This window comes from Aplidium turbinatum, chromosome 15, assembly GCF_918807975.1.
Source record: "Aplidium turbinatum chromosome 15, kaAplTurb1.1, whole genome shotgun sequence".
Classification (NCBI taxonomy): domain Eukaryota; kingdom Metazoa; phylum Chordata; class Ascidiacea; order Aplousobranchia; family Polyclinidae; genus Aplidium; species Aplidium turbinatum.
In genome coordinates this window covers 19,293,288-19,435,934 of record NC_137486.1, presented here as the reverse complement: position 1 = coordinate 19,435,934, position 142,647 = coordinate 19,293,288, and the positions used below count along the sequence as shown (strand labels likewise).

At 38.0% G+C, this 142,647-nt stretch overlaps 7 protein-coding genes and 1 pseudogene across 9 annotated transcripts; 3 read left to right on the top strand and 5 right to left on the bottom strand.

Annotated features, from left to right (window-relative positions):
* The first annotated feature begins 12,699 nt into the window (after positions 1-12,699).
* Positions 12,700-14,063, top strand: LOC145784612 (uncharacterized). The gene has a single exon (XM_082596473.1). It carries the CDS (start codon positions 12,790-12,792, stop codon positions 13,699-13,701), a length of 912 nt encoding a protein of 303 aa, XP_082452599.1. The 5' UTR covers positions 12,700-12,789; the 3' UTR covers positions 13,702-14,063.
* Positions 14,064-21,264: 7,201 nt separating this feature from the next.
* Positions 21,265-24,288, bottom strand: LOC145784297 (autophagy protein 5-like). Its single transcript, XM_082596088.1, has one exon. The coding sequence runs from the start codon at positions 24,179-24,181 to the stop codon at positions 23,462-23,464; it is 720 nt and encodes a 239-aa protein (XP_082452214.1). The 5' UTR covers positions 24,182-24,288; the 3' UTR covers positions 21,265-23,461.
* A 15,527-nt stretch (positions 24,289-39,815) lies between these two features.
* Positions 39,816-42,546, top strand: LOC145784497 (gem-associated protein 6-like). The gene is made up of 2 exons (XM_082596325.1): positions 39,816-39,989; positions 41,889-42,546. The coding sequence occupies exons 1-2, from the start codon at positions 39,859-39,861 to the stop codon at positions 42,229-42,231; spliced, it is 474 nt and encodes a 157-aa protein (XP_082452451.1). The 5' UTR covers positions 39,816-39,858; the 3' UTR covers positions 42,232-42,546.
* A 3,326-nt stretch (positions 42,547-45,872) lies between these two features.
* On the bottom strand, positions 45,873-48,662 carry LOC145784853 (signal recognition particle 9 kDa protein-like). Its single transcript, XM_082596693.1, has 3 exons — positions 48,522-48,662; positions 47,565-47,633; positions 45,873-46,170 (listed from the first exon to the last, which is right to left on the bottom strand). Exons 1-3 carry the CDS (start codon positions 48,591-48,593, stop codon positions 46,081-46,083), a joined length of 231 nt encoding a protein of 76 aa, XP_082452819.1. The 5' UTR covers positions 48,594-48,662; the 3' UTR covers positions 45,873-46,080.
* A 4,230-nt stretch (positions 48,663-52,892) lies between these two features.
* LOC145784234 (cytochrome P450 2U1-like) lies at positions 52,893-74,950 on the bottom strand (annotated as a pseudogene). Its single transcript, XR_014290991.1, has 9 exons — positions 74,684-74,950; positions 65,927-66,072; positions 64,125-64,227; positions 62,791-62,900; positions 61,383-61,504; positions 60,432-60,547; positions 59,728-59,872; positions 59,076-59,239; positions 52,893-54,837 (listed from the first exon to the last, which is right to left on the bottom strand). The product of XR_014290991.1 is annotated as a cytochrome P450 2U1-like (transcript).
* A 4,034-nt stretch (positions 74,951-78,984) lies between these two features.
* LOC145784235 (cytochrome P450 2U1-like) lies at positions 78,985-88,975 on the bottom strand. 2 transcript variants are annotated; one of them, XM_082596019.1, is made up of 10 exons: positions 88,947-88,975; positions 88,583-88,760; positions 87,323-87,468; positions 86,578-86,680; positions 84,393-84,502; positions 83,080-83,201; positions 82,821-82,936; positions 81,823-81,967; positions 80,629-80,792; positions 78,985-79,592 (listed from the first exon to the last, which is right to left on the bottom strand). In XM_082596019.1, the coding sequence occupies exons 2-10, from the start codon at positions 88,676-88,678 to the stop codon at positions 79,275-79,277; spliced, it is 1,320 nt and encodes a 439-aa protein (XP_082452145.1). In that variant the 5' UTR covers positions 88,679-88,760; positions 88,947-88,975; the 3' UTR covers positions 78,985-79,274. The 2 variants fall into 2 exon arrangements, with proteins under 2 accessions (XP_082452145.1, XP_082452144.1); XM_082596018.1 differs by lacking the exon at positions 88,947-88,975 and having other exon boundaries at positions 88,583-88,860.
* Positions 88,976-91,368: 2,393 nt separating this feature from the next.
* On the bottom strand, positions 91,369-94,524 carry LOC145784042 (vitamin D 25-hydroxylase-like). The gene is made up of 2 exons (XM_082595799.1): positions 94,372-94,524; positions 91,369-91,686 (listed from the first exon to the last, which is right to left on the bottom strand). The coding sequence occupies exons 1-2, from the start codon at positions 94,513-94,515 to the stop codon at positions 91,369-91,371; spliced, it is 462 nt and encodes a 153-aa protein (XP_082451925.1). The 5' UTR covers positions 94,516-94,524.
* Positions 94,525-117,303: 22,779 nt separating this feature from the next.
* On the top strand, positions 117,304-126,602 carry LOC145784295 (cytochrome P450 2U1-like). Its single transcript, XM_082596085.1, has 6 exons — positions 117,304-117,406; positions 117,963-118,084; positions 119,998-120,113; positions 120,668-120,812; positions 121,067-121,230; positions 125,201-126,602. The coding sequence occupies exons 1-6, from the start codon at positions 117,339-117,341 to the stop codon at positions 125,516-125,518; spliced, it is 933 nt and encodes a 310-aa protein (XP_082452211.1). The 5' UTR covers positions 117,304-117,338; the 3' UTR covers positions 125,519-126,602.
* Positions 126,603-142,647: the final 16,045 nt, after the last annotated feature.

Here is a 142,647-nt window from a genome sequence, read left to right as displayed (position 1 = left end):
TTTGCAAATTTCGACTCGAGCTTGGACAAATGTAAATAAATATGCTTCGCAAATTTGAAAGAAAAAAAACGCACTTGCAACCTCAACTATTCACTGTTTTCAAACTGAAATAACACCAAGAAAAATGATTCAGAGTTTCCAATTTTTTTTTGAAGGATTGACATCCAGTACTACGTTAGGGTATCAGCAGTGGCAATTTTTTTAGTTAGTTGCGGTGTAATCGGCTAAGTGCATAGAACACATGTGTCCCAGCGGTCCTCAAAGGGTTAACCTCATTTTTATAATCTTAAACTGAGTTTCACCAAGAAACGGAACTATTCTGCGACGCCCTTGGAAAAGTGAAACGACGCACCAGGGCGTCGCGACGCACAGTTTGAGAACTACTGGCTTAGAGAAAGCTCAGCAAATCACTCATGAATCAATTGCTTTGTTTGATAGCCGTGAGTTTAAACTTGGTAAGTGGAGTGCTAACAAGGAGGCTATGATTGTCTTGTCAAATTTGGATAATGAGATGCTTTCACCTTTGATTCGTGACATTGACTTTCAGACTGAAAATATGACTTTGCCATCAGCGAAGACATTGGGTTGTGTGTGGCAAACCGAGTCTGACGAGATGCGTATCGCATGTTCCTTAAAGCCCTTAGCTAAACACACGCGCCGAAGTATGCTCAGTCAGCTTGGACAAAATTTTGATCCGCTAGGCTTTGGAGCGCCATTTTTTCTAAAAGCACGCCTTATACTTCAGCAATTGGCAATAGACAAGTTTGATTGGGACACCGAGGTCCCTGATAGCTTTGTTAAAGAGTGGGAGTCGTGGCTTCGCTCTTTGGACCTGCTTAAGGATTTTTCGTTACCGAGATGGTATTTTGCAAACTCTGGCAGTGCCGTTCGGATCGTGAACGAACCCCCTTTGGTACCTTTGAGTGACGACCCTAGGGATTTTACTGTCATCACCCCTGCCTCACTTTTGACCCCATACTTATGTAGCGATCCATTATTTCATCGTATAAGTTTTCCTGCCTTTTACTAAAGTTTCTGTAATTTTCCATGCAACTGCTCCCAAAGAAAATAGAAAAAAGGGCGCACACAATAAAATGGTTTGTTCGTCCTTTGACGAGAGCTCTATCACATTAAACCAGCTCAATTAGACAAAGAGCTCTAACTCTATTAAATCGGACCAGCTCTATCACATTAAACCAGCTCAATTAGACAAAGAGCTCTAACTCTATTAAATCGGACCAGCTCTATCACATTAAACCAGCTCAATTAGACAAAGAGCTCTAACTCTATCAAATCGGACTGGCTTACATCAAACCAGCTCAGTTAGACCAGTTCAGCCCTCAGAAAAACATTAAAATGATTGTTTAATTAAAATGTAATAACTCGTGATAATGTTTCACTACCCTGTAATTTCATTATTCTGTACTGTTTAAATTCAAATTGTGTTATAGACCTACAACATTATATGAACACCTTCTGATAACTTAAAATTATAATTCGACTAACAATAATTGTGTGGAAATTATTTCATGGAGTCAGATAGCCAAATTAGATAATGGAGTCAGATAGATAAATTAGATAGATAGAAATTTCATCAGGTAGTCAGACAGCCGTAAAATTCAACTCAACTTATAAACAAACCATTCTCATACTTAAACATAAACTATCCTTACACTTAAATAACCTAAATAATATATTACCACATTTTTATAAGTTACGTAAAATAAATATAACCACATTGGTTACCCCGCACGTAAGTAGGTTTTTAAAAATAAAAGTAAGTTTAACAAGATAACCAAAATTATGGAGACTCTGGTAAGTACATTATGCTACAAAACTTTTATTTCTACGTCAATAAAAAAAACAAAACACGAGCTCACAATTATTTTGTAAAAACATGTCACCTTTTATGATTTCACGCGTCGATTTTCTAACAATTTTTCTGTAGCGTATTGTAGCCTACTTTTAAAGCACCATGCCGGCAATTTATTGCTTGTTAAACGTAACTGATTTTTGTTGTTGTCCGATCAATGGATGTTATGAAGCGAATTGTTCCGCGGCAGACAGCCCATTCAGCAGCCGATGTCGACAATTTATTTCATTTTATGCCGAAGTGCCATTTGCCAATTTTAATGTTTTTAAACGTTGCTTAGATAAAGCCTACTAATTGCCAACAAGCTGCCGTTGCAGGGAAACATAATTATGTAATTTTTTGTAGATTTATCGCAGTGTCAAATGTTACTTAAATCCTTAGCTCATTTTAATATATTTTTTTTATTTTTGCCTCCTTACATGCAACTAGCATGGCAGATTGCGAGGTTCGAGCCTCAATCTCATTTTTCTACAGACAAAAATGGCTAAAAATGGCCGAGAATTTGGAGCCTGGTCAACTTGTAGTGGTAGGTTCTCTCCAGGACATTGGTAAACGTGGGAAGTATCAACTTGGGAGGGTGCATGAGGTAGTTCCACAAATTAGGAAAGGGAAGCCTGTGGTTCGTAGAGCTAAAGTTTCCGTCTGCAACTATGATGAGAGTACGGGGAAAGTGAAAGTAGACTATGTGTTGAGGGATATTTCGTGCCTCGCCCCCGTAAAGAACACCTAAGTGTTAGGGTTTGAGCCTGGTTTTGTCTGCGGTGGCCGACACTTGTCTGAGCCCAGAACAGTCGGTTATTATCGCAATCATTGTATATAGCGTCATTTTTTTGCATGTACCTACTACCTATGGTACCAATTTCATGTATCGTCGTGTTTATTTTTATTGCTGTTCATTCTTTGCATGCCCTTTGTATTTGCGTATTAACTTAAACGTGAGTGATTCAAACAATTTGTGTATCATGTGTTTTTATTCATTGGCTCACAATTGTCGTCAATTCTTTTTTAGTTATGCCATGTCAGACTGTCATAACTAGGGGCCGCAATGTTCCAGACGGTTGTTCGCCTGGTCAAACGTCATGTAGAAACCGTTCGGGTCTACTGAATATTACGTCATGGAAATTCCTAAAACATGAGCCAAAATTGCACCATCGTCCGTAAGACTCGTGTCAAACCTGTTGAAACCGGTTTAAACATTGTGCCTTTGAGTTATCACAAATTTTTCTGATTCATTCTCGAAGTTGTTTGTTGGAAGTCGGTCGCACATTTAACTAGTTTATTTGGTGCTTGCTAGCTGGACAAATTCTCCGTCTTTTATCCAAGTAATCTGTATCGTAGTGACAGTTTTGAGGTGTAAGGCGTTGCACCAGTCATTTCGATAGCCGCGGGCTAATTTTACAGAAATACACTGTTTGAAAAGAAGTTCAAGTGTGTGTTTCTTCGGTCATTATATACAGACGAACGGATTCGGGAATCTTATGTTACAATTTTCCCACGAAGAGATTATGGTTTACCGCTGTGACCAGTAGTACAAATCATTTCTCAAAATGCTTGACAAGGGCTAGATGTTTAGCTGAAAACGTTTGCAATTTTTAGTTATTTTTCCTGTGTATCATGATAAACGCCGTGTTGTTGCTTGGTTTTGTTTGCTTATGGTATATTAGTTAATAATGAAAATTGTTTGAAATCCCTCCCTTAAGTCGCTGGTATCTCGTCAGTAGTGTGGATTGCTTCCAAACTTTTTTGGCGAATGTAACTTCAGTTAAGCAATATAATGTGGCCGGTGCAAAAGCATAAAAATAGCATAGAATAAGCAAAAAAAGCATAAAAAAAAGCCAATTTTTGTCATAAAATCGTAACAAAAATTAAGATTTGTGGAGTGGGACCAATTACACCTGCAATTACCAGTAGACAAACGTTACACAGGCAGTGATAAGCATTATCGGCGATAATTTAACGGCGATAATTATCGGCGATAAATTTTTATCACCTGTCGTTATCGCTCAATTATTTTTTGAGTTATCGTTCATCGTTATTGCCAAAGGCAATATTTGATTATCGCCGATAAATTTTATTTCGGATCAACACACAAGTGGAAAGACTATAAAAAGTAATATTTTTACTAGCCACCTAGTTAATGAAACTAAAATTGAACCCAGTTCTTCTTCAGTGCCTGAAGTGTGTGTGCACAGGTCGTTGTCAAGGGAGGAGGCACGCCCTTCTTGTGTTTTTTTTCTCGTTGGAAGTGTTAGTTTTTAGCAATTGTCGTAAAAAAATAAAATCTCTCTCGTCAAAACATGAAACTTACCGTACTGTTTTAATTGCATTAAATATTTAGATGAGTAGATTAACTAAAATTGCAAGAACTTGCCTTGAGACGTGCGGTTACGCCACAAACTCAGTTTAAGACAAAATTCACCATAAAAAGCCGTGGCCGAGTGGTTAGCGCGTTGGGCTCGCAGTCGAGAGCCTGCATGTTCGACTCCAGCCACCCGCACTTGCTGTTGTTTCTCTGGGCAAGAAACTTAACGATAATTGCCTCTACCTAGTGATCGATTTCGAGTAATGTGTAGTACCAAATTTAAGTCATAAGTAGAGTAGACAACCGGAAACAGACATTGCCGTCGGCTGCAGCGTGGGTCAGGTGTATGTCGGAAGGCGTACACCGATGCATAGCGCTGAAGTCCGCTTTCCCGCAATGCAGGATAAAGATAAACAAACAAACAAAATTCACACACAATAACAACACAAGATCGGTTATAGACTGTAAGATCGATTTTTTTCTAGCTTAGCAATATAACTTTAATCCAAAAATAATAACCAAATGCGTAAGTGCCATATAACTTAAAAGGTTAACCCATTTGTGCCGAAAGTGAAAGTACTTTAAATTTTTCGGAAAATTTAAATATTGCATAATTATGACCTAAAGATCATATCACAATTATTTTTTTCCTAATTGTGTTTGTACTTTTTGAGAAAAAAGCCGTCCAAGATATAGGACGCTAGGCAAATCCGTTATCAAGTTTCACAAGTTTCTTGTGCGTAAGCGTTATTACGTTTTACTTATCGCTCAAAATGATAAATGGGAAATGTCTTGTTCATGCCTTGTCATGTCATTATTGTCATCGAGCATTTTATTGAAATGAAAGTTCAAAAAATGTGAAGATGAAAATTAGCAAAGTAGCCTAACACAACATCACTGAAACAAGTCATTGCGGAATATGATATTGCTTGAAGCATTTGACATGCAGACCAACATCACATTTTTTGCATCTTGTAGTAGTTTTTGCATGGCAATAGGCGCATCGAGTTGCGTGGTAAAATAATGCTAAATACAGTATAACCTTTCTCATTTACCTATGCGACATAGCCTACCTCAATCAAATATTTTTATTCTCACTAATACAGTGCCTACAATACATTGTAGCCTAATTCTTATCTCAACAACTCAGCGTTCTGCCATTGATTTAATGATAGTGTTTACAAAGAAAACAAAAAAAGAATTATCTGAAATTACGATAAAATTATTTTATTGTTCTAGAACAAACACGACTAATTTGACAAGCTTGATGGATTTCACAGTATGCACATTTTTACTACCAATAACGCCTACTGATAGCCTAAATTTTCAAGCATTTTGCGTTTTTTGGAATTTTTTCAATTATTGCTGACTGCTGTAAACAGTCCTTTAAGCAGAAAGCTAAATAAAAAGTTTGGAATTTTTTATGATATATGAATTTTTTATGATATTTTCATTCGATTTAATTATTTTGCCTACTGCACGTAAGCGGCAGTGTAACTCAATTGATAAAAGCATCCAACTGGTATCTGAAGGTATGTTTGTTTGTTTGTCATATCTTTATCCTGCATTGCGGGAAAGCGGACTTCAGCGCTATGCATCGGTGTACGCCTTCCGACATACACCTGACCCACGCTGCAGCCGACAGCAATGTCTGTTTCCGGTTGTCTACTCTACTTATGACTTAAATTTGGTAGGCTATACTACCCATTACTCAAAATCGATCACTGGGTAGTGGCAATTATCGTAAAGTTTCTTGCCCAGAGAAACAACAGCAAGTGCGGGTGGCTGGAGTCGAACATGCAGGCTCTCGACTGCGAGCCCAACGCGCTAACCACTCGGCCACTGCTGCCGACACCATAATTATAAGCACGGCGGTTACCTTAATGGTTTGATTCTGGATCAAGAGGTTGAAGATTCGATACCCGCTGCCGCTGTTGCGATTCTATTCATGCATAACTTACAAAAAGTTTTGTCCCTGTACAGTATATTATGTTTGATTTTTCGTCATGTTGATGAAAACAGTTCGTGTTGCATGGGATGGGGCAGCGCTAATCAAGAAAAAAAAATTTATCGTCATCAGACATTATCGGCGATAATTTGATCGTTTATCGTTATTGCTTAACTTTTTTTGATTTATCGTTATCGCTTTAGGCATTTTTAGTTTAGGTTATCGAATTATCGTTAGGCAACAGCTTAACTGAAAAGTGAGTTTTCGCGCCCAACACTGTGCACAGGTTTTTCTTCCATTCCGCTAGATGTTGCGCCACAAGAGTTGTAAGGGAGATGTTAATCAGCAGAAAATCAACCATCAATCCAAGCAAGCTTATAATAATGGTGTTGCAAGCAGACCCCTGGTCTAGTTGAAAAGTTAAAAACAACGTCTGGCAACACTGTAGAGCTGAGATCGTGTGATGATCATGATGCGGACAGCAACTTTCCTATCCAAACCGGTAAAATATGTTTTTGAAGTCACACTGCAAAGTGTTAACTGCCCAGGACTCACCTTCCAATCAATCAACAGGAAGTGCACATATTCTTTCAGAAGAGACTGTCACTGAGTGCCTGTGATCGGCAACCTGAACAAAACTATTGACCAAGATATAACTCGTTCTCGGTAGTCAATCTGTCCTGCAGCAAGATTGGCAACATGACTTTTTTTTATGGATTGGTTGATTTAAATTGCGAATTGTAGCTTGATCATTTCAGGGACCAACTAGACCAAATTTCCGTCTTTATCTAAATAATTTGTATTGTAGTACAAGTTTTAGTGGGTACGGTGTTTCCTCCATTCTTCGGCAGCCTTGAGGCTATTTTTACAGAAATAAAATTCTTGAATAGACGTTTTCAGAAGAGTGTCTCTTTCGGTCATTGCATGGATCCAGGAAATTTATGTTACAAATTTCCCACGAAGAAATTATGGTTTACCGTTGTGACCAGCTATGACACAAATATGCTGCTCATAAAATGATCGAAGCAGCCTGTTTATGTCATCATATCAAAAATATTTAAGTCTACACTGTAATTTGTTACCTCAGACCACACTGCATAAGTATGCGTACGCTGTGCAGTTGGCAAGTGTAGTCAATTTGCCAGATGGTGTAGCTACTTTGAAACGATTCAGTGCCGACAAAAATTTGAAAACCTGGTGGAAGGTTGGCTAGACAAACAAGTCTGGAGCAATGTGACAGGTGGTGTTGCCAGATTACTTTAGGCACGATTTTTATTTTGCTTTTAATTTCTTATTGAACTATTTAGTTTGCTGTTTCTGGTACGTTTTGAAACTGCTTTTCCCTTGGTAGGATATCTTTTTGTAGAGTTTTCTTTGCGAGGAGCTAAACCAAACACATTAACAGCTGTGTCCTCCACATTGACCATTAACAGTTGTTCTCTTGAGAATGCACCAGGGCAGACTAACAGAGTCTGCTACTATTCAGCAAGTCCAATTTGGCTAGTCCGATTCGGCGAGTGCCCTATTCGGCGAGAGCCCTTTTCGGCGAGTTCCCTATTCGGCAATTTTTCGATTTTTTTTTTTAAATTATCGGTACCGTAGCCTAATTATTATTGTTGCTTTTACATCGTTTTAACGTCGCTAAACGTTTAAATAACCCCCTAACCCTTAACCCCCTAATCCTTAAACCCTTAACCCTCCCAACTCCAACCCTAAAACGGCAATGATAATTAGGCTACGGTACTCAATAATTTAAAAAAAAATTCAAAAAATCACTGAATAGGGATCTCGCCGAAAAGGGCTCTCGCCGAATAGGGCACTCGCCGAAACGGGCCATTCCAAAACTAACATAGCAAAGTTCTCTTTTTGTTCTTTTTCAGGCCTATAGACACCAATTTGTGTATTTATAATATTATATATTTATATACCGGTACTTAATTTTTTTAAATTTCTCAAATTGTTGCAACTATGCCAAAATCCTTCTCTCCATTTTGCTTCAAAGAAGCCTGGTGTCCAGAGAACGAAGCCAACCGCAGTTTCTAAGTTGGATTTTGAAATACAGTAGAAAGTCTTTACTATCTTGAAAAAACTGTGTCCTTGACTTATCAGTGTTGTACCTGGTAAAATCAATACTGTGGACATTCTTTTGACATAAAAGCAATGATTCATAATTTGTAACAAAAGTTCTTGTGTAAATAAAACGACTGGCGTTCTTCTGGTGGCTATACCAGGAGGTTACCACCTAAATGAAATATTTTTAAGACATTTGTTTGGCTTTTTGAGATAATGTGGCATGAGTGACATATTATCATATATGAAAATGACTGCTGCTCTGAAAAGTTTAAAATTATTATCAAGGGTGGTACAATTAGGTAAATAATGAAAGATTACCTGGTAAATATTATATATAGGTTTGAATAATTTGATTAGGACACAATTATGTAGCTACCATCTGCTTGAAGGGTCCACGTCTTTTAGGTGCATGTCAAATAGGTGCAGGCACTGTGGCATCAGGATATTTAGGTGCGGTGCTCTGTCATTTAGGTGCTTAATTCAGTTTCAAATTACACTGATGTTGTGTTAGTCTGATTTTTTGTGTGACGACTGTTAAAAATTTGAATTCTATGGACTTTATGTCTGATTGCAAATAATAATAATAACTCATAATCATTCTGGCTCATACCAGTATTCAATTCATTCATGAGCTACATAACAATTGTCATGACAAACAATACGTAAATTGTGATGTCATCAACAAGCAATAATGTTAATTGTGATGTCATAGACAGAAATCTTGAACAATGAGTGTAAAAAGTACAAAATTTGCAAGTCAGAAAATCTAGCTTTTGGGTAAGTCTTTGTCAACTTGACCAAGCTATGTAACCCATGGTCTCAGATTTTGATGAAACTTAGACACTTTGCAGAGCAAGTCATTCTGAGAAAAATGATACCAATCTCAGCAAAATCGGTTCAGCGGTTTTCGGGATATGGCCATTTGAAAATGAGGTGTTTTTGCGTTCGCTCAAGCATGAAATTAGTGAAAAGTTGGTACAACAAATTTTAAACGTAAATAAAACATACACCATTAATGTTACAAACTTCAAATTTTGTGAGAACTTAAGTTTGGTTGAAGTCAACACATTTACAAACTTTCAACAATTTTGGTCATGGTTGAATGATTTTAAAGACAAGTTAATATTGTTGTGGAATTGAAATCAATCAACCGTGACGTAACTTCCAAGCACTATACTGAAAAAGGCCCCTCTTCAATTTTTTCGAGTAATACATCATATGAAAGGTTTTGACTTCCCCTATACAGTGAAACAAAGATATCTTTGTGTATTTGAGAAAATTTAGGCGTAGTAAGTCGAAATGTACCATATACACAAAGTGGCTAAATTGATTGTTTTTATAATTGTTCAACAGTGCTTTGCTTCCCTTTTTTCCAATTATGCGCAAAATATATACATTAGTAAACGTAATGGGTAAGTTGAAAGCTTTGAATATCTTGCTTAGTCGATTAACCATACTATGACTACTGAAAATCAAAGCAAAGATTATTGAAATTCAATGTGTAAAATGTTTCACTTGAAATTGGTTTTTAATGATTGTATAATGCATTGTTTTGACAATTACAATTTACTCTGATTATTTGTTAATATATGGCGCTGTTAAAACAAAATAAATTGACTTGACTTGACTATAGTTCGTCGTCGTCTGAGCTTCTGGGGCCGAGGGTCTATCCTTTTACCACCCCAGATTCACGATGTTCCCGGACTACACTGGAAGGCTGCTAGAGAGCAGCCAGTCTTTAGTTTCATCATCCATGACGCGCAGACCTTCCACTCCGTTAGGTGGCTTGAAGATGGTACAGTCATTGATGATGTGGTCTGCGGTCTGTTCCTCGGCACCACATTCACAGGAGGAGGAAGAAGCCATTCCCCATTGGTGCATGGTTGAGCGGAAAAGCCCGACGCCGTACGGAGACGGTTGAGGCGCACCCATGCCTGTCTCTGTAGTGTCAGGCCGATGGGGCGTGTGTCGGCGTCGCGGATGAATGAATGGAGTCTGGTGGTGCTTGACCTCTATTCAGAATTCCATTTATGGTCCGCCCAAGTAGCCGCAGAGATGTCTTGTTCATCAGCTTCGTTAATCAGAAGCCGAGCGGCTGGCACGAATGGGTGTCTTGATTTCAGTCGGCGGGGGTGCCCGTTTGGGAAGGCAGAGATCTTGTGGTGGAGAAGATGATTAGGCTCCAGTGCCCGTCGACCGAGGGACAGAGTGGCTTCTTCGCGACGAAGCTCAGCAGGTTGGATGCCAGCGAGAATGGGGAGATTGTCCAATGGTGTGGGACGCAGGCATCCGGTCACTGTGCGCAGGGCACTGTTTATGGCAGTGTCGATGTTGTGGCAGTGAGCACTGCGGCACCAGACAGGTGCACAGTACTCTGCTGAAGAGTAGACAAGGGCTAAGGCTGCTATTCGCAAAGTGTCAGCCCTCGCCCCCCAGCTAGAGCCTGCCAGGCGCTTCAGTAATGCAGCGCGGGATGTCAGTTTCTTGCGCAGTGACACCAAATGGTGGCGGTATGTGAGCGATCTGTCTAGTGTCACCCCAAGATACCTTGGCTCGGGGCAGAAGGACAGAGGTTTTTCGTTGTTGTGGACATGTAGCTCACGATCAGCCTCCCGATTGTGTAGGTGGAAAGCTGCCGCCACAGTTTTGGTTTCGCTGAGTTTCAGTCGCCAGTTCTGGAGATAGGCTGAGATGGTTTGCATGTCCTGGCTCAAGGTGTCTTCTAGACTTTCCCACGACTTTGTGGAGTGGAGAATTGCCAGGTCGTCCGCATAAGCGTATTTTGCGGAGACCGTGGTTGGCAGGTCGTGGGTGTAGATGTTGAAAAGAAGTGGAGCCAGGACCGATCCCTGTGGGACGCCGTTTTTCAGGCGTCTCAGTCTGCTTCGCCGTGGGTTGCCGGTGGTGAGGGTGAAGCTTCGATTCCTGACAAGTTCCATAATCATATGGACCATATGTCGATCAGGAAGCAGGCGAAGCAGCTTGCAAGTAAGGCCGCGATGCCATACAGTATCGTAGGCAGCTGTGAGATCTAGAAAGACAGCGCCGGCCTTCTTTTTTGCCTCAAAGCAGTCCTCGATGTCTTGGGTCAACAGTGTGACCTGATCTACAGTGGATTTTCCGCGCCGAAACCCAGCTTGCTCTTTTGGAAGGAGCGGGTCGATGATTGGGTTGACGCGGGCATAGATCAGTCTTTCGAGGATCTTGAAAGGAACACAGAGGAGGGATATTGGACGATAACTCCTTGGGTCCTCTGGTGGCTTGTGAGGCTTAGGGATCGCAACTACTAAAGCTCTTCTCCAGATTTTTGGGATTGTGAGGTGGTGAGGTGGTGCACTATAGTTCAATCAATCAATCAATCAATTTTATTTTTTGCTGTTGGCGCAAACATGTTTAATGCCAGAAGGAAATAAAACCAAGAATACTAATAGAGAAGTGGCTCTTTTTACCTGGTCCAAAGATGCAATTTAATTAACAAAAAAGGTTATCGTGCTTTGAGAAATTTTAAGAAAAACATAACGATATATCACAAAATTCGTCAGCAAAAGCCAAAGGATAATTATATTGAACTCTCATTGCAGTTTTGAACCATGATAACTTTTGGGCTGCTTTTCAATTTATATTCCCAATTTCATTAATTGATCAAACTGGATATTAATGTATATATAATATATTCCAAAGCATATGTGTGACAGAAATTAATTATTTATTAGCTGATCTCCAATGAGTTTGAATTTGTTGCAAACATTGCATGGAAAATTGATATTGGTCTTGAGCAGTTGCAAGGGTTGGACTGTCTACAACACACAAAACATGTTCAAAAGAAATCCAACATTCGTCTTTGCTTCTTGGCCAATGAAAAGATGGAAACGGTCCATTAGGGTGCAGAAAATTTACAAAGATGTCACCATTTTCTGTGTCAACTACCAAAGTTACTCCAACATAACCACTTTCCATCATACATGACTGCTACAAAGTTTCCTTGATTGATGCATTTGTTGCTGTACTTGGTATCAAAGTTGAAAGTGTAATTATGTGTGAGTTTTTTGCTTATTCTTTTGATGCCAATTTTAGACTTGTCAACTGGTTCAAAGTAATGAAATCCTCTGGTTCCTTTTATTGTACTTGCTAGCTTCCACCTTTCTTCCAGACGTTTTCTTTCATTCGTCAAATCTTCCTTGAGAAGTTTCATGAAATGTATTGAAGGCAACTTTTCAGTGCAGTGATCCATCATTTCATCTAAAGTACCAGTTTGATGATGTAGAGGTCTTCGTAAACTTTCCATAGCTGTTGAATGCTTCACTGTGCCCCCAGTGCCATCGCAAGTTGACTTACCATGATTGTGGCAAAGAAAAACCATGGTATTTCCAGGTCAAAATCATGTTTGTGCAGGCACAAATGAAATTTTCTTTGCCAACAAGTCATGGTAAGTGCTCCGCTGTTTGAGCTTACATGCACTTGTTTCTTTTAATTTTTTTAATTCCTTACTTGCAGGTACCTCACTGAAGGTTGTGTGCTTGATGCTACAGCATTTTAATTTCTAGGATATGGCAAGAATGTTGTTTTCATTATAAAAAAACTTATGCGGAAACTATGAACAAAAAAATTTACATATTAGATGGTGGGTTGGGTACTGATATGTTTATCAATGGGGGGTTTGACAGGAAAAAGTTGAATGAAGATCCACTTTGGCTATCTCGGGTAACACATGAAAACCCAGATGCTATCAAAGCATGCCACAAACGGTTTCTAACAGCAGGATGTGATGTGATTTCCACCGCCACTTATCAAGCAAGTGTTGGTGCTTACATGAAGCATGCTGGCATGACGAAAGAAAAAGCTGAAGCAACCATTGCATCAAGTGTAGACATTTGCAAAGCTGCCATAATGGAAAGTGGTGTTCAACGTAATGTATTGATATCTGGTTCTATTAGTCCATATGGTGCAATATTGCATGACATGTCAGAGTATACTGGTGCTTACATTGATGGAATTAACACCGAAGAATTAAGTGATTTTCACAAAGACAATGTTAAAGTATTAGCTTCCAAGGGTGTAGATATTTTTGCCTTTGAAACTTTGCCTGCTTTGAAGGAAGCTAAAGTTTTGGTTGATTTATTAAGAGAATATCCAGACAAAAAGGCTTGGGTTAGTTTCACAACTAAAAATGGCACTCACACAAGTTATGGTGATCCATTTAATACAGTGTTTAATGAGCTTTCAAAATGTTCACAAGTAATAGCAATTGGAGCTAACTGCTATGATGCAAAGTTTACACCGTTAATTCTTCAAGCAGCAAGAGAAAGTATGTCAGAAAATCAAAAGTGCATCATCTATCCCGACAATAGGCTATGTGGTGAATCAAACCTACTTTCCTGGTTACCAGAAATCAAAGCATGGTTGGATACAGAAATGATCATGTGGTTGGGTGGATGTTGTATGACAACACCAGCTCATATAAAAAGTATAAAAGAATGCGTACAAAAATGGGAAGATGAACATTAACATGCATTTTAAACAGACAGTCCGTACACGGTAAAACCTTTCCAGAAGTTATTCTGTTTCTCATCATTGTGTTGTTTTAATGTTTTGATAATCCCAAATGTAGATGCTGATGAAACAAGCTGGCCTAAAACTCCACCAGGTAACCTCTGACTTAAATTATTTCCAGCAAACTGGTCGAAAAAATGTTACATACCCTGGAAATAGCAACCATCTATTAGTTCAATATTTTTTTTTTGTTGATCTGTTGGTGTCTTGGTACTTTCGCCATACTAATAGATTGTGCCTTGTATTATAACTTGTAAAGCATATATGATGTTGAATGTACTATTTTTACTAAATAATTTGAAGCAATACAGGGTTCGATCTTAGCACTGGTCCTCTGGCCAATGTCTAGTGCGAGTTCCCCGCGGACCAGTACGAATCGTTTCGCACTGGTCCGGCTGTCCAGTGCAAAAATATCATCGTATTATGTCGTTTGATCGTTTAGAGTGCAAGGTTCTTGTTTGCGCTTCTCTTCAAACAACAAAACACGTGATCCGTGCATGTTAAACCGTAAGAAAAAGGCAATCGCAACATCATGTGTTAAATCGTAAGAAAAAAGCAATCGCAACATCATGTGACGTTGTTAAATCGTAAGAAAAAGGGTAATCGCAACAGAAATAAAGATTTTGACCCCAAACCTGCCATACAACTATGGCTGGCAAACGATTCATCTGTGAGGTCAAGAAGGCCCGACAATGGCTATGTGTTTACAAGGCCAGACAAACACACATCGGATTCCGATTATGACCCCTTGATTGTCCCATCATCGGATTCAAAAATTGAAGAAGAGCCCCAAGTAGATTGAAGTCTCAACGTAGATTGAATGTCTTGCCTAGATAAACTGTTGTTACTGTTATTGCCATTGTATATTTCCATGTTATTGCCACCATTCATTATTTTCGTTTTAAGGTGGTTTTCCCTGGGTTGGCCTCGTGCTTCTCACGACAATCTTGTTTTTATCAGTAAACGGGACGGACCAGTGTGATTTCGTGCGGACCAGTGCAAATGGTGAGCCACTGGTCCGGTTGGCCAGTGCGAAAAAAAGTTAAGGTTGAACCCTGCAATACTTGAAAGTTATAGTGACAGCAAGGTACAATTAAAGGGCTCAGAAATGTATTGGTAAATGGTAAAGGAGTCAGTTTATAAGACTCTAAACGACTTATCAGTATCATTACTCACCCACAATAGATGCACAAGCAATGTTTTTAAGGGGAAGAATAATGTGCAGAAAAAGCACTTTATCTTATAAAAAGACCAAACCAGTTTTCATTAAAGTCCAAACTTCGGGTGAATCTGATGCATTCACGACGTATTTTTTGATTAACTTTATACTTAAATTCATACCAGGATCAGTAAAATCATTCAGAGCGATTTATTGATGAAACTGCATCCACGTAAATTGAATTAGAATTACATTTATTTTAAAGATGTCATTCAGAATTCACAAAGGCAAGACAGGTTAGAGCTGGACGATATTGGTAAAATAATTTCGATACGATATTCTCAAAAATAAAACGATATTATCTAAGTTTCGATATTTTACGGTGAATCGCAAAGCACGGCTTTCTATAACTCCATGAAAAATAGTACTGAAACGAACAACATTTATTGCAAACAATGCCGCTATTTAACTGTCGCAAACTAAAGATTTTTGGACAAAAATGTCAGCATGTTGACCTTAAAGGGTTTTAGGCACGATCTCTTGGAAACAATTGAGCCACTAAGTGAAAACACCCTTTCACTACTAACACTGGTGGCTTGAATGCACAGAAGTTTTCTTGCAATTTTTGCAAGTGTAGGAAAAGTCAGTGCATTAGCTCGCTACCATGTACAGTGCAGCTATCCTTGTTGATAGTTTTTGATGCAAAATAGAGATGCAGCTGTGAGTAGCAAAACAAAATAAAGTATCCACCTAGCTGTAGCTACCGTAAGCTACGGCCGCTACGCTATAATACGTAAATTCAGTCAGCTTGCAAGTTTCCTATCGTATTTACCGGACGTCATCCTTCGCAACAACGCAACATGTGGGAATCAATATGCAGGATTGCGTAATCACAAAGACTGCTTGTAATGCGTAAACAATGCACACACGCTTGAGGGTTGTCTGCGCATGCGATGTCAGACTGCTCGCAATGCGTAAACAATGCACACACACTGGTTTGTCTGCGCATGCGATGTCTGTGTCACTGCGCTTGCGAAAATGTTGCTATAATTTCAGTACATTTATAAACGATAAAATCGGAGCTTTGTGAATAAATATCGCTGCCGAAGAATCACGTGATGCAATCATAAAAGTGCTGACTTACGTAAACTTTCTTGCGCCAGGTACTTCAAAGCAAGGTCTAAAAGCGACGCTTCACACGAGAAACTCCCAAGACGTCAGCGCCGCCATTTTGAACACTGCGGGAGAATGCTTTGATCGAAGTTCCAACGCCTGGCATCAAACATTTCCCAACACACGTTTCGTGCTATTCGACACAACGGGTTTCTTTTATAGATGAAATAACCTAGGCTACGTTGAGTTGTCAACGTCTATGCCAGTTTGTATTTCGCCGTTTGAGCCAATTAACAATATTGCTCTGGTAAAAAGACTGTTGGATAGGTTGCTATGAAAGTTTTTCACATGTAGAAAACAGTCTAGTTTCTGACCAGATGTTCAGAAATACAGATGAAAAAAGATGCTATTTTTATGAAAAGGAGTTCTCTTCCAGAACATTTTGAACACTGCGGGAAAATGCTTTGATCGAAGTTCTAACGCCTGCCATCAAACATTTCGCCACACACGTTTCGTGCTATTCGACACAACGGGTTTCTTTTATAGATAAAATAACCGAAGTAGGCTACTTTTAGTTGTCAACGTGTTTGCAAGTTTGTATTTATGTCTGACTTATGCACTTGTTGTTCCAAGATTGCAGAAATGTTTTGCAATGTGAATAAAGAATAGTAGACAGATAAACACGGTTGCAACTCGACTTCCTTCCACTAAAAGAGTTTCTGTGATTACGTAATGGGCGATTTTGCACATTCACAAAAGCACACAACCCAGCTAGCAAAACCCGTCGTTTCGGGAAGTCTGGACATCTGCAGGAAATTTGTCTCGCACCAGGCGAGATGCCATCCTTTGAAAGATTTAACAACGATGGATTTATGTAGCCAGTGCATGATGACGAAAACAAATTTAAGATTTCCTTTCCGTTATATAGCCTAACTTTAAGCAGGTGATTGATACAGGAGAAAATAATCGCAGAAGCACACAATAAAAGAGCACAATAAAGCCTACTTATTACGCAAGTTTTTTACATCAAGAAAATAGCCTAGTTCCCGACCAGATGTTCAGAATCAGAAACACAGATAAGAAAGGTCGCTATAGGTATATAAGAGTTCGCTTCTTTAAGAATATTAGGTAGTCACTGGGTGGACAAGGCAAGGTAAGTTGTAAGAACAGCATAGCTTTGCCCAACTAGAGATAGGATAGTCTTCAGTTAGTCAGTATCCTATAATGACTAAAAAACGAAAGAATCCTCCGACAACACGGATGGCAAAAGCTTCGGTCGGTCTTACCGAGAAGCGGTTAAGGTTCAGCAAACAGCGAGTGAAGTGCAGGAGCTATTGAGAGAAGCATTGCCACGTCACTTTGGAACTTATCATTCAGGTAAACTTCCGGCTAATAGCGTTTAGTAGCCTAACGTCGCAAAGCATTCTCAATTTTAAACATGTTTAATTTAATAGTGGTAAGCAAAAGCATGCTTAGTAAAATGCGCCTACTACGTTTTCACTTTTCAACAATAAAATTTTATAGATAAACCCGTTCAGTGCATAAGGAACAACGCATCGATACTATTCGATAGCCTACATTCTTTTCTCGACGAGACAGTGATGACGTTTCTGAGTTTGCACAAGCAGTTCGGTCGGTGAGCTACCATGTGCAAATACAAGGTCAGGCCCTATAGCGATAGCACGGCTTCACTAGATGTTCATAGCCTACATTCTTTTCTCGACGAGACAGTGATGACGTTTCTGAGTTTGCACAAGCAGTTCGGTCGGTGAGCTACCATCTGCAAATACAAGGTCAGGCCCTATAGCGATAGCACGGCTTCACTAGATGTTCAAGCTCATCAGGAAGTTGAAACGACCTCTCATGTTGAAGTACCACCAACAATCGAAAGATCTGGGTTTCGGTCTAAAGTTGCAATGTTGTACGAAGGCGCTTGTTTGCCATCTCGGCACACCTTAAACGCTGTAACATTACGCCGTTGTTTCGTATTATCGTAGTAGCCTATTGTTCCGTTTTCTTTTATCCGCAGTTCATTTTTCGCTATATCTTCGCTGTGTTTCTTGGTAAGTTGCATATTTTGCTCCTAACTGTGTTTGCGTGCGGGTACGTGCCTAACCATTTACTGTACGTACTAAGCGAGACTAAAGAGATGCCAAGGAAAAATTCTCACAGTAGGCTATGCTAGGTGTATAGCCTAAGGGATTTTTTCTTTTGCGATCCTCAGTTTTGCGTTTACAACAGTTCTCTTCATGGAGCAAAACAAATAATACACATGTCCGGTAGGTAGGCCTACATAACTTAACGCTTGATACTCCTTTGCAATCACTCAACCAGCGTACGATTAAAAACTTAAGTGACGCTGATACCACACAACTTGTGCGGTAATTCGCGGCCAAACGCTTATAATCTGACTCTTATGACGTCATATTACTATTCGACAAACAAACGCAGAATTTTTGGTCGTTCGACAAGAAAGAAAATATCGCAGCCCTGCTTGCGTGTTATCAATATTACTGGATCAAAGCCAGACATTGTGACGTAAGACTTGAATTAAGTTGCGCGTGATTAGTGTAGAACAGAGGTGACGAAACTGCGGCCCGCGGGCCGCATGCGGCCCGTCAAAGAATTTTGTGCGGCCCGTAAACAATTTGACAATCGCTCATGCGTTAAAGACAAAAGACATCTCAAAGCTGTTTTATGCCTTCACTGGTACACCTTTCCTTTGCTATTTTCTTGCCCTAAAGTCCAGTGGTTCCCAACCGGGGGAGAATTCCCCACTAGGGGGGAAATTTTCAGGGGGAATTTGGTTTTAGGATTGTAAACCTTTTAAGCCTAGTAAGTTGGCCTAGATTAGAGCGTTAAAGAGGAAATTATTATTAGATTAACTCCCGATTATTTAAGTGCACTGACAATCTGACATGGATGCAATCCATCACGTAGGCCTACTCCTTTTTCATTTAAATACTGGATGGCTTTCATGAGGAAACGTAACCAAACGAGTGTTTGAGCTCATAGACAAGCTTAAATTATTTTTTGACTTTTAAATAAAATTGAAATTTGTTTGTGGATTGCTGAATGATGACAGATGGATTAGATTCCTTTCTTAATTGGTTGATATGTTTGGTCCATTGAATAAACTAAATCTGAAAATGCAAGGGAAAACACCAATATACGGTATATATTCAATTGCCATCTCTGTTTAAAGCAGATTGCTCATCAACATGGGTTATCTGTATCCATGAGCCATTGACATATTGATACAATGGAAATTTACAAACTGTAGGCTACTGCTTCCATGATGGTTCAAGGAAGGTTGGAAGAGAGTGATTGATTTATGTCATCGTCATTTGGAGATTGTCGGTACTAGAAGGCTCTGCTGTCTTCTTCGCGAGGGGAGTACGTTTTGTCTGGCCTCTACATTTCGACCAGGCTGGTTTGGGTGGCCCTTCCAGGAGTAGATACCAGTACCGTTCAGCATTTAAAGATGCTTTGGAAGCTTTCACCAGCAAGCTTGATAATAATTGAAAGAGAAAAGTTAGAATGAACAATTGAACATGTTCCCATGTTTAAAGAATTATCATTGGTGCTGGTTGTTGATGGCAAAGAACAAGTTCTTCCAGAGTTGGAAAAAGAATTGACTTTGCAACATCTCACAGCATTAGAATTAGAACTGGAATTCATTCGATATTTTCCTAAAATTTATGACGATGAGCTTGATTTAATACAAAATTCATTCACATTGCTGGTGGAAAAACTTCTCGATAAATTGCAGGATGAAGTTTTAGAACTCAAAACGGATTCTTGCGCAACAGACTTATTCAGAAAGATATCAATCACTGGATTTTGGCCATTGATGTGTAATTCCTATCCCAAAGTGGCAGAGAAAGCTACTCGAATTATCCTTCCATTTGCTTCCACTTATCTATGCGAATCAGATTTTTCAACTCTTGCAAATGAAAACAAAACAAAGAAACAGATTAGACGTGGAGAATGATAATCGTTGTGCTCTTTCCAATACTCTTCCACGACATTCATGAGTTATCGAAAAAAAATCACAAGATTCACACAGACTGTTAAATGCATTTGACTCTTAGAATTTTGAATGCCTATTCTTTGAATAAAATACTTTTCAGCTACGTTCTTCTTTAATTAAATTATTTTAGTTTGAAAAGGAATATTACCAGCTAAAAAGGTTATTACTAGTGAAAGTTTAGTTTATCTTCCAAAACTTAGATTAAAATATTAATGTAAACGAGTTTTTAACAAACTAAATTTATAGGGGGGGGGGGGGGGGATTTAGATTTGAATATCGACCAAAAGGGTCCACCAGGTAAAAAAGGTTGGCAACCACTGCCCTAAACACTAACTTTCAGGGTTTAAAGTTAAAAAATAGGAAAGTTATAAGATAAAGGTGTCGTCGTGTGAGCGTCTGGGGCCGAGGGTCTATCCTTTTACCACCCCAGATTCACGATGTTCCCGGACAAAGGTGTGGTGTGTAAAGGTGTGAAAACACTATTCACCAATTTTGGTCGATTCCAATCTATGACGTCATGGAATTTTGACGATTAAAAAGTTGTGTGGCCCGATAACTCATGTGTAATTGACAAAGTGGCCCGCGACAGCAAAAAGGTTCGTCACCCCTGGTGTAGAAGTACCGGTATTCCCATCGATTCTTAGCGAAGAGTTCGCCTTTGTTAATCAATCGTTGAAGCAACGTAAAAATCGAAAGTTTTCCTTTTTGAATGGAAGCTAGGAGATACAGTATTCACATTTTCTAGATGCGCGGGAAATTATATTCTTGCAACAATTGTTTGTGCTATGCAATGACGATTTGTATCGGTAGTTCCTGTGTTATTTCTCGGCGGACAAATATGTCCGATCTAGAGGGTACTTCTCGCGGACATCACATGCTGTGACGGCGGACATGTCAGCCGTGAATTTCGAGGCCTGCAAGATAAAATAGTATGAACTTATCACCATAACACTAACAGAGATTGTGACTTAATACAAATCATGAAAATGTGCTAAATTGTATACGGTATTAATTATTGTAAACTGGCTTGCGGTCCGGTCTTACAAAAACTATTAAATAGACAAGTTGCCAGCTGTATCTTTCATACAAAGATTTTATTTCATACAAAATAGTTTTTACTGTTCCAGGTGGATTAAGGTATCGGTACTTACAGTTTATACCTGACCTGTGTTTTTTGATAAACCTGATTGCCTGACAAAGCATCAATTTCAACCTCAATGAAAAAAACATTTAATACCTTCAAAGTCACAGAACTTAGCAACATAAACTATAAACATAATAGAAGTTTTCAAGCATGCAACACCACAAACTGCCCTTGCAAATGAACACTGGTACTGGAGTTCATGACACTTTCCTAAAAGCAGTGGTTGGGCAAAAAAAATTGGAACAGTGCCTGGTTTACTCATATTCACCACCCAGCTTTTGATGTGTGATTGAAAATTGCTGAACATCAAGGCGTTAAGCTGCTTGGTTCTATTCAATGAAAAATAAAACTTGCACTGAAAACTGGAATAAAAACAAAATGGTCCATTTATTTTGTCGGATCCTGCTCTGTGCACATACTCTGTCAACTTTGCAATTGCAAGGAATGTACAATTGTACATATTCAGCAACGGCTGCAATAGTTACCAGTGGTCTGAGTTGTTTTCTCAACATTTCAAAAGGTACAGTAATAAAATCATATTGAATTTAATATGCATATCTGTCACTTCAAACTAACAACAAAAATTGACATTGATCCCAATATTGAATCTGCATTAAGGCGTTTGTAGAAACACTATAATTAATTGCTTCTACAGAACAGCATGCAAAAGATTTTTTTAAACCAATGTAGATTTTAAAAACATGTACAATAAACAAAACAAATGGTAGACAGAGGTGGGCACTGGGCATCTACTACTTTAAAAATCGCGAGCTTCTGTCACTTTTGTTTTAACTTTGGCTTCACCACGTCTTTTCCAACAGAGAAAAATCTCTCCACCACAGGCTTGGCTGAACGAGGGTTTTGTACTGTATTTAATAAAGCAATGTTATAAATCGGCACTAGAAAAGCTCAAGAATTTGCTTCTGTTCGAAAAAAAGGCCTCCACAATTGAGTTTTCTTTTCTTAACATACCGATGTTTCATGCGATTGCACCAACACACCAAAAAATTCATCCTCGGAGTGGTGTAACTGGTGTTGATGTTACTTTTGTTGGTATCAACGTAGCTTGATGTTTCTTACAATAGTCGAATGATTTCTGCTTTGATTTTCTCATGCATTGTTTTCATAAAAAATCTCCAATAACAAGTCATTGCTTCTTGAATAGGAAAGTAGCGAGAGTGCGACTGAAAGAAATGTAGCGCCTCCCCGCTACCAAAAAAGTATTGGCACTACAAAAGTAGCGTGCTACTGCCCAGTTCCCACCTCTGATGGTAGGTGACATATCTTCTCCTTGGACTGCATAAAACATATGAAATAGTCATATGAAAGCAACTATTTATAAATTAAGCATATATTCAAGTTCAACTATACTGAGTGATTATGCAGCATTACGGTACCTTGTTAAATAAACAAGGTTGAACAATATTCTGCCAACAGTTGTTTAAACATGATTGGACACCGAAAGGATTATGGTAAAAAACGCCCTTTTAGGGATAAAAAAAAACAGGGACTATGATATTTGAACAATGTTGTAAGGAGATGTTGCATGCTTTGTTGCTGTTTCACATAAAAAACATTGATAAAGAGATGCAATGATATAGCCAAAGTGATATAGACATGAGCTTTTGTTGAAAAAAAAATGATTAAGGAAGAAGGAATTTATAATCTTCGAGGAAAAATACTTATTAAACATCGCTCTAGACATGATCATTCCGGTTAATGCCTTCATAAAAAATTGAAAACATTCAGTGAGGATGAGGAATCAGGAATATGTAATTTTTCTGGTGTTTTTACCGATTACAGTCTGCTACTCGTATCAAAATTTTGTGATCATTTTGCTGCTTCAAACTATCCATCAATACTTTTCAGTGAGATAGTTAGCACTATTTCCATAAACGAAAACTGATCATATGTTTCACCATCTATCAAAATACTGCAATACCAAAGAAGATGACTTGATGCAAATGCATATAATGCACAGTACATGTATGATCTTCTTTGTGTAAGATCAAGTGAACAAGTTCAACTGCATCAACAAAACAATTTTTCTATTACACCATAATTGTCTTTGAAGGAAATGTATTCAAGTGACTGCACAATGCACATGCATTTGATACTTTTTTGGAGAATCCTAGAAGCGCTTACCAACATCAAATGTGTTTAGTAACATGACTCCCACTGTTACATGGCAACTTCTGAAGTATATTTACATACTGGTAAAACTGGTGTCTAAAGTAATACAGAAGTATGTAGCAAATTGTTACTTTCATGAAGGTAGTATACAGATATGTAGAAAATTGTCTGCATATGCCATGTTTTCACTCAACCATTGTAGTGGCGTGCTTAATGGAGGGCATACTCCTTGTATGATTATTTTTCCAGTAATATCTCCTACTGGGGCACTTCCTACCAATTGTGGAGTACAAGTCGTCACTGCATCATACAAAGTTAATGGTTTTGCATTGTCGTCTTCATTACCATTGCTTTCAGCACTAATAAGGTGTTGTAAGACACGTCCATTGTAATAAACTCTAATTGGAATGTTCTTAAATGTTACGTTTCCTTCATACCCTTCCATGAATTTTTTGTTCATGGACCAAAACTCATCAAAATTATCTGTTCTAAGACCATGCCAGAGTTGTTGATGCTGATTTCTATTCATGTCCCCAATAACCTGACCTTTATGCTTTAACTGGTCAGCTTCTTTTAACATTGTCATGAAGTGAGACTCAACAGCATCCAGACTTTGACATCGAATCAGTTCACTTGGAAAGTTTTTGAAATGTACTGTTATACACCATGGAAGATCTGACCCTTTTGTGTCACAATGCATATCATATAATAATCCACATGGATAATGCCAACGAAGAGATTTCTCTTTGTATTCAAACCACACTTCATCTACACAATCCACTTCAATGTATTCTTTAAAATAATCAAGAATTGGCTGTGCAAAAATTGTTAAATAAGAGTTCCTTGGAAGCATGAAATAGTATGGTCCAGGATGTCTTGAAGATTGCACTTCATGACTTGCCAGCTCAAAGCAAGCAGGTATTTTACCCTCCCATAACTTTTTTGGAAAATCTGGCAACATATTAACTGTAAAACTGCAATAATAAAACAAGGTTTAGACAAGTGCAAAGTAAAAGACTTGTAATTGCACAGTAGGTAGCACAAACGATGCTGAAAATTTAAAGCATGTGGCCTTCAGTCATGCTTTGAGGATTTACTACCAATACTGATTGATGCTTATGTTAGTCAAAATACAAACTAATTAAAACCACACAAAAAATGGGTAGCCTACTGCCTACCCACAGTCCACACACATTCTGATGCAGCTGACCTGGTATTAGATAATTGACAGTGGGCGACCTGTCGCAGAGGTACCATATGTCACTTCAAGACTATTTGACATGAATTGTACTTTAATCAATGAGGATATTTTGCTTTGTCCAGATACTCTAGTTATATTTCACAATGCGAACCATTAGTTTTAGCCTAATGTTGCAGTTTGCTGTAGTAATAACGGTTTATTACAAGCTTTTGAAACACAGTTCTCCAGTCATGTGTGTGTAAGGTTGGTGTACATACTCTTGTTCCCATTTGCTTTTATACTTAAGTAAAGTTGCAATACTATAAAAAATTTCGGAGCTGGTATACAAGTCCCTCCCCTTGGTAACTCATGACAAAGACAAGACTCGACCAAACATATAGGGTGAAACTACTTTGATACCTTTGCTTTACTGTTCACACACTTCAATCCACATGTTTTGGTCAATTCCTCTTTGTCATGAGTTACCAAGGGGGGGGGGGGGGGGGGATTTGTATACCAGCTCCGAAATTTCTTGCATAAATATTCAACCATGCACAGTACTAGTATTACTGACTTACTGTTCCTGGACAATAAACCATTGTTTTTTTTGGATGCTGGACTTTTTAATGCTAAAGTAAGATTACAATCTAATGGCAATTACAGTTTTATTTAAAGTGCACATAAAAGTGAAAAAAATTAAAAACAAAACTTGGTTGCAAGTGAACGAAAATACGAAATCTTCAACGGTAATTTGTCAACACAAAAAGTCGGAAGTGCGGAAAACCGGAAATATGCTGTTCCTAGCTGTTTCTAACATTTTTTAGGATTTAAAAAAAAGGAAAATAGGAAATCAAGTGTTTTAGACACTTCCAATCTTCAAACTTTTTTCTGTGTAAAAAATATGAGCATAAACATGTTCTGAGGTCAAAATTTATTTTTTTCGCTTTATTTTCGATTTTCTCGATATGGAATGAAAGCGGTAGTTTATCATCATCATCATCAGCCGGTCATGCCACTGCTGGCAGATGGCCTCCACATATGTTTCCACACCATTCTGTCTTTTGCTGTTCTCATCCAGGTGATGCCAATTAGTTTATATCCAGGTAGTTTATAACGGAAGGAAACTGGTGAGACTATGACACCCACATGTCGCCTAGAGTGCACATATGAATATTGTATAGTTCCGATTAGCGTAATTTACTTAAGTTGACTTATTCGGGGTTTGAGTTCTTATTCAAATAGTTCGTGAGTCCTGATTATTGCCCTGGCTAAACTTTTCTGGACAAGACCACAACACATGTTATATTATAAGTTACATTGATTATATTAATGCTCTGAAACAGCCTAACACAATAGGAGTTAGGACCAGCCATATAAACAGGTGCCGATGCTTGCCGCGCATCTGAGTTGGTCAAGATGAAAATCCAACTAAAACTCAACTGAACTCTGGCAAGCAAACACCTGCTTATATGTCTGGTCCAGCCAATGAAATAATCAAATAGGGCCACATATGCGTTTTGTTGACCAATGAAATAATTGCAAGTACTGTACGAAAATGTATATAATTTATCACTCTGCACTTAAGTAATTTAATCTGATGCAGATGTGACATCCTTCGAGTGATTTATGAGTGAGTCCGATATCTTTACAAAAGTTCCGACAAATAAAGAATGACCTAAAAATTCACACACAATATCCTTAATTGCGAAGCTCCGATAGGTGATCTGGGGATAAAACAATAATTATTTGTGCAGTCTTTTGGCCACGCTTCGCACGCATTTCCAATTCATCAATAGGTTCGTTTTTTTCATGAAATTACTACTTGGTTAAGAAACACTAAAATACTTTGATAGGCCTACCGTACAATGAATCACGCAGGCTATAGTCTTTGCCAAACAACAATCCATCAAATTGTGATGTGGCTGATAATATGATGATGCCTTCAACTATGCTGATATGCCTTCAACACGGAACTGCAATTATGTTTGCAGATGACACCACCATTATATATAAAAATAAAACCGTTTCTACGGTGTATGATACGGCAAATCAAGAGCTTGTATGCATAGATCAATGGCTATCAACAAATCGATTGTCTCTAAATGTCACCAAAACTAAACATATATTATTTTCAAGTCAAGGAAGCAAGACACTATCATACCACCTACCCTTGAATATTCGAAAAAGCAACATAGAACAAGTTGCCTCAATAAAGTTTCTGGGAATAATTGTAAACGAGTATTTGTCATGGAAATCTCATATGGAAATCTTGCTTCAAAAAATAAGATCAACACTCTGCGTGACAAAAAAAATTAAGCCTTTCCTAAACAAACAAGCACTTCTCTCCATTTACCATTCTCTAGTTGAGAGTCAGATATTATATTGTATCTCAACATGGTGTTATGAAAACAAAACTACATTGCAAAAGCTACAACGTACATGCAATAACATTCTTCGTACTGTATTTGACATTGACCGCAGAGAAAGCATAAAAGGTGTAATGGAACTCAATAATTTAAAATCAATTAACCACATGAAAACTACAGAGATTGCAACTTTCATGTTTAAATATTCAAAAAAGCTGCTTCCCACAACATTCAATGATATACTTATGTGTAAACAATCAAGTAGCCTAACAACAAGAAGTAATTCTCCTTATATTCCGATATATTGCAGAATTAACACTTGCAAACAATCAATACGGTACATGGGCCAACAGTTTGAAACAAGCTTCCAACTACTATAAGAAATGAATGTAAAACTGTAAAAGGCTTTAACAAGCTAAATCTTCCTTGAAATAATCCCATCTAAGTATTACATCATGCACCAAACATACTAATACTTTTTTTTTTTTTTTTTGCTCAGTAATGATTAGCCAATGTGTGTAGATTTATTAGCAAAATAGTAAGATTGTAAGTACTCCTACTGGCCTTCTGGTTCTTGTGTTTTTTATCCACAGAAGTTCTACAGAGTCTGCAGAAGTTTTTCCATCCTTTTTGACCAGTCTCCATCTTTCGGTGAAGCGGTGGCCATGTGCTCCAACCAGTTGTTTTATTTCAATATCTTGGACTGGATCGTCATGCTATTGTCTGATTGTTTATCTATTTTTTTAACGTAATATGCCAAATTGGATATTTTTTGTCACTTTAATATGGTTTAACGTGTAAAACATACGGTAGCCTTACCCAAATTTATCATATTACTGGGACATACCACTACTACATCCCAGCTGGCGATGACTGTCATTTTTGCATTAATTCAACGTTAGCCAACGTTGGATCGGTGTGGAAGTGGCGAGTTTAGCTGACAGGGGTCTAAAATTATCGCTTTATCAACGCAACTTTTATCAAAGCACGCTTGATATCTTTAAGACATAACTTCCCTGGGTATAATTGAATTTCCGCAAGATGATGATGTTGTTTTTTGCTAGTTTGATTTATTTGTTTTTTGTCATTGTTTCATGTCGTCAAGTTATAGCCTATATATTTTGTGAGTCGTGCAAGGCCTGGTGCGTTGCGCTTGAAATGGCTTTGCCCGTGGTAGGATTTCTTTGTGGGGTTTTCTTTGCCTGCCTTGCTCTTTGCTGTGAGCTAAACGCATCAAGACGTGTTCCCCTTACGACCATCAGCACTCTTGATAACGCACCATGGCCGATCTTCATAGCAACTGTCCATACAAATCTTCAATATATCAGTTAAAGTGTTATGTAGGCTAATAAAGTTATAGCCTATATATGTTTATTTGTTTTGTAACATTTTTTATTTTTTTATTTCCCCTTTATATCTTAAATTTTTCTGAAGGTGTTGCGACCGTGCCAAATTTTTTTTCAACTCAATAACTTACTTCGATCACAAGCACGTTTTAACGTTCGCGTTTTGTCGCTTCTACCTTTTTCTTGACCTTTGCTATGTTGACGTGTATTGTTTTGATATGATGGTCAGAAATAAAAAAAACAACTGAACTGAATATGGGATTGTTACAAGACTGGTAAAGATTGACATCATAAAAGGTCTGTTTAAACGTTGAAAAAGGATTGGTTAGTAAAATCGATATATTCAACTAAAGAAGATCGTGCACATTGGTCACAGCGGTAAACCATAATCTCTTCGTGGGAAAATTGTAACATAAGATTCCCGAATCCGTTCGTCTGTATGTAATGACCGAAAAAGAAACACTCCTTTGAAACGTCTATTCAAAATTGTATTTCTGTAAAATTAGCCACCTGGCTGTCGAAAATGGAATGCAACGCCGTACACCACTAAAACTTGTCACAACAGAACAGATTACTTGGATAAAAGACGGAAAATTTGTCCAGCTAGCAAGCAATAAGCACAACAGTTAAATTTGCGACTCACTTTCAAGCAACAATTTTACGAATGACGAAAATAATTTTCAATATCTCAAACTCACGTACGCAGTATTGTGACGTCATAACGAAAGACATTGTCACGCAATTCAAACCGATGTTCAAAGGTAGTGATGCAATATTTCATCAGGTCTTACGACCGATGGTGCAATATTTGGACATTTTCTAGCAATTTCCATGACGTAAGATGCCAGCTAGGTTAAGTAGACCATAACGGTTTTATATGACTTTTGATTTGGTGAATAATTGTCGGGAACACACATGAAAAAGTGTAAGATAATAGACGAAAATTGGTATTTGACTGATTGATTGAAGCTTTATTTTCGGACTCGAAGGCTTTTAGCAGCTTCTAGTAGCTTTTTTTTTTTTAAATATATAAATTGGATTAGAGAAAGACTTAGGCCTGGAGAATAGCTATTTTTAGACAAATTAAGAAAGAAATTTAATTGTGGTCATTTCAGTCCAAAATTTTTCAAAATTGATAAAGAATTCGCAAAGACAGAACAATTCAAAGAAACCCATATCAAGAATCCAAGTCTGCGGTTGCCGCACATGTAGCAAACAAGCAATTGACTCGCCAGCCTCAGCTTTGGAAGAATAGAGATGAGGAAAGTAAACGATTATCCAGTGAAGCAATTGAAGTACAGTACGGTAGAAAATTTATCAAACAACGATTAGTAAGCCATGTGGATTAATTGTTTTACATTCTATTGTGTAACATCTTGTTTGCTGCCCATTGTCAAATCGGTTCAAAGTTTGTCCTAAAATTTTTTGTTTTAAATTCAGTTTTTTTTTTAACTTTTCTGCATTAGTGTGTGTTGTATCGGTATAAATCTTATTAATTAAACCAGCGCAAGAGTTTTTAATGATAAATTACTTAGTTTTTGACATAAAAATCGAACGTTGGCCAGCAATCAAGCCTAGCCAGTTTTTAAGTAGGGCTGCCAGAGAAGTTTGGATCAATCGCACTTAGCCTAAATCGACAAAAATTGTTTTTTTTTCTTGCTTTTATTTCAATGCGAAGTGTTTGATTTTTTTATTTGAATTTAAATTTTGTTGCTTTATGTCAGTGGAAAAGTGACAAAAAGTGTCATAAATTGTTATTTTGGGCTCAAACTTTGTAATAATACGTCGCCTGGATTTGATTTGTTAAATTTCATCTAAAGAAAACATTATTGACCTATTGTGTTATTCGGTTACACTCAATTATTTCTCATTTACATTCTATTCAATTTGTTTGTCAATTTGTTTTCTCTCTCTCTCTCTCTAGATAGTTTCGCATAGGCTACTTGCAAAGGTTTTGAACCATAGACAAAGGCCCGGTCACCGATATTGACAAATTGTAGTTTCCGAATGTTGAAGTGTTGTTGCAAGGGAATTATTCCATCCACTACATGCCGCTGAATGGAGAGCGCAAAGCGGTCCTCAATGTACATTGCTTGGGTGCACACTGCACACCTCCAGAGTCGAACTAGTGACTCTTGATCTTGCAGCTTCTCGTTCACGAAGTCAACAAGAAAGTAATATCAATCGAGTAGTTATGATATTTTATTCTTAAATTATTACGCCAGTCTCTTGATTATAAAAAGAAGAGAGTAAACAGACTAAATTCAATTGTATTGCAGCGCTTTCGTCACGCAAGTGTGGCCTCACCATCAAACATCACTTTTCAATCAATTAATGGTTTATTATTTTGTGTACTTTTATTGGGCTACTTTTGTTTTTACTTTTATTACTTTTCTTTTTTTACTTTTATTGAATGGTTAAATCGAAAATTGTTCTACAAAGTGCATTCTTTAAAATCAAGTACACTTCTCTTATTAGGATACAACTTTTTTGATCATGCATTTTTTTATATGCAAAGTTGTTGAGCTTAACTGAATGCACTATTCTTGTAAGCTATCAAATTGCACCCACTTTTCATCATGAAGGACTATTCAAGTACCGGTACTCAACTAAGAATGCTAAGGACTACTATCAACAAATGTTACATGGAACCGAATGCGGAAGAGAAAGGAAAATCTTGAAAAATTTAGAATTTGTAGCCTAATCAACGGGATTTGGTGATGTGGTAAATTTATAACTTATTTAACTCGTGCTAGCCTACAGAGCTCCGCATTGCTTGTAGGTGTCCACTTTACACCCAATCAGTGCTCGATGCCGCCTTTGATAAACTAGCTGTTCAGTTCGTAAATTCTTCCAATGTTCCTTTTGTCGTGCAGTGTCTCAAAGTGTTCTTGGTTGGCTGATTGATGTATTTTGTCGAAAATTAAATACAAATGTTGTTCGTTGCCTGCCACGAAGTGGTGTTAACCAGAGATGTACGTATACGCCGCAAATTCTACGCCGTAGACTTGCGGCGTAGACTTTTTGTTTTTACTAACGCTTACGACCACATTTTTGTGGATAGTTGTCGCTTGAGGCCACGCCGTAAAGTTTTTGCGGTATTTTAGCGTAGGCTATAGTGTCAACGCATACTTTTTAATGTATTTTTTTTTCACTGCAACACGCCAATACCTTCCAGCGCTGCAGTAGAAAGAATGTTTTTAATGGGCAAAGACATATTGGAACCAAAACACAGCAAAATGTCAGATGCACCGTATACGGCCAATCCCGGCCCATAGCGTTCTTCTCAAAATCTCTAACTACTGCACAACGCAATTACTCAACGTTCGACCGTGAACTCTTAGCCGTTTACCTCGGCATACAACATTTTCGTTATTTCTTAGAAGGTCGTACCTTCACCGTCCTCACGGACCACAAGCCGCTAATCAGCGCTCTCCACCGTCCTACCGCATCACATTCGCCGCGACAGATTCGCCACATGTCGTACATAGCTCAATTCATTAAGAATCTTCAGCATCTCGCCGGTGAAAACAACGTAACTGCTGATTGTCTCTCCCGCCCTCCCATAGCCGCTATTTTTGAGGACGTTCCGTCCCTTGATTATAATCGTATGGCTATCCTGCCGAATCAAGACACTACGCTTCCGCCTCTCCATGACAATTCATCGCTGAATCTGACCACTCGACCTGCCCCGAATGGCCTCTCCTTGTCAGGCGAGACATCTACCGGCCGTTTTCGCCCTTATGTTCCTCCGCTCATGCGCAGACAGGTATTCGACATTATCCACTCTCTGGCTCATCCAGGCATCAAACAAACACAGCGTTTACTATCTGACCGTTTTTTTGGCCTAAGCTTAAAATAGATGTTCGCGACTGGTGCCGCACCTGCTTACACTGTCAGCAAACTAAAATCTTTCGTCACAATATCTCACCCTTACAGCAGTTTCAACCGCCAGCTGGTCGTTTCGCTCACATTCACCTGGACCTCATTGGCCCGCTGCCATCTTCCCAGGGCTTCTCCTACATTCTCACCATTGTGGATCGGTTCACTCGTTGGGCCGAGGCCATTCCATTACGTGATATAACTGCAAAATCATGCGCAGTCGCTTTTCTCATGCACTGGGTCAGCCGATTCGGCGTGCCTGCCCGAATTACCACTGACCGGGGCGCTCAATTCACTTCCACTCTATGGAAAGATATTGCGCAATTTCTTGGATCTAAGCTCTCACATTCCACTAGCTATCATCCTCAATGCCAGGGTGCCGTTGAAGAATATAACCGCGTGATTAAATGGGCTTTAAAAGCACAAACTACCTCTACAGAGTGGGTCTCCAACCTTCCATGGGTTTTATTAGGTTTGCGCTCTGCTTTGAAAGAACAAATCAACTGTTCTGCCGCAGAATTGACCCTTGGCACACAACTCCGTTTGCCGGGCCATTTTTTTACTCCTTCCGATGACACACCTTCATCTCACACTCCACTCGTCAATGACTTCATCAAGTTTATGGCCGCGTTGCGTTATGCTCCTACCCGAGTAACGCGCAACCGCCAAACTCACATTGACGATGCCTTATTCTCGTGCTCCCATGTCTTCATTCGCGACGACGCAGTTAGATCTCCACTTCAGCGTCCGTATCAAGGGCCTTTTCGTGTTCAATCACGTTCTGACAAATTTTTCACTTTAGACCTCGGTTCGCGCATTTCCAACGTTTCCATAGATAGACTTAAACCATTTTACCCGCTTGCACCACCTGACGTCACCCTTTCACCTACAAACACACCTCGTCCACCGTCCGCATCTAATATTAAAGACAACTGTTCTACCTTTTCTCAATTGCCTTTCCCACAATCAGCATCCATCGTGCGCGAACCTCTATTCATTCGCTTTAAGCCCAAAGCGACTCGTAGTGGACGCATCATCGTACAACCTTCCAGGTTTACAGACTAACCTCCACTCAACCATTTTTTTCTACAGCAATTTACCGTCCTGGGTAAGACGTCAAAACTGCATCCATTCTACTGCAATTTACCGTCTTGGGCAAGACGTCAAAACTGCATCCACTCTACAGCAATTTACCGTCCTGGGCAAGACGTCAAAACTGCATCCACTCTACAGCAATTCACCGTCCTGAGCAAGACGTGAAAACTGCATCCATTCATCCATTTTATAGTCACTCGCTTAACCCTAGTCATGCTACGTCATTACAACATTTTTTTATGCTCGTGTTTGTCGCTTTTTTTTTAATGAGTGCTGAGCCTACTCAGTACCTATACTACGACTCTCATAGTTTCTTGTCTCGTTTCCTACCTATCCAGCCGGCATTGCCTTGCCAATTTAATAACTTGTGTGCCTGCATGTATCGTCATTTTTTTTGTAATATGTTCTTATACTGCTTATGTGTTACATTTTACCGTCGCTACTTTGTATCAATTTCGTTTCAGACGCGCCCACCATACACATGGTTGCTGCGAGACTTGATGCAAGACCTCAAGGGATTTCAATACAGCACCACGATGATGTCACGACAAGCTCACTGATGAGACCACTTCAACATGGCACCACAGCACCCCATGTTCTCCACGACTTGCACTGAGTTGAACAGTCCCTCATCACATACCTCAACCACGAGATGCCTCCACGGAGATGACCTTCAACACGGCTATCCACAGCCACCGACGCAACCAACATGGTAAACCCCATGTCTGCCGCTACTTCCTGCGACACACCTACGACGTGCAATTGCTGCATCGTTCATCATTCAAGCCTTCTCTGCGTCAGAAGCACACCGCGACGTCAACCCAACCAGTGCCGCTATTTTGCGCCACTTGCGACATGCAATGGCTGCATGTCACACAGCTTGCAATTATACAAGCTGGCCTCCTTCGTGTCATATTTGTCCCATATCAACGGACTCACAACTCAACAGCTGTCATGCTCGTCATCCATCAATGGACTACTAACTGAACTGCTTATCACCTGCTGTCGTGCTCATCATATATCATCGAACTTTCACATCAACTGCTGTCTCGTACTCCCTCATCAAAATACTCGAACTAATAGTATGACTTTAGAACATTCTGTCTCGCACAACCGAGCGCGCACCGTTAGGCTACATACATTTTTTTTTACCTTTCTGGTTTGCTTCCATGGGTGTCGGGTCCTATCTCTTCGGAGGCAGGACATGGACAGCCATGGACGCTTACCTGTTTGTATATATCAGGGGTCGGCAAACTGCGGCCAGCGGGCCAAATGCGGCCCGCGGACAAACTTTTTGCGGCCCTCGAACGATCTTACTTTTAGTGCATACACTAAAGTTTCATCATTATGTACGCATGAATTCATTTTATATCATAACAATGTCTACTGTTGTTAAAATAATCAACTTTGTTTTGGCAAGAGGCCTTAACCACAGCCAATTCAAAAGTTTACTTGGAGTGATGAATGCTGTATATCAAGATCTGGTGTATTTTACGAGGTTAGATGGCTAAGTCGCAGTGCTATGTTACAACGGTTTTATGATTTGCGAAACGAAATAGGGACTTTCTTGAAACAAAAGAATGCAGGTTTCGGCATTGATGAACTGAGTGATCCTGATTGGTTAACAGATTTAGCCTTTCTCACTGATTTCACTTCTCATATGAACAAGCTAAACTTACAACTACAAGGAAAGGAGCAATTTATTAATCAGATGTATGATCATATTAATGCCTTCGTAAACAAGCTACGTCTTTGGGAAACTCAATTAATCAATTCCAACTTTGCTTATTTTCCCAATTTTGGCCTTTGTAAACCTTCCAACCCTGATAAGTAGCCTACATATCACTTATCGTTTCCACTAAAACTAACTTTGAATCTCGATTTTGCGATTTAAGAAATCAAAAAAACAGATTCGATTTATTTGCCTTCCATTTTTAATGGATGTCAATACTATGCCACATGAGATGCAAATGGAAATAATTGAACTTCAATCGTCTTCGTCGTCGTGTGAGCCTCTGGGGCCAAGAGTCTATCTTTTTACCACCCCAGATTCACGATGTTCCCGGACTACAGTGGAAGGCTACTAGAGAGCAGCCAGTCTTTGGTTGAACATTGAACTTCAATCATCCAACATATTGAAGGCCAAATACGATTCAGTTCCAATTGCCAACTTTTTTAAAGAATATGTCCAGAAATCCACCTATCCTCATCTGTATGACAATGCAAAACCTGTAATGTGCAGGTTTGGAAGCACATATTGCTGTAAGCAGCTTTTTTCAAAAATGAATTACGCAAAGAATAAACTTCGCACTCGCCTGTCAGATCGTCATTTGAATTACGTATTGCAAATATCATCAACAAAGTTGCCAGTTGATTTAAACACCTTGGCCATGACACAAAAACAACATCATCCTTCACATTGATAAATGGATAACTAAATAAAAACAATGCATTGCGTTTTAATACGTGTTTGACAATAAATATGAAACGGCAACAAACACGTCTCATTGTGCAATAGACACAGGAATAGGAGTTGCAGGTGCGCCATGATTTTAAGGATAATGTGGTGATTGTTTATAGGTTGAAATTTATGCGGCCGCGCGTTACCGGAAGTTTGTAGATTTGGCCCAGTAGTACAGAAAGTTTGCTGACCCCTGGTATATATGCTTAATTTTTCTCTAAAAAAAAAACGCTTGTAAATTTTTTTCTCTCATGGCTGATTTTACAGTTGCGCCCCAGTATTCAATTTCAGTTGCGCCCCAGTATTCAATTTCAGTTTCTAACCCTAAATCATAACTTACTGTTTTCGTCATTCACGACATCTCTCCTATGTTTCAATGTCGCTTTGACTGGGGCCAACGTATGTACCGACTGCTGTCTCGTATTCGTCATCAACCAATATTCTGCAGTGCAGTCCAACGTTCTCATAATTCTACTGTTTAGCCTACTTTCAAGTTTTCATATTATTAGCATAATTCAACTGTTTCAAGTTTTATTAATTCATTAGCATTGGGCCTGGCAGCACTCGAGCGGACGAATATTTTCGTGATAAAAGGACTAGCGTGGCAAGATTCGTTCTTTTTCCTTCCTTTTCAAATTGACACAACTTGGGATAGCACGTCCTTGTCTCGGCTATCTGATGACATCGACTTGTATGCTGGGTAATCAATAAAGAAACCCTTTTGGAGAAACAACAGTAGTGCTCTATCTATGTATACAGAATGTTAGCATAGCTACTTCTGCTACACTTGTGTACCTTCGTGGAAATTAAAAATAAAACCTGTTTGTTTCGAGTGGTGTATACCGTGTGAATGTTTGGCAGCTAGCAAACAAAATTAGTTCACGCTAGTGTATGCGCTGACGACGCCAACTTTTTTTAAAAGTTACGTTGACGCATACGGCGTATGGTTTTTCAAACGTTTACGCTGACATCGTCAATATTTTTTGTATGCGCGTACGTTACTGGTGTTAACTGGTTTACCTTAACCGTACCTGTTACTCGCGTAGACCCTATGGTCTCGCCCCTCTGCTAATTCAGCAATTTCACATAGAAGCAGTGACGCTAGAAACCTGAGATTTCTTGACTTTACTTTTTTTTCTTGCCCCAACTTTTAATTTCGATTATGTTGGTATCGGATAATTGTGAAGTTCACAATAAACCTTTTGTCACAGCCAGTTATGAAATGCAAGAAATTTGCTGATATTCAATAGCTTGATTGACAGTTTACTATTAGCGTGCGGTTTCATTTTGTGTTTGTCGGCGGCGCTAAAATTCCATTCTGTAGCCAGGCAGCAAAATCCGTCATTTTTACATTGATTCAATGTCGATTTTGCTGTCTGGGTAAGGAGTCGGTCTCTGACGCGATATGAGTCCATTTATTGCTGGCAGACAATAATAGACCTTTTGCATAACAAACCAACAGAGCGTGACGTTGGAGTCGTGAACGACTAGCCGCTGTTTACAATGCTGTGCGATAGGGTTAGCGGCGTAGTTTGCAGGCGAATAAATTGTTTAACGTTTGCTTGAGCTGTTGTTTTGTGGTCTTTACAGGCGTGTATCAGTGTTTCAGTATAATTTGCCAGAAAATAAAACTCTTTTAAGTTTTAAACTTAGGCTACAGAAGTGTGAACCTTCGACCAGTTCTTTGCTGTATTAGAAGCGATCTTGCCAGGCAAAGATAGGAAGAATTTCTTGTATTATACAGCTTCAAAAGCTAAGCATGCAAATCAAAATATTGATGCAGAACTTAATGACGAGGCTACTTTCGAAATACCTCAAAATGCTACAGGAGCACTGCATCTACATAGATTAGCGGTGGAAGATTGAATTTTTGCTGGTGTTGAAGCTTCGCCTGGGTTTGTTTTATACAGACTTAAAGCACAAGGTTTGGTATTAGTTCTGCATTCGTACTGTACACCGTACTTTTCATTCATGAATGCACCTCATGTATTTAAGGTTGATTAGTTTGAACATATTCCCTCATCGTGACGTTATCATAACAACCATGAAGCCAGACTTCAAAAAGGACTATTCAAGCACCATGATCATCATCGACTGCACTAAAGTACGTCTCAAAACGCTCTGTCCTCACTTCACCGTCAGTCGCAAACGTACTCGAACTATAAAAGCACGAACACTGCAAAGGCATTAGTTATTAGTGGGAGTTGATCCAAATGGGGGTAATATGTTTGTATTTCAGTTGTACACTGGTAATGTGAGTGACAAAGAAATATGTCAGAGGAGTGGATTTTTTCACCTTTTGAAGCAGAAAATAGCTGCTAATGAACTGCACTTCATGATGCTGTTATGGCTGATAAAGGGTTTCTTATAGAAAAAGACAGCCTACACGGTATTGGTCTACATTTGAATATCTCACCGTTCCTAGGTAGAAGGCCTCATGCAAAATGCACACGCTTCACAATGGCCGTCCTAAATTGCCTTTCCTAGTCTGTTAGCCAACATTATGATTAAAACGAACAAGAATTGAAGTGTATCGATAACCTACAACAATTCATAAACACAAAAAATTTACTTTCACCTGCCATCGACCTCACGCTTGCTTGCAATAACAAAAAACGCCTTCATAAACCGTAGTAAACAAGCGATTCGCAACCCTCAAACTCCGCGTAACTCAAACGTCACAATGTGCAAATGGTCTATTAGGAAGGTAATTTGTTATTTGCGCAAGTTGCTTTGTAGTGCAAAAAGTGCATGGAATAGGCTACTGTTTGCACAGAAACGGAAAAACAAAATTGATGAAATTCTGTGTTCAACGCAAGAACTCTTTCAAAATAAAATTTGAACTGAGAAATTTGACGAAGAAATGGCGAAAATATGTCAAAAACCTAGTCTTTATCACCTTTTTTACCTAAAATACACAATCACGAATATATTTTGCGAAATAAATTGATTGAAGTGATAGATAAGGCTTTTGACCAATGGCATACATTTTCCTGTTGTTATTTGATATAAGCCGACGGAGTAATTAGCAATAAGAGAGACGTTGACCTGATGGTCTCGGCCATTAACTCTTGCCGCCAAAAGGAAGCAGTAACAGATCCGGTTAATTCTTGAGCGCCTGCCAGATTAGGTTTGTAAGTTATTTAGCTTTGTATTATTATTTCTCTCTGATTTTCAGAACTGTGTTATTGATGTATTAATTTTAAATTTATCAAAGCCTAATTAATGTATGGTTGGTTTTGAATCTTTATCCTCGGACTGACAAAGGTAGTTTCGCATGGCCTACTTGTAGAAGCTTTTGACGCAGGGCCGGTTACCGCGATTGGCAGAGTGAAGTTTTCCAATTGATGAAGTGTTGTTGCCAGGGAATTATTCTATTCACTAGGTGCTGCTCAGGGATATCTAAAGAATGGAATACGAAGGCTCAGAGCGATTGCCTTATTCTCATGACACTAGAAGGGCGGTAGTTACGCAGTTCTTTTTAAAATTGTAGAAAGTTTTGTAGTGCAGCTGGTACACTCAGCTACACAAGACAGTTAGCAAGTGTTATGTAGAACATATTTAAAAGATACTTGTTTGAAAAGACAGTTGAAAGGTTACCAGTAAGCTGTTTTGTTGACAAAACTTTTGCAGTTGGCTTGGTGTAAAGCAAGTATACAGGTAGTTGGATTACCAAGTAATTTTGAGCATTCATTGAATATCTGCGGGAATTAGGGCTATGAGGGTTAAGGTTACCCTAATTGCTATCTGAGACCAGAAGGGCTCCCGACTTATATTTTTCAACCTATTTTATGAACAATGACAAATGACAGAATGAGATTAATGAATTAATTACACGTACAATTACAGAATTAATTAATAACGAATACATGGGATGGTACATGGCCTTTGTTTTTTGACGCCTCAATGTGAATAAAAATAATTGGTTATATAAGTGTGAAGTATATGGTTTATAAAGTTTCTAAAATAAGTGTGAAGCTATGCCTAAAGAAACTTGATTGATTGGTCTATAGGCCTATGGTGATCTACTTCGAAGACTTGAGCTGATCTTTAGTAGGTTCTAACTTGGGTGCAGGCATCCAATACTTTATAGATAATATGACATTGAATAGCTATGTTTTTGCACTGTATACATTTTCTACTTGTTGCGCAGATTATGTACAATACGTGTTAATGCTTTTTTTACCATCATAAGTTGTTATGGAATTTAGGTGGTCTGAAACATCAGTTCAAGAAAAGTTATCATACCTTTACCACAAAGTATCAGTGATAACATCAGACAGAAAAGAACATATTGGATGGGTTTTTACAATTGACCCAGTAACACATAGGTAAGTACGGTATGTGCAGTAGCGTAGCATATAGCCTAGATGATTTTGTTGAAAAGGTTGGCGTTTTTTAATCCATTTTGTCAAATTATGATTAAAAGCTGCGCAAACACATTCAGAAATATACGGTATATATGTGTTGAGAACTATGGTCATTCCCCTAATCACGAATTTTTTTTTTGACACACGAATTATTTTTCATCACTCACTCTTTAATTCTGAAGATATATTTTTTGGTGGTAATCCACTTCTAGCTACTTGCGTCTACCTTACAAAACAATTTATTTCAGGCAAAAACTCTATCAACTTCGGAAATACGGAAGAAGATTGTGAATTGGGAGCAGGATTTTCGTGGAAGGGGAAAAATCCCTAATGCGTAAATGCGCAATTGGGGAAATTCGTGGATACAACAAATCTTTCAATTGCACGTTTATTTTGGAATAAATTTGCTTCCATTTGACATGGTTAGCTCCTGCATACCTACTGATTATTTTCACATAGTTTCATCCGAAAAAAAAAAACAAACCTTGGCGTAATGGATCCCGAAAACGATGTTGGGCTGTCGGAAAATATGTATAAATTACCACGTATCCGCAATTTTCCTGATTCTTATTTATTTAGTGAAAAAATATCAATCCAAACATTTTAAAGACTTGAGAACACAATAGCAGTGATGACATTACTCATCAATTGATTGATTGAATCTTTATCCTCGGACTGGGAAAAGCTTCTTGCAGAGCTTAATCTTTGGCAGTTTCGCATACTTGTAGAGGCTTTGAATCACTGACGCAGGCCCGGTCACCGAGATTGACAGAGTGAAGTTTTCGATTGTTGAAGTCTTGTTGCCAGGGAATTATTCCATCCATTAGATGCCGCTGAATGGAGAGCATTCCTTAACGTGCGTTGCTCAAGCGCACACCCCGAGAGTCGAACCAGCGCTGATTGATCTTGAAGCTTCTTCGTTCCAGAAGTCGCACGCTAACCAACCGAGCTAACGGGGCGGACGCCATTGGCACCCTACATGGCACCCACATGAGGGCGCCTGTGGCACCCTACTGTTTATTTTGAAATTTGTGTTTCGGGTTATTTTACCAAAAATTCGCGGTTAGGGGAATGACTTTATATAGCATTATCACAAAACGAAGTGCTCAAGATTTATTTGTACATTCCTTTAAAGTCTAAGCTTACAATTCAAACAGCTAACTAACTCAATTTTAAAAATGATTATGTTAGACCTAACTTGAAATAAGGCCACACTGGGCCAAGTTTAAAAAATCCTTTTTATATGACCAACTTATTGCCTATAATGACACAGCATAATAAAATCTGACTTCCCAAATATTAATTAATAAACTGCCGCAAGCTGTGTGGGGTTAAATTTGGTAGGTCTACCAGGGCATGAAATTAAATTTTGGTTTATGTTATGTTTGTGGTGAGATTTCATTGATTAATTATTTGATTGTTATTCAAAAACCAGCCAACTGGTTAGTTTAAAATTAAATCGTCTAAAATAAATTTAAAGAGAGGAAAACGTGGTTCAATAGACAATACCCCTCCGAGTATGTGTAATTAATTTTTCAGTATGAATAACTTAAATGTTGGACCGTGTTGCCTCAATGCAAATTTTGAACACATTGATTAAATAGAATGCGTGTGCTGCAAACGGCATAGCTATTGCAACCATACACAAGGTAGAGGACGGTGTGATTAATTTTTTTTGTTTCTTGTTACCGGTACCATGTTAACTATATTCTTCCTGCTGTTGTGATTGAAGTCACCTTGTAATAAAAGGAATGGTACGAAATTTCATTGTTAACCACATACTGTAGACTTACTGTTGTGAATGGATGTACATAAGTATTGCAGCTTAAAGTATGTGGTAACTAAACCTACTATTTTTAGTTTAGTTCTTGATGAAAATGGTTATCTAACAACAATTCTTGGACAATCTGTGCACACTGTGTGTATGTTGGCAACACCGACGCCCCAGACCAAAGAAGCACTGAATTCATTGCTAGACAAAGAACTTCAACTTGACCCCTTTGTTCTTGAAAGACGGAAAGCACACCTTGCAAACTGGTTAGAAAAAAATAGATTTCCCATACAGGTGCTTGGAAACAAAATCACTGTAGCACAAACTTTAACCATTCATCCTCCATACAATTTGGACTCTTGTGAAACAAGAAATGAAATTATTTTGGAAAGAGTACAAAATGTAATTCAAACAATGCCAGATAGATTTTGATGTTCTTATTCGATATTTTTTGCCGTATATGTCTGTAACATCCAAAAGCCTACATGTGTTTTTTCACATTTGGTTTAAAAACAAGCTAATTTTTAGCAAGTTTCCTTTTGAAGTCTTCTGGTAAACCATAATTTGTCCTGGTGAAAAAATGTATATATAATGTTTCACATGTTCAAGAAAATATAATATCTTCTGACAGGCGTCAAACCCACAACAATGCTTGATATGAACGACTCGGTTACATGTCTTGTCATGCTAAGGAATTTATTCTCACACGAGTCAGTTCAATCATAAATAGCTAAAAATCGATTTCGATCAGCTAGTAGCTAGATCATCTTCAGTTAAGCTTATATTTGAATAAGATTCAGATTCTATTTGAATAAGCTTAACTGAAGATGATCTAGCTACTAGCTGATCGAAATCGATTTTAAGCTATTTATGATTGAACTGACTCGTGTGAGAATAAATTCCTTTGCATGTTTCACATGTTAGCTTATTTTGCACCAGAAGCACCAATGCGTGAGGAATAATATTGCTTTCAACTTCCAATGCTCAGAGAGTCTCTGGGAATGTCCTTGCATTTTCGCATTGTATTTATGAACTAATCATGCGTACACTGCCATGACCTCAAACCAGGCGCGGATCTAGGAGTTTTTTTCGGGGGGGGCCAGAAAATTTGAAAATCAATTAAACAGAAAGAAAAAGATAAAACAGATATTAACAATGATACTACGACAGTAGCGTAGCCAGGAATTTTGAAAAGGGGGGTTTTTACGGCCGGCGGGCGAAGCCCGTCGGCGTCTTTGCCAAATGCGACACCCAGCGGCGGGGGTCTGGGGGGCAGCCCCCAGAAAATTTCGAAAAATTGCTTTGAATTTGGTGCATTCTGGGAGCATTTTCAACAAAAATGTGGGTATAAATATTCCTGTAAAATGGTGATAAGATCATGTTTTCTTCGGATTTTTCGGTAGTAAACCTAAGTCTCTATGTTTTCTTGTTGCTAATTCCTGGCTGAGATATTTAAATGTTTGGTATTGGCAAAACTCGCTCTTTTAATGCAGTTTCGTTTAAAATTAGGAAAACTTTATTTTAGAGAAACAGAGACTGAAAGCATTATTCTCAATATCGTGATGTCACACGCGTGCCAAAGGGGGAGGGGGTTGTAACCCCCCCCCCCCTCCCCTTGGCTACGCCACTATACTACGACATATACGATATGCCATAAAATAAAATATACATTAAAAGAAACAGCCATTTCATCAATTGTGAATGTTTGAAAAATACATTTTGCTTGAATAAAAATTGCTAAGCATGCAAAGTAAACTTGAAATCTGGTTTAAAACCCTGTATGCAGTGTCCATGACCAATTGGATGTTTGTATGTTTGCAAGCATAGACGGCAATTGATTGAAATTATAATGAAGGCTAAAAACTATAAAACAGCCATTCAAGGTTTCAGATTGTTTCAACTGACGTCATTTGGTTCAGCATTGGTTTCAGCTGAGTCAGCTCCAACAAATGTTGCTATTAAAATGCATTTACAGTTGTATAACGGAATAAAGGAGTCTGATCGATGGATGATTTTAACCATAATAATAACAAAAAATTACCCCCCCCCCCCCCCTCCCAGATAAGTAAAGTCTGCCGTGGGACTAATATCAGTTGTGTAGACGCATATCAAACGATTTGATGCGGATACATAGAATTTCAACAATAATTCCTCGCAACATTTCGGGGGGGGCCCGGGCCCCCTGGGCCCCCCCCATAAATCCGCGCCTGCCTCAAACAGTGTATGTTTTGGTTTATTTTTGCCAATCACAGCAAACCCAATGAGCTCATTGGAAGTCATTATGAAGTGACTAACCTGCCTTTCTCAATAAAGCTCTTCAGCACCAATAGACGTGTATTGACAAGCGCAATGAATTTTTTATTTCCCTATTTTTTCGTGAAATTGTCTATTAATTATCGTAGACCGTAGTTTTTATCATTTTCCATGGAACCAAGATTTTGGGACCTGACAAGAAATGTAACTCGTCTCATTAAAACAACACACATTGCACTAAAACGATATTATAATATACATTTTTCGTTTCTTTTTGATTTCTTAAGTCATGTTAAATTCTACATAATTACCTTAAGGTTTAGCTGTACACCTGCGGTCCTGCGCTCAGAAAGACGATAGAAAGTCTAAGTTTTTAGAGAAAGAATTAGTCCTACTTTGGTATCATGCACGCTATCACGTCCGCGTTTTGTCGCTTATACCTTTTTCTGGACCTCTGCTATGTTTGTCATATATTGTTTTTTCGTTGTGATGGTCAGAAATAAAAACAAATTGAACTGAGATGTTGCATAATGTTGAACTACGGTGTTGTGCTTAAAAGACTTTGCCGGTAAACCGTTCAGCTGTACATTAGCCAAGTTGGTCTATATCTGCACTTTTTGCGCGTCATTTCAATATTATTGTCGCAGCGAGGTTTCAGACAATTTATGACAAACAAAAAATCACCAAAATCACATGCTAATATGTCAAATGGCTTCAATATTTCAATAACACGCCACGATTTATTAAACTTTTATAACTTATACTCAGTGATGTACGCGCATACAAAAAATATTGACGCTGTCAGCGTAAACGTTCGAAAAACCATACGCGTCAACGTAACTTGTAAAAAAAAGTTAGCGGCGTCAGCGCATACACTAGCGTAAACTAGTTTTGTTTGCTAGGTGCCAAACATTCACACGGTAGGCTATAAACCACTCGAAACAAACAGGTTTTGTTTTTACGGAATGGCCCGTTTCGGTGAGTCCGATCCCTTAACGGGGGATTTTTTCAATTTTTTTTTTAACTATCGGGTACCGTAGCCTAATTATCATTGCCGTTTTAGGGGTTAGAGGTTAGGAACTCACCGAATAGTAGCAGACCCTTATTTTTAATTTCCACGAAGAAACACAAGCATCTGAAAGTGTTCATCTGACATTTTGCTGTGTTTTGGTTCCAATATGTCTTTGCCCATTGAAATTTGAAAACATTCTTTCAACTGCAAAGCTGGAAGGTATTGGCGTGTTGTGGCGAAAAAAATACATTAAAAAGTATGCGTTGACGCTATGCGCTAAAAAACCGCGAAAACTTTACGGCGTAGCCTCAAGCACAAACTATCCAAAAAATGTGGCCGCAACCGTTAGGGTAAACAAAAAGTCTACGCGGCGTAGACGTACATCTCTGCTTAATGCTTATACTCGCATTACTAGTCAGTTCGTATACTTCGTCACTTATGCCCCTTCAAGGTAACGATATTGGTTGGTTTTGAATTTTTATCCTCGGACTGACAAAGCCTTGATTAGTTATTCCTGGTAGTTTCGCATACTTGCAGAGGCTCTTGACACAGGGCCGGTTACCGAGATTGGCAGAGTGAAATTTTCCGATTGTTGAAGTGTTGTTGCCGTGGAATTATTCCATTCAATAGGTGCCGCTGAATGGAGAGCAGTCCTGAAATGCGTTGCTCAAGCGCACTCCCCAAGAGTCGAACTTGCACCGCGTGCGTAACCACTGAGCTAACGGGGCGGACATTGCAAGCTGAATGCAATTGTTATCAACTGTTACACGTGAGACAGAGTACGAACGTTTTTACTCGTATTTCTTTTAAACATGTTTTTAATTAAACACCACAATTGAATACCAACACGAAATAAGTATACAATGCCCAGCACATCCCAAAAAGAGGAAATAACAGCTTTGCTTCACCAAAAGCAACATGACGCCACGTGAAAGCTTTGACGGAATTGTCAACAACTGAAAATTCAATATTGCACTTGATCACAAGTTTCTTTTGGAGATTCTTTGCAATGCGCGTCAGTGATGAACCATCAGTCGTAGAAGCGTGTTAGTGAACTTTTCAATTCTCTTGACGTCATGGGCATGTTGCGTCACGTACTGAAGACGCTGCAAAGCAATAAGAGAATCAACTATTCAGCGTACTAGAGTCGAAGACCTGGCAATGGAAAGCAAAGTCCATTGGTAATAAAATCGTAATCCACTCTGTTATAATTCTAACTATAAAACAATTTCATACGTGAAAGGTATTTCGTGATGACTCGGGCAAGTAAAGTTTTGTTTGGTAAGTTCCTGCCGGTGGTTTCAAGTAACAATTATTGTCGCAGCGTCAATTTTTACAGTCACTACGTACAATTTTTGTACGTACAATCACTGCGTACAATTTTTACAGTTTTTAGGCTACGCATTTTTACAGTCAATTTTTTACAGTTAGATCAATGAAGTCAATTTTATGTAGGGTCCAAATCTTTTCTTTGAAACGCTGAGAAAACTGATATTTGTTAAAAAGTCAGCTCATTGATCAAGTACAGGTGGCTACGTCACATAAACCGATTGTGCAATATTGTTGTAATGAAATAATATGATGGAAAGTGTCAACATAAAAGCGGTGCAAGAACTTGACTTTGGCAAAGATACTTGCGGCATTAACCGCTACATTCCAAGTATATTGCAAAACAGTGACATTTCCAGAATATTGTAGTGAACATAAAAATACCAGATACTTAACCAGTTGTGTACAGTTTACTCAAACAATGTCAGCCCACGTCTGCTTCTATAGAAAGAAGTTTTTCATTGCTTCGCAACCTTCAAGGACAGAAACTTCAATGCCAAAAATTTGAAACATTACATTATACCACATAAAGAGGTGGGTATCCGCTACTTCAAAAGAGAGCGCTAATCGCGCTACCGCTACTTTTATCGCGCGCGCTCCCGCTACTGTTATCTTAAACTGACACAGGAAGCACTTTGCAAAGTTAAAATGTCCTTGAAAATACATAATATCATTCATTTACATTAGCATTGAATGAGGATGTTTACCAGGCACTTAGTTAAATAACACGTTCTTCAAACTAAGCTCAACTATCACAAGACTCCAACAAAAATGTAGCGCCGCTACTTCTCTTAAGATTCTACCAAAAAAGTAGCGCGCTACTGCCCACCTCTGACTACATTTCAACTCGTCTCTTGGTGAACGCGATGTTCATTGTGGAGTTAGTTGCCTGCTTATGTAGCCTTCAGACAAGCCCAATATGTTTTGTTGAAGATTTTACCGTTGTTGATTTAAATTTCTTTTTCGTTGATGTAGCCTTCTTTTAAATATAATGCACAAAAAACAACACTTCACTCAGTCAAATTTCCGTTAGGTCAATAAAGTATTTTATTTTTAGGGCAATGAAAACTTGCCCTAGTGATGACATTTTGTTGTAAGTCATCAGCATGTACTAATGCAAGTACAGTGACCTGCTCTAACAAAAATAAAATTTCTATAACATTATACTTACAACATGATCATCTGTAACCGTTAAAACAAGCTTTTCATCACAATGTCGGTACTTGATGTTATAACGAACCTGTACAAAACAAATATTGGATATTATATGGATTAATGAATATATTTTTGATATACAACTTAAGATAACAACAACAAACATCATCTTCAAGATTATGGGAACTTTAATCTTGTCAGTTGCACATACTTATAATATAAAAAACAATGAAAACTATTAATACTACAAAAAGTGCTCAATGCCAAGCAAAAAGGCAAAGCAGAGCGAATTAAATCAAATGTAGTTATTACTATCTGAAGCCTTTACAAATTGTTTCACCTAACGGATCATCAGAAGGTCTTATTCAAATAGATTCTATTTGAATAAGACCTTCTGATGATCCGTTAGGTGAAACAATTTGTAAAGGCTTCAGATAGTAATAACTACATTTGATTTACTTATAATATATATATATAAAGGCTATAAACAAGGCCTTCCCAAACTGGGGGTCGCAATCCCGCACAGGGTCGTGTAACGAACTTCAGAGGTCGCAGAGAGTATACCAATTTTTTATCATTTTTACAGCTTTGTTTGCAAAATCGAGCACTTAGCTGACTGGACAGTTTTTACTTCTTGTAACTTTAGATTTTCATAACTGGTAACTGCAATAAATTACCCAATAGAATAGTTTACATCATTACAAATTTCTTTGCATAAGATTTGATTAACCTTAAGATATTTGTGTATAAACTGAGATATATGTATTATGTAATCAATAATCGTTCTACAAGCCATTTGGTTACCGTATTGACAGCATTCATAATAGCCTCAGACTCAGAGGCTATGTTTCCTCAAGTGATAAATATAGCCACTGCATATTTTGATAGTATGTATAATTATATGTATTATACGGATATACTGCATGCAAACTAACTGAATATAACTGGCAAAGCAATAAAGCATGCTACTTGCTTTGTTTGGATCTCCATGATAAAGTCGTTCAGCCACTTTGCAGAATTCTTCCCAAGATTCAATATATGTCATAATGGTATAAAAATTTCAACACTTCTGTTTAGGTTTACAGTTCAAAACCTGAATGAGTAACATTTTGAATAAGTGCTATAGTACAGTCCTCGAAATTAGCGGCGGCACACGGCAATTGCCGTGGTAAATGCCGCCGCAAACGTCATAATGGCCATTCTGCTACGGCAATAAAAATGCCGTTGCAAAATAAGCATTTAATTCGGACAAAAATTGTTCAAAATTTCTTCCTGCGTTGTTTACTTGCAGCGGGAGCAGCAGAAACAGCGCACCAAGACCTCACTTCGGACTATTTTACTTGCTGTGAACACTCACACAGTCTTCAAAATTAGCATATTTTTACTTTGCAAAAATGTTGACGAGGCCAAACGGCAAAAGTTGAAATTGCCTCGGCAATTTCTGTGAACGTTTATTACGAAAAAATTGTACCAAACCATGTAAAACGAGAAGAGAAAAAAATAATAGTCTATCACGACCGCACTGTTTGATTTATTGTGATGTAATAATACCAAAAGTAGCGATAAAGCGAGCAACGCGATACGCACGCTGTTACAATGATTCACGTTAAATAAGTCATTGGGGGGGGGGGGGGAAGTAAGTTAGTTTTGGGTTGATTCAACGTTCGAGTCAGCACAAATCGATTTAATTTTCCCGGCGGATTATATCGCGTAACAACAATGCCCAACAAGAAATTTACGTTTGTTTTACATTAATTCGACATCTAGCGACGTTGAATTATCATAAAATAACGTTAATTGCTCAATCAGGTACCGGTACCAAATCAATAGTTCCCTGCGAGAAGGTTGCCTCGATTTACGTATGCACTAACATAATTTCGGCACAATTAGGATACTGCGAGCAACACAAAGTCTGTTGGATAAAGAACTAGTCAGAATCGGAATCATCGGATGCTGTATCGGAGGATGAGGTTTTCGCGTCGTCACTGGAATACTTGAAGACGCAAAACTGCCCGTTCATGAACGCGCGATGCCATATGATCGGAAGCATTACTTTTCTTTACTGCCGAAGAACCATTTATCCAATTTTGCACCACTTTTTATATTCGCAACGACACCGGTAAAAATAAGCATTCGATGAAAGAATAACTTTTGCGTAACAATTAAGCCAGTATTTGTAAGGTTGCAAACTTTTTACTGTTTACAAGAGCATTGTCAAGCATAAAATAGCTTGCCTGGTGCTCTGGGCTACCGCCGTGTGACACACGATGAAGAAGAAGCGCATAAAATTTTGTTTGATCAAAGCATACAGCAATTGCCGCCGCAATCCAAGGTTTGTTGATTTGGCGACGGCAATGTTTTTGCCGTCGTAGACGGAAGCTAATTTCGAAGGCTGTAGTATATATCACATCAGTGCAAAATATCTTGGATCACAAATTGGAAGACTTGGCTCAGACATTTAAGATCAACCACACAAAGCAAATGCAAAGGCACTTACTTTGTCACCAACCTTAAAATTTAAGCTATATCAAACACTTGTTCTTCCTTTTTTTAACTTATGCTTGTGAAACATGGAAACCAACATTAAAAGTTTAAAATACTATCAACACATTCCACACACAATCATTACGGTAAGAGTTATTAAAATTTTACAGACTCAACAACATATTCCAATTGACTTGTTAAGCCTATATGGCACTGTAGGAGAAACTCCACTGCTTCAAGTCAGCAAATCTCAACTGAACTCTGGTTGGGATCTAGAATATAACATTCAATAAACGCAGATCATAATAAAACTCTTCGATTATCAAAACCGATCAAAGACAAATAAAATCAAGGAAGAATAGCAAAATTATTCATGCAAAGGATTATTATCACAACTGTACATCTAGGGATTCACTGTCATAATTGCTGATTTCCACTGGTGAAATTGGGCTTATTGGATAATTTACTGTAATTACACTACAAGGCTTGTTTAAGTTTAATTAAAATAGATTGCTTTCAAACGAGCTTCTGTCTGCAAGGTACTGTAACTTTCAGACTATTAAACTTATGATATTACCTTATTCTTGGATTTAACAATGCTTGTAATTCGGAAGTGAATAATAATAATAATAATCGTGTTTTTATTTGTGCTCATTGCGATAACATACAGTACACTGCGATCACAGATGCGATACAACAGACGACAGGAAGCAGCGAAGGGACATATAGTCTTCGAGTCAGCTGCTCCCCTTATTTTGGCTTGCCATTAAGTGTCTTTCGCCGAGACACAGCCGCGTGCTCTAGAGCGGTGTTGAACCCACGTCCTTTCGAACGTCGCGCAGACAGTCTCACCACTCTGCTACGCAGCCGACAATTGAAAGTGAATTTTTAAACTCTAAAATCCCTATGCCTAAACTCTAAAGTGGTATATCTGTAATGTCTAAGTATCAAAGGATCGGTCAACAGTCTCAATATTTTACTAGAAATCGATTTCATGAGAGGCCGCAGCCCTCGCATCGTCAGTCTAAAATGCTTTCAAACATTCTAGTAAAACTATACTAGTAAACTATTTCAAACAGTCTAGAATGCCATTCTAGACTGACGATGTGAGGGCTGCGGCCTCTCATGAAATCGATTTCTATTAAAATATTGAGACTGTTGACCGATCCTTTGATACTTAGACAGTGCAGATAGATCAAGTAGTAATGGACAAAGGATCGTCGCAGCATAACAGCAGCTCAGGTAGTCAGGCAGATCTCCTCCCTCAGTTTAAAACTAGAGACCTTCAAAGACACTCAAAAGTGCTACTGCCTGCTAAATTCTGGTCACTTCACGCTTGACTAGTTTTCTTCCAAACCATCATGTTGCCAATTGGAAAACTATTTTCATCTTGTGATTTAACCAGTTTAACTGTTGTCTTCACTAATCACTTTTCCTCTTACCTGCGCTGTGCAGCATGTAATCAAACTTTGGGTCGATATCAACGCAACTACCTTTTAGATCTAAAGTTCTTATTCCTAAACTTTTTGGCTGAGTCCTTCTTGACATTACTTGTAAAATTTCGTGCCCCCTTTTCTCTAAGTTAAACATAAAAGTCAAACGTTTCAAATGTTTTGGATTTTAAAGTAAAGCTGGTTTTGAATCTTTGTCCTCGGACTGACAAAGCATTGAGAAGTTAAACTTATTCCTGGTAGTTTTGCATACTTGTAGAGGCTTTTGACGCAGGGCCGGTTACCGAAATGGACAGAGTGAAGTTTTCCGATTATTGAAGTGTTGTTGCGTAGGAATTATTCCATCCGTTAGGTGCCGCTGAAAGGATAGCAGTCCGCACCTATAATGCGTTGCTCAAGTGCACACTGCACACCTCGAGAGTCGAACCAGCGCCGCTTGATCTTAAAGCTTCTTCGTTCACGAAGTCACGTGCTAACCAACTGAGCTATCGGGGCGGACAAGTCTATTTTCCATTATACAAAGCCTACGGTAAATTTTAAGTGAATCAACATTTGGTTAACCAGGTGCTGCCAGATCTTCTATTGCTATATTTTGATTTTTATGTAAGTGGATCACAGTCATTTAATCTTCTAATTTTAAGTGGATCACATTTGGTTAACCAGGTGCTGCCAGATCTTTCTATTGCCATATTTTGATTTTTATGTAATTGTGTTCCTTTTTCTCGACTAATATTGGAAAGGCAAACAAACAATCTACCGTACTTTTTTTGCATTAATGTGAAGGATGTAACTGCTTTTTCGAAGCCAGCGGTTTAATTCGTGGCTTAGTTGAAACAATGCACATTGCATGTCAGGTTTACAGTTAAGTTTATGCCGAGCTTGTGTCTTTGCACTTGCAAGGGCAGAAAAAGTATTTTTACACGAAAATACAGCCATTGTTAGCCTACCTAGCAATGGACAGAGATGGGCAAGATCACCAGTATTGGTGATCTTGAAGATCAAGATCACCAAGAATAGGTGATCTTGAAGATTAAGATCACTTTCAAGATCACTTTTTGTATACTTGAAAAAAAAAATCAAGTTTTTGATCACTGATGTTGCATAAACTAATTAGCCTACTATAAGCAACCTGGGTAAAGGTATATAGTTGGTATTGCTAACTTTTATTTGTAACTACTCGATCGCTGGCCTAAGAATTGTAATAAGTTAGTGACTGTTGCTATTTAGGCCTATCAATTGTTGACGTAGTTTGCGTAAAGTCGCAACTTTACACCCAAGGCCGAGGTTAGTTACACTAGTACTGAAAAAGTCGCAAAATTAGTGTTATGCTTTTTATTTATAATAAATAAATAAAAATAAACTCTGAACTGCATCATTTTTTACCAAATTTTTGTGTGGTTCATGTGAGAGTTTTTATTCGTTTTACTAAGTAGTTTTAACTTTCACTGTATTATGTCAATGTTTATTGCACCATTGACCCATCTGGCAACCTTGATACTGTTGTCTGTTATCAAAAAAGTTCAGAGTTTTGCGGTCACGCCAGTCAGATAAACCGCTTCATTCTCAGACCCTAAACAAGTCTTGGTCTGGTTGATTTGCTGCAATAAACCACTTTACATGACCAAAGTCGGCTAGAGTCTAGATTTTTTAACACCGCCATTCTAGACTTTTGAAACATCTAAAATTGGGCCAAAGAAAGCAAACATTTCTTTAAAATTCACGCATGGAAATTGTGAACAAAGTTAAATCATTTTTATTATAAGTCAACATAAAGTACACGGAAGTTGACTTCTTTATTATGACCAACACAGAAAACTTTTTTCAATTGAAATGGCAACACTGACCAGATTAGATAGACTTTAAATCGTCTTTTGTTGGGCACATATCATATTAAGAGTGGCTTAATGTTAGTAGTTGCCACTAACTACTTTGTACAGTACGAGTTCTAAAAAAATGCCTCTTTCCAGTAAGTAAACTTCCATTTTAAAGTGATCTTGATCTTATTGTTCTTCAAGATCAAGATCACACAAAAAAAGTGATCTTAGATCAATATCACTTGTGATCTTCAGGATCAAGATCACGCCCATCTCTGGCAATGGACAACCAACAATTGCATAAATAAACACTGGAAACTAGCCTACAATCAACACTAGGTTACATACGTCACATTACCAGTCAATAATCGTGGAACAAGATAAGGTGTTACCAACATGCCTGTTTAATGTTCATGACATACAATACAGTAGCATCGTAGTGCAACAACCTACCACCTTTGCTCCCCCTTGGAGAATATTCACGCCCCCCCAAAGGGGGCAAGCCTCTGAGTTTAAGAACCACTGTTTTAGATTATGTATAAAAGTAATGTTCTGTCAACTGATGTATAATGCAACCGTTGGGAAACTCTTTAACTGCCAATATAGAAAATGCCCAATGCTATAACAGATAAATCATCGGAGGTCAAAAAGCATGATATTTTTCAACCGGTGACCGGGCCTGCGTCAGTGATTCAAAGCCTCTACAAGTAGGCTGTGCGAAACTGCCAGGATTAAGCTCTGCAAGAAGCTTTCCCAGTCCGAGGATAAAGATTCAATCAATCATTTTCGATACCGAGCGATATCTTTGAGTGATAAAAGTGGTTACACAGACTAGACATAAATTCCAAAATCAACTGTTCCCACTGTGCTTCAATTGTTCCTCTAACAAACCAAATGTCTAAGGTCCTGCATGAATTTAAAGTTTAAAAAAAAACATGAAACGAATCGTATAGAAATGTTGGATCCTTGTAGCGTAGGCCTATAGTCAGTAGTCACAAGCGCAAAATAATAACCTTTCTCAAAAGTAAATTGTGTTTGACGTGATGATATGAGTAGGATATTTTTTTTTCGAAACTTTTTTCTCCCTTTCTCACTTATTGATTATATTGGCCGAGTATAATTTAAACTATCGAAACGCATTGAAACCATATTTGGCTAAAAATAATTAAACTTAAAAATTTTCTTACAATAGAAAAATTACTTATAATAAATGAAACTAGGCCTAATGCTCTTTAACAATCAGTGAAAAAGAACGGGGAACAAAGAAAAATCCGTTTGATCCGATTTCAATATCTGGAAGTTTATCCGCAAATGGATCAGGTAAGAACTCAAACTTCTGAATCATCGAGACAAGAAAGATGAAAATTTCCATTCGGGCTAGCTGCTCTCCTAAGCAACTACGTGGCCCCACTGAAAACGAGATAACATTAGGCGAGCGAACAAATTTTCCCTTTTCATCCAGAAAACGTTCCGGTCGGAATTTTTCCGGTTCTTTCCACAAATGTTTGTCGTTATGGACTGCCCACAAATTGGCAGATACCTGAAAAGAAGATTTTGTCTAAGTATTCATCATGCATGTAGTCTCGATTCTAACGTCGTGGAAGCATTTTGCGTTTATTTGAATAAATTTAATTCGAAGTGTTTTTATTTCTGACGAATAATCTCGTCAATAGGCCTATTAAATATTGCTATGATTGCTGCATGACGATTGACGACTTTTATACACAGGCCATGACAATATGCAACTTAAAATTCGACTGAAAGAGTTTAAGTTTAATGCTACTTTATATTCCTTTGAAATGAAAGCCAAAGTGTGATCCCTGAATTTCAAAGCACAGCAAAAGAGGTTTTAGAAAGTAATAACTATTATTGATGTAAATTTTCTATATATTTCATTTCTATATAATGTTGTCATTGTCTATGTATAATAAAGGTCGCCTTGATCAATCAATATGTAGCCTAGGCTAAGTCTACGTTAAAACAACATCATTTAGAGCAGTGGTTTTTAAACTAGGTAGCTAGCCTTTTAAATAGGCGGAAATAGTTCAGGCCCGTAACTAGAGGGACGCAGAGGGGCGAAGCCCCTCTGCAATAATGCTACCCCCCTGGAAAAAATGATGTTAAGTAGCTCTGTTCGCTAACTTTTCAGTTTTATATCCAATTTTCTTGTGTTGTTTGATTGTAAACATTGTGTGTAATTGTGTGGTCGAATGTTGTGTTAAACAGACAGACTCGAGATTTATTGCTGATAAGATCCAAAGTAGGTCTACACCACTTTCCAACTGAGCTAAGTGGTGTGAAAAGCGATCAGTCTCCAGAATACTGTGCAGTTGACTGCTACGAAGCGATATTAAAGTAGCCTACCATCTTGGTGTTTGCGTTCTAGGTATGCTTCTACACTTGCAGGTTGAAACTCAGATTAGCAGACAATTCATGGTTTTACACATTTGTTCGTGCCCTTTCAAGAAAAAATGAAAACTTTTGAACCGTGAATCGCTCATTTCACTATCTAGCCTACGCAACTGAAGATAGATGTTCCATCAGAGGCGGAATTGCAAGTCGCAAACCAGTTCCTACGTGACCAATGACCATGTGGAAGTTGCAGAACACCAGGATTCTAATATAGTAGGCTACTGAAAAAAATGTACAATCAACGACTGGCATTCCTGAATGTAGGCCTACCGTATATAGCCTAAACTTGCCACTACTGTGGCATCATTCGGATCCAGCAGTATGGTTTGTGAAAGTGGCTTCTCGGTCTTATCTCGGATAGACAAGCCTACACGCAGGTCTATGTTCCAGGCAAACTTGGTTCTGTTGGCGTTTGAAAAAGAAATGACCGAGAAAATAGACCTGGACGATTTTGTGAATAGATTCAGTGAAGTCCATCCACGCCTTCTGTTAAGGTAGGACCTAACCTATCTACGGCGAGGATACATTTCACTGATAGTGTAAAATAGATTCTCACTAATATCATTAAAGAATTGATCTTGAAGAGATGGTTGTTGATTTTGCACTAGAAAAAATTGCATTGTGCAATTACTTACAAAATAAGTGACAGATGCAGAGGCTGCAGCCCTATTTGATCATAGTTCAACGCCTATTTTCTATGTATAGGCCGAGTATATTTTGTGTGATTTATGCAGCGCATTAGAGGAAAATATAAATAAACTAAAACGAACTCAAACTTCATGAAAGGCAATGGATTATCTACAACATCATAAATTTCGCTGCGGTTTCTATGTCAATTTTTAACCATTTTATCACTAGTTGATGGTCGGATGTTTTAAAAATGATTTTGCTTCTCAATTTCTGTGCTTTTGTCATTATAACTGTTTAAGCTACAGCATGTAATTGACTCTATAATGCCAGTTCACGCTGCTGTTTCTGTCATATAATCCATACTAATGTTAACGCTTTCTTCTTCGTCGTATGAGCTGTTCTTCGGGACTATATGTTTGGGCATGATGTCATCAGCCACTCTACAGTCTCGTCATCCAGGGTCTTCAGTCCAAGCGTTCCATGTGGTGGTTGATGGATTGGGCAGTCATGGACGACATGATCTACTGTCTGGTCTGTGGCGCCACACTCGCATCCCGGTGAGGGAGCCAGGCCCCATCTGCACATGTCTGAACGAAAGCGACCGACGCCGTATTACGATTAATTAACGCTGTATTACGAATTAATGTTTTTGCGCAAATAGGCTATACCCACATTGTGTCGTTTTCGTACATGATACGGAAGGTAAAAGTTGGGCCCCCTCTAGAATAGTGGAGATGTACTATCCATTGAACACCATCACCTATGGGACAGCTCATTATTTCTGAATACGTGTGAACATAAGAAGTGAGATTTTTGTCATGGAATCGAGATTAACATTACGTCATTACAGCGTGGTTTAATTACTGGTGTACTGTGTAGCCTACTTAAGTGGTGAGATCAGTCAATTGTTTTTTTCAGCTGTCAGAGTAAATTTGAATGGTTGACTGTTGTTAATCGTTTCTATACCAAAGCAGGATTATAACAACTGGGGCCTGGCAATAAAGTTTGAGTCATATGATTAGCTTTAAAACTATAGCAACAGAAAACTACATATCCAACTGTGACAGATTTTCAGGCAAGTTAAACACAAAATGGTGGTTGGTTGAGCAATGGGACAATACAGTCGATTACCTTTGGGACATGTCCAATCCTATGCTCGACGAATCAGTTTACACTATTTCCCCGAATTCTCAAATATTAATGGCCGCATGCGGCCCGCCATTTGGTGACCCCTGGGCTACAGCGTGGTTTACTTACTGGTGTACTTAAGTGGTGAGATCAGTCAATTGTTTTTTTAGCTGTCTGAGTAAATTTGAATGGTTGACTGTTGTTAATCGTTTCTATACCAAAGCAGGATTATAACAACTGGGGCCTGACAATAAAGTTTGAGTCATATGATTAGCTTTAAAACTATAGCAACATTAAACTACATATCCAACTGTGACAGATTTTCAGGCAAGTTAAACACAAAATGGTGGTTGGTTGGGCAATGGGACAATAGGCTACAATCGATTACCTTTGGGACATGTCCCATCCGATACTCGACGAATCAGTTTACACTATTTCCCCAAGTTTTCAAGCATCTCCTTTTTTCCACCATACCTTCCATATTCAGTTGATGTAGGTAAATTTGGGAGCTGGGAGGTAAATTTTTCAGAATTTGTCCTGCAAATTCCATTTTTATTTTGCTAAATATTTGTGCATTTGAATGTCTAATAAGCATGTGATGTGACTTCCTTTATGTAGTGCTGTGGTGCTGTTCCGTAAGAACTAAGGTTAGCAACATTGTTTCTCATTGCGATACGTCAGACACCGCGTTTCTATATCTATCTAAGTGTCCCAAAGCACGTACTCTCTTGTCCCATTAGTCAGTTATGCAACCAACCTATGGGAAACTTGAGTGACATTTTTTAATGAGAGAAAAAGCACTAAACTAATATTAATTTTTTTACTGCTTTGACTTCATGTTATGAAACAATGACTAAACTTCACAACACAATTCTTTTATTTTATAATTTCAATTAAAATAGCATTTTATCAGTAATAATGTCATTTTTGTCCCATAGGTGGCACATTTCTCTTACTTATTACCTCCCCCTAGTGCTTCAAGCTAGTTACGGGCCTGAAAGAGTCTCTTGGGAATGGGGAGATGCAAAGGTGATAGGTGGTTGTACAAGTAAGCTATGCTACTGTTTTGTGCAAGTCGTGAACAGAAATGCTGGTAACACCTCACCGTGTGTCACGATTATTGACTGATAGTATGACCTAGTTTTGCCTTTACTTTTTTGTTGTAGTTTTTGCATAGGTGTGTTTTTCCTCTTTGTCTTGTTTTTTTCTCACACTATTTTTGTAAGACATGACATTTTTGGATATTTGAATGAAACCACAGGACTTTGCTTGACTATCGTATCAGCAAACAACTTCTTTTTTGTTTCATTTTTACTGAACATCAGCCTATCTTGCTTCAAAGTAATTTGCCGATAACGAAGATGATTTTCGAAGATTTTCTGCACTTGCAAGATGTGATCAACCACTAACAAAATATTTTGATTTCTGTATGATGGAAAATAAACTTTGTTTGTTTTAAAATCCAAAACATGTCAAATGTATGTATTTTAATTTATAACTTGAATGAGCAAGACGAGGAGGGGGGGCATCAAGTTTTACAAGTGACGTCAAGGGGGCACAGCTCAAAAAGTTCAAAAACCTCTGATTTAGAGGGAAGTTAACACTTACCACTGTATCTTTCGGTATGATATATCCGTTTAACTCAGCATCTTCGTTTGGAGTATGTACAATACCAAGGGGTGCCAAGGTACGAAATCGATACAGTTCTTCGACAAAGGCATTAGTGTAAGGCATGTCAGGTTTTTTGGACATGGTAATTACTCCATTACGACCTGACGACACAAATAATGTCATAAAAAATTACAGAAAGCTGCTAGTTTTGAAAGGAATAGTTTTGCAACCTCTGCTGCATGGTTGCTGTCTAAGCTACTTGTCATACCACAAACATAACACAACGAAAACAAAAGTAATGAAACGAAAACTATCTAAGGTTGACATAAACAGTTGTTCGTAAAACAATTGTTCGTAAGCAGTTGTTGGTAAAATTAAATCCCTAAAACAATTCTTCGTAAAGCATTTGTTGGTATACATCAATTCTCAATTGCATGCACGAAGAAATGCTTTATGAACATTGTTTTAAAAAGAATTAAATTTACGAACAATTGTTTTATGAACAATTGTTTACGAACAATTGTTTTACGAACAACTATTTACGAAAAAACGTCGGACACCCTTCTCCGCTTTGTTATGACAGCAGTTTACGACACAAAATAGACCAGAAAGTCTTTATTCGTGCAAAGCAGGCTCTATTCGTATTTACCCAATACTTCCATAACTTCTTTGCGCAGTTCTTGTTGTGTTTCAGGATAATGAATCAGACACAGCATGCTCCAGTACAGCGTGTTAGTCGTGGTATCTGTACCTCCTAAAAAAAGATCTCGCACATAGTGCACCAGCTGGATTTTCTGCACGAAAATACTTTATTAGAAACGTAGTTCGCGTAGATAAAACTCTAAGGAAAATGGCCTACTTGGTCTACTATTTGAATAAGCTGAAGACGCTATAGCGGAATCGTTTCTAAACCACTGACGCTAAGAGGTTAGATTGTTGTGCAAATGCCAGCATTTGTTAAATGCAAAAAAGCTACATTGTTGTTGGTTTTATATTTTAAAACTTACGGTAAGACGGAGCAAAGCGAGACGGTAACAGAGAAAGACGTGATTATACCGAACCGTCGAATTTTGCCTGAATTTAATAATTTTGAAGTTAAACGAAAGTATTTTTTGATAGTTTTACGTTGCTTAAGCGTGACATTGCTAGTGTTAATCATGAATCGAAATATCAATATTCAGAAATATGTCCCGCTTTGCCCCATCGCTGGGGATCTAGGAATTTTGCTTCGAGACAAAACAAAAAAACGCTTCGAAAATATTATTCCAACAATCAACCACAACAGAATGAAATGCTTTGAGTATCAAGAATGACATGTAAGTTCAAAATGTAAAACTTTGGACTAGAACTTACTGAATAGCTGGGGTCATCTTTTTTCCTCATTTCGACAATATAAGCATCAATGAAATCTCTGATATCACCTTCATCAAATGTTTGTTCGTGTTGTTGCACTATTTTATCAACCATTTCTGTTGATGACAAAACGTGGCTCGTTATGACCTAGCTTTCAATCACCAGTCCCTTCAGTGTCGGAGCTATACTAAATCACCTTTACTTCAAGACTGCGGCCGCGCTTACTTTATAAATCTACAACTTTCTTAGCGTTATTCAATAGCAGAGCCGAATTATTTCAGCTACGCTAGGGCTTGTATCTACCGGACTTAAACTATTTTTTACTTAAAGATAGGCTGAGCACTGCATTGATTAAAGGTTCCGGAACAAGTGTGTCCGAAAACTCATGACATCTGTGGTAACTTTACGATCTTAAAAAGTTCCGGTAGCAACAGTAAGCGTTCCAAATCGAGTTCAAGTTTCCATTGACTGAAATTGAGTCAGTCTTAGGCTGAGAAGAGCCTTGATAATAATAATTTATGTAAAGTTCCTGCATTGGCAGTGATCAGATATAGGCCAATTTTTCTGCTAGGAATTCAATTAATTCGAATGTTATTTTAACAAGGTAGATGGGAAAGGTAGATCAGTAAAACAAAAGATGAAATTCGCTGATATGTTTTGAGGGGATTGCAAGCTAGGCTGCATCAATATTATTAGCTGTTGAAAGTGTGATGGAAAGAAAGAGGTGCGGGGGAAGGAGACAAACTCGGGGAAATGATGCACAACAGTGGGCTGACGTGTCAAGTATTGGAGAAGCAAAAAGAATAGCGGAAGAAATCGGAAGTAGTCTATGAAAGCAAATGACAGCCAACCTTCTGCTTGGCGACGGCACATCGTCATGAATATACATCAACAGAACAGAACTTAATATAGAACTTAACCCAACAGAACTAAATACAGAGACTCTCTTACGATAAATGACTTTAAAATCTTCCTTTACGCGGCGGCTATGCCAGGAAAACGGAGGTATTTTCATGAATACCGGAGCAAAGATCATGATTGCATTCATAATATTCGAAGTCGGATCATTGAAACTGCAAAAATCACAGTTTTAATATCTGCAAGTGCAGTGACAATCACATTCAACAATTTGTCTTGAAAGCTAAAACTAGTAGCCTAACTAAAATAAATATTTGTTTGTCTGGACAACCCAGTCCTCACATAAATATGTCGAAGGGTTTGTCGGAAATACAAGAATAGGAAACGTTGATTTAACTCTCGGGGTGTGAGCTTGAGCAACGCACTTCAGAGATATAGTTCTGCCTCTGCAGTGCCGGTCTTTGGGATGTGCAAACCGTGCGATCGCACAGGCCCCGCAAATTAGGGGGCCCGCAATTTACTCAGAAAACGCAGTAATTTTGTCATTACCAATGGAAAAATTCAACAGAGGAATTAGCAACAAGAAAAAATAGAGACTCATCCGGTGCAACCTATTTCGTACCCTGAAAAGATCGAGAAAAAAAAAGCAACAGAGCCGAAGTCGCTGATCGGAATTGCCGCAAACATTTCAAAGTTTCTCTCGATCTTTTCAAGGGACGAAATAGGTCGAAATTTGATTTTGTTACTCCGATTTCAGGGTACGAAATCGGGGTAAGAATTTTTCAGGGGACGAAATAGGTTGCATCCGGACTCAACATAGAGACATATAAGCTTTATTTCCGAAAAATGCCAAGGAAAGCATGATCTTATCCTTTTGCTATGCCACAGCACCATTTCCCAGTTATATTCATACCCAAATTTTTGTTGAACATGCTCTCAGAATGCCTCAAATTCAAAGAAATTTTTCTAAATTTTCTGAGGGTGGCCCCCCAGACCCCCCGCCACTGGTTGTCGCCTTCGGCGGTCACGCCGTCAGGCTTCGCCCGCCGACCGCCAAACCACCCACTCCCCTTTCAAATATACCTTGAGGCTACGCTACTGAATTGGATGATTGTCATTGGGGCCCGCAAAGCATATTTCGCACAGGGCCCGAAATACCCTAAGACCGGCACTGGCCTCTGTATTCAGCGGCACCTACAAAATGGAATAGTCTACAGACAACAATACTTCAACAAGCAGAAGCTTCACTTTATCAGTCTTGATCAGTAATGCGTCAGTAAAATGGCCTGCGTCAATAATTTAAAGCGTTTATGTAGCCCAGTGGCTCTCAAACTTTTTTAAGCGCGACCCAAATCTGAGTTGCAATTATTGCAGCCTATGCACGAACTACTGTGCTGTACAATAGTATGGAGAACTGTCAAAGGAAAGGATTAAGAATTCTTCAAGCAATCAGTAATTTTGCCATAAAATAATTTACAAATATTGTCCAAGTTTTCCTCACCTTCGCGACAGCCGATGCATCATTTCCTTGAAATTTTCGTCGTCATAGCGAAACCGCTTCCCAAAAATAATGTTGCAGATGTTGTTTGATACAGCATTATAGAGAAAACTCTGAGATGAAGGTTTAAGGTGTACACGATAATTGCAAACCAAGCCATTAGCAACCAGTGAATTTTTTTGTTTTTTCTACCTTTTTCTAGACCTCTGCTAGGTTTGGCATATATATTTTTTCGCTGTGATGGTCAGAAACAAAAAGAAACTACAACAAGTTGGTTGGTTGCTTTTTGAATGTTTATCCTCGGACTGACAAAGCCTTGATTGGTTAAACTCATTCCTGGTAGTTTCGCATACTTGTAGAGGCTTTTGACGCAGGGCCGGTTACCGAGATTGACAGAGTAAAGTTTCCGATTGTTGAAGTCTTATTGCTGAATGGAGGGCAGTCCTTAGAATACGTTGCTCAAGCGCACATCCCGAGAGTCGAACCAGTGCCGCTTGATCTTGACGCTTCTTCGTTCACGAAGTCACGCGCTAACCAACTGAGCTATCGGGGCGGACGAGATGAAGATAAAGAGAGACAAAGGGAAAAAAGAGATAACTTGTATTTTTCTTCAAAAACACAGCTGTTCTGTTTTGTTAAAATTATTTTAATGTATCGGAGATAGATTGAGTTTCTCTTTTAGCAGCATGATCGTTGTATATTTCACAAGTGTAGATACAAACGATCTGTTTTAGCTTGATACTGCGAGTTCTTTATGGTAATGGCGGTAGGTCACTAGCTTTCAGAACGCAGTTTTCCAGTCATGTGCAATCAGTAAGCCTACTTACTGTACTTGCAATACTACTAGATTCAGATTTTTTTCAGCAACTTAATGGAAAACCTGTGTCAGACCAAGCGTTGTACAAAGATATCAGCCATCGTTTGCTTACGTCATATCTTACTGATTGGTTGTATCTTATAAACAAAATAAAATCGTAATATCATTTCAAATACTTTTCTCCACAGCTCGTTGTATACTACTGTAGTCTATGCTTTTAATTTTGTGTTTCACTTTTTTGTGTGATTTGAATATGGACATTCTTGTCTGATGCTAATAAATAATAATAAAATTATTATATATATTAATTGCATCAAATATAGTTATTACTTTCTAAAACCTTTACAGCCTGTTTCACCCTAAAAAGGAAATCATCAGAAGGTCTTTAATTTGAATAAGGGCCTTTTGATGAACCTCTTTTTAGGGTGAAACAGGCTGTAGAGGTTTTAGTATTGTTTAATATATATCATTTATGTATAAATCATGTCATTAATCTTCATCATGTGGCACAAAACCTCACAGAAATGTCAAATAGTTTCCCATTTTGATTTCTAATCGCTTCATTTAGGTGGGAAGCTTCTTCAAGGATTTTATTTTCCATACTTCGTTTCCCAACGCCAAATCTGAAAAATATCAGTTAAGAAAAGTCAATGACCGGTATTTGTCTTGTAAAAATCTACAAATCGCGACTACTCTAGGCCACGCTATTAACCAATTTCGTTTTTCAGAGACGTCAAAGCAGCCGATTATACATTCAAAACAACATCTTTGTTTTATCTTAAGTCGAAACAAAATGTTTCGCTGAACATTAGTAAATCTAATTAATTGGCAAAAAGGATTCGTTTTGAACCCAAATAAAAAAGCAAATTTGCTTGCAAAAACTTAAAAATAAAGCTTTAAAATCAAAATTTTCCCAAAAAATAACCAAAGAAAAAATTCAACTTGCTGAAAAATAAACAGATCAAATAACTAAACCCATACAAAAGAATGCAACCAAAGCCCACAGAGTAATCTGGTCTACATCATTTCCAATTTACTCAAGACTACCAACGCAGAAAAAACTACAGCCCAATCAAATGATCAAGTATAAAAAGCCAAACACGCTGGGAAATTTACTTACAAATTACAAAAAAATTGCCCTGGTTAGTGGTTACAGAAACACCAACCAGGCTGCTCCAAACCATGTGGAAAATGTGCACTACGCGGTAACCATGGAATGCATAAGCCTGTGATAAAAGAATGCATCTCTATTGAATGTAAACTCAACAAAAATTTCAGTTTCAAACATAAATTAACTTGCCAAAATTACAGTCAAGAACTATATGTCAAGAACACTATGTGGCCTAGAACAAACAATGACAAAGTTTTTCACATGTTGAGCCACACTTAGATCTATTTGGAACAGCTTTAATTACTCAGATAAACCCGGTGACAAAGCAGCATTATTGAAACATTGTGCAAAATTCCACAACATTGAACTGAAAAAGAAACCAGCTCTGGCAGACTGCTTTGTCGTTACTTTCGCCAAACAACCCAACAAACACTACTTAGACATCGCTGAAGATAAATGGCTACATAAAATCAAAGCCACTATTAATACAGAAATTGATTCGACTAACCACTTAATCAGTTTTTGTTACTCCCATGTCATCAGCAACCTCCGACCCCTATAGTGTAGATTTTTCAACCATGCCCATTCACACTTTATTCCTTTTGATGTTGTATCAATGTAAACCTATTGCAATGAACTGTAAACTAAATTGCGTTTTTCTTTGTAGGCTATTCGTCTTGTTCAACTGTTGTAATTTACTTGATGGATGATAATGTTCAATTGTTCATGTATATCTTGACTTTTATACCAGTAGGCCTGCAGTAGCCTAAGTTGTTGGAAATCGTGGCAGAACACCATTTTAAGATTTAGGCTTGGAGAGTTTGATTTCAATATTATGTAACCATCTATTTAAAACAGAATTTTTAAGCTTGTTGATAATATTGGAGTTTGCTTTATTTGTTCGTTTTAAGTAGCCTACTTTTCAAATTTTCTTTTTTACATGTGCAAGTTGAAAATGCTATTACTATAGCGAAATCTCTTAATAAATTACACTGAGGTTAGATTTAAGTTGTTGTGCAAATAACAAGCATTTGATGAATGCAAAATAGCAATGCAACAAAACAAGACAAAGAATTTTGCGTCAAGTTTCGAAAGAGAATATTTTGAGATTTGTTGTTTCAAGAAACCGTAGACTATTAAAGCCGGGTGTAGCCGTAGGATTGCAGAATGTGATGGGCTATTTCCATAACAAACTATTTTAACTTTCCCACCTACGAAAAGTCGTGAATCCAAATTTTCTTTGTCTTTTTTGCATATTTTCATCGCATGGTAAAACTATACCATGCCCATCTGTAATCTGCATGAAAAAAGGCATACGTGGTCTGTATGAAAACTTTGACTGTTGCTTCACAAAAGCCTGAAAGAATAAAACTAAAAGTCAGTCTGCGCATCCTATGACATCGACACAAAAATAATATTGAAGACAAGTTGAATTTAAGTTCCGCCCCAATAGCTCAGTTGGTAAGCACGTAGGCTAACTTCGTAAATCAAGAAGATTCAAGATCAAGCGGCGCTGGTTCGACTCTCGGGGTGTGCGCTTGAGCAATGCACGTTAAGGACTTCTCTCCATTCAGCGGCATCTAATGGATGGAATAATTCCCCGGCAACAAGACTTCAACAATCGGAAACTTTGGTCTGTCAATCTGTGTGACCGGGCCTGCGTCAGGAATTCAAAGCCTCTACAGTTTACAAGTATGCAAAACTACCAGGATTAGGCTTTAAAATAAGCTTTCCCAGTCCAATAATACAGGTTCAATCAATTAATCAAGATCTTCTAAAGTCAAAAAACAGAGCTTATCAGAAAAGGGAGGTTAGTTTCGCAAAGCCATAGCAAAAAATGTGTTAGACGATATTGTTCAGGTTACTGTAAATAAAAATAATAGCCTAACAGCGGGGTTATATCCACTGCAGTCTTGCAGATATGCGTTGGTTTCAGCGCTTTACAAAGCAGACAGCGTCAGCGCAGCCAATCTACAGTATAGGCTACATTGTCGCCCGAATACACTCCTTTTGTTGAGAGACAAACAGAAAAAAAATTCAGTGTCAGTTTTAAAAGGTCTCTGGTCACTGGTCAAGGCCTATGAGAAAGGGGTACGGAGGGTACGGCGTACCCTTGAGGGCCCAGGCCTGTGTTTGTTGGTGGGCCCGAAATTGTGGTTTTATAACTTAGTTTACGCGCAAAAATGTTTGGTTAAAACCAGTGGTGGATTTCCAGAAGATTAGCTTCCGGAGCGCTAGTTTTTTACTTTCCAAATGCACTAGGTGCCGTAGAAGAAATTCAGAAATATGTCTTTATAAGACTTTGAAACAACACACTTGATGTATCTAAAACGTTGCTAAAGTAAGTATCATGGTCTATAGATGGTATAGCGTTGTTCAATGCAAATATTCATATTTTAGTGAAACAATAATACAAAAAAATACAAGTTATAGCCTAAGAAAAAAAAAAAAAAAATTGTTTTTAGTTTTTTCCACTTTTGATTTTTGATTTTTCAAGTTATAGCCCACAATTTTTAAGACACTTATCGTATTCAAAATCATAAAACCTCTGGCGACTTCGGGTCTCTATTGCCGGGTTACGCCCATGGCGTAATCAGGATCCAACATACTTCGCTGGTTAAACATTTCTCAGTGGAAGACGGATCATTCGTATAAAGAGTAAACTTGAAACAGTTACAGTGTGTAGAGAAGCACGGTCAGATGTCAGTATGAAGATCATTTGTGAAAATCCGCGCTAACACTCGCTCGATGAAATTGGAAGGGATTATAGAGACGTTATCAAATTTTGAAGACTCTGGGATTTTCTTTTCGTAGTTATATATTCACGAAGTCCTCTCACAGCAGCTTCGCGTTCATCTAAGCGCAATCTTTTTGCCACTTCAATGATTTCATTTTCTCCGTGTGTCATTAGGTTACTGTGTCCTCTGGCCAAATAGTTGAATCAAGTATTTTTCAGCTGTTGATGAATGACAAGTCTGTTGAATTCAACAAGCGATCTTGGATAGAATTTTCTAAGTGATTATACATCCTTCTCTGTTGGGTGGAAAATATCAGGTAGGGTGGAAATGACCATCTTTCCCAATAGGCTATTGGGTGGGAATGAAAAAGTAGAAGTGGAATTTTTAGACCACCCCTAAAAGTGGTTAAAACTACACTTTTTGATTTACAGTGTAGAAGATGCGGGGATTGAATAGCGGGCTATTTCTGCAATTGTTTACATGTAATTCTACACCTTTGAACTCTAAGTTTTCTTCAGCATCCTTAGCAATGCCATAATGTCGTCCGGGTTTGTTCCTTCATGTTTCAAATAATTTTGCAAGATTACTAATTTTGTTATCTGCACCTCAAATAGTAGCCTACATGCAGTGGCGCCGGCAGGGGGGGGGGCAGGCGGGGCAGCTGCCCCCCCAATGTTTTGGGCATCACCTTTTTAATTTTTTTTTATTATTACATATTAATATATATTTTTTTAATATTTGGATCCCAACCTGAAGTCAAGTCAAGTTTGCAAGGGGGGGGGGGGGGGGGGGGTTAGGGCTAGAAAGCTCTCTCTTCTATTTTAACTTTTTCTTTGTGCTGCAGTTATTATTATGATTTTGTGATTCTAGTCGCAGCCCAGCAGATTGGTTCTTGCTTAGGTTGGCTATTTCACTTTTAGTTGTGTAATATATCATCTTTTACCTCATGCGGTTGTAATTCTTTAGCTCAGTCTAATTTGTTTGCTGCATAAGCATAAGGGTCATTTGCTTCCACAGTGTAACATCACTTTTGTGAAAATAAAAGTTGTGTGAGCGAAATCAAAACTTTCCTATCTGGAAATTAGGTTGTCTCGTCGTCAGCGTATGCTCAAATTCTATGAATGGAGACAAAGGACCAGATGAACTTCAATTCGCTTTAAATTCCAATTCATATACAGCATGAATTTGTTGTATATCCGGATTTCGAGCATTTAGCTCTCTTCAGTACAACTTTTGAATTGCGAATGAACAACACTACAAATGAACTGGTTGTCTGTTGGGTTACAGAAAAACATTTACATTCTCCCTTTGTCTGCAGCGTCCGGAAAAAACAAGTCTATTAACTATCTTAGATTCTGACAGTTTTCAGACTCAAAAGGAGTCTATGCCGCTTTTTGTCATACAGTGGAGCCCATATTTCTGAAATTGTGTTATATTTAACTTTTAACGCATCGAAAATAGCCTGTGTTGTCGGATTCTTTCCAGTTGATTAATTATTGCGAGATTACATTTGTGTATACATTGGCATAGCACAGTTTGACGTTGATTCTAATTTCTATGCTAAATGGGTTCACTTGTTTGTAAACGTATTTCTTTGTGTCAATTTCTCGAAAATTTGTTGTATTGTGAAATATTCAGCATAAACGTTAAGGAATGCCTTTTTATGCAACTGTAACGTTTTTACATTCAGCATCAGGAATAGCCTTTTTCCTAATCCATCGCTTCAAATAGAAGAACTTAGCATTATTTCTCAAATTCACCAATAATAGCTCAGCTAAGCGAACATTCCTTTGGGTCACGTAGTAATGGATAGAATTGTTTAGCAGTTTAGAAATAGATTACTGCATTTGTTAACTGAGCTATTGAAATGAACTTTTGATCGTAATTTAAGAAAGGTCATGTTAGATTTTCTGGAGTATTTGTTAATTATGATTCTATTTGAATAAGTCGTGATATAATGCTTAGGCGTATCACATTGTACTGTAAATGAATTCTGGAAAAAGGTTTGTCAAATGTCAACAAATGAGAATTTTGTTAAATCGTACAATCAGTGTTCTTTGTTTAGAGCAGTGATTCAGTAAATCTTACTATTTACCAACTAAAATTCTACAATGGACTTAAAAGATTATAAATTTGATCCTGCCTTCCCTTTGCCAAAATGCCGTGAAGCATGTAATTATGTTATTAGTAGAGGACGAATTAAAACTGTCAAGGCCAACTATTCGAAAGTTAAAGGTAGAAAATTTCGCTCACAATGGTTTGATGACTATCTCTGGCTGGAGTGTTCAGAAACTAAGGATACCGCATTTTGCTTTCCTTGTCGAGTGTTGAACAGCTTGGTTTGTTATAGTCCTGTTAAGTGTTAATATTATTTAAAGTTTATTAAACTGCAATTATGCTCCACCGGTGTTAAATGATTATTTGTTCTTAATATTTTTTCTTCCTATCCACGAGGATTTCATGCACAATTGTATAAATTGTAAGACCTGCGTCCCCGTGAGGAAGATTGTACATTTTTTACATCGATTCAACGCCCTACAACGTTGAATCGATGTAAAAAGCAGCAGAATTAGCTGGCTGGGGTTTGTGTTTTAATTGATTATTTTTACTATAAGTGAAGCTTGTTTTCACGTCTAATAAACGAAGAAACATGTTGAATTTAACTGTAGCCTATTGTTCCGTCATACTGCATTTTTGGCATCTTAATAAGAAATATAAGAATTGTTCGCTAACTTTGTGTTTTAAACTTATCATTTGATATTGTGCATTCTCCTGATGAAATCTTCGTGGAAAGGAAAAAGAAATATTAAGAATAAAAAATAATTTGCAGAGCATTTATTGCAATTAAACTATGCCTGGTGGCCGTCACAGTAAATTTGTTCTATTAACTTTTATTGGCCTTAATGCTCGCAATGTCATAAGGCTACGGCTACGCAATACGCATATTGTGGCCGCCTCCGTGTTTGATATATCTTGACATCTGTATTTTGTAAGCATGGAAAAACGTTTTCACAGCGTTTCAGTGCAGTATTTGATAATTTTTCTATCAACTGACAGACTAGTCCAAAGCATGAGGCATATTTAACTAACAGACTGTTGGATAATCAGAAAGTGCAGCTACGCAGAATTTCGCTAGCAATGGCAGTTGCAAGTCCCAAACGGAATCAAACTGTGATTTATTTTTTTCAACAGATCAGACATGTCAAAAATGTAGGACTTTTGGTAGTCTATATTACAGTAGACTATAGCAGTAGAAAACAAGAGAAATTAAATAATATATCACTGTCTTGCATGTCTTGCACCAGTGGCGTAGCCAAGGGAGGGGGTTTGGGGGTTTCAACCTTTCAAATTGAATTTACGGATGTTAATATATTGTAAAGCTTTGGTAGAGAGTTTGCTTTATATTGCGTAGTTTGATATATTGTTTGCAAGAAAAGCTTTAGCCTATGATGTAATTTCACGTCAAACTGTGCAAGGATGCAAGCCATCTGTAACTGCTGAGATCGCTTGTTCGATATAGATTAACGTCTAAAAAGCTATTCGTTATACAAAACTTGAATATATCAGAAATAAAGTAACTTCATTCTCTCAAAGCTTTTTGTTTGACACTCATCAAGATGTATGACGTCTATGACGTTACATTTTCTAAACTTTGGGTTGACTTTAAAGCATAAAAGTTAGTGACTTACCGGAATAAGATCGTTTTTTGGATCAACTAAGGAGAAAATTGATAAATAATAAAACTGTAATAATCTCGCAAAAAAAAGCAAATCAACCTATGTCTCTAAAACAAAGTTTGCCTAATTTTAAACGAAACTGCATTAAAAGAGCGAGTTTTGCTTATACTAAACATTCAAATATCTCAGCCTGGAATTAGCAACAACAAAACATAGAGACTTAGCTTTATTTTCGAAAAATGCCGAAGAAAACATGATCTTATCCTTTTGCTATGCCACTTAACAGCACCATTTTACAGGAATATTCATACCCACAATTTTGTTGAAAATGCTCTCAGAATGCACCAAACTGAAAGTAATTTTTCAAAATTTTCTGGGGGAGGCCCCCCAGACCCCCCGTCGCTAAGTGTCGCCTTCGGCGAACACGCCATCGGGCTTCGCCCGCCGGCCGTCAACACCCCCTTTTCAAAATTCCTGACTACGCTACTGTCTTGCACTGTCAAAATTTTGCCCCCCCATTGTTGAAGGTCTGGCGGCGCCACTGCCTACATGCTCTGTTTTACAATTCAAGGCTTAGACTATTTCGGATAATTCTTGCAAGTATTCGTACATTAAAGCCAAGTCCAACAAGAAATCCGTGGATGTTATCTTCGACAAGAGTCCTTGATATTTCGCACGTTCCCGAGAATCTCTTGTGTCGCTATAATAGCCCCCTTTTTGAAAAATTCGACAAGTGCTGAGAAATCATTCCAGACTGCACTAACTGTGCGGAAACTCGAGGCTACCCAACGTGTGTCCAGTAGGCCTACCCTTCCGATTTTCAACAACTGCACTTCAACAGCCGCTGCACATTCACCCAATTCCCTGCTATTGTTAGGAGAAGCGTGGTAAAGGCTATATAGCGTTTGTCCATAAAAGATCGAAATCGATTCGAATTACTGACTGATTTTACAGCATGACGAACCGATAGTTCCAATCTATGGTTGCACAATACCACACCACAATGTCTGGAAATTCATCACGAAGCAATTTTGCTACACCATTTTTGCGACCTATCATCACAGCCGCGCCATCACATACAACACCAATCAAACAAGAAGATAAAAATGTTGTAGACATGCGATATGATTTTAGGCAGCTCTTCAGGGAATCATAGATGCCATTCGCTGTAAGAATAGCGAGCTCAAAAAGACCAACAAAATTAATACATTCACAGGTTCGCTTCCGTCAAGACTGGTACGAAGATATATTATCAGAGTGAATACCCGATTTAACGTGTTCGACTCATCAAGAATTATGGATATACTTTTACTGAACAGGACAAAGCATAATAAGAGTATAAAATATTTGAGCTTCCGGAACGCCGTTCCGGAGAAGTCAATTTTTTGTTCGAGCTTCCGGAGCGGCGCTCCGGACCGCTCCGGCTGAAATCCAGCCCTGGTTAAAACCATGCTAAACGACTGATTTCTAGCATAAAAGTCGTTATTTTTTAGTCCTGGGGGGCCCGTAATCTAGCAAAAGGGCCCAGAAAGGTGATCGAGTGTTTTGCGAGCAAATTAAGGGCCCAAAGTAGTAATTTAATGCTTTACGTGTAAAAATGTTCTGTTAAAAGCACCCTAAATTAAATCATAGAAGTTAGTTATTCTCCTGTCTGGGGGGGGGGGGAGGGCATAGTGTCGCAAAGGCAGGTTTGAGAAAAACCCGGGCAAAAAGCCCGGGTGTTTTTTTTTCTAACTATTTAACAAAGGTAGTTTCACGCTTATTTTACTTCAAAAAGAATTTCGGAGTTAGAGCAGGAGCCCGAGAATACTTTCGGAGCAGGAGCGGAGCCGGAGTCAAAAAAGTGACTTTTCTCGTTCACCTCTGCTAGTGCTGGGCATGTGGAGAATGCAAAAGTTAATGAAGAAAGGTTAGGATTGGTCAGATGATTAACTTGATTATGTTTTAACAAGATGTTATGTTTGAGCCTTGGTAGAGAGCTTGGCTTGTACCAGCTACATATAACACTCAGTAACGTTAACGGATTTAACATTAAAAACACACAAAAAAACATGAAAAAAACTACTAAATTCAACGTTTTCGACACCACATAGTGTCCTCTTCAGAAATAATATAAGCTACATCTAAGAGAAATAAAAAAACGAATTTAAAAATTTTACATTAAAGATGTACAAGCGACACCTCTCAACAGCACCATCAACAACTGACACACGAATTCAATGCAGGATACACAAATTGGCGAGGGACAGATCACATGATATGCACAAAACAAAATAATAGTTTTATTGCAGCCTGATACTATCATTGCGCACAAATGTCCAATTCTGCAGTAAAATGTTGTGTGGTGTGCAATACGCCTAAGTAAACATCACACTTTTTTCCAAGACAAAGGGGGCCCGGAGTGAGAGGGGGGCCCGAAATGACTCTTCGTAACCCTAGTAAAAACTTCTCTCAGAGGCCCTGTCTCGGGTGCGATCCAAAATCAGCAGTTTACAAAAACTTTTTGCGCGAAATGATGCCTTGAAAGTTACACAATTTTAATAAACATGTTAAAATTACGATTTAAGTAGTTCTTCTAACTCTCGGCTAGGGATGAAGTGGTTATAATGATGATAAACGCTAATTGATTACAATTTCGATGACTAGCTGATTTCCTTTTGTTGTTTTTGTTTCCATACATTATTTGTTTCTTCCAGGCACAGATTTAGGGGGGGGGGGGCGGCAGAGGGTGCAGTTGCCCCGGGTACCCCATTTGAAGGACCCACCGACGACCACGTGAAAAAATGTGACTTTGTGTTATTCTTATTTTTTCTCAGCCTTTAAAGTTTCTGCAAAATGCTTCATTTTTCTTTTAAGGTTACTTTTTAGTCACAAGGTGGTGACTGAGCTTGGCGTAAAGGCATTAGCGGTGTGGGTTACTTTCAAGTTACCTAGTAAAGCTTTTTGCGCCAGCGGTACGAAAAATGTTTTTGCACGGGGGGCCCCCGATCTAAAAGTGCTTTGGGCCCCCATCGGTTAAACTCGCCCCTGGTTACTTCATCATTACTGTTGTATTCCGGCAAAGAGAAATAAATTGAATAAAAAAATTCAAAATTCTACGATTGCAATTTTAGTTGTTAAAACTTCAAAACACTACAGAGTGATGTTTACAAAATTTAGAATAGATACGGTAGTATTAAAATATTGCAGTAATCTGGTTAAATATAACCTAAGCAACTTTTTGTTCAAATTTTAGCAGGTCCGTTTCAAATGCTATCACAGAAATTACGAAAAACGATATAACTCAACATCAGAAACGTGACAAATAGCCACAGTGAAATCAACATGTGAACATGAAGTTCTGTATATTCAGTGGATAAAACAGCAAGGAAATCGCTAAGTGGTGGTCAAGTCACTCATCGAAAACATACACCCATCAGTCAGTAAAATACTGATCTCTTGGTAAAGTATAACTAAAATTAGTTTTACTTAATTATAGGTCAAAGTAGCCACTGATTTAAACATTTATAATTTTTAATAAATAAAATCAATGTTGTTTTAAAGCACACCCTACCTGGTAAATAGACTGAAAATCATTTAGTACAACTACGTCTTATGAACCAAGTCGAACAGACATAACAGGTCCATACTTCTTGCTCCATTTATATATTTGTCTTTCTTGATATCTTCCCATAAAAGGAATAGCCCCAACAATAGGAAGGCCTCTTGGCCCAGGGGGGAAATTATTAGGTTTACGAAACCATAAGTACAGATATAAAAATGAAATCAATGCCAAACAAATCCATGTAAAGTTAACATCTTGTAAAACGTTGGTTAACATGACTTATTAATGCTACTTAATCTAAATTCTAAAAAAATATGAAACTGTAAACAACATACAATAATCTGCTACTTTCAGCAGGCTACACTGGCTAAAAAAATAATGTTGTTTGCTGTTCCATGATTTCAATCGTGGTAGGTTTGGTTTTGAGTCTTTATCCTCGAACTCAACAAAAAGTCTCTCAGTTTCCGTGTTTTCAAAAACCAAAAATACCTTAAATTGCAAACACGTTTCTTCGTTAACCTTTGTATTCTTTCATCACAGACATTAAACCGAACCTGCATATAACTTGAAATGACGTTTTAAAGACATAACATTGGTCTGAAGCCACAGGGCATAACCACGATCAACTCACACGTATCACAGGGCAAGCCAAAAAGTTTCCGAAACGAAGTTGCAAGCTGCTTTGAGACCAACAACAAACCACTTGTAACATTTTACAAAACGTTGGGATGTTAGCGATTGTGGTTTTACTTTCTTTGTGTTTCAGATTACTGTTCTGGCCCATTGTTTAAATTTTTATCGCTGTATTGTCTTGCTGACTTTTAATAGATTGCCCCTTTCTACATGAAACATTTATCGTATTCAGATGTCTACTGTACCAACACGCCTTCAACATAGTAACAGGAAATATTTCTTTGAAAAAATTCCTGACTAGTGAATTCTGGTCAACGCAGGGCTTGTTGAAATCTCTGCAAAGTGCAAACAAATAAGTTGCGAAAGGTCCCTTCGTTTGTTTTCACGGTTGAATGCATTTACCATCCACGCGTGACATGGCTTCTTGAACTGCAGATCAAGCGATAAAAATATATTTTTTATTATCAGAGCAATGCACTGTAGGCTACACACCAGCAGCAGAGCAACGCATTACAAGTACAAGGACATCTTTCCATGTGAAAACACCTAACAGGCTAGAATAATTTATTGCATTTACATCAACAATAATCTTTCTCGTGTTTCTCGGTAGTTGATTGTAGCAAGAACTCAGCGATAGACACTTGTTTCGCCCGTGAGGCTGGGCTCATCAGTACCGCACCACTAGTTCTTGCCACATAGTTCTCAAAATTGCTGAGCTCTTGGTAAACACATGTTTTTGGGAAAAGTTTTGATGGCTATAGTGTGTAGGCTACCCCTGTATGGTTAGCGAAACACATGCCCGCTGTTCTACAGTGAGCAGTCAGGTAGTGCTGACGCAAGGAAGATCGCTCCTTCTCAATTACAAGGACATCTTTCCACGTAAAGACACCTAGACAGGCTGGAATAATTTATTGGATTTACATTAACAATAATCATTCATTAAAAGCTTAAACAACAATATTTGGTTTACTTTTATCCTTAATACTTTTCTTGATGTTCTTTGTGGTCCAAATTACATCATTACACAGTCCCATAGTCTGTGATTTGAACTAGACTAGAGTTTTATTTTGGAATTATTTTATTATGGTTTTCTGCCGATACATGGTGAATGTGGTAGCCTACATGTAGACTAGCCTAGCTCACGCGTTAAAAAATAAAACATTGAGTTTGTTTAAATATTTTGTTTTTGTCGGGCCAGGCGGTCCTACTCCAAATTACAGTGATTTCATTTATCTGCTTTCACGGGCAGCAAAATTTTTGATTTTAATTACAACACAGCAAACATATTCGCGTCTATATGCCGCACAGCCTACTGCGCTTCATAGTGCCTTTTTATTCGTGCCCTGGATATGCCAAACAATAACAATTAACGTAAGAGTAGGCTATTACTTCATTGTTAATATTAGTGTTTTTTCAGGAGTAGTGCTTATTTAAATCATTAATACATGTCCTAGTTAGAGGTGAGGAACAATTTTCAACAACCAGCTTAAGCCGGATATCGAACCAGGTTTGTATGATTGAAAAACCAGCGCTTTAGTCTATAGCAGGGGTTCTTAAACTGGGGTCCATGGACCCCCAAGGGATACGCGGACTAGTTTTAGGGGGTCCATGAAGGCCCAATGGAAATCTTTCAAAAATGGAATAAATTTTTCAAAAGAAAAGATATTAACTTCAAACAATGCTGATGATTTCTAGTTTGAGTTTCAACTTTTGTAACGTACGTTTATTACGTCACTTCCCACATAATTGTTTTTGCCGCTATTTCAACATTGCAAAATTTTATCAGTTGCAGCTAAGCTAGACGTCAGCTGGGCTAGGTAAAGATTGTGAAAGGTTTATGCATATCCCCTTTTGGTAAAGAGAGCCATGGCTGCTATAATCCCTTTTACGACTAGCCTACATATTTATGTGAATCCGGATTTTCATCCTTGATAGCCTAACTACCAGAACAAAGAGTCGAAACCGGTTGGATGCAAAGGATGACATGCATGTTGCCCTATCAAAGACGAAGCCACAATTTCATGTTCTTGTTAAAGACAAACAGCAGCATCCTTCATATTAATGAAATTAAATCGAAGATATTGAAAAACAATCTGCATTCGCTATTTCTTAAATTTAATAAAACATAATTTTTGTTACCTCAAATCAAATGTAGGCCTAGTTACTACTCTCTAAACCCTTGACAGCCTGTTTCACCCTAAAAGAAGGATCATTAGAAGGTCCTTATTCAAATGGAAATAAATTTTGTTACCAATTCATTTTAATTTTATTGCGTCATGTTCAATGATCAAAAAAGATTTATCAGACTAGGTCATGAAGGGGGTCCACACAATCCAAAAAAATTTGTAAGGGGTCCGTGTTTAAAAAAGTTTAAGAACCCCTGGTCTATAGGCTGCGTCATCTCACCTCTACCCAGGCCCGGATTTAGGGTAGGGAAGAGGGTGCAGGTGACCCCCGACTTTTGAAGAGCCTCCATACGTGGAAAAAAATGTGTGTTTTGTGCTATTTTTTCTTTCGTTCAGCCTTTGAAGTTTCTGCAAAATGCAGTGCAGTGCTGGAATTAATGCTACTGTAGACGTAGAGGTGGTTTTTCGCGCCGTAGGCGCAAAAAAAATTTTGCACCGGAGCCCCCTGATCTAAAAGTGCCTCGGGCCCCCCATCAGTTAAATCCGGCCCTGCCTCTACCCACGGTGTAATAAATTGCTGAAGGAAAGACGGTAGAGCAGAGAGAAAGGAACTGGTCACCCTACTCTCATTAGTGCCGAAAGCTAAATGTGATGAGAACTTTATCTTCTCATTCCCCAAAGCTCAGTAGGCATAACTGAGTGTGGGACCACATCCTTTTAATACAAATCACTACACTTCAAGACTGCAAAGCGTTGGTTTGATGGAGTCAAGACTTGGGGTTTCATTAAAACAAATAAAAAAAGTAGCCTATTATAGATTGGTGAAGATTTGTAGAAATCATCATTGCTTTGGTACGTGGCCGAGTGCTTAAGAATGCATGTTGGATCAATATGACAGAGCCTTGATTCCCACTCGTTAACGACGTGCACAATTTCCATTAAGTTAAAACCTTGATTTACGTTCAAAACAACGAGGGTATGCACACTGATGATCTTAAACAAGGGTGAAACTCGAGTAAGGCGATTTCCAATTTCATTTGATAGCGGCCGTAATCAATCAATCAATCAATCAAATAGTCAATCAATCAATCAATCAATCAATCAATCAATCAATCAATCAATCAATCAATCAATCAATCAATCAATCAATCAATCAATCAATCAATCAATCAATCAATCAATCAATCAATCAATCAATCAATCAATCAATCAATCAATCAATCAATCAATCAATCAATCAATCAATCAATCAATGGTTTAGTTTCCAGAATCAGTACATGGTAGAAATTTGCAAGTTGTACAGCCTACACACTGCAAAAGTGGCACAAGTTCCCATAGTGCAGAGAGACAACGACACGACCATACGGTCTACAGTACTAGTCAATTGCCACCCTACAGAAACGATAATTTTGTCACTTTAGACACAAAAAAATGTAACAGAATCATACGATGTTCCCGCTCTTTAAAATACTCACCAAAAGAAAAACAAACATTTATTTTAGATAACGTTTACACAAAATTACAAGAAATAAGCAGAGATTAGATTTCCATCACATAAAATTTACGATTCTTCAAAGCTTTGTAAAATTAGGGGTTTCATCTCTTTTTTAAAACAATGAAAAGTTTTTCAAGCTGCTTTGAACCTCTAACCAGATCATTGTTCCCAGTACCTGCATACATTTATGCCCAGATTCTGTGTTTGATCTATTTATGAAATAATTACAGCTGGTCTGATATATTATGCTATGCTGACGAATAGATGAAGCATTTGTAAATAAATCACAATAAATAAATCGGTCAGCATAGGCGGCTTAGTACAAAAACTCTAATGCATCAAAAAACTAGCGTTCGTTTGCAGCTAACAAAAAAGAATGAGGAACGAATAGAACTCCATTTGATCCGCTTTCGATATCCGGAAGTTTATCCGCAGATGGATCAGGTACAAACTCGAACTTCTGAACCAACGAGACGAGAAAAATTAAAACTTCCATCCGGGCTAGCAGCTCTCCCAAGCAATGACGTGGTCCAATGGAGAACGCTATGACGTTGTTGGAACGAACAAAGTTCCCATTTTCATCCAAAAAACGTTCCGGGCAAAATTTATCTGGTTCTTTCCATATAGTTTTGTCGTTATGGACCGCCCATAAGTTGGCACATACCTAAGAAGTGATACAGTTAATCAATTCTTTTATGAATGAGATCATGGTTTCATTGAAGTATAAAAAGTGTAATAGGCTACTATTGAAATCTTTTCACAAAGGTGTGGCCTACTGAAACAAGCATAGATATAGACCGCTGTGTACTTCCATTGCAGGCTACCAAAGAAGGTGAAGTGCTAAAACCATGATTTGGTAAATATATTCAAATAACAGTGTTGTGGTACAACATTTTACATGTTTACATGACGTAGTAATGAATGTACTCAGCAGTGGTGCACGGTAACCACTTTTTTGGTTGTTCCGTTTTTTTTTTAGAAAGTTTCAAGCGTTCGCTTGATTCTCACTGTGACTCTTTATATCATATCACAACATTACCTCTCACATATCACATCATATTTTGATATGAACAGCTGTTGCACAAATTGCAGATCTAGTGTGTTTTTTCGTTGTGATGGTCAGAAATAAAAACAAACTGAACTGTGTTTAAATCCTGATGAAAAAAGTGAACACCCAAAAAAATGGTCGCCGTTCGCCATTATGGTACTCAGCGATGTGAAAATTGTATTTAAGCTTGTGTTTGCTTTGAAAAATATTTAGCAGCTGTACTGTTTGTAGCATCTCTCACTGTACACCTGCCTTGATATTTGGTTGGGTGACTACTTTTTTTCTCATACTGAGAAAGCCTCTTTGGTAGGTTATTTCTAGCAGTTTATAATTTTCGCATACTTGCAATCGCTTTGAACCACAGATATTGATTTAGTAAAGTTTCTGGTCGTCAACTGTGGGTTATTTCATTTTTTATGACCCGTGAATGGAGTCACACAAATGTACACCCCGAGAGCCGATCGCTCATCCTGTTTAAATTTTCTCTTTGCACGTTTGCAAAGTTTGGCGCTGATACAAGTGAAGTAATGATGACATAAAGGATTAAAACTTAAAAAAAAACTAGGCCTACTAAATCAGTGAAGCCTTGATGTTCAGTCAATAAGTTTCTTAAACACGTTTTTAGAAATCAGGTAACTTTAAGAAAGTCGACCATAGTATCTTTTGGAATGTTGTATCCATTTAATTCAGCGTCCTCGTTTGGAGTGTGTAGAGCGCCAATGGCTGCTATGGTGCGAAATCGATAAAGTTCTTCGACAAAAGCGTTAGTATAAGGCATTTCATCTTTTTTGGACATAGACATCACACCATTGGGACCTGGCAAAACAAAATTTCTATAAATAAAATTTATTAAGCTGAGTAGCTTTTTTATAAACACTGGGTCTAGGCTACATGACTCTGCAGTGTATTATAAATCGCATCAAACAACTTAGCTAACGTTTTTAAACTCAAACTTCAGCAGAGGTGGGATTGTGCATCGGATAAGGTGTTCGCTTTCCAATCATGCAATTCTGGTTCGACTCCCGGCTTCAGCTGATTGTTGAAAAACACCGCTCACCCCTACCCAGCAGGGTGTGATAAATTGGGTGAGCATAGTTGCTGAAGGAAAAGCGGGCTAGAGAAAGGAACTGGACATCCTACTCTCGTTAATGCCGATGGCTTAGTATAACAAGAACCTTATTTTCTCATCCCCAGATGCTTGGAACAAGTATGTGGGACTCACATTTTATGAGCTTATCGCCCTAAAACACTTTTTCGAACATTGCAGTACGGAAGCGTCAAATTTTTCCTTATTTTGCAAAAGCTAAAGTTTAAAAAGCCAATATCAGGTAACGCTCTTACTGTTTTACCATCTAGAACAAGCAGATGTTAATTATAGCCTAGGCAAAGACTGATTGAGAGTAAACAAGTTACAAATTGAAATGTCACAGATTGTTGCTCATTGCAAGCATGCATGCTACAGAAAGTTTAAATCAACTTATGACGCAATATACAGCAATAAAATACAAAAAAATGACATAATTAATAGAGATCAAAATGTGCGTTTTTAAAAAAAATGAATGGAAGCATAATGTGCTTCCGTCAATCTTATGCGTGATCTACTCTGGCACTTCTTTTGAGCACAACTTATTGACTCTCCTTTTCAGATGCTTGACCCGTACTTGTGCTGCGTACAATTTTTCCGTTATCATTTCGTATGTGAGCAAGGTAAAGCAGTTCTCAAATGTTCAGATCATCTTGGCATCTTTCTGTGTGATATTGTATGTTCTGTAGCAATTTCTATTCAATGTAAAATTTGTTTCTTTTACAGGCTAGACAAGGCTAAATAGTGAGGTACGGTACTTACCCAATACTTCCATAACTTCGTTATGTAGTTTTTTTTGTGCTTCAGGGTAATGGATCAAACACAACATACTCCAATATAACAGGTTAGAAGTTGAGTCTGTTCCAGCCACAAACAAATCTCGTACGTAATGGACCAGCTGAGTGTACTGTGCAACAAATGTTTAATGTTTTGATAAAGAAAACAAAAAGAAAACAATATAGAAATGATGCGCATGATATAACATAAACATGCTGTTCTTTCTTTTTGATAACCGCCATGTATGAGCTGCTATCCAACCTGTCACGATTGCGCGACAATCTATGTCACAATACGGAGACAGATAACTTGGCCATAATTTCGTGAACACATGCTGCAAAGGCAAGAAAGGCTATGCCATTATTATGAAACCTAAACGCACAAAGCGGAGAAAGTGAAATCGCTTTAAATAAATTTGAATAATAATGATGGGCTGCCGTTTATTTTTGTTGCTTTACGACTTCTAAAATTTTTGACCGATTGTAGGCTACTTAAATTTTCATCTTGCAATAAATCAGCAAAATAAAGTTTATGGCTTGCTGCTAACGACCTTTGCAGCGATCAGGAAAATCTTTTCCCGATCTTTTGAGTGGTTGTCGTCGTCCAAGAAAACAACCACTTCTGCTTTGATCATTTATGATGCTGGTTTTTCAGCACCCTCGGATAGTTCGGTACATTAAATGTTACGTTTTAAGTACATTTTATTATGAATATTCTAATCTTAACTCAATATTTGCTTTTTTCTAGACAAATCACAAAGTAATTAATAGAAGTAACAACAACAAAGCTTACTAGAGGTAAACATTGAAAACTGTTGAACGTCATACGTTATATACATTTCGAAAATTTAAAGTTTGTGAGTTGAAGTGAAGTTAACGCATCGTAACATGCCGATATAGTCAGACAATACTGTAGCCTGCTAAGCAAATGGTCAAACAGCAAGAATAACAGTAGACATCCACAACGTCAAGCTTTAAACCCACAGTAAACCCAGGGTTGTTTTCTTTTTTCATCTCCACTATAAAAGCGTCAATGAAATCTCTAATATCACCCTCATCGAAAGTCGCCTCGTGTTCTTTGATGATGTCACCAACCATTTCTGTTGACAACAAAATAGCGAATGATGTCATATTTTGACAACGTTTCGGAAGCTTGTTATGGAATTATAATAACTTTAACTTTGAAGTTAATGACACTTCGTGATACACTACTCCAGTTTAAATAACATATAAAAACTCTTACGTGACACTACTTTGATATCGTCTTTCACGCGTTGGTTATGCGAAGAAAACGGAGGTAATTTCATGAATCCAGGAGCAAGAACCATTATTGCATTGAAAATATTAGAAACAGGATCATTGATACTGTAAAAAACGATAATTTTGAATAAATGAAAAATGTTTAGCCATCTTCCAATGGTATGAGTTAAACACATCATTAACATATAAATGAGCTAAAGCATCAACAAACCTGACGATTTAAGCCTAATAGAATAAATGTGCCACGTTATTTTGGTGAAAACTCAGTTGAACTATCACAAGATGTGTAAGCTGATAATCAGCTTTGTTCCGGTGTTATAAAGTTTCTTGTTGATTAATAAAATATAAATTTCTTTTTCTAGCTTCAAAATTTGCGCGCGACAATTTTTGTTTCGAAGCTGCATTTCATTTTGTATGTGTAGTTGATTTAATAATAATAATGTTTTATATAATTTTATATAGCGCTGTATCCAACGCAGAATGCGTTGCTCTTCAGCGCTTTACAAAACAGACAGTGTCAATGCAGCCGTATAAAGGCGTAACTGAGTACATTATTACCCGAATCCACTCCTCAGTGCCAAGCAGGAATTAGATTCAGTACCATTTTAAAAAAGTCTTTGGTATGACCCGACAAGGTATCGAACCCATGCCTACCGCTTCAGAGGCGGGCGCACTAACCACTAAGCCACTTAGTTTACACCAAAATGGCCCTGTGTTATTGTTCTAGACAGCTAATCACAATCTGACAAGTCTAATCACACAATCTACAGCTAATCACACAATCTAATCACAATCTCCCAGAAGAAGTCAGTCGTGTCTGATGACGAAACGTTGGAATAAGATCAGATTATTATCATCTTACACATTTTTGTGATAGTTTAGCTTAGTTTGCACCAGAAGAACGCATTATGTTATTGAACTAAAATGTCACCTTCATTCAATGTTTAAATTTGACGATTTTCAAGTCAAAAACGCTTGCATAGGCATACATGCAGTTTTAAGGGTGCCAATGCAAAAAAAAAAAAAAAATTAAAAGACAATTTACAATTTAGACTGATGTGTACCACGTTAATAGACATAACGAAGTAGAAGATAGCATCTGTGAAACAGTGATGATAACGTTTGAAGGTACTGTTCAATGATGGGAGGACTCCCACGCTTTTGTGAATATGTCTATGCATTAAAAAAAAAAGCACAGCTCAGTTCATCACTTTTGCGCTGCATTATCTATGTGCACTGTGAGCGTCTATGACTTAGCTTGCAAGCATATTGCAATATTGATCAAGCTTTCATCACCTTCGCAAAAGCAAATGCATCATTTTCTTGAATTTTTCGTCATCATAATGAAACCTTTTTCCAAAAATGATGTGGCAGATGTTGTTAGACACTGCATTGTAGAGAAAACTCTAAAGTAAAGATAAATGGGCTAGCTGCAGTGGTTCCCAAAGTGGGCGCCAGCGCCCCCCTGGGGGCGTTTGCGACCATGAAGGGGGCGCTGGCTATAAAGTGGGCGATTGGGGGGCGCTGAGAGTAAATCGGGGCAGTTACAAGAAGAGGATTGCAAAGCATTTTTTGTCATGTTTCGCTTCAAAGACATACAAAAGAAGACGGTGACTATAAGAGCTTTGTGGCAGATATTGTGGCAATTATGTTGGCAATGTCGCTTCGCAGTGCCATACAAGTTAGTTGAGGTCATAACGTAACGCATGACAATTTGAAGCAATGCGATTACGCAAATCCGATCTTACAATCCGAGAATATTTTGATCTAGCGTTCGTCTTAATTTATCTTTGAAGACTGTCATCAAAGCAGTGAATAAAACTAAAGCGCACGCTCTGAATACACGCTTATTCAAACGATTGTGCAATGAAAATGATAAAGCTTTTGAGCGTATATAGGCTACTACTCCACACCGAAGTACGATGGCTTTCCAAGAAAAATTGCCTTGCACGATTTTATTCCCTGTTTGAAACCATCGTAGAATTTCTAAATAGTTGTGACCCTGGCCTTGCAAATGACGTCCTGGTTGTGAGAAATGATATTGCCTACTTGTCAGGCATATTTTCCAAATTTAATGAATTAAAATTATCCCTTCAGGGTAACGAAATAAGCTCGTGTTGTATCAACGAGATTTAGCTAGACGAGAAGTTTTCCAATTCTCAAGCTTGCATCAACTTGATACGAGTGACAAAGGCATTTCTGATGTTAATGTAGAGACGTACAGCAATCATCCTCAAGAAGTACACAAAGGCATGGGAGTTCGATTCCAGAATGTATGCCTGTTAGAAATCCATGACTGGATAATCGACCCATTCTGTCATATTTCCGAACATGGAATTCTTGAGGAGGAACTGATAACATTGCAAAGCGATTTTGCACTCAAACCGAAGTTCAATATCTCGTATCAATCGTTCTGGCTACAGAACCAAATCAAAGAGAAATACCCTAGAGCTCACGTGTGGAATCGGGTCAAAGTTTTTATCATTGCCTTTCCCAGCTCATAGCCTACTTGGTGAAGCGTGCTTTCACTAACAACGCGTCTGGATAACAAAAAAAACCGTCTTGACATAGTTAGACTGGGAGACTTAAGATTGTTCCTATCCAAACTGGAACGCGATATCAAGAGGCTGATGACATTGCACCAACCTCATCCGGATCATTAGAGTTGGACTTTAAGTTGTGATGAATGGAAAATAACTTTGATTTTACTTTTTTTGTCAAAGGGGGCGTTTGATACTCTGTTCGTTGTCCAGGGGGGCGCTATTAAAAAAAAGTTTGGGAAACACTGGCGCTAGCATATGATAAATAACACAAACGAGTCAAAAGCTCTGGCCATTACGAAAATAAAAATGCTCCTTCAGAGGATGCAGGTAGTGGCAGCAAAGAACACATGTTCGGTATGAATGCTTTACTTTTTATTTTATCAGGAAGCAATAAAATTACTGAATCTAACGTGTTGTTTGCTCCAAATAAGTTTTCCGTAGCATGACTGTTACAAAAAGAAATTGCTACCAAGAGTGTTTTAATGGTTTTAATTAGTTTTAGTAAATAATTTTAATTAGTTTTAATGGTTGCATAATCTTTTATTCTATAATTCAAAGGCAGAAAATAACTTTTCAAGGTAACCACTGTACATTATTCATTTTGAAGGAACCTGATGCAAGGGACAGAAGGCTAAAGCATTAAAAAGCTTTTTTTTTTTAAATTGTATTTTTCACTTCAGTGGAAGAGTGTTTCTAAGGAAGGAAAAACGTTTGACAAAGCAAAATTCTTTAAGTAATTAAAACCACGTGCTTGTGACCGAAATAGTAACTTATTTCGGACGCAATTTATTGCGGCCACAAGCATTAACGTTCGCGTTTTGTCGCTTCTACCTTTTTCTCGACCTTTGCTATGCTGACTTATATTGTTTTTGCTGTGATGGTCAGAAATAAAAACAACTGAACTGAACTACATATAGAATACAACAATATAAACTCACAGAAATATTAAACGGCTTTCCATTTTCGTTTCGAATAGCCTCGTTCATGTACGAGGCTTCTTCAAGGCATTTGTTTTCCATGCTCCGTTTTCCTACGCCAAATCTGTAAGAGATCAAGTTTACATACAAACATGCACAAAATCCGTCAAGTAAATAAAGTCAGCTAACTTAGATAATACGTAGGCCACATGGTTGAGTAACATCACCATCTACATTTTAACTTTGGCTGTGGGACCAAATGATGGGAACGTCTAAGACAAAATGTCAGTTTAAATCTAATTGAAAGCATGTTGCTGTGATTTGATAGGGCCCACATGACATGCTTGAACGTGGATGCAATAATTAACTTTCGTGTCTAGCCTTCCACTAAATCCAATTCATTCAAGTCTAACTGTTATAGCAAAAAGAAATTTTCAATAAATGTTCAGAGATCAGATTGCTGTGCAAGTGTCAGCATTTAAAACTATACAAAAGCAGTTTTTTTCTGCACATCATCTTTAACAATTAACTAAGCACAAGTTTGTTTTAACAGTAAGTAATGAAAACATGTTATGAATAACAGGCGTGCAGGTTTTTGTATGAAGGCATGCCAGTAGGAAGTTTAACGGCTACTGCACTGCGTAATATTAGAAATGCTTGCAATGCGTTGTTGAGGTTATGCAAAGTGGTCAAAATGCATTGTTATTCAAAGATGTAAGAAATATCAAAGCATTATTTTCAGCTTAACATGTTATAACTTTCGTACCCACGAAAAGTCATTAATCCAAATTTCCTTTGTTTTTTATGATTTTCTTCATCAATTGGAAATATGACTCCGTGGCCATCCGTAAATTGGTTGAAGAAAGGCATCTTTGGTCGATGGGAAAATTTTGACTGCTGCTTGACATAAGCCTAACAAAATAGATATTCAAGTCAACATACCCGATGTGAACATCGTTAACTTTCCAGCGAGCAAATCATTTTTTTTACAAGATTTAACGTTAGAAGACGTTTTATTTATATTTATTTAGGCTACAACACAAGGCGTCCTATAGCATATCTATCCCTAGACCTGTTCCAAATTTTAAGTGTTTCAAATTTTTTAGCCACCTGCATTAATTCCCATGGTTTTGATTACCAAACATTTGAAATTAGCAACCATTCTGCTCTCAGATGATGAGATACCCTGCCCCAAGAGCCTACACAATTCATTTTTGCTTATATCACCCATTTTTGATCTGTTAAGTCATGATTCTGACGGTTGAACTCTTTAATTTAAAAGAAAACACTTTCATCTAGTGCCTTTCAGATAACTTACCAGCGCAAAATCATTTTTTGGATGTAGCACATAAGTTTGAGAAGTGTGGAGAGAATTAAAAGTCAATACCTAGCCCCACTGGTGATAACAAGTCATTTTGCTTATTTCGAGCAATCTAAAGGGCTACACACATGTTTTGAAATTCCTCAATGGGTCTGGTGTAACAGAGAAACTTTAGTTTTCTTTTTGACGATGACGTCAAGATGATGTCATAAACGTTATATGTTGGCAAATGTTGTCTTGCCATCATTTTCGTTGTGGGCCACCGTTTTCTCTTTCCTTTACATTCTGTGCAAAACTAGTTAATGTTTTGATTTATAAAAGTAGCCTAGTCATTTTTTTAGTGCATCATGCAACTTTTAAATGCAAAAACACGTAAAATTGGAAAAAAAAAATGTTGAAAGAGAAATAATCAGAGGCCTTGACAGGGGATCCAGGGGGTACTTTTGGACCCGGGCCCGGAAAAATTTGGAGGTTTGTGGCCGTAATCTTTCGAAGGGGCCCGAAAACTTGAAGAAACCAATGCGCATTTTTTGCGTTTTTTCTAAGAAGTATCTTGATTTGGGCGTAAAAAATCTCATTGGAACCGGGCCCAAATTGTCCTCTCAACGGCCCTGGAAATAAGATCTAGCTAACAGTGAATTCAAATTTTATAAGTTCCTTTATACAAAAATAATCATTCTGAGCTTACAACAAACACTCACCAACCTGATAAATAGATTGAAAGTCATTTAGCACGACCATGTCTTTTAAACCAAATCGAACAGACATAATTGGTCCATATTCTTTGCTCCATTTATACATTTGTCTTTCTGGATATTTTCCCACAAAAGGAATAGCTCCAACAATAGGAAGGCCTCTTGGTCCAGGAGGAAAATTATTCGGCCTCCGATACCATAAGTATAAACATAAAAACGAAATTAGTCCCACAAAAATCCATGTTAAGTCAAAATCTTGTAAAAATAAGGCCGACATAATTTGTTACCATAAAGTCTAAAAAAAATAAAAAGGTGAACAAAGCACAATACAAACACGTAGCAATTGCAATTGAACTCATATTTTACAAAATTACCTTGATCCTCTTTGGTAAAGATACCTGAAAACTGCTAACTGACATGTCCCTGACGTTTAATGCGATCATACTAGTGAAAAAAAATGACTCGCCTTATTCGTCTCTTTATGTTAGTGCAACTGCATGGAGGCATTCAAAAGCAGATGATGTAATTCTGTATCACGACATTCACGAGATACGACAAATATATCTTGTATCTAATTCTTAACATTGTCATTCATACACAATTGTTTCCTGTACAAGTTTCCTTTGCTTCAGCCAGCACTATTCTTACGAAGGCTTCTCGACTTCCTTAGCCTTTTTTTTTACGCACGAGTAAGCACTCAAAGAAGTTACATAACATTTTGTAAGACGTGATATGCGATTAGTCTGAAAGCACTCGGTGTAGCACTGTGCCAACATTACACACAATTTGTTGATGGTAAACAACTGGCGCAAAATATAAACTTGCTGAGAAATGAACTACATATTACACTGGCAATATTTCTCAAAAAATAAATTCACATACCATAGTTTCTTACATTTTTTGTACAAATAAAACGTCAAAAGTGTCTTCAGACGTTGCAATTAGGTTCTGCAATAGTGACATATAAGCAGCTACATTGTACGTCATATGCTGAAGGATTGGTGCTAGGAAATACGTCTACATATCTTGCGTTCATAAGCGTGATTGGACTGATTGGTACTCATAAACAGCAATCATATAGCTGCTGCGTTATTCATGCGTTTCCTAAATAACAACGTGATGCATGGACGAAGCCTATTGATACCATTGTCGAGATGCTCGCGGTGATTTTATGTAACCTAGTGCCTACAAACAGTATGCAGAATCAGAATTAACTTTAGTCATAAAAAATGGCAACAAAGGAACATAGCCTACAGTAGCCTACTTCATACAACCACAGATTAAATGCTGGGTCCTTTTCATTCAAAGATCAGTATATTGTAATATATTTTTTGAATTCAAGAATAAGATCAGCGACGAACTCACACTTGCGTGGCGAAAGCTCTAAAATACACTTAAAATTGTCAATTTAGTGTGGTACTCTCTATTTAAATAAAAACCTTAGTTATTTCAAACAAAGTGATAGCACAGTAGGGGAAAGTGGTGTAACGTGGACCAGTGTGTAATTTGGACCAGTCCCCTAACTCAAAAAATAAAAATCGTTTTGTCAGTATTTTTGAACAGCTTGAAAGAAAAAAAAATAATAGCCCGGATGTGAAAAACTCAGCTCATTAGGTTTAGAAACGTGGACGGGAGATTGGAATTTGTGGTTTTGGGTATGCTGATGTTATTTTGGGGAGATGGTTGCTAAGCGCTCAGACGTTATTGGCATGACGTTTGAGTCTGATATGATGTTGGTATTATCTTTAACCTATAAGGAGATGTTGTGCTCAATTACAAAACTTGTAACCAAGTGTGGAAGTCATACTTGGTAATTTTTAACAGTGCATGACAGTGTGTAATTTGGACCAGTCATCTCACCTATGCAGCATCGCGTCAGTTCAAAATTCCCAAAGCTGTAGTGTTAAAACATGTCCATAACAGGCTACCAATAAATATGCTACACAAGTGTCAAAAACCATTGGTCGACAACTTGATCTTTCCGAAAATATTGAAGATCAACTGGTCAAACATGTTTTGGAAATGGAGTGAAGATTTTATGGTTTATGGGCCATAGATTTAAGAAAGCTTGCATATGACATTGCGTCTGCCAATAATATCAATACCCGCTTCAACAGTGAAAAGGGTCTGGCTGAAAAAGATTGGCTTAAGGGATTCTTGAACCGTCATCCAGAAATTTCATTTCGAAGACCTCAAGCAACTTCGGTTGAAATTACATACTCCAATGGTCCAAAATACACACCCCAATGGTCCAAAATACACACCATATGTGTAATTTGGACCATTTTTGAACATTTTTTATTGCTTAATTATTCTGTATTTTTTTATTATATGTGATGTATATTTTCTACACTGGTTTGCAAGTAGGCTACCTAGACTGTATCTGGGTGAAAAATAATACACATTGACCGGAAGTTGGTTGAGTTGTGTTTATTTTTCTTTAAGGGGTTCAAAATACACACCTTTCCCCTATGCCCATTGCCCAAACGTGTGTAAACGAAGCTAATATAACAGGCAAAATGAAAATTATAGCCTTCCGCTTGTAGAGAATTTCTATGGCAAGCTAACTTTGCCTTCATTGCTTGTATATCCAACACTGAAATGCGGTATGTTGGTCACGTGGAAAATGCATTGGACTAAACGGAGTAAGCCTACTCTGGGGTAAGGCAGCCTTTAGGCCAATCTGCAAGCAAACACATTTACCACAAGCGGATTGAAAATAAAGTCTTGCAACAAATTGATGAAACTGTTTGGCGCAAAAATGTTGATATAATCGATACAGTAATTAGTGTTTGTTTAACGTTTTTTAGCAATCAATTTAAACGGCAGAGGAACAAAAAGTGGTCCGTTTGATCCGCGATTTACGTCACAAAGTCTATCCGAAGACAGATCAGGCAGAAACTCGAATTTCTGAATCATCGAAACAAGAAAGACGAAAATTTCCATCCGGGCTAGCAGCTCTCCCAGGCAATGACGAGATCCCACTGAAAACGAGATGACGTTGTTGGAACGAACAAAGTTCCCTCTTTCATCCATAAAACGTTCCGGGAGAAACTTTTCTGGTTCCATCCAAATATTTTCGTCGTTATGAACCGCCCACAAGTTAGAAGAGACCTAAAACACAAACAATGCAGCTCGCATTTTGACAATTGCTTTGGAATGCTGCAAGTAGGCCCAGTTCTTTTGAATCAAAACAAGTTTGTAAAAAATTCTTAGCAGTCTTCAGAAAAGTTTATGACTGTACATTATTGGCTAGACATAGGTGATTTAGAGTGGGCCGTTTTTGACTTTTTTTCGAAATTCAAAAACGGCTAGTCATAAAAAGTGGCACATGCATGAAAAAATTACGTGTGCAAAATTTTGTCAGTTTGGGGGTGCATCTTCTGCCCCCGCAGGGGGGTCAAACTTTCAATTTTTTGAAAAAAAAGGGGAAATTTCACTTTCCGTTTTAACATAATTTTTTTTTATGATTTTTCTACTGGTTAGTTATAAATTGTAAGTGGGATGTACCCAGAACTTTCCTATGTAAAGGCATGTTCGAAGCTTAAGGTTTACTGCCCCCGCATCGAGGAGCAAAATGATGAATTTTCACCAATTTGAAATGCTATTTTGTCATTGCTCAAAAAACAAACTTGTTGCAAAAGGGTGAGACGGCGTTAACGCTGTACGCTCATTTATGTTCTGTCCATTAACTTTGCAGGAGGTACGAACATCAGTACATATTTATGATAAAAAGTTACAAAAAAAAATGAATAACCTTTTGAAGTCAAATTCTAGAGGTGGGACTAAATTTCAGTAAAATTTGGACCAAATGAAAGAATCTGCAAAGTAAAAATATTTGAAATCGGTTGTTGTAGCCTAAATGTTCCAATTTTCTGCAATGTACTTGCCCGCAGGAAAATCGTGTCCCTGTTACAGAACAACAGTTCCTTCTTCATCAAAGAATAACTCGCATAATGGTGATTGATAAACATGATAAATCGGCCACAAAATATAATTTTAAACGTTTTCCGAGGAGAGTAGCAAAATCAGAACAATTCCGTTCTTTACGTGAAGACCCAGGAGCAGGCACAAGTAACGCTTTGGTTAAAACACCTTTAACTTATTCAAGCTCAGAAACTTTGTCATCCAATGAAGAACGCTGCGAAGATTTTGATTATCAACCCAGTTTTGCCTCAGAAAACCCCAGAAAAAGCAAAATTACTTCCAGCTTAGTAGTATTTGCTGAATCATGCGATCGTACTGGTATTTCAGATAGGTCTACAGCACTTATTGCTTCATCATTTCTACAAAATGCGGGAGTTGTAACGGATAGCGAATCTCAATCAGTCATAGATAAAAGCAAAGTGAGAAGAGCGAGAGAAAAATGAGGTTTACAACTCAAATGGAAACTAGGCTTATCATGTGCATAAATGTGCAAAGCATATATTTTGATGGCCGAAAAGATTAAACCATCAAACAAAATGAAATTGCTGGGCGACTTCGAAAACATTTCGCAGTTGAAGAACACATTACTTTACTTGAGGAGCCAAGTTGTCATTTCATTGGTCATTTTACTGCAGCCAACTGATCTAATGTGTCAATAGCTACCGCGATTCTTGAATACCTTGGATCCAATAAAATTAGCTACGATAATGTAATGGCGAAGTTGCAAAAAAAGAGCAACCTGTCGCACAGGCACTCAGTCACTTTTTCTAGCGCCAAGTTTGCTCGGGTGGACTTACGCGACTGCAAGCGTTTTTTAGCAATAGTCAACTCGATTTTCGCAAATGTGACTTACGTACTTTTAGAACTAAGCTCTTCATATAGACAAGAATGCAGCACAGTGAAGTGCATCATTTCAAACTTACAACCAGTTATCTAAACATCATGGCTATGTGGGACCTATGGAATACTGTTTCACATAGGTGTTCCATAGGTCTAACTAACAACTTTACCACGTGACTTTATTTTGTGGGTTTCATTTTTTGTTATTTTTCTGTGTATTCGTTTTTTTCGATTGGTGTTGAATGTTTTCCATGGTGCTTTGTTAAAAATCTAGATTTTGCTTGATAATGAGCAGTGCTTTTAGCTCTAATGCAATAGCGTTGCATAGGTCCCATCGGGTGTTCCATTGGTCCCATAGGGGTGGGACCAATGGAACATTTCGCAAATTTTTTTTTTTTTTTTCGTAACAAGCTAACCAATCAACATATTTTTATTTCGCTTTATCATAAGTTAAAACCACCCACCAGCATAATATAATCTAAAATTTAGGCTGTTTGAAGTTAAAATACAAAAGTTATGACCATTTAAAAAAAAGTGTTCCATAGGTCCCACACTTCTCCTACGTATAAACTTTTGGTAGTCTATAAGATAAAGTTAGGATAGAAATATTACTTTTATCTTGCCATGCTCATTAGTTTGAGTTTACATAGAAGTTTAATTTGTTACAAAACTTCCTCAATTCTAAATCAAAATCAATTCAAATAATAGCGATTTGTATTGATCTATCGGCTCTATGGTAATTTGGTAGAGACCATATGAAGTACAATTTGTGCAGATCAATCCAATAAAAGATCAAGTAACTTTGCTGATACATTAATAAAACGACAACTTACAGTTCAGTTCAATTTATTTACTTTTTCTATTGATGAATAAACAAAAATATACACAACACAATACATAAAAATAATTCGCACAACAAGAATAGCAGCGAAAGACCAACAGTCATCTCTATTTAGTGATAGTCCTACAGTATTAAAATATCTTAATCCCAAATTGCATGAAAACCAAATAAAAGGATAATGGGAAATTTACCGTAGTTCCCTTTGGAATATGATATCCAGCTAACTCGACATCAGCATTTGTCTTATGTGGAAGGCCAAGCGGAACCAAAGTGCGGAAGCGATACACTTCTTCTATGAAAGCCTCAGTATAAGGCATGTCCACTTTCTTTGACATAGAAATTATTCCATTTCGACCTGAAACATGCAATACTTTACATATATTCATTGGTAGGCCATATTGTACAGACTGTGGGATGGCTCAGAGGATGAGGCATTGACTTTCCAATATTGCAAACCTGGTTTGACACTAGCTTAAGCTGGTTTATTGATAAACACCGCTCAGCTCTACAACAATGATCTGGCTATGACAGGAGAGTGATATGGAAACTTGCGGGTGGGGTTAGAAACTGGAAGGCAGTCAGTTTGTGCCAAAAGAGTTGGACATAAATGAGCACCCAGATTCCCTCTTGAAGATTATCCACTGCAACTGCACAACTGCCAGGTGTAGCTGTAGGCAGAATAATCTACCCTGTACCTCAGCATGTGGACAGTACCAACTTGATGCACGTGACAATACGTAGCCTACAATCAGTCATTACTAGATGATGATGATGATGACTAGGTCTTTCCATTAAACTAATGAGTTAATTTCATTTTGAATTGTTTTAATGAATTCCTCGCCACCAAAAACCTAAACATAGACGCCAGAATTGGAGCTCTACATTGGATATTAAGTGAATTATTGTCATTATACTGTTTTGGCGGCCATCTTGAAAATGACAACTTTCCGGTGCTCTGATTCTCCTAGATTTTTTATATATTGTTCTTGATGATAAATACTACAAAAAACCGTTGGGAAACCTTTTGTAGGAATTTTTTGGGGTCAAACCATATATTGACCTGACCCAGTAAACATTGATTGTTGGGGCAACATTGGCAAGATGTTGGCCGCAACATTGGCAAGATGCAGACGCCAACGTTGGCAAGATGTTTTATGCACCATTTGGATGCATCTGGCCAGCGTTGGCGTCTGCATCTTGCCACCGTTGGCTTCTGCATCTTGCCAACGTTGGATTATGCATCTTGCCAACGCTGGCTACTGCATCTTACCAACGTTGGCTTCTGCATCTTGCCAACGTTGGCAAAATGTTTTATGCACCATTTGGATGCATCTGGCCAGCGTTGGCGTCTGCATCTTGCCAACGCTGGCTTCTGCATCTTGCCAACCTTGGCTTCTGCATCCAGCCAACATTGGCTTCTGCATCTTGCCAACGTTGGCAAAATGTTTTATGCACCATTTGGATGCATCTGGCCAGCGTTGGCGTCTGCATCTTGCCACCGTTGGCTTCTGCATCTTGCCAACGTTGGATTATGCATCTTGCCAACGCTGGCTACTGCATCTTACCAACGTTGGCTTCTGCATCTTGCCAACGTTGGCAAAATGTTTTATGCACCATTCGGATGCATCTGGCCAGCGTTGGCGTCTGCATCTTGCCAACGCTGGCTTCTGCATCTTGCCAACCTTGGCTTCTGCATCTAGCCAACGTCGACTTCTGCATCTAGCCAACGTTGGCTTCTGTATCTTGCCAACATTGGCAAAATGTTTTATGCACCATTTTGCTTCATCTTGCCAACGTTGGCATCTGTATCCGGCCAGCGTTGGCAAGATGGCTTGTGCACCATTTTGCTTCATCTAGCGCCTAAATTCTGGTTGACTTTTATGCACCATGACGCTGCTTCATCTGACCTATTGACTATTGTGATGCCCGCGCTTTGACCAAGGTTGGCCATGCGAAGCAAGCTGGTGCATAAAACATCTGAACAGCATTGGCATTTACATTTGCCAAACGTCTCTGTACCTAAACCTCGCTCATCACCAAAAGTTTATTGTTGAACCTAGCTAATCCTTGGGCGAAAGAACAGCAGCAACACGGATTTATAAGCAACACTACTCCCTTTGTGACAAAGCAAAGTAACAGCCGAGCTTCTTATATTTTCACATTTATTAGAAACAAGCTACATCAAATCGTATTGACAGATGGATATTCATTGCACATCAGCAGCTTTTTCTTGCGTATCTTTATCATTCTGAAATCCTGCAAATGAAACAAAAATATTTAATTCAAGAGGGCTGTTTGGCAACAGTGTAGGATTTTGATCAGTTGTTGTCCAGGATAATACGAAGTTAATTGACAATCTGCAATATCAATGTAATATCCCTCTCTCCAACGTGCGTGACAAAAAACTTATCATTCGATTCTGCGCCACGCAGAGCGATAATCAAGTTCCAATACATTCTAATTACGTGTACAGATAGTTATTCAACAACTAAAGCAACACATTCGCAGTTGTCTTTCAAACATACAAGCTCACCAAAAGTTAGTTTTTGCCGTTTTCGGCCACCTTGCCTGTCCTTCCAATTTCGAAATCACTCTGAAACTCTTCATCAATTTGCTGCACGGCAGCAGCTTTGTCGTGCGCCATCACCATGTCTAATCACGAAAGTAAAAAAAGAAGTGTTAAATCAGTATATAAATGCCGACATAGCCTACTAACCACCGTGTTCGTTGTTCACATCAATGCGAGTACACCACTAAAACATTTTCATACATTACTCAATACTCTTCACAATTTCATCATACATTAATCAAAAGAGCAAAATGGCATAGTTATGACATAATCATTTAGTCGTAATAGAAACATTTATCCGTACTCACCAAGAACAACCTTTTTAGATTCTTTTTTAAACAATCAAACGAGTGCTTGGACTTCACGATGTTTTTTTTTCTTTGTTTGTTCTTGACATGACTTGAACTGTGTTGTGTTCGATAATAATAGTTGGAATAAGTCCACTGATACAATCGCTTGCATTTTTGCCAACAACTTAACTTAAATTTGCCACCTGCAAAATGTAAATCGAATGTAATGACAGGGGTTTCATCCATCATATTAAAAAGCTTCAGCACTTGTTACAGAAATTTTCGACTGTTACAAATGACAGCCAACGTTTAAAGTTTTATTTGGGATTCCAGTCGTGTGTTGCGTATGTAGGTCGCAGTGTAGGCTACTGTAGGCTATGTTGTCGCAATGGGCGCAAAATAAAACATGTTATTATTATTATTATTCAGTTGACGGCAATGAAAGCTACATTTGCAAATACTCTACAACCATCACAGACCTATCCACACGACATAAAAATACAAACACATTCAAGCAGTCAGGCAAACACTGCCGGAGCAGCAAAATCAAAGATTGAGCAAAACCCTACACATGTTGTGGGACATCACAAGCTCTGCTACTTTGCTGATATCTTCTTAGCACTCATCTAGGAGCACTGGCACTAAATTTGTCACGAGAATATTTCATATGAAAGTTTTCCATTGGTCATTGAGTTTTATAACTTTCTCTAAATTGAGTTTTATAACTTTCTTTAAATTGTGTAAACGTAGCCTAGAGACAAAAACGACTTTACACAATTATTTCAGGTTCAATGAATAAAAGACATTCACTTACCAGGTTTTCATAAACATTGTCGTAAGTCATTCCTATAGTTTCATTTTGATCATTTCTAAACCTTCTTTCGGCTCATTTCTAATTGATCATTTCTAAAACTAATATCTCAATTGAATTCGATTTTTTATATTTTCGATGCAAGAAACGAAAATTCCTCTTAGCGCTGTTCACATAAGCATTGTGCTTTCGGTTCTCCGGCTCTCCACGTAATTGTGTATTGCGCACAACCGCCATGCTTGAACAGTCGAAGTGAATCGAGTGACGTCATAATCCCTTTAGCAAAGGATTAAGTCATGGCCTTTGTCTTCCTTCATCAAAACAAACCAAGTTCTTCTGCTAAATTGCATCTCCTCACGTTGATATAACACATCGCCGCATTCTAAAGCTTTGTTGCCTATTTCACTTCAACACGTCATATTGCCCAGTCAAAGTTTAAGTAGTGACGTCATAATGGAGTTTTCACAACAATTATTGTGCCTGCAGTGTTTTTCTATGCACCGCGGGAGGAGAAAAAACGATTTGCCGGATCGTTGAAAGTAAAAGTAGCAATCGTTTTGTGAAATCTCGCTTCAAGAAATTGAGGAGAGATTTCGACGCAACATGACTGCTCCTGAAGCTGGGAATTGCCCACCAGTAGCGGTGTCAGGAGAGTTCAGGGAGTACTTTTGAACTCGGGCCCTGGATAATGTTAGGAGCCCGAAACTTCTTCAAGGTGTCCGGAAAAACAAACAAACTACCGCGTATATTTAGATGTAGTCAGTGGCGCGGGAACTATTTTTCTCTAGGGGGGGGCTGAAGCTGCCATTAGTGTTGTGATCTTCTGGGGGGCTGCGCCCCCCAGAAGCTCACAACCTGCCCTCCAATCTAGCCTGGAAACATCGCTCATACGCCATCATCATCATCAGCAACCTTTTGAACGGCGTTTGCAGTTTTTCCACTTATACAGCATCGCTGAGCAAGGTAAGTTCCGTTTTAGGTGATCTTTTCTGATGGCACCCGGTAAGCTGATCTCAGTATCAGATCATTCCTTACCGTTTGCACAGCTCAGAAGGGCCTTTTCTCTGGTGGCTGCTGTAAGCAGATCCACCTGGTCGAATCTTCGATCAAACTCAGCTTGAACAACTCAAGGGCTTTGATGTATTGCCGTTTCCACGCTCCTTCTCCCGCAGACGACAAAGCATCCGATTCTTCTGTGTTTCAAAATTTTGCTGAAGTTTTGCTCACTCGGAGATCCTTTGGCGTCTTTAGGCTATTGGCAGACGCTGGGACGTTCGCTGCTTCCACAAGCTTGGAAACGGATTCATCTTTTCTGAGATTTTTGATCCGTTCGCGGAAACTGGTAATGGATCCAAAGCTGAAGAAGCAGAGATCTTCTTGTTTTGGAGCTGTCTAGCGACGGCTTCTGCAGGCTGAAAAACTTCACCTCTGCAGGTAATCGTAAAATAAAGCCGCAACGTGTGTGCTTATTTTACCAAGCTGAATAGGCTATCTTTGCACGTGCGTCTCCTTCCATTGCACTATCTTCTGTCATGTCGGTCAGACATTGCAACAGGGGAGGGTAGCACTTAACAACACGAACGAGGGCAGAAGCACGAACGCACCAACGAGTAGGACACAAACCCAGAAAATTACAGGCAACTTCATCGGAACCAAAAAACGACATGAATAAAGATTTACGTTTAGACGATTCACGAATTACAACTGCCTTGAACGAAGTTTAAAGCATCGGCAATAAGCCTCACCTCCTTTACAACGTCTTGCAAAATCAAATCGAGAGCATGATTACTGCAGTGAATGTATAACGATCCAAGGCATAATGCTTTAAGTTTGGCCGCACTCTGTTATAACAACCAGATCTCTTGCTGTTCTATGCTGTAAGTGTAAAGTGAATATTGCAGAATGATGTCCAATAAACGATGGAACGCCGTGTTAGTAGGGAGGGTGACTGGAACCGCTACTGCGAGGTATAGTTCCCTGTGATTGACGACTCTTTATTTCGAATGATGAGCGCGATCACACGTAATAGGAACTCGATCGATTCATCGTAGCAATTATTGCTCGAATAATTTTCTGAAAATATGTTACGTACCTTAAATTATCAGAATTTTCTAGGGGGGGCTGAAACAATTATCCAAAATTCCAGGGGGGGCTGAATTAGCTCTAGGGGGGGCTGAAGCCCCTTGAGCACCCCTACTTCCCGCGCCCTTGGATGTAGTGCGTTATTTTTAAAACTGTTTAGAGGCCCAAAGATCTCATTGGTACCGGACCCAAATTATCTTCTCACTGGCCTGGTCTGTAGCAAATGATGGTGTACATTTGCATAAATTGAAAGAAAACTTTAGAATAGTTGTTCAACTGGCACAACGTTGGCAACATTTCTAACCGATGTTTGCTCACAGAAACATATTTTTAAACAAAACCGCATAAAAAAGGTTTTTAGGCTATTGATATTTTTAAAAATGGAAATAAGTAATAAAAGCATTGGCTACTCTTCTGACCAACGCTGGTCTTAAATATTCATAGTACACTTGTACGGTATCAGAAAATAATAACAGCATTGATAGCCTATTATTAAAATTTAAAATTGTAGCAAAATGATGGCATAGCCTACATTTGCATAATTTGAAAGAAAACACCGAAATTGTTATGAATTGGCACAACGTTGGCAATGCTTCTGACCGATGTTAGCCAATCACACAACTGTGTTTTGAAGCAATACCACATGAAAAGAGGTTTGTGTTAGTATTTTTCAAGTTTAAAACAAATAAACCTGAAATAAAATCTTTGAGATCTTGTTGAACGCTTAATAAGAAGTATTGAAATTGTTGGCGTATTGTTGGCAATGTTGGACGAAATTGCCGACCTTGTGCCCTCACATCCAGCATATAGCCAACGTTGCAATTGTTTATTTTGTGGAAACGTGTAGGCTAATGGAAACTTTAAACTGTTTCGGTATCAAGCACGTTATCGCGTTCGCATTTTGTTGCTCCTACCTTTTTTTAGACCTCTGCTCAGTTTGGCATAAACAAACTGAAATGAAAGTACTTTGTTGGCAAAGCATTGGCTACTCTTCTGGCCAACGCTGGTCTTAAATATTCATAATATACTTGTACGGTATCAGAAAATAATAACAGCATTGATAGCCTATTATTAAAATTTTAAATTGTAGCAAAATGATGGCATACATTTGCTTAATTTGAAAGAAAACACCAAAATTGTTTTGAATTGGCACAACGTTGGCAATGCTTCTAACCGATGTTAACCAATCACACAACTGTGTTTTGAAGCAATACCACATGAAAAGAGGTTTGTGTTAGTATTTTTTAAGTTTAAAACAAATAAGCTTAAACCTGAAATAAAATCTTTGAGACCTTTTTGAACGCTTAATAAGAAGTATTGAAATTGTTGGCGTATTGTTGGCAATGTTGGACGAAATTGCCGACCTTGTGCCCTCACATCCAGCATATAGCCAACGTTGCAATTGTTTATTTTGTGGAAACGTGTAGGCTAATGGAAACTTTAAACTGTTTCGGTATCAAGCACGTTATCGCGTTCGCGTTTTGTTGCTTCTACCTTTTTCTAGACCTCTGCTCAGTTTGGCATAAACAAACTGAAATGAAAGTACTTTGTTGGCAAAGCATTGGCTACTCTTCTGACCAACGCTGGTCTTAAATATTCATAATATACTTGTACGGTATCAGAAAATAATAACAGCATTGATAGCCTATTATTAAAATTTTAAATTGTAGCAAAATGATGGCATACATTTGCTTAATTTGAAAGAAAACACCGAAATTGTTATGAATTGGCACAACGTTGGCAATGCTTCTGACCGATGTTAACCAATCACTCAACTGTGTTTAGAAGCAATACCACATGAAAAGAGGTTTGTGTTAGTATTTTTCAAGTTTAAAACAAATAAACCTGAAATAAAATCTTTGAGATCTTTTCAACGCTTAATAAGATGTATTGAAATTGTTGGCGTATTGTTGGCAATGTTGGACAAAATTGCCGACCTTGTGCCAACATACCCAGCATATAGCCGATGCTGGCCCAGCAATCAATGTTTGCTGGGGACTATATTGTTGATGTAAATGCAATAAGTTATTCCAGCCTGTTTTGGTGTCTTCACATGCTGATATATGTACAGTGTATTGTTCTGATTATAAAAATATGTTTTTTATCGCTTGACCTACGTCCTACAGTTCAAGAAGCCATGTCACGCGTGGATGGTAAATGCATTCAACCGTGAAACCAAACGAAAGGACCTTTCGCAACTTATTTGTTTTATTGTTTGCACTTTGCAGAGATTTCAACAAGCCCTGCGTTGACCAGAATTCGCTAGTAAGGCATTTTACGATAGATTGAAATTTTGTTTGCAAAAGAAGACTTTCTATTACTATGATGGAGGCGTGTTGTACAATAGATATCAGAATATGATAAATGTTTCATGTAGAAAGGGGCAATCTATTGTAAGTCAGCAAGACAATACAGTGATAAAAGTTTAAAAAATAGGTCAGAACAATAATCTGAAACACAAAGAAAGTAGAACCACCATCGCTAACATCCCAACGTTTTGTAAAATGTTACAAGTGGTTTGTAATTGATCTCAAAGCAGCTTGCAACTTCGTTTGGGAGACTTTTTGGCTTGCCCTATGGTCAGGGTGTGGAATGGAATGGAATTGAAGACGTTTTTTCCATCTTAGATTTTCTTCCATTTCATATCCAATCCATCTTATAAGTCTTCCATTCTATCTCAGAAATCTTTTCCATTCCATCTTCCATTTTTACATTTTGTGATCTCCGCGTTGAATATGCCACAAATAAACCTAAAAACCATAGGCTAAATTTTAGCTAAAAAATTAACGGCAGTATTTTCCTAAGGATTACGTACCGTTTGGTGTTAAAACTAGAAGCGTAGATTGATTCTATAAATACAGAAAGAAACAACAAGTAATATTTTGTATGTTTTGATAAAGCGTAAGAAAGTTAATGATGGAATTGGGATGGAATGATGAAAGATTGTCTTCCATCCCATCATCAAGATCTTCCATTTCTTTCCATCCTTGACATTTTCCATCTTCCATCCCAAAATCTGTCTTCCATTCCATCCCATCCCATTCCCTGCCTCTGATACGTGTAAGTTGATCGTGGTTATGCGCTGTAGCTTCAGACCAATGTTATGTCTTTAAAACGTCATTTCATGCTATATGTAGGTTCGGTTTAATGTCTGTCTGTGATGAAAGAATACAAAGGTTAACGAAGAAACGTGTTTGCAATTTAAGGTATTTTTGGTTTTTTGAAACACGGAAACTCAGAGACTTTTTGTTGAGTCCGAAGATAAAAATTCAAAACCACGTTGAAATCATGGAACAGCAAACGACATTATTTTTTTAGCCAGTGTAGCCTGCTGAAAGTAGATTATTATATGTTGTTTACAGTTTCTTATATTTTAGAATTTAGATTAAGTAGCATTCAGCCATGTTAACCAACGTTTTACAAGATGTTAACTTTACATGGATTTGTTTGGCATTGATTTCATTTTTATATCTGTACTTATGGTTTCGTAAACCTAATAATTTCCCCCCTGGGCCAAGAGGCCTTCCTATTGTTGGGGCTATTCCTTTTATGGGAAGATATCAAGAAAGACAAATATATAAATGGAGCAAGAAGTATGGACCTGTTATGTCTGTTCGACTTGGTTCAAAAGACGTAGTTGTACTAAATGATTTTCAGTCTATTTACCAGGTAGGGTGTGCTTTGTTTAGAACACCATTGATTTAAATTTTATTAAAAATTAAAAACGTTTAATCAGTGGCTACTTTGATCTATAGTTTAAATAAAACTAATTTTGGTTATACTTTACCAAGAGACTCGTATTTACTAACCGGAGGTACGTTTTTGATGAGTGACTTGGCCACCACTTTGCGATTTCCTTGCTGTTTTATCCACTGAATATACAGAACTTCATGTTCATATGTTGATTTCACTGTGGCTATTTGTCACGTTTCTAATCTTGAGTTATATCGTATTTTGTAATTTCTGTGATAGCATTTGAAACAGACATGCTAAAAATTGACCAAAAGTTACTCAGGGCCAATATTTTAATACTGCCCTGTCTATTCCAAATTTTGTAAACATCATTTTGTAGTGTTTTAAAGTTTTAATAACTAAAATTGCAATCGTTGATTTTTCAATGTTTCCACTCAATTTATTTCTCTTTGTCGGAATACAACAGTAATGATGAAGTTACAAATAACAGTAACACAATTTTTGTTTGGCTATACTTTTATTGCCCCTTTATGTATTCTTTGATGCTGAGTTCAAAAATCCAGTTGTTTTTTTCGCATTATTGTTGTTTTTTCAGACATTCAATTTTTGTTGTTTTATCTGATGTAGCTGTAAGTTGCAAATTGTGTTACACTCTTGCAATGGATTTCAACTCGACATCAAGGATTCAAGGTCCCGTTTGGTTTATTAAACGCAAAAGCCAGTTGAACCCTCTGTCTACCCAGGAGTCCAATGGACCCCAAAACAAATTTCGCTCTGCGATTTCTCAGGACATATAGCAGATGGGATATTGATATAAAGTGGCGTATTTAGAAATTTTGTTAGGGGGAGGCCAATACATTGTGTCAGTCAGCCGCGTAGCGGCTGAATCGGCGGCTGGAGTCCAATGGCAGTTTGGGGGGTAGTCAACAGTAGTAGCCTACACAGAAAGCTCAAACTTGATGAAAATGGCAGTTAATTGGTTCAAATTTTTTCTACTTGGGTAAAAATTAGACTTGTTTGACCCTTTAAATAGGGGCGAAGTATATCAAAATGTCATATGATGCGTCAGAACGGGGGGAAGGGGTTAGCTGAAACCGTCAGATAAGGGGTCCAAATTCAAGAGCGAATCCGCAGAAGTAAGTTACTGTTCCGATCAATGAACCAACAAAAGATATGAAACACTTCAGAACATAAACAATAAGTTAGTCCTTCCGACCTCGAGTAGCTACCTTTGGAACATTCTCGGTGATTCGCAATGACAATTTACAGTTTAATGCGATGGCTGCGCTTGGCAAATATAGGCTATCAATGACTGTATCGTACTCGAGTAGGCCTACAATATCCTTATTTAAATAGGCCTACATATCTGAGCTAGACCATCCAAACGTGGCTCGGTCATGGTCGTGCGTTAATAATTTTTCAGGTAGCCTACTTTAGTGAACTGAAACATCGCTCATTGGAGGCAGTTATAGATGGAAGCGTAGCAAAAATTCGAAGTAATTTATGGATAATCGGATAAGTGCCGAGTTGTTCAGCCGCTTGGCACGCATCCACAAGAGTCGCAGGTCGTTTATCCACAGAAACTGCAAGCCAATTCGCTCTCCATCTTCGCAATTCAATAGTAGCTGCAAAGCAATTGCTTGGTTCAACATCCAGCATTTCATGGTAGAAGTCGAAAATCTCGTCGATCGTGCAGTCCTCATCTTCATGGATCAATGAAGGCAGGAATGTGCTGACTTTAAAAGCTAGCGAGCAGTGCTCATTGAACCTCTCGTGAATTTGTGCCATGCAATTGTCAAGAAAAGGAAGAAAAACTGTTGACAAATTACATTGCAAAAAGTATACCCCCGCCCCCCGCGCTAGGATGAATCATCCAAGCAATTATTGCGCTACAACTCTTTTTTTTTTTTTTGCAAAATTTGTATTTTATTTTTTTTACCTGATCATTAGGGGGAGGCCATCGCCCTTTATCCTCCCCCCTAAATACGCTACTGTTGATATACCTTGACTTTTCACAACTTTGCTTGTTCTTTAGGATAATATACGTAATAATTATTGAACTCAAACAAAAGTTAGTAGCATAGAAAAAAAATAATAGCATCTTGTACCGTGGGGTCTATTAATAGCTCTATTTTACAATACGATCGATGTCACGGCTGTCAATGCTTTTGTGATATGGCATCAATTGCAAGGCGAAAATAGCAGCACAACATTGAAGCATGCATGCATTCAAGAGAAGACAATTTTTGATCCAATTAAGAAAAGAGCTTGCTGGATTACCAGCTTCGACTTCAATATCAACAAGACATCTAAATCCGCAACAAAATAAATGAAACAGCTGTTGAAGATCAAACGCCAAAATCAGAGAAGGCTAGATGCAGATAATGCTGACAGTTCTGCAATCAAAATGCTGACAAATGCTGACAATTCTGACAATCCAAAAATGCAGACAATTCTGTCTACTTGCAAACTTAACGTTTGCCAAGAACATTCGCAGTTCATATGCAATGAATGAGATAATATATAAACTCACAATGCTTCTTGTGAACTAATATGTAGGCATAATATGCGTTTTTTAGCCAAATCTCTCAATAGTTTGACCATTGCTCAAGAATAGACCAATTCCGTATCACTTTGGTTTGTGCATGAGCTACTGTATAACGTCTTTGTTAAATTTCGAGTACTTTTGGTTCTTTATGCTACACTTGATGAAAAATGTTATGTTTATCGAAAAGATGGCGAAAAATGTTGTGTGGTGAAGAGGAGTCCTTGTTATGCTACCACGAAGAAGCAGATACGATCACACGCGCCTAATGTACCACATCGTCACCGCATGCCAAGATGTGAAAAATGTGGTAGTCCGCTCTAATGACAAGGATGTTCTGATTAACTGTTGGGAAATTTGTCGTTCGTACAAAAAGACGTAAACATATGGATGGAAGTTGGTGTACAGGCAAACAACACTCTGAGATATATTGATGTATCAAAGCTTGGCAGTACTTTATCTCCAGACATGCTTCAGTCGCTTACCGGTTTTCATTGCTTTACAGGCTGTGGTTATAGCCTACAGCTTCTTTTTCGGGTAAAGGGAAGGCTCGACCGCTTAATATACTGGAGAAAAATGTGCATGCTCATTGCTCAACATGCCTTTGCTGCTTTGGGATATTCGAAAAATCTTGTCGAAAACATTGAAAAAGGCATTGAAAAATTTGTGTGCCAGATGTATGGATGTAAAAGTGATCATTGCGTTAATGAATTACGATTTAAAAAATTCATTGAGACATACAAACCGAAAGGTTCCAATCCATTGCGACGACTGAAAGGTTCAGATGGAAGCAACTGTGCTCCATCAGAAAATACTCAGAGCAAATTACATTTGTGGCATTTGGAATCATGCTGCCGAAAAAGGAAGCTTTTTCCAGACACCAGTTGAAAGCGGCTGGCGTTTGGAAGGTGGTAAATTCACTCCAGTTTGGTTTCATGGAGATCCAGGTCCGTCCACGCTGGACAACGTTCTGCAAAGTGAGAAGGGTTTGGACCAAGACGGAACAGAATCAAATGATAAAACAACAGAAACGGATAAATGTGAATTTTCTGACGACGAACCTGCAGACCTATGTTTTTGCCTTTCTCCATCTCAAGCATAAATAAATTGTAGGCTGTAGCCTACATAAGCAACTTATTACCTTTATTCTTGTAAACATGGAGATAGAGTATGATTTGAACTTGTATTAATTTTCCGGTTTCTACCAGAACTCACGAAACCACATAGAACAAAGTGTTACGATTGATCTTTTCACATGGCTGCAAACCGGAGCCAATGGTGCATAGCCTACTCGAGAGAGATTATGCAGGAGGCATGCTTTTTCAAGAAGCCTTTTGACTTGATGAACAGGGCATACGTTTTCAAATAGTTCAATGTGCACCTTTTCGTTCTAGTGTAGGCTATAGTTTAACATTTCTTTCGCACGCCGTTCCAGGTTTCGTTATTTTGTATAGCGAGCAATTTTTCTATTCCTTTCACCACAAATCACATATTATTCGAGAAGTCCTCTCAGTTGTTTAAATGAGACCACATAGTGTAATTTGTTTCTGTTCTGTGTTTACTCTGAGAAAAACTTAAATGTAGGTAGGCCAACGTACAATCAGGGGCGTATTAGAGAACTGAATTAGACCGGGAATTTAAAAATAATAACGGTCCACTTCTATCAAAATAGATTTAGCATAAAAATGCTCGTTTCACAAACAATTTATTTCATTTCAGAAAAAGTTTTTCACCGGTAATAGGCTATAAAATTAGACATTGTACGTATTTGTATAGCAAGCTTCGATTTGTAACTTGAATCATTGTCAGTGTTATTCAAACAAAGAATAAGGATATAGCGCTACGACTATTATATTTCAAATAAAATTTTCTTTTGTACATAAAACAGGACAGTGACCCTCTGACCGGCCAACCGGCAACGTTCTCAAATTCCCAGTAGACTAATGATTAGCCGCCAATCCACACCTGCGTACAATATCCTATTTTCATAGTGATCAATTTTAACCTAATAAGCAAATGTTATGCTGTGTAGATATTGTATCTTACATGCTTCGTTGATTTTCCAAAATATTTGCAGACGTTTTAAAATATATACGAGAGACACTTGGTTTTAAACCTTATGATGTTAATTTTGTAAATTTTAAGTGAGACTTAACCGCATTTTAGGGGTTATACCCCAAAATGAGGTTGAGCCCCACCTTGGGGCCATAAGAAAAGTTGTTTCGAACTCAGTGGAACATGCCCCAACTGATGAAAGAAGTTCCATCTTTGCACCTTATGATGTTGTTTTTACGTATTTTGGTCCAACTTTGGGGCCCCTTATTCGGGAATGCCCCACCTGGAGCACCCAGATCGACTTGTTCCAAAGTCTACAAGTGAAGGCATAAACTCTGGCGTAGGTTTTGTTCTTGTACTTTATGATGTTTTTTTGATCCCCAAAATGGATTTTTACCCGGCCGTAGTCCCCGAACGCCCCATCAGTGAAACCTCGGATGTGGGTTTCTGAACATCCCACAGTGGGGCAAGGTTGATAAAACACTCAGACCTTTTGTACCTTATGATGTTACAAATACGTCACGGCTGCCGGACTATAACCTCCCTTTTCTGAAAAGCTCTATTTTGTGACTTAGAAGACCTTAATTAATTGATTGAACCTGTAACAGTAACCACGGGCTGAGAAAGCTTGAAAGCCTAATCCTGGTACTTTTGCATACTTGTGGAGGCTGTGAACCACTGACGCAGGCTCGGTCACCGCGATTGACAAACCAAAGTTTCCGATTGTTAACCCTTACGAGGTTGGGCTCTCTGGAGTCTTGCTCAGTTTGGGGGGGGGCTGTCGATTCTTCTTATGCTTTAGGAGTGATATCTCTGTTATTTTTTAAGGTACGGCTTCAAACTTTGGGATTCACTTTGTAAAATTATTCACGCTGAGCATATCCGAAAATTAAACCTACGTGAATTTTAGAACTGCTCATAGACGTTGAAATGTTGAGGTGACTTATGACTTTTGGATTATTTTGCGATTAAAGCAATTGTAGCGTAAGTTTACACATTATTTTTTGGTAGAGTAATGAAGAACATGCATTGCCATGTTGTGATTAAATTTTTTTTACATAATCTCAATTTGAATCTATATTTTTCATGCAAAATAATAACTTTTCCCACGCTCAAAATAAAGCTCGCTTCTTGACTAAAAGAACAATGCTTCATCAATTACATGCAGTAATGAGATTTCTGAACGCGTGTCACACCAATTTGGATTATGATCTTGTGACCTCGGTTCCAAGAACAGCAACTCCTACGCTTTATTAACAAATGTAGACCAGCTGAAGAAGCAGGGTGGCGTTTATCAAATACTATTATGTAATCCACGAAACGAATGGAAGATCATGCAACAAAAAAAGCGGTTTAAATGCAATGTATTGTAGTTGCAACAGCGTCTCTCAATGTAAGTTCAATGTGAACTCGGCTACATACAAGGCTAGTACTAGGAGTAAGATTACCCGATAAAGTCGATGATGCTTTACATAAACAGAAGTCAGAAAGAAATTCAAAATAAAACAGTTACGGTTCATTAATTAACAGAACGTCACAACGCTTTTCATCAAAAGGAAAATCTGTAATGCCTCGGGTCATTTTCTTGTGGATTCAATAAGCTCTCTAAGATTCATATGCCACACACTAAAATCCAAACAATATTTAGATTTATTCAAAGTAGTATTTATTATGCGTCAAATCATTGTGAACCTGGAGAAATACTTTACAAAGAATTAGCTGCCTTTTTTTTTTTTGCTTAATGGGCGTTTATGCGATAAAAATGTCAGTTTGGCAGCAAAATATTGATAAGTATTTTGATTTGGTTACAGCAATACCGGACTGCAGCAATTGGCACAAGGCTCTTGCAGCAACGTTTTTCAACTTGATTCAATGGTAAAGCAACCTGTGTTCTGTCAGGTTATGTACACACAAATTCAGAAATATTTAAGAATATGCAATGAGGCACATTGAAATTACAAGTGGCTGCACATTTACAGTTCGATAATACGAGAAATTGAATACAACGCTAATACAATCATTTCGACGTGGATTCAACATTGCAAGACGATGTAAACATGCGCGGGTTTGCAATTAGATTACTTCTCTTCTGTCCTTGTTTGTATAAAAGTCATAAAATCAGTCGTTGTATCCGTGCTAAAATTCAGCTATGCTCAAACCGCATTATATTGATATTTTCTAAATAGAAAATGGATTTATAAAATATGAATACAATACTGTTTCAGCATATAAAAATGCTGAATTTTACATCGAGTATTACGATTAGTTTTATGACCCACTTTTTATACAAAAAAGGATAGATGATTTTGATAAGCAATCTAATTGCAAAACCGCACATGTTTACAAGTATTCAACGTCTTGATATGTTGAACCAACGTAAAAATAGCTATCTGTCTAATAAAAGGAAAAAAGGAAAATCTCTCATTGAGCTCCGCGTTTTATTTAGGCTGTGGTTGAAGCCAAAGTTTATAAAACCGCAATCATTCAAATAGTTTATTCTGCGCAAAAGCAAACTTGACATACTCGTATGGAATGTGCAGGGCATAAAGGCTTTTCACAGCATTGACATTGGCCACGGTTTTTTGGTAGTTTATTTTTTGTGGCTTTGGCACCTTCTCAATAAGCAAACGCAGTAGTTGTCCACCGTGGGGACTTCGCTTTGCACGTGAATGAACCAACCCATCCTTTGGTCGATGATATCGGTGCCACCCTTTGTGAAGTCGTAAAGCTTATACAAGCCTGGCTTCTTTTTGCCGTCATCCTTGGTAATCCCCAATAGAGGTTGCATGGTCGTCAACATCAACACATTCCGCATGCCAGAGTTCTTCGTTTTTACTACATAAGAATGTAGGCTGAGATCAGCCTCACTCGTCTGCCAATAAATTTCGTACGAAGATTTCTCCCTACCACTCACTTGCTTCACTTCCAGGGGTATTCCTCTACGTATAGCGTTGAGGGTTCCAGCTGACGTTATACCCCTGTCAAGCAACCACTGCGCGAGTGGTATGGAGGTGTAAAAGCGGTCATACAAAATATTCCGACCTTGAAGGTCACCGTGTTGTTCCAGGCTCATCACCATTCCTTTTACCAGTTCTTCTGTTCCACAAACGTAAAAATTAAATGGCTCTTCCTTCGGTTTACCTGAATAGACCGATGCCGCAAATGTGTATGGGAATCTGCTGGCGTTTACCGACTTGAACAGAAGGCCATATTTCGCAGGCTTGTTTGGATTATATTGCTTGAAGGCAATTTGTGTCCTCATGGGGTATAGCGTTTTGTCCAACGACAAGTAGTCACCTGGAATGACATGTTTGCCGCAGTTTTCGTTAAACATTTCGAAAACGACTCGAAATGCGGCCAACCGGTCATTCTTCCAACGATGCGGCCTAGTATTTTGGTCGTCGAACGAAATGTTCGAAAATAAAAATTTAAAGCGGTTCTTGCTCATTGTTGCACTAAACACGGGATGTCCTTGCAGTTGATTGAACAATACATCCGTGGAATGACCAGCCTGTCCTAAAAGCCCCCGAAAATACTCCAATTCAACAAAGGCCAGCATCTCCTCGTTGTTGGTTGGGCCAAAATAGCAGTACCTGCTGTCATCTAAAATTCTCTCTGGCAATTGAGAAATGAGTGTGGCAATTTTTCTATTTGTTTCTTGAACAATAATGTTCAAAATGTTTAAAGAAAAAAATAGTTCCCATGCTTGCCGAGGGGTCTTGGCTTCTTTGGCTTCTCCTCTAACACCAATCGGGCCAGATATAATGTTAGCCCGGCCCCTTCTCCCATTGTGCACCGGTCTCGCATTAGACCAAGTAATGCTGACGCCGCCCTCTTGTCTGTTCTTTGGCTTTTCTACAAAAGTTGTATAAGACTTCAGTGTGTCAGGAAAACTCAACAGCATCGTAGTTGTTCATGTCGAGATAGGAATCTATGCTGTTCACCAGTCTTTTCGATGTTATAATCCGTCCTGATGGCGCAAACTCCGGTTGAACATCGCCCATGGAAGGTAACTGGTCGTCAATCTCGATCGGAATCGCTGTTGCGGAAGTTGACGGAGAAGAATCCGCTTCTTCATCTGAATCGGCGTGCCATAAATCCTCCAAATCATCCACCTGGCTTTCGTCGTCAGAATCCAGTAAAACATGTTGCAATATTTCTTCAGCACTGAATCCTTGCCTTGCCATGTTTTATTTAAAAGTGAAAAGGACGTAATTTTTTTAATAATGGCGTTGAAATACTAAAGAAAATGTATAATGAAACAAATTGTTAGTCCCATAGAAACTAGTTAGAAAAAAACTGTTACACAGAATTATAAAAATCGAGAATAAATCAAAACTTTGCAATATAATAAATTGTCAGACCGTTGTTAAAAATTGTGAAGTGCACTTTACATATTTACTGATGATGAAACTATATGAATGCTATGGTTATCTATGGTGATTCAGATTAGCTTTTTGAGCAATGCTTCACGTTTATGATAAACTACACGTAGAAGGGAAATCCAACAGGCGTTTGCACAATATCGTCGTTTAGCGACGTAGATTCGACGAAAGCGGCGTAATAATTAGTAGGCCTACCTGGTATCAATATTGGCTGTTTCTGCAATGTTGCGTTATGACCATGAACGCCACGTGGCTTGAAAAACAACATTATAACGCTGAATGAAACCATGTGCATGAAACTGATAATCTATCTAATAAAATTATCTCTGATGTAAATTCAACGATTGGGCAATGGTATGTCTCAACAAAATTACCAAATATTCCATCATTTTGACGGCTAGAATGCATTGTTGAACCTAAACCGAAAAATATAGATGCGCTGTTCATTCATAATTTTTGATATTTGTTTATATGTTTAGTGAAAATAAGCTGTCATTCTTGTTATTATATTGAAAACGAAAAGAGCAGTTTGCAAAACGTCTATATTACCATGAATGCGGTTTCATCTATTTTGATTGTCCCTTGCTGTAGGCCTACTCAGGCAAGTTGTAATTATCACTTCACATGAGACAACTTGACAAGTAAATACACAAGTTTTCACAATTTATGACGAGTTATAGCACATGGAAATGTTACGCTACAATTGCTTTGCGAGGTACTGCATCGCGGTTTAGTTTATCAGTGACAGTGAACCTGGTACAAGAAGCCTCGAATATATTGATTCAACTAAGCTGCATCACGTATAAACGTGGTGGAACGATCGTCCTTTTCACAAAAGCGTGATGTTCTGGTTTATCCTACACAAATGAGAAGCGTATTGCATTTCAAATCTTTACATGTCGACTTGGAAATAAATGTTTACAAGTATATGTGAGAAGCTTTGGGAACATCGACGCCTTTTCTGCTTTTGATAGTGTGTCGGACAAAAGGAAAGATTTGAAACCAAAATCATAATATGTTACAGAGCAGCTTCTATAGTAGGCAATAACGTTGTATAATGTAGCCTATGCTTTGTTTGATTGAAAGGACATAATTGTCTGCGAAAAACTATTCTCGCTCTAGATGCATTGGCACCAAGTCTTATGTTTAATTTTACGCAATTTCAACCGCAAGCGACGGTAACTCATCGTATCAAAGTTGAAGCTTTTCTTGTATCGACGTCGCTTATAAGCCGTGGTGAGAACAAAAGGTCCACGCATACTGTCAATTTCCTTCACGCTGTGAAGCAGTTAGGATTAACGAGACATGGGCCAAATTAATTACTTTCATCCAGCTGGTGGGAAAATTTTGAACAATAGAATATGAAATATTTCAGAGGATGTGCTGAGAAATGCCTTATATCTCTCAATTTATAACCTTTATTCGCTCAAAATTTCAGCTCAATAGAGGTGAATGAAAGTTAGGAAAAGTCAAGAAATCTCATAGTCGCAGCCTCAGTGGTTTTAGAGATACAACTGTTGATGCAAAAAAGTTGAATTGACAGCCCCCCCCCAACCTTCAAACAGTTAAAGTATTTTTGCAGAGAATTATTCCATCCATTAGATGCTGCTGAATGGAGAGCAGTCCTTAACGTGCATTGCTCAAGCGCACACACCGAGAGTCGAACCAATGCCGCTTGATCTTGAATCTGCTTCGTTTACGAAGTCACGTGCTAACCAACTGGAATATCGGGGCGGAATTTAATTTCAACTTGTCTTCAATATTATTTCTGTGTCGATGTCATAGGATGTGCAGACTGACTTTTATTTCTATTCTTTCAGGCTTTTGTGAAGCAACAATCAAAGTTTTCATACAGACCGCATGTGCCTTTTTTCATGCAGCTTACAGATGGGCGTGGAATATTTTTTCTATTTGATGAAAATATGCAAAAAAGACAAAAAAAATTTGGATTCACGACTTTTCGTAGGTGGGAAAGTTAAAACAGTTTGTTATGAAAATAGCCTATCACATTCTGCAATCCTATGGATACACCCGGCTTAGTCTACAGTTTACATTTAATAGAGGTGCATTCTTTTGTCATAGGCTTATGCGTTCCATGGTTACCGCATAATGCATATTTGCCGCATGGTTTGGAGTAGCCATTGGTTGGTGTTTCTGTGTTCCGGGCAATTTTTTTGTGTTTAGTAAATAAATTTTCCAGCGTGCTTGGGTTTTTATAGGTAATCATTTGATTGGGTTGTAGTTTTTTTTTCTGCGTTGATAGTCTTGAGTAAATTGGGAAATGATCTAAGCCAGATTAATCTATTGGCTTTGGTTGCATTTTTTTCTGTGGGTTTAGGTATTCGTTTTGTCCATTTTTCAGCAAGTTGAATTTTTTTGTTTGGTTATTTTTTGTGGAAAATTTTATTTCAAAGCCTTATTTTTAAGTTTTTGCAAAGCGATTTTCTTTTTTTGTTTGGTTCAAAACGAATCCTTTTTGTCAATTAATTAATTAATTAGATTTACTAATGTTCAGCGAAAAATTTTGTTTCGACTTTAGATAAAACAAGTTTCAAATGTAAGTTATAGCCCACTTGTTCGACGTCACTGAAAAACGAAATCGGTTAGTAGCGTGGCTTAAGGTAGTAGCAATTTGTAGATTGTTACAACAGGACAAATACCGGTCACTGACTTTTCTTAACTGATCTCTTCCAGATTTGGCGTTGGGAAACGAAGCATGGAAAATAAAATCCTTGAAGAAGCTTCCCACCTAAATGAGGCGATTAAAAATCAAAACGGGAAACTATTTGATATTTATGTGAGGTTTTATGCCACATGATGATGATTAATGATATGATTTATACATCAATACATAAAAAATTATACATAAATATTGCATCAAATATAGTTATTATTTTCTAAAGCTTTTACAGCCTGTTTCACCCTAAGAGGGGGATCATGAAAAAGCCCTTATTCAAATTTAAGACCTTCTGATGATTTATATTTTAGGGTGAAACAGGCTGTGAAGGTTTTAGAAAGTAATAACTATTATTTGATGCTATTAATGTATACAATAATTTTATTATTATTTATTTGCATCAGACAAGAATGTCCATATTTAAATCACACACAAAAAAATAAACACAAAAATTAAAGGCATATAGACTACATTAGTATACAAAGAGGTGTGCGAAAAGTATTTGGAATGAAATTACGAGTTCATTTTGTTTATAAGTTACAACCAACCAGTAAGATACAACCAACCAGTAAGACACAGACGATGAGGATCACGGTTTTCCATTAAATTGCTCAAAAAATCTGAATCTAGTAGAATTCCAAACAGAGCTTTAGAGCAGGCGTAAATGTTAAGTTGCTCCAGCTCCAGAGCTCTCTTTTATCATAAATTGGCTCCAGCTCCTGAGCTCTTATTGATACCACTGCTCCGGCTCTAGCTCCAGGCTCCGAAAAGTGCTTTCATTAAATTAATGACAACATATCAATTTAATTTCTAAAGCTTAAAATTGCCTGCAGTCAATTGTTGCTAAAAAATGGCACAACTTTATGAAATTTAAGGTACTTTAATCAAAATGTCATGCGGAACTGCGTTTCAAAACATATTCGTTAATTCGACGTCTGATTACGCAAATAATTTCTTAATTTTGTAAAGGGTTGCTGTTAAATTATGTGAATTCAGCCAATAGTAGTAGCATCTTATAAAATACATAGGAGACGGAGCTATTTTTCAAACAACTGGCTCCAGCTCCATTTGAATTTTACTTAGAGCTCCGGCTCCAGCTCCGTTGAAAATGCACGGCTCTGGGGCTCCGGCTCTAATGCCCTGATTCCAAGTACAAAAAGTAGGCTTACTGATTAGCTTATGGGTTATTTTATCTCCATTCGTCCGCCCCGAAAGCTCAGTTGGTTAGCGCGTGACTTCGTGAACGAAGAAGCTTCAAGATGAAGCTGCGCTGGTTCGACGCTCGGGATGTGCGCTTGAGCAACGCATTCTAAGGACTGCTCTCCATTCAGCGGCACCTAATGGGTGGAATAATTCCCCGGCAACAAGACTTTAACAATCGGAAGTTTCACTCTGTCATTCTCGGTAACCAACCCTGCGCCAAAAGCCTCTACAAGTATGCGAAACAACCAGGAATAAATTTAGCCTATCAAGGCTTTCCGAGGATAAAAATTCAAAAAGCAACCAACTTGTTGTAGTTTGTTTTTGTTTCTGACCATCACAGAGAAAAACAATATAGCGTAAAACAACATAATTTTGCCCGGGCTGACAATATTGCAAAAATAAGACTGAATGTCACTTCGCTTCTTCCTGTCGTCTGTTGTATCGCATCTGTGATCGCAGTGTATACTGTATGTTATCGCAATGGGCGCAAATAAAAACACGATTATTATTATTAAAGTGACGTGTGGTCACAATAGGATCTTCATGTTTTATTGGATTTGTCCGATGGATAATACTGCTAAATATTATCCATTAGACAAATCCAGTAAGACACGAAGACCATATTGTGGTCAGACTTTAACTCACAAATTTTGGGCAAAGTTGTCCACCCCGGAAAAGTTGTGCTGTTTTACGGTATGCCAAACCTAGCAGAGGTCTAGAAAGAGGTAGAAACAACAAAAAAAGTTTCACTTGGAGCTAATTGTTTGGTTTGCAATTAACATGTGCGCCTAAAATCTTCATCTCAGAGTTTTCTCTATAATGCTGTATCAAACAACATCTGCAACATTATGTTTGGGAAACGGTTTCGCTATGACGACGAACAATTCAAGGAAATGATGCATCGGATGTCGCAAAGGTGAGGAAAACTTGGTTAATAATTTACAAATTATTTTATGGTGAAATTACTGATTGCTTGAAGGATTCTTAATCCTTTCCTTTGACAGTTCTCCATACTTTTGTACGGCACAGTAGTTCGTGCATAGGCTACAATAATTGTAACTCAGATTTGGGTCGCGCTCAAAAAAGTTTGAGAGCTTCTAGGCTACATAAACGCTTTAAATTACTGACGCAGGCCATTTTACTGACGCATTACTGATCAAGACAGATAAAGTGAAGCTTCTGCTTGTTTGAAGTATTGTTGTCTGTAGACTATTCCATGTCGTAGGTGCCGCTGAATACAGAGGCAGAGCTATATATCTCTGAAGTGCGTTGCTCAAGCTCATAACCCGAGAGTTGAACCAGAGTTTCCTAATTTTGTTATTTCTTCTCTCACAAAATCTTCGACTTATTTAGAGGACTGGGTTGTCCAGACAGACAAATAGTTCTTTTAGTTACTATAGGTTTAGCTTTCAAGACAAAATTGAATGTGATTGTCACTGCACTTGCAGATATTAAAACTGTAATTTTTTCAGTTTCAATGATCCGACTTCAAATATTATGAATGCAATCATGATCTTTGCTCCTGGGTTTATGAAAATACCTCCGTTTTCTTGGCATAGCCGCCGCGTAAAGGAAAATTTTAAAGTCATTTATCGTAAGAACGTTTCTGTATTAAGTTCTGTTTTGTTACTAAGTTTTGTATTAAGTTTTGTTCTGTTGATATATATTCATGACGATCATTGGCGTAGCCAGGGGGGCGAAAGGGGCCATGCCCCCCCAAATTTTCAAAGTTTGGATTCCGAAGTGGAACCCTTTGTTGAAAATAAAGTAAAATTTGTAGAAATTTATATCGTTTTCCAAGACATCTGGCTATTAACACCCCCCAGGACTTGTTTTAAACCAGGGGTGACGAACCTTTTTGCGGTCGCGGGCCACTTTGTCAATTACACATGAGTTATTGGGCCACACAACTTAGCGCTTGTTAAAATTCAATGACGTCATAGATTGGAATCGACCAAAAATACAAGGTAAAGTTGGTGAATAGTGTTTTCACTACTTTACCTTATAGCTTTTCTATTTTCTAAGTTTAAACCCTGAAAGTTAGTGTTTAGGGCAAGAAAATAGCAAAGGAAAGGTGTATCAGTGAAGGCATCAAACAGCTTTGGGATGTCTTTTGCCTTTAATACATGAGCGATTGTCAAATTGTTTTGCTGGCTGCATAAAATTCTTTGAAGGGCCGCAGCGGCCCGCAGGCCGCAGGTTCGTCACCTCTGTTTTAAACAAACAGAAAGACACCAATAAATTTTGCAAATCGTAAATCACGCAAAGTTTACGCGATTTGCGCTTCTTCTAACTAATCTGTGGAAGCAATTTTAGAATCGCTTACTCTGTTGGGTTTTTGTGTAGTTTTTGAGTTTTGTGTAGCTGAGTTTTTGGTGTTAACTAATTTTAGCTGCAGTTTTGGCCGTTCGTGTGTAAGAGCTACCTTTAATAAGTTAATAGCTGTTTATCTGCTAATAAATTTCATACAAATATTACCCTAAAAGTATTTCCAGAAAGCGCTATAATCCATTATTTGAGTGTAATTTTGCAAAAAAAATTTCCGGAGAAGCATGCCCCCGGACCTTCCTAAAATACGCGTACCTTCGACACGCTCAACCAGTTTTATTGCTTCCCTTGCTCAACCCACCACGATACGCCACGACACATCAGGTGGCGATGTCAAACACTTTGTCGTTCTCTTCAATTCATCAAATATTTGCCTCTCCCCAATTTTTTTTCTGGCTACGCCACTGTTGACGATGCGCAGTCGCCAAGCAGAAGGCTGGCTGTCATTTGCTTTCATAGGCTACTTCCGATTTCTTCCGTTATTCTTTTTGCTTCTCCAATGCTTGACACGTCAGCCCACTGTTGTGCATCATCTCCTCGAGTTTATCTCCTTCATCCACACCTCTTTCTTTCCACCACACTTTCAACAGCCAATTGATGTAGCTTGCCTGTCAATCCCCTCAAAATATATCAGCAAATTTTATCTTTTGTTTTGCTGATCTACCTTTCCCATCTACCTTGTTAAACAATAATATTCGAATTAATTGATTTCCTCGCAGAAAAACTTGGCCTATATCTGATCACTGCCAATGCAGGAACTTTACATATTATTATTGTCAAAGCTCTTTGCAGCCTAAGACTGACTTAATTTCAGTCAATGGAAACTTGAGCTCGATTTGGAACGTTTACTGTTGCTACCGGAACTTTTCAAGGTCCTAAAATTACCACAGACGTCATGAGTTTTCGTACACACTTGTTTCGGAAGCTTTAATCAATGTAGCGCTCAACATAATTGCAGCCTATCTTTGAGCAAAAAATAATTTAAGTCCGGTAGATACAAGCCCTAGCGTATCTGAAATAATTCGGCTCTGCTATTGAATAACGCTAAAAAAGTTGTGGATTTATAAAGTAAGCGAGGCCGCAATCTTGAAGTAAAAAGGTGATTTAGTATAGCTCCGACACTGAAGGAACTAGTGATTGAAAGCTAGATCATAACGAACCACGTTTTGTCATGAACAGAAATGGTTGATGAAATAGTCAAAGAACACGAACAAACATTTGATGACGGCGATATCAGAGATTTCATTGACGCTTATATTGTCGAAATGAGGAAAAAAGATGACCCCAGCTTTTCAGTAAGTTCTAGTCCAAAGTTTTGCATTTTGAACTTACATGCCATTTTTGATACTCAAAGCATTTCATTCTGTTGGAGTTGATTGTTGGAATAATAATTTGAAGCATTGTTGTTTTGTTTCGAAGCAAAATTCCTAGATCCCCAGCGATGGGGCAAAACGGGACATTTTTTTTAATATTAATATTTCGATTCATGATTAATACTAGCAATGTCACGCTTTGGCAACGTAAAACTATCAAAAAATACTTTCGTTTACTCCAAAATTATTAAATTCAGTCAAAATTTGACGGTTTAGTATAATTACGTCTTTCTATGTTACCGTCTCGCTTTGCTCCGTCTTCCCCTAAGTTTTAAAATATAAAGCCAACAACAATGTAGCTTTTTGCATTCAACAAATGCTGGCATTTGCACAACAATCTAACCTCTTAGCGTCAGTGATTTAGAAACGATCTCGCTATAGCGTCTTCAGGTTATTCAAATAAGAGACAAAGTAGGCCATTTTCCTTACAGTTTTATCTACGCGAACTACGTTTCTAATAAAGTATTTTCGTGCAGAAAATCCAGCTGGTGTACTATGTGCGAGATCTTTTTTTAGGAGGTACAGATACCACGACTAACACGCTGTACTGGAGCATGCTGTGTCTGATTCATTATCCTGAAACACAACAAAAGCTGCGCAAAGAAGTTATGGAAGTATTGGGTAAATAAATAGTCTACTTTGCACGATTAAAGACTTTCTAATCTATTTTGTGTCGTAAACTGTCATAACAAAGCGGAGAAGTATGCCAACCTTAGATAGTTTCGTTTCATTACTTCTGTTTTCGATGTGTTATATTTGTTGTAGGCTTATGACAAGTAGCCTAGACAGCAAACATGCAGCAGAGGTTGAAAAACTATTCCTTTAAAAACTAGCAGCTTTCGGTGTTTTTTTTATGACATCATTTGTGTCGTTAGGTCGCAATGGAGTAATTTCCATGTCCAAAAAGCCTGACATGCCTTACACTAATGCCTTTGTGGAAGAACTGTATCGATTTCGTACCTTGGTACCCCTTGGTGTTGTACATACTCCAAACGAAGATGCTGAGTTAAACGGATATGTCATACCGAAAGATACAATGGTAAGTGTTAACTTCCCCTTAAATCAGAGGATTTTAAACTTTTTGGGGTTTTGACAACCGGCGGACGAAGTCCAATGGCGTTTTCGCTTAAGACGACACCCAGCGGCGGGGGGTCTGGGGGGCCTCCCCCAGAAAATTTTGAAAAATTACTTTGAATTTGGTGCATTCTGAGAGCATTTTCAACAAAAATGTGGGTATGAATATTCCTGTAAAATGGTGCTGTCAGGTGGTATAGCAAAAGGATAAGATCATGTTTTCTTCGGCATTTTTTGGAAATAAAGCTAAGTCTCTATGTTTTTTTGTTGTTAATTCCTGGCTGAGATGTTTGAATGTTTGGTATTGGCAAAACTCGTTCTTTTAATGCAGTTTTGTTTAAGATTAGGCTAGTTTTTTTAGACTGAAAGCATCATTTCCAAGCATAAAGAGACTGAAAGCATCATTCTCAATATCGTAACGTCACACGCCTGCCAAGTGGAGTTGTAACCACCCCCCCCCCCCCTTGGCTAGGCTACTGGCCATTGGTATCCCAGATGTCTTCATGATATCCCAGTATGGTTTTAGTTTAGACCAGGAGTGTGCAACGTGCAGCCAGCGGGCCAAATGCGGCCCGCGAAGAAAAATTGTGCGGCCGCGAAGATGTGCCAATTTTGAATTGTGTGCGGTCCGCGAAACGTGTTTATAATTTAGTTTAGTCTGGTAGTCTACGTGCGAACAATTCATTAGAGTGGATTATTGCAGGTTACACTTCGCACCTTCTGTTAACCATTTTAGAAATCTCCCACCAGCCACCGCTAATCCGATTGTATTTAATTATTTGGAACGTCAGTAGATCAGAGGCACAGAATTGCACAGGGAACAGCTCAAACTATAAAACCGTATTCTGACAGTAATTTTGTAAAGCAGTGTCTTATCGATGTCGCAGAAGAAATGTGCACTAAAATAAAGAGTGAGTTCGAGAAAATAAGTCTGTCACGGTGGACGATAGCCAGGCGTATCGATGATCTTGCTTGTGATATTAGTGACGCTCTCAGGGATAAGGTAAAGAACTTTGTTTCATGGAGTTTTGCGATCGATGAAAGTACGGACCAGAAGGACACAACACAGATGGCCATATATGTAAAAAGGAGTGGACAAAGACTTGAACGAAACGGAAGAGCTTCTGTCACCACAGTCAATGAAGGGCACGACAACTGGTGCTGACAACTTTACTGAAATAATTGATGCTTTTGAGAAGCTAGAACTGGGCTTGTCCAGCTTATGCGGAATCGCAGCTGATGGTGCTCGATCCATGTCCGGAACTGGCATTGGATTCATAGGTCTCTTGAAGTCTGCCTTGAAGGAAAGAAAAATCGATGATGACATAGCAATTTTTCATTGTATTATTCACCAGCAAAATTTGTGCGCAAAACCCTTGAAGTTCAAACACATCTTGAGCCCGCGGTTATTAAGGCAGTGATTTCATTCCAGCACGAGGGCTCAACCATCGTCAGTTTCAAAAGTTTCTGGATGGTCTTAACACGACACTTAAAGATGTAGCCTACTGTACTTTTTCGAGTTGCGTTGGTTAAGCAATGGTTGCATGTTGAAACGATTTTACAAACTGTGGAAAGAAGTCGTACATTTTTTGAAACTTAAAGGGCACCCAATAGCTGAAATGGATAACAAAAAGTGGATATGCGATCTAGCTTTCTTGGTTGACATAACTACGCACCTGAATGATCTATTGATCTCAATACAAGACTGCAGCGAAAAAATTAGTGTATGCAAATCAATTGTATGGTCACATAAAAGGCTTTATAAACAAATTACGACTTTGGAAAGCCCATGGAAAGCCTTTGGAAAGCCTTTGGAAAGCCTTTGGAAAGACAGGAAATCTTTTCCACTTTCCAACTTTGAGAGACTATGGAATGCATCCTAAGGAGAAAACTGAACTTGCGGACCAATTTGAAAAATTATTGTATGAATTTTTGGCTCGTTTCAAGGACTTCCAATCTTATTTTCTTCGCCATTCAACACAGACATTGATAAAGCACCAGCTGATATCCAACGAACTGATTGATTTTCAAGAGAAAACGGATTTGAAAGCAAAGTATTTAAAAATGAATCTTGGCGATTCTTACCAAAAACTTCTCAACTAAGATGACATTCCATATTTGAAAAAATTCATGACTTCAAAAATGGCTCTTTTTGGCTCAACGTGTTTGTGCGAACAATTTTTTTCTAAAACAGAAGAAGTCGTCAGGAAAAGAATCTAGCTGCAAATTTCTCACTGAACTCGTTTAAAGTCAGTGTGACAATAAATTTGAATAGCAGTTTTCTTCAGAAATTTATGCGTCTTAACTTATTATTTCTTCAAAGAGATAAGGTCCCCTAATAATGCTATAAGAATAACACGAATAACAGAAAATCTAATTTTTTGTGCCTGCAACTACTAGAAAGCATATGTTAAATAAACGTGCGGCCCGCTGTTACACCCAGATATTTATATCTGGCCCTCCTGTAAAAAAGGTTGCACACCCCTGGTTTAGACTATATCCATTTCTTTCTCACTAATCATTGTAATAGGTTTACAGAACACTATGCTACATTGGCATACCTGGGGTGGGGTAGGTGGAGTGGGCCATGCATTTCGTATTGGCTTGGTCTATAAAACAACATTGTTACAGTAATTGCTTTGACAGAGCAATGCAAAGCAAATTAAATGCCTTAATCTACGTCGTTAACTACTAAAACATTTTTAAGGGGGGAGGAGGGAGGGGCATGGCCCAATGGCCCCTCCTGCGTACGCCACTGGAGGCAGATGTTGTAGTAGCCAAAATCGCTAGTAGGCTATGAGTTGATTGTTTAGGTATTAGTTGATAAATCTCTCTTTCCTCTGACTACTACCTTACCGGGGTGAGTCAGTTTCCGTGCCTCAGTGACCTCTAGAGCTTTACTGGCGGAAATTAACTGCTCCCAGTAGGGCCACCCATGCCAGGTCGGTCGAAAGGTAGAGGCCAGACAAAACGTAGTCCAAAGTAAAAGTACCCAAGTCGCCAACGGCGGAACAGGCGGATGAAGTTAACCAAGCTCAACGACTGTGAAGGTAGATGAAGGCTGCAGCATGTCACCAGCTCTATTCGTCTTGGCTTGCCTTGCCATTGGATAAAGCTGATGGCCTTGTCAAGCTTATGTGTGCTTGTTGAGTGTGCGCCATCAAGTCCACGTTATTCAACGCACACACAGGCGTCTTCGCGCCTATCGATAGTGCATAACGGGAACAGGCAAGTGAAAGCTGGAAGTTTCTAATGCGGACCCGACACGTTAGTGGTGGATAACTTGATTCAGTCGCTCTATCTTTCGGAAGAAGTAGGAAAGATGTTCGGCAGCAGTTATCACGACTGAGCAGCCCTCGTTAGGATCCACTCTGCTCACCCTGAATAGGGAAGGGTCTAGAAAAGGTGCCCCGAACAAAAGAAACACCATTGCGAATACTATCATCCTCGAAGACGAGATATAGTCATCACAGTTGATAACTATAATCTTTGTCTATATTTTGCGAGATTTTGAGTTAATTTTGTGCTATTCAAAAAAACGGACTAAATATTGGCACTTGTGCTGGAATCCAAAAAGCGTCTGGCAACACCGTTTAATTGGGAAAAAATGTGATTTTTAATATAATTTTAGAAGTTTTGCTGTGATTTGAGATTCAGGAATCACACTTTGGCTTTCATTTCAAAGGGATATAAAGTAACATGAAACTTAAACTCTTTCAATTAAATTTTAAGCTGCATATTGTCATAGCCTGAGTATAAAGGTTTCCTGCAGTATTCATAGCAATATTTAATAGGCCTATTGACTTGAAATTATTCGTCGGAAAAAAAAAAAAATTCAAATAAAATTAATTCAAATAAACGTAAAATGCTTCCACGACGTTAGAATCGAGACTATACATGCATGAATACTTTGACAAAATCTTCTTTTTTTTCAGGTATCTGCCAACTTGTGGGCAGTCCATAACGACAAACATTTGTGGAAAGAACCGGAAAAATTCCGACCGGAACGTTTTCTGAATGAAAAGGGAAAATTTGTTCGCTCTCCTAATGTTATCTCGTTTTCAATGGGACCACGTAGCTGCTTAGGAGAGCAGCTAGCCCGAATGGAAATTTTCATCTTTCTTGTTTCGATGATTCAGAAGTTTGAGTTCTTACCTGATTCATTTGCGGATAAACTTCCAGATATTGAAATCGGATCAAACGGATTTTTCTTTTTTCCCCGTTCTTTTTCACTGATTGTTAAAGAGCATTAAGCCTAGTTTCATTTATTATACGTAATTTTTCTATTGTATGAGAATTTTTAAGTTTAATTATTTTTAGCCAAATATGGTTTCAATGCTTTTCAATAGTTTAAATTTTAACACGAGGGAGAGAGGTAGAAAAAGATGTCGAAACAAAATACTCAAATCATCACGTCAAACACAGTTTACTTTTGAGAATGGTTATTATTTTGCACTTGTGGCTACGCTACAATGATCCAACATTTCTATACGATTCGTTTCATGTTTTTTTAAATCCATGCAGAAATCCATGCAGAACTTTAAATCCATGCATGACCTTAGACATTTGGTCTGTTAGAGAAACAATTGAAGCACAGTGGGAACAGTTGACTTGGAATTTATGTCTAGTCTGTATAACCACTTTTATCACTAAAAGATATCGCTCGGTATCGAAAATAATAGACTATTGGATGTTATTGTTGAAAAATGTCATGCTGTTTGACCTCCGATAATTGATCTGTTATATAGCATTGGGCATTTTCTATACTGGCAGTTGAAGAGTTGCCCAACGGTTGCATTATAAATCAGTAGACAGAAGATTACTTTTATGCATAATCTAAAACAGTACTTCTTAAACTCAGAGGCGTGCCCCCTTTGGGGGGGCGTGAAGATTTTCCAAGGGGGCACAAAGGTGGTAGGTTGTTGGCTGTTGCACTACTATGCTACTGTATTGTACGTCATGAACAGACATGTTGGTAACACCTTATCTTGTGCCACGATTATTGACTGGTATTGTGACGTATGTAGTTTTGATCTTAGTTGCCAGTGTTTATTTATGCGGTTGTTGATTGTCCAATGTCCATTGCTAGGTAACAATGGCTGTTTGCTTTATTTTGGTGTAAAAATACTTTTTCTGCACTTGCAAGTGTAGGCCTAAAGACACAAGCTCGGAACAAGCTTAACTGTGAACCTGACATGCAATGCGCATTGTCTTCAACTAAGCTACGAATTAAACCGCTGGCTTCGAAAAAGCAGTTCCATCCTTCACATTAATGCAAAAAAATTAGATTATGATCCACTTAATCTTCTAATTTACCGTGGGCTTTATATAATGGAAAATAAAAAAAATAAACTTGTCCGCCTCGATAGTTCAATGGTCTCCCCGATAGCTCAGCTGGTTAGCGCGTGAATGAAAAAGGTTCAAGATCAAGCAGCACTGGTTCGACTCTCGCGGTGTGCACTTGAGCAGCGTATTCTAAGGACTGCTCTCGATTCAGCAGCACCTAATGGATGGAATAATTCCCAGCAAAAACTCTTCAATAGCCGAGAACTTAACTCTGTCAATGTCGGTAACGGCCCTGTGCCAAAAGCCTCTACAAGTATGCGAAACTACCAGGAATAACCCATTAAGGCTTTGTCAGTCCGAGGACAAAGATTCAAAAACCAACTTTACTTTAAAATCTAAAACAGGGGTGTGCAACGTGCGGCCCGCGGGCCAAATGTGGCCCGCGAAGAAAAATAATGTGGCCCGCAAAGATGTGCCAATTTTGAATTGTGTGCGGCCCGCGAAACATGTTTATACGGTAATTTAGTTTAGTCTGGTACGTTTGAACAATTCATTGTGGAGTGGAATATTGTAGATTTCGCACCTTCTGTTAACCATTTTAGAAGTCTCCCACCGGCCACCGCCAATCCATTGTATTTAATTTTCTATTCTGATGTCTCTGGATTTATTAATATTCAATTGAACACTGAGAATATGTCCTTATAATGTTTGTAATGTATTGTATTGAGTTTAAAGTTAACCGTTGTTATTGCGTTCATAAACGTAGTTGCACTGATGAGAATTTAATATTCGAAAACGCGTTCTGCAACACTGTTTTTTGCACTCTGTAATGCCAAATGCAGATTTATCTGTAGCTTTCCATCACGCATTGAAGCGGTGATTTGATCATGAAATTTTTTACGGTTCGAGAAAAAGTTTTCTCTGCCTATAAAACGTTGAATGGTAGTTTAATCAATTATTTCTAAAAATGTATGGTCACATAAAAGGCATTGTGAACAAAGCACGACTTTGGAAAGCTCACATACAGACAGGACATCTTTTTCACTTTCCAACTTTGAGAGACTATGGAATGCATCCGGAGAAGAAAACTAAATTTGAAAAATTGTTGTATGAATTTTTGGCTCGTTTCAAGGACTTCAAATCTCATGAACATTTGTTTGATATATTCTCTTCGCCATTCAACACGGACATTGACAAAGCACCAGCTGATATCCAACTTGAACTGATTGATCTTCAAGAGAAAAAGGATTTGAAAACAAAGTATTTAAAAATGAATCTTGGCGATTTTTACCGAAAACATTTCAACTAAGATGACTTTCCACATTTCAAAAATCTATGGCTTCAAAAATGGCACTTTTTGGCTCTACGTATTTGTGCGAACATTTTTTTCTAAAACGGGCGTCATGAAATCTCCCTATTGATCGGTTCTGACAGACCAACACTTGGAAAATGGACTTCGAATTGCGATCACTTCCATTAAAGTAAATTTGGAAAAAGCCGTCAGGAAAAGAAGCCAGCTGCAAACTTCTCACTGAGCTCGTTTAAAGACAGTGTGACAATAAATTTGAATAGCAGTTTTCTTCAGAAATTTATGCGTCCTAACTTATTATTTCTGGAAGGAGATAACCCCTAATATAAGAATAACATGAATAACAAGAAAAACTACTCTTTTGTGCCTGCAACTACTAGAAATCATATGGTAAATAAACGTGCGGCCCGCGGTTTCACCCAATTATTTATATCTGCCCTCCTGTAACAAAGGTTGCACACTAAGGCGATGTGAAAGTCAAAAAATTTAAAAAAATCAAAAATCGAATTATCACACAGGGTGACTATTGGTATGTAGAGTATTTCTGTAAAATTTCACGCAAAAATATTCAGTAACCTTAAACATGTAGTCGATTTTGTCCTTGGCATTTGTTGCCAGCACAGAGTTGCCAGGTACAAATTTTTTGAAGAAAAAAACTTTGTTTATCTTTTTTAAATTGTAAAAATTTCCAACTTTAACAACCACAATAACAATTACATATGATGCGACTGCTAGTTGCCCTTTTAGGTAAAGGCTGGCGGTGTACGGTAAGGTATTAAACAATCACCTGGCAACCCTATTTTTGCTTGGTCAGCAAAAACTGATGATATTAAAGCCTTTTTCACTTCTATGGCAAGAGTAGGAATGCGCTGTGCATAAGATGACACTTTGGTTTTGTTGTAGTAATATGTATTACATAGTCACACAACGCACTGCATTAATATTCGATTGTTTTCGCCGATTTACATTTGTTTTTTGACAGATATAGTAACTGCCACTCTCCAATGGTAGCTTACACATCAACCAACCAACTTTATATGTGCTTGTAAAACGTGCACAAACGAATAAAGAATAAAGATAATGAACAAGAAACAATGGTGAATATCAAAACATTATACTGCAGCCAATGAAAAAAAGTCAGATTTCGTGTCTGCTTTCGGCAAGACCCTACACGAAGCAATTCTCGCCCGAATGAAACCATCCCGTGGTTGATGGCCAGCAACACTTCCACAGTCGTTAGTGACTTCCCAAATGAGACGCTGCACAGCCTGAGTATGGGCAGGAAAATGAGGGCATTCAAACTTTGTGTTTATCAAACCCTTTAGTTCATCTATGGTCAAGTGTGAAGTAAGGGTAGACTCAGTAAGCGTGGCATGGTCCCAATCAAAGTGCACAGTGAGTTGGCATCCAAATTTAATTTTGGTTGGGTAAAAGTGCGGACAGAAACATCACAAGAGTTACTGCCTTTGCGAATATTTTCTAACATGTTCACAGAAAAAGATTGCAGAGCAGGATCATCACTGGATACCGGGGCATTGTCACATTCAGATGTACCAGGTGCAGCTGGTTCGAAAGGAGAGTCAATTTCTTCATCAATTGCTGCAGAAAACTGCTGTTTTTCCAGTTCTCTTCCTCTATCACTTGTGACTTCTTTGCTGCAGCGAAATCATCTCCTCGCTGTTGTTTGAGGCTCTTGAAAAACAAGTTTTTTGTGTGAATGATGAATGTAAAGATCACAAAATAATCCATGTAAATCAGTTCAGTTTGTTTTTATTTCTGACTGTCACAACGAAAAACAATATATGCCAAACAATAAAACATAACAAATAATACTCTTTCGAACAAATGGCAGTAAAAATCAGTGATAGTCAAGAAAAATCTTCTCGCCATAGCACGACTAGCTTTAGTGAAAGCACAAGCCTGCCTTTACAGACATAGAAATCAGAACATCTGAATCACTTTCCCACGAGGAAATGCTTTAGGAAAACGAAAAATCCCTAAACCACCTACTATCTAGAGTTGGTTGCACTACATCTGCAATGGTGAAGTGGGGTTGTAGAATTGGCAGTAACCCATACTCCTTCTCATATGGCTCCATTCAACAAATGTTGTTAGAAGAGCCATGTCAATGACAACAACTGACCAACCCCAGTACACAACATGGGACATGTCTATGCATGACCCTGTTATCAAAGAATATATGTACTTATAAAAGCCTTACATTTCATAAAAAATTACTGGACAAAACAGTTTGAAAAGGTACCGTATGTAAGAACTTACCTTTTTGTTAACTCTCTTTTGAAGCATTTTTGTTGTCCTTTTGTCAAGAGGCCCAATTTGGTATAACGGTGTTTCTATTCCATGATAACGTTGGGAGAGGAGAAACCTCAATTGTTTTAGGAATGTGATCTTCATTTGAAAAGAGAATAGTTTTTAGCTTTTTTTCCAGCTTCCTGAAAAATTAATCCCTTATGAGTGCTCTGTCTCTGTAAACGTGCAATTAATTATTTCAACACATTAATGTTTTGAAAAGTGTCTGCTAGTTGGTTATTGTAGCCTACTGTTCATTCATGCAAGCTACCGGTATATGTTAGTATTTTTAACAACTACCCTTCATCCATATGAAGATATACGAGTTGGTCTATGTTTTATGTCACTACCAAGCTTAATTAAAACCTGTCAGAGAAAAAGTTGCAGTAATAAAGTACTTGAGTATCACCTTTAACAAAGTACCGTACAGAATGCAAGAACATATCGTAGTGTTGGTAAATCAGCAGTGGGAAGCTCCTTGGAGGGTCCAATGACAGAAGAGCTTTCCATGCTTCTTACTCTCTTTTTAGAACTTTTAGGCATGATTTAACAGTTAACAATGCTACCCACAACAAGGTCAGCTTGATGAACTAAAGATAATATGTGAAGAGATTAATGTATTTTTTGAAAAAAAAACATAGCCCACTTACAGTACACAGAACTAAGAATTTAAGTGCTGAAAACTTAGTTATCTGAGCCTTCCGTAATACTATGAACTTTATTAGTGTCATTCTCAAAACTACATATAAAAAATGCAGAACCACAAACAGCAACTTCACCTGAATAAGCAGTTCTTATTCCAGAAGACCTGATAATTACAGACATTGCCTCTTAGGCCTACTTTACATAATTTGGAAAACCTAGCCTAAACTAACTTTGAACCGAAGCCTAAATGATTATTTAACAACCAAGCATAAAATCATAGCAAAAATTTCGGCTGAACACAACCTCTTGTCTAAATTTTGAAGCCTTATCTTCAATAATAATCAGCATCTCAAACTCAAGCCAGGGTTGCCAGATTGATAAAACAAAAAAGGCCAAATGCATCCCCAAAAAAGGCCAAATTATAGAAAAAAAGGCCAAACCTGAGGTTCTGTTCTCTTTGTTGAAATCGGTGGTGTTTTTGCACTTACTTTCAACAACAAATTAGATAATATTTACCCAGTTTCTATTGTTCTACATGTTATCTGTTAAAGAAGAATTGCTTAGTAAAATTCCTGAAAAAATGCAATCCATAAAATACAAACAGAAAGGTATGGAAACAATTACAATACAATTGAAATATGTATATAACATTAGGCTAAGCATCATCCTGTAGACTAAAAAGCCATTAATGTCCACCAGTGAGACTCTGGTGACTAGTGAGCAGAGGAAAAAGGAGTTAATATTGGCATATCACTTAATGCAATATGAAATAGTATATATTTACAATAATAAATCAAATATAGTTATTACTATCTGAAGCCTTTACAAATTGTTTCACCCAACGGTTCATCAGAAGGTCTTATTCAAATAGAATCTTATAATAAATAAAGAAGAAAGTCTTATTTAAATAGAAAAAAAAAGAAGAAGAAGGTCTTATTTAAATAGAAAATTCTATTTGAATAAGACCTTCTGATGATCCGTTAGGTGAAACAATTTGTAAAGGCTTCAGATAGTAATAACTATATTTGATTTAATTCGCTCTGCTTTGCCTTTTTTCTTAGCATTGAGCACTTTTTGTAGTATTAATAGTTTTCATTGTTTTTATATACGATATTTATACCCAATACAATTACTTGTAGGCTACATTAAACTCCCAACACTGCAAAATCAGAGAAATCCATTGCATTTATGTTCAACATCCTTCCACAATGAACACTCCTTATTCTAGGAATGCTAGCGCTTCTGCCATTTCGTTACTGCTGGTTTCACCATAAACAATATCAGATGTGAAACGCCTTATCATTATGGCACTGGCATCAAAGTTTGTGCAACATTTTCCATTCAGCAACATGTCCGTTCGTATTCGCAAAATCGCTTCCAAAAGCTCAGTCTGCATTTTGTTTTGTGGTTTTGTTTTCACTGCAGTAAGTAATGAAAAAATCCTCTCTAGCCTACTACTGCATTACTGACAGGGATGCAGAGACATGTTAAAGCATAGCTAGCAAGGTCTTTGAAATGGGCATGATGTAAAACGCTACACCAAAACTTTTCACTGTTGCTAGGGATAACCAAAAGAACTATGAAAACCAAATGAAAAAAAGGCCAAACAAATGCCAATCGGGAAACTAAAAAAGGCCAAAAAAAGGCCAAGCGGCCAAACAACAATTGTCCGGCCAAACACTTTTCAAAAAGGCCAAATTTCTGAAATTTGGCCGTAAAAAGGCCAATCTGGCAACCCTGACTCAAGCTATAAATCTCTCAGCAGCAGACAGCAATCGCTCGCGCGCGCGTGTGTGCGGCACACAACGCGTTTTTCCTAACTAGCCATTCAGAGCGCGCTATCTGGATCACGTGGATTGATGCGTTATGATAGTAATTTTTGTGGAATCACCTTGCAAGAATTAGAAAATACTAACCTTAAAACGCTTACATGTTTACGGATACTGGATTTTATTGCATAAAACTTCACAAAAATACTCTACACAACAGTAGTCACCCTGTGTGATAATTCGATTTTGTCCATTCAAATTTCACATCGCCTTATTGCACACCCCTGATCTAAAACATGTAAAACTTATGTTGTTTGATTTATATTTATAACTTAGAGGAAAGGGGGCGCAAAATGACATCAAGAAGGACGCATCCAAAAAGTTTAAGAACCTTTGATCTAAAAATTATTATTTCTCTTTCGACAATCATTTTTTTTTCAATTTTACGCGTTTTTGTATTTAAAAGTTGAAGTGGCATGAGTGCACTAAAAAAGTGACTTGGCTACTTTTATAGATCGAAACATTAACTAGTTGTGCACAGAAGGTAAAGGAAAGGGAAAACGATGGCCCACAACGAAAATGATGGCAAGAAAAACCTTGCCAACGTATAACTTTTATGACATCATCTTGGCGCCATCGTCAGATATAAAACTGAAATCTCTCTGTTACACCAAACCCATTGAGGAATTTCAAAACATGTGTAGCCTATATAGATTGCTCGAAACAAGCAAAATGACTTGTTATCACCAGTGGCCCTAAGTATCGTCCATTAATTCTATCCACACTTCTCAAAGTCAAGCTAAACATCCAAGAATTGATTTTGCGCTGGTAAGCTATTAGAAACGCACTAGATAAAAGTGTTTTCTATTGAAATAAAGAGTTGAACCGTCAGAATCATGACTTAAACATGGGTAACATGGTAAACATGGTAATATGGGAAAATATGAATTGTGTAGGGCTCTTGAGGCAGGGTATCTTATCATCAGAGAGCAAAATGGTTGTTATTTTTCAAGTTTTCCGTAATCAAAACCCCAAGTCTTGACTCCATCAAACCAACGCTATGCAGTCTTGGCGTGTTGCGATTTGTATTAAAATAACGTGGCCCCACACTGAGTTACTGAGCTTTGGAGAATGATAGGGTAAGATTCTCACATCATTTAGATTTCGGCACTAATGAGAGCAGGGTGACCAGTTTTATTCTCTGGGCCCTACCGCCTTTCCTTCAGTAATTTATTGCACCGTGGCTGGAGATGAGATGATGCAGCCTATAGGGCAGGGGTGACGAACCTTTTTGCGGTCGCGGCCACTTTGTCAATTACACATGAATTATCGGGCCACACAACTTTTTAATCGTAACCTACTATGAAATCTGTTAGAAGCGACTCAAGATATCTAATGCAGCATTGAAGCATAAAATATTAAAAAATAACATTGAAGTAGGGATATTGGACTTAGGGGATCCGAAGCTTATCCGTTTTTTCATTTATTCCGTCCAACTGAAGGGCATGCCTAAATCGTGGTGTGCTTGTTTTTAGTTGTAAGCTGGCAGGTTATGAATATGGAAGACAAAGTTGTGACTAGTGTCAGTCTGTCAGATAGGCTAGACCGAGCAGATTTTTAATTTTCAAAATTCTGTTGATTGGATGAAGTGTCAATCTGCTATTGCATGGAGTGGTCATTTTCTAGGCCTTAGGGTACCAGTACGGTACGGTATGTTGGAGGGAAATAGTTAATTTCATTATAAACTGTCGGTCCAAGTTTATTCATAATAAAAACATACTTGAGTTTAGTACTAGGCTAATCAGCTGGAAGCAGCGAATGACCAACGAGATTAGTAGGCTAACACTGGGGGAGCAAGTCTTTTAGGCGCAGACAGTTAGGCGTCGGTCAAATAGACGCCGGTCAAATAGACGCGCACACTGTGGCGTCTGGATATTTAGGTGCGGAGCACTGTGGCGCCCGTTTATTTAGGTGCTATTCCTAGTAAAGTCTGCAGATTGTATCAGCTTGGCAGGTAGGGCAATGCTTTTCACACAAAATATTATATTGAACAAAAAAATATGTCATGGCTTCCGTGAGTGAAGCTGCTTATGCCGGCAATGCTTTTCCCACAAAATGTTATATTGAACAGAAAAATATATTGTATTTTAATGCGCGTGTTCGGCATTTATTTGTTGTTAGTCCAGGTTTGCGTCGGCAAACGTTTTATGAATAAATTATTCAAGTTTTCGAACATTACTGAGTTCACTTTTAGTTAAGTCAAATAATACGGTAACTACACTAAACATCAGTAAAAAATATACCGTAGCCTATATTCAAGCGAGTGGTAGGCTTGAGTGAAGAGTAATTTAGTTTTCTGTCAAAACCCTGACTAGGTTTATAATAATAATTTATTGGCAGTGGCTATTTGACCGGCTCCGGTCTTTGAATCTGAAACACTATTTGACCGGTCATGACGTCACTACATAAGCACTTTTTTCTTTCAAAGCAAAAGACGATAAGCGCGTTAAGTTTTAAATTCAACACGTTTTCTTCAACTGAGTCCGTGGCGCACACGTAACTTCTCGGGCTGCCATTTTAGAGGGAATGAGTTCGATACTATCCGGAAGCGTTCTTTTTTTTTTCTTTTTTTTTAACTACAAAAGGATACAAACTGATATGAATGAAGCAACAAGTGAATAAAAAAGCTTCAAAACGAATTAAAAAAGTTTTTTCTAGTTTTTATTTTTAACAAATTCCTTTCATTTCTTAGCACAAATTCTCTGAAAAAATCACACCTTCTAATAGGCTGTAAGATTACGTTTCGCTGAAGTCCGAAGATAAAAATTAAATCCAGTCTCATTGTCGCACAACAATCAGTCAAGTTTCAAATCATCATCTCAACCAACCCTTCAAGACAACTTTCCACTTTTAAAAATTTAGTTAAAAAAAAAAAAAAAACGCTTCCGAATAGAATCGAACTCATTCCCTCTAGAATGGCACCCCGAGACGTTACGTATGCGCCACGGATTCAGTTGAAAAAAACGTGTTAAATTTAAAACTTAACGCGCTTATCGTCTTTTGCTTTGAAAGAGAAAAAGAAAAAAGTGCTTATGAAGTGACGTCATGACCGGTCAAATAGTGTTTCAGATTCAAAGACCGGAGCCGGTCAAATAGCCACTGCCTAATTTATTTGCATCAGACAAAGCTGTCCATATCCAAAACAAAACAACAAAATAATACACAAACTGCAAATGCACAAACAACGAACAACAACAACGAAATAACATCAAAAAATAGCAAAATAATACACAAACTGCAAATGCACAAAATCTCAATAAATAGGCTAGGCCTATCTACTGTTACAAGTTTACAGACAATGGTACGGTAGCGTTACAAGTTAGAAGAACTGAAAGTATTGAGAACGATAAAAACAATCAGATGACATGGCAGCCATCAAAACTAGATAATAGCATACATAGAATTATTATAATGAAGACGGTAATTTGATATACGATGGCAATCAGACCTCATCAGGGAGGCAACAATAGAGTTAGACGATACTTCACATCTTCCAACAAAAGAAAAAACATATTTACGAAGTAATGCATCAAATGTTATAATGTTACACAAGACTTGATGTTCACGTACGCTATAGTGTTTAGGCAAATTGTGTATAATTCTAAACGCATTATTGAAGGCAACACGCAGACGATTAATGTCACGTTGATGATAATTTTCCCACAGATGACATGCATACATTGGAGTACAATAAGAACGGAATAGAACATTTTTAATATCACTGGAGCACTTGTAAAATTTTGATTTTAATTTGTTGGCAGAACAGTAGATTGATCGCACTTGTCGATTTATATCCTTGTCGTCACACATTGCCGTGTCAAGAAAAACACCCAAATATTTGACACTGTCTACGAATTTGATCTCACTTCCATTGAGCCGTACAATTGGATTCAAATTTAACTTTAAGTGTTTGGTTTGGAAGTACATAGCAAATGACTTTTTGCAGTTAAAAATGACATCGTTAGAAAGCGCATAATCTTCACACACATTCAAGATACTCTGCAGACCATGAACACTTGGAGAAATACAACAAATATCATCAGCAAACATGAGATGATTAACTAGTGTATTACCTATGTAACAGCCTGCCTTGGTTTTGCTTAACACAGTCGATAGATCATCCATATACACGGCAAATAAGTAAGGACTGAGAACACCACCCTGTTTGACACCATTGCTGACAGAAAAAGACTGAGAGTAATGACAACCCCAGCGTATGTACATCCGCTGATGGGTATACCAATAAACTATTAGACGAACAAGGCACATCGGCACTCCTCGTTGAATTAGTTTCTTGAATAGGAGGTTGTGGTTTACCCTATCAAATGCTTTCGAAGCATCTAAGAATACAGAAAAAACAGGACTTCCACGTTTTCTGTAGTAAGACACAGCTTGCTTAAGTACAAAAATGCACATATCTGTGCTATGCTTAGGTTTAAAGCCAAATTGATTATCGTTTGTTATGAGATAGTCATTAATAAAAAAAAGTACAACATGTTCAAATAGTTTAGAAATGACAGTAGCAAGAGCAATAGGTCTGTAGTTTGCGATGTCTCTAACGTCACCAGATTTGTTTTTAACAATGGGAACTAATTCAGTTTTAAGACAAGCATTTGGCACATACCCATGAACAAGGCACATATTAAAAAATGATGAAAGATATACACTGATACTGGAATCTGCATAAGCAATGTGCTCAGAAGATATTTTATCACAACCAACAGAGCATTTTAATGGCAATTTATGAAGCAAAGAAGAAACTGTGTCAGCAGAGGTCAGAAATTGATTAGTATTGTGATAGCCATGTATATCATTTAAGTGAGATGAAACAAATTCTTCATTGACAACTTTTTTACCAGTCGAGTTTAGCAATTGATTAAAGTGACACATCCACATGTTCGAAATGTTTTTACTTCCAACAGCACTTCCGACAGAGGTAGGTAATGAACATCTTTGTGATCCAGACTGTCTAATTTTATCCCAAAATGTTTTAAACGAGGAGTCTGCATGAAATGCTTTGGCAATGGCATCTGCTTCATGCTGATCTCTGTTACTTTTGCACTTTCGTAGAGAAGATTTGAATATTTTACGAGTAGCAGACATGGCCTTGTGTATGCTGCCAGTTTTAGGTTTGCCACCTTCAACCCAGTCCAGGTACTTAGCTCTGGCTTGCTTGTGGAGAGACTTGACAGTATTGTTCCAACCAGGAGTTGAATAAGTAGATATTTTCTTGTTTTTAACTAAAAGAACTTTTCTTGAGGCATTTAGGAGGACCTCTACGATACTGTCATAAAACTTGTCAATCTCCTTTAAATGAGATTTATCACAGCAGAGAGAGTTTTGACATATGACAGAATCAGCTTGCAAAGAAATATGAGCTAACCTGTGTTTGGTTTCTTGAGCATAGCGTTCTAATTGCAGCTGAGATGCTGCTTTCCAAGAGAAAGTATTTGAATTGGTATATTTGGGATCAATGAAATCCAATTTTGGAAGCGACTTACAGTTGAAATTAACCGATAAGGGTCGATGGTCAGATATAATATAGTCATTGAGAACTTCTACCTTACAGATGGATTGGTGTAGAGCGGTGGAAGTGACACAATGGTCAATCCAGCTACATGTCCCATGAGCATCACTGATGTAGGTAAATGATTCAGCAGGTAACAGGGCCATGTCAGAAATAATCAGGTCCTGATCTGCACAGAAGCTTTTGAACATGCTTCCAAACATATTTTTGTCACTTGCATTAAAGTCACCTAGGATACAAGTGTTGTTGCTTGGGCAGTCAAAAAGCATACTTTCTAATTTACCCAAGTATTCTAAGTATTTGTCCTCATTGTTATCACAGCAGTAAGGTAGATAGACATTTATAAGGACCATGTCTGCTTCCCCTATTGCAACTTTAAGGCCAATAATAGATGAATCATCACTTTGAAAAACAGAAGCAGGAATACTTTTACTCCATAGGATGGCAGTGCCACCATAAGGTCTACCTGTATTCATCTTATCAGAAAAGTCCATTGCAGAATAACCATATGCATAGTGATTTTTGCTAATTGTAGAAAGGAAGGCCAGGTTTTGCTTAGCCAACCAGGTTTCCTGCAGCAGTATGATATCATAATCCTTGCATAGTAACTGAACATCATGCAGAGATGATGCCACACCTCTGCAGTTGTATGAGACAACCTTTAATTGTTCTTTATTGTTACCTTCCATCAGGAGTTTGTGTGGTTGTAGGCTCTATCCTAAAATTCTTAGAAGCATTGAAGAAACGTTTTACTAAGATACCAGTAGGCCAGTTGGCAGTATCCAGACATGTTTTCATTGGGATTCCTGAGACAGAAACTTTAAAAGAACAGTAGTGATCAAATTTTGTTTGCAACTTCATGCAGCTTATATCAGTGGCTTCAGGAAATTGCTTTGATGTAAAAGATGTGATGGTTTCTGAAGTTGTGTCTGGCTGAAGCCTTGATACAAATATGTGTACAGGCATGTGTATGGCTTTTAAACTTGATGAGGAATCAAGCTGGCCTAGACGGGGCTTGCGCCGTCTTTTCTTGACTGTAACCCAATTATCCTTTCTGACATTAGATTCAGTTTGGACTTTATCAGGGGTAATCTTGTGGGGATACTTAGGATGATTATCCACTGTAATCATGGAGTTGTGTCTTTTCACTACATTGGAATATGACTGTTTAGCAGGGTCAGGTAGTAACAGTGTAGCTGGTTGTTCAGTAGTTGGAGACACACTTACAGCCACTGCTTTTTCATGTAAGGGTTTGATTTCATTAACCATTGCTTTCAAATCAGATATGGAGCTGGTCAATGCATCAATGAAAGAGCCTTCAGATTCCTTGGAATGTTTCAACTGCCTCATGTCATTTTTCAGTGTGAGGATGTCATGAACCATGCTTGCTGCATCTACATTGTGAACATCAACAGATGGGAAGTCACATGTGGCTGTGACAAAAATTGGAGTTTTAGACTGATCATCATGACCTGACATTTCATGCAAAACTTCAAGAATATCTTTCACAGATTTTTCCAGCTTTGAGGGGCCTTTTCTAGTCACCAGTCTTTTATTGCTCTCATCTTTGTAGACCTTTTCATGCAGTACTGATTTTGCTTCTGCTATGATATTTTCCTCATAATGATCACTCACAAGCTTGATGATAGTGTCACTATCAACCATGCTCATACGATTGTACACAAACCACAGCAAGGAGTTGATTATTACTTCCTTCATGTTGTTTAGACGTATTCAAATTCACTTTTTACTTCAATTACTATCATTACAACAAATTTTAATTAAATTTCACTCTTAATTCACCTTATTCCTTATTCAAATAGAATGTTTAATAACGATGTTTATAGAATGTTTAATAACTAAAAGTTTAATAACGAGCAAAGTCGCACCATTATGCTTGCAACTTGTAACCAGGGTTCACATTCCCTATAGAAGTGTGTTCATGTAGTAGAGCGTTGTCTCATACGTACTCGCAACACGACCAATCCATCCGAGTAGAAGTAATTGCAAAAGATAACAGATTAAGTAAAGGTCCATCTGGCTGCAACCTGTGTTCAGGATAAATAGCAAATGTCCTGTGGAGATGAGCTAAAATCAAGAGTAGTAAAGCGTTGTCTCGCACCTCATATCCACACACGCATTAACAAAACAACATATTTTTTTGTTCAATATAACATTTTGTGTGAAAAGCATTGCCCTACCTGCCAAGCTGATACAATCTGCAGACTTTACTAGGAATAGCACCTAAATGAACGGGCGCCACAGTGCTCCGCACCTAAATATACAGACGCCACATGTGCGCGTCTATTTGACCGGCGCCTAACTGTCTGCGCCTAAAAGACGTGGACCCAACACTGGTAGGTAGGCTAACAATACACAATTACACATCATTTCTACTCGTGCCAATGTATGATATAATGCTACCAAGTCTTTTTCATATCTCATTGTGCTTATATCTGAAACTAAGTACTTGTGCTTGAATGTTATAGGTCATTCAAATTGTTTAGCAATATGGGGTTTACCTGTTGCGTTCCTAATTGTAATTCTGGTTATCGTTTATCTCAAAGTAATAGACCAAAAGTTCAGACTTTATAACAAGTACTACCGATGTCCGAGAAAGAAGAGTTGCAAAAAGAGAATTGTTGCAACTGAAAAAGCTTCGCCTAAAGCCGTCAGCTGTACCAAGAATATTTCCTGGTTTACCTGGTTATCTGACAAAGCAACAGCCACCTAAAAGATCCACTTCTACATCTACAGCGTCTTCAAGACTGAAAAGGGAAAATGATTTAACAACTAAACGAACAATTTAGACTCGTTTAATGATTTGAAAAAAGTGATGAATGCACTAGATGAAATCTTCTTTGTTGTTGCTGTCTCTGTTGACAATCATGTTTGCAACAGGTATTTATTTCTGCATGAATTGGTTGTGATGAGAGCTGGGTAATAATATTTTTGACATGGTTTAATTTGTCGCTAGACCCAGGGTAGTTCCCAGTGCCGTTAAAGGGTAATGGTTTGCGCATGTGCGCGCCTATTTGACCGGCGCCTAACTGTCTGCACCTAAAAGACGTCGACCCTTGTAAGTTGGGGTGTACTTTTATGCAGTTTGAATGTATATACAAATTTATTGGACAAAAGGTGTAATTTTATTGGTGGTAATGCTTTGCTTCACATAGTTCAAATTAACTAACAATGTACATACTCTTTTATTTAGAAAAATGTTCATGGATATGTGCGGGAACATTTTTTCTATTGAACATTTTTTCATTTTTTTATTGATGACATTTTTTCTTTTTTGTTTGTGAAATGCTCACTTAACTCACTGCATTGTGTGTTTGAAGGTGTAGCAAAACAGGATGACATGTGCATGCCAAGGAAATTTCCTAAAGAAGGAGAGGATCAACCTCCCATCATGTGCTACCTTGCAGCTGCAGTTGATATATTTGTGAAGTGGCAACAATCTGGAAATGCTGGTCTCACTTAGCAAACATTCTTGGCATACATTCAAACGATGACAGCAGAGCCCGAACTTGCTCAGTAGTTGCATGACAGTTTGGGATTAATGTACATTCTTCAGTGCCCACAGAGTTGTGCGTCGCTGTAACGACAATGGCTGTTCAGTATTACGATGTCATACTCAGCAATCCTTCTGCTAAAAAGAAAATGCTCACCCTACCAAACTCACGCTCTGCTTTTATTCGAGCCGTTAAAAATGCAGCAGATTGCAGGCTGATGTGGCTTGTTCAAAAGGCCACTGCAATTTCGAGTTGATTGGAAAAACTTCGTTTAATTGTTTTGCCAAAAATGAACTAAAACGTTTGAATGCTCCCAGGCGCGAGGAACCCGCGAAGATGGCTCGAACAGTACAGCTTACGAGTGGTGGTTCACGCAAGACTGCAAATACTTGAATTTGTGTCATTGCCTGATTGTGGTTACAGTGTAAAGTTATGATATCTGATTGTCCAGTGATATTTATTGGTACTGTATTATTTTTGTTTGTGTACATAGTCTAGTAGCCAAGTTTATGAACAATACGCCATTAGTCGTTTTTTTTCTTTTGTGGATTCTGGGTCTACTACTATTCGGTGAGTCCGATTCGGTGAGTTTCTAACCTTTAACCCCTAACCCTAAAACGGCAATGATAATTAAGCTATGGTACCCAATAATTTAAAAAAAAATTGAAAAAATCTCCCGTTAAGGGATCGGACTCACCGAATCGGACTTACCGAAACAGGCCATTCCGGTAGATTCTACATGTAGCTTAATGAATTGGTTATAACTTGCAATATTAATAATTTTGTCATCAACATAAGATTGACAATAATGTACAGATACAACTTTTGTGAAACGACGAATAAAACAGCCAGTGCAAAACAAACATTTTCTCGTGTAGTAACACCGCATTGTGCAATTCATTGTAGGCAACATGGTTAGCCCTTCAGTTGGACGGACGAATTTTGAGTTTCGCATCCCGTT

Excerpts from the sequence above, each read along its gene's own strand:
- LOC145784297 (XM_082596088.1), bottom strand. The coding sequence starts at position 24,181 with ATGCTTCCAAGGAACTCTTATTTAACAATTTTTGCACAGCCAATTCTT.
- LOC145784853 (XM_082596693.1), bottom strand. The coding sequence starts at position 48,593 with ATGACATATATTGAATCTTGGGAAGAATTCTGCAAAGTGGCTGAACGA. Across the intron at positions 47,634-48,521 it reads ATCATGGAGATCCAAACAAA|GTTCGTTATAACATCAAGTA; the intron begins GCAAGTAGCATG and ends TGTTTTGTACAG. Across the intron at positions 46,171-47,564 it reads CGGTTACAGATGATCATGTT|CGTCTTCAGTACGTGACGCA; the intron begins GTAAGTATAATG and ends ATTGCTTTGCAG.
- LOC145784497 (XM_082596325.1), top strand. The coding sequence starts at position 39,859 with ATGGAATTTAGGTGGTCTGAAACATCAGTTCAAGAAAAGTTATCATAC. Across the intron at positions 39,990-41,888 it reads ATTGACCCAGTAACACATAG|TTTAGTTCTTGATGAAAATG; the intron begins GTAAGTACGGTA and ends TACTATTTTTAG.
- LOC145784042 (XM_082595799.1), bottom strand. The coding sequence starts at position 94,515 with ATGTCAAAGAAAGTGGACATGCCTTATACTGAGGCTTTCATAGAAGAA. Across the intron at positions 91,687-94,371 it reads ATATTCCAAAGGGAACTACG|GTCTCTTCTAACTTGTGGGC; the intron begins GTAAATTTCCCA and ends TTTGTGTTTTAG.
- LOC145784295 (XM_082596085.1), top strand. The coding sequence starts at position 117,339 with ATGTTTGGGAAACGGTTTCGCTATGACGACGAACAATTCAAGGAAATG. Across the intron at positions 117,407-117,962 it reads ATGCATCGGATGTCGCAAAG|TTTCAATGATCCGACTTCAA; the intron begins GTGAGGAAAACT and ends TAATTTTTTCAG. Across the intron at positions 118,085-119,997 it reads AAATTTTAAAGTCATTTATC|AAATGGTTGATGAAATAGTC; the intron begins GTAAGAACGTTT and ends TGTCATGAACAG.
- LOC145784612 (XM_082596473.1), top strand. The coding sequence starts at position 12,790 with ATGAACAAAAAAATTTACATATTAGATGGTGGGTTGGGTACTGATATG.
- LOC145784235 (XM_082596018.1), bottom strand. The coding sequence starts at position 88,849 with ATGTCGGCCTTATTTTTACAAGATTTTGACTTAACATGGATTTTTGTG. Across the intron at positions 86,681-87,322 it reads GGATTAATGACTTTTCGTGG|ATTTGGCGTAGGAAAACGGA; the intron begins GTACGAAAGTTA and ends GATCTCTTACAG. Across the intron at positions 81,968-82,820 it reads AAAACAACCCTGGGTTTACT|TACACTCAGCTGGTCCATTA; the intron begins GTGGGTTTAAAG and ends TTTGTTGCACAG.